Below are 103,200 nucleotides of genomic sequence, written 5' to 3'. Positions count from 1 at the left end.
GGTGCTGGTTCCTCACCTTCAATACGGGGAAGGGTTGAGCTCCCCCAACCCTGCTTCCCTCCCTTCTCATCGCTGAGGTCATGGGGACACAAGGGTCCTTGTCCAGGACCTCGCATCCCCTGGGTCCTAAGGGAGAGGTGGGGCATGTTGATGCCCTTGGGGCGGTAAGGGTGCTTCTTGGGATTTTAAACATCAGTGAGGGGCGTCCACCACTTGTGCCAGGTGATGAGGGAAGCCCAGAAGGCTTCCCTGTCCTTTGAGATATAGACTGTCAAGGGTCATGCACGTCTAAGGGATTCTCCAGCTGTCAGAAGCTCCAAGAGGGCAGAGGCCACATTGTCAATGACTGTCTATAAGGAAACCAGTAGTGCATCTGCTTGAGACCACAGTACAGCCACATGGCCACATCTTCCAGGCCTTGAGGGGGTCCACACGGGCTGAAAGTTTCCCCTGGTCTAGCCTCGGACCCAACAGCTGGGCTAACTCAAGCCCCTCTTCCCAGTGCTGTCCCAGGTCCCCTACCCCCAGGGCATTCTTGGTCCTCACTCCTGGGCTGTCTTGGGACCTCTTTACGCTGATGTGGGTTAGTGCTGACACCTCCTTGCTCTGGGCCCGATAGAATTGGGTCCAGAAGGAGAAGGGGGGCCGTCTTTGGCGATCTCCCTCCATCCAGGGTGCCTACCACGTGCACTCAGGAGCAGTTAGGTACCTCTCCACACCCCGGTCCCGCCCCACTTCACATTCCAGCCTCTTTCTGCAAAGCCCCCAGCTGCCACCTACACCCACTTCCTGCCAGGTGGGCAGCATGCAGAGATTGGGTTCCTCCACTGCCCTCTCATTAGCCTCTAATCCTGCCTGTTTCTCACCAGTCACCTTTCTCGCCCTAATCCCTCTAACGTGAGGGGCCCCAGTTACCTCTGGGGACATCAGAGGCTGGGCAGGGAGGGCCAGGAAGAGGAGTTGGGGTCCTCCCAGGAGTTCTGAGCCTTCAGAGATACGCCTAAGTGCTTCTCCTGACCCAGACCACAAATAGACACAGAGCACATACTGTGTGTCCACAGCATCATTATCGTTATCATTATTATCATCATCATCATCAATAGTGCTACCTAATGGCACTTTTACTTATTTATTTATTTATTTATTTTTGGCTGCATTGGGTCTTCATTGCTGCACAGGGACTTTCTCTAGTTGTGGTGAGCAGGGGCTACTCTTTGTTGCGGTGCGCGGGCTTCTCATTGCAATGGCTTCTCTTGTGGAGCACAGGCTCTAGGCACGCAGGCTTCAGTAGTTGTGGTGCGTGGGCTTCAGTAGTTGTGGCTCACCGGCTCTAGAGCATAGGCTCAGTAGTTGTAGTGCACGGGCTTAGCTGCTCCGCGGCATGTGGGATCTTCCCGGACCAGGGCTCGAACCTGTGTCCCCTGAATTGGCAGGTGAATTCTTAACCACTGCGCCACCAGGGAAGCCCCATAGAGGAACTTTATGCGGTGATGGAAATGTTCTGTATCTGGGCTGTGTCCTATTGGACATCACTGGTAGCCAGTTGTCACATGTGAAATGTGGTTAGTGAGACTGAGGAATTCAAGTTTTAAATAAATTAAATTTTGATTAATTTTATTTTATAATAGATTGCCCCGTGTGGCTTGTGGCTACCGTATTAGCACAGATCTACTGCATTTATTGAAGGCTTATTACATGCCAGGCCCCACTCTAAGTGCATCACCTTGTGGGACTTCCCTGGTGGTTCAATGCTTAAGACTCCCCACTCCCAATGCAGGTGGCACGGGTTCGATCCCTGGTTGGGGAACTAAGATCCTGCATGCCACACAGCATAGTCAAAAAAAAACAGAAAAGAAAACAATGGGATTTCCCTGGGGGTCCAGTGGTTAAGACTCTGTACTTCCACTGCAGGGGATGCAGGTTCAATCCCTAGTTGGGGAACTAAGATCCCACATGCCTCACGGTGAGGCCAAAAAAAACCCAAAAAAGCATCACCTCATTTAAACCTCAGAGCCCCCCTGGGATTAGCTACCATTTTTAAGCCCATTTTACAGACAAGCAAACTGAGGTAGAGAGAAGTTAAGTATCTTATCCAGAGCTAAGCCCATGCAATTAACCACTCTGCTGTCACACTGGAGGTCATCACACAGTCTCAGCTCTGGGGGCTTCCATCTTAATCAGGGAGAGGACCCAGGCACAGAAGTCACCCCAATGGGATGTAGGTGGCATTGAGCCACACCTTGAAGAAAGGGAGGATGTCGATTAGTGGAGATTGGGGTAGAGGAAAAGGCATCCCAAGTGGAGAGGACGGCATGGGCCAAGGTGTGGAGGTGCGCAAGTGAAAAGCACACGGAGGGCAGAGCTGAGGATGTTACAGTAAACAAGATGGATTGGGTCCCTGCCTGCACGGAACTCACAGTCTCCCATTTGTTGAGCATTTCCTCTGTGCTGAGAACATTACATTGTTATCAAACCATTTGGAAACAGGTAGGGGTATCTCCATTTTTACAGTGCCTAGAAGACAGTAAGTGCTCGATAAAAGGTCTAAGATCATCATCTTGTGTTAGGAAGCCTGGATCCACCCACCTCAGGCTGCAGGGTATTTTGAGGCCAGGAGAATTCATTTCTCTCCCTTGAAACAAAGGCCTCGGCAGAGGAGAACCACCCCCACCCCCACCCACCGTTTTCATCTTCTCCAAGTCCTAGTTTGTCAGGCTCTCAGGGGACCATGGCTACAACCAGGACACCAGCAAACAACTGCAGGGGGATAGACGGGGCCACCAAGTCCACACCCAGGAACCCCTCCTTTCCGGGGGTTGGTTACTAGGAAATGTGAAATGCTGTCCTACCAGAACCAGCTGGGTGAGAACAGAGGGGGCCCTGGGGGTGAGGGAGCCTCACCATGGGGCAAACGTGGCTGGGACGAGGCAAGTGGGAGTGGGGTTCAGGGCACAGTGAGATGAGGTGGGGTGGCCGAGAGGAGAGGGGAATTGCGGGGGTGGGAGGCGGGGAGGGGTGCCTTGCTGGAGCCCCAGTGGTGATCTCAGCAGCGCCCTGGGACGGTCTGCCTTCCCTCTTTTACCCTTGAGCAGTTTCATCTCCTTTTTTAATTAAAATATGGTATAATTCACATACCGTAAGTTCACCATTCTTAAAGTGTACAATTCAGTGATTTTTAGTATATTTACAAAGTTGTGCAACCAACTCCACTGCTTAATTGCAGGACATTTTCATTACCCCCGAAAACCGCTGTACCCTTTAGCAGTCATTCCTCATTTCCTGCACCCCTGCTCTTGCCTCTGGCAACTACTAAGCTATTTTCCAACTCTATAGATTTTCCTATTCTGGATATTTCATAGAAAGCGAATCATACGGTATGTGATCTTTTGTGACTGACTTCTTTAACTTAGCATAATGTATACAAGGTTCATCCATGTTGTAGCAGGTACCAGTATGTCATTCCTTTTTATGGCTGAATAATACTCTTTTGCATAAATATACCACATTTTGTTTACCCATTCATCAGTTGATGGACATTTGGGTTATTTCCACTTTTTTGGCTATTATGAATAATGCTGCTATGAAAAGTTTTTGTACAAGTTTTTGTAAAAACATGTTTTCACTTCTCTTGGGTGTATCTTTAGGAGTGGAATTACTGGCTCATATAGTAATTCTATGTTCAACCTTTTGAGAAACTGGCAAACTGTTTTCCAAAGTGGCTGCATCATTTTATATACTCCCTAACAATGTGTGAGGGCTCCTTTTCTGTTTTCTTATTTTGCTATTATAGCCATCCTAGTGGGTGTCACGTGGTATCTCATTGTGGTTTTGAATTGCATTTCTCTAATGACTAAAGCTCTTGAGCATCTCTTCATGAGCTTATTGGCCATCTGTATATCTTCTGGGAGAAACATCTATTCAAAATTTTAAAATGTGTTTACCTAATTTTAAATTGGGTTGTCTTTTTATTGTTGACCTGTAAGAATTCTCTATATATTCTGGATTTTAATCCCTTATCAGATATATAATTTGAAAATGTCTTCTTCCATTCTGTGGGTTGTCTTTTCACTTTTTTCAGTGTCCTGTGATACACAAAAGCTCTACGTTTTGATGAAGGCTGACTTATCTACTTTTTCTTTTATTGCTTACGCTTTTGGTGTCATATCTAAGAAAGCATTGCCAAATCCAAGGTCATGTAGATTTGAAACCTCACACCTGGTCTCAGATTGGCCGAAACAGCACAACTCAGATCAGATTGGGACTTGAACTCAATCACACCTCAAATGGTATTCAAACCCAGCTAAAACTCAGATTGGGACTTGAACCCATGGGCTGGGACTCAAACCCACTTGTCTTTTAACTGAAATCGCACGCCTGGTCTTAGGACTTAATGAAGCTCAGATTCTCTTTGCCTCGGCGCAGAAGGAATTCAGTGAGAGGCAAAGCAATAGGTAAGAAGTAGGTTCATTGAGAGAGACACATGGAGAAAAAGGAACCCTCTTGCACTGTTGGTAGGAATGTAAATTGATACAGCCACTATGGAGAACAGTATGGAGGTTCCTTAAAAAACTAAAAATAGAATTACCATATGACCCAGCAATCCCACTACTGGGCATATACCCGGAGAAAACCGTAATTCAAAAAGAGACACACAGGGACTTCCCTGGTGGCACAGTGGTTAAGAATCTGCCTGCCAATGCAAGGCACACGGGTTCGAGCCCTGGTCCGGGAATATCCCACATGCCTTGGAGCAACTAAGCCCGTGCGCCACAATTACTGAGCCTGCGCTCTAGAGCCTGTGAGCCACAACTACTGAGCCCGTGTGCCACAACTACTGAAGCCCATGAGCCTAGAGCCCGTGCTCTGCAACAAGAGAAGCCACTGCAATGAGAAGCCTGCGCATCACAACGAAGAGTAACCCCCGCTTGCCGCAACTAGAGAAAGCCCGCGTGCAGCAACGAAGACCCAACGCAGCCAAAATTAATTAATTAATTAATTAATTAATTAGGAAAAAAAGAGACACACTCCACACAGAGTGTGGACCATCTCAGAAGGTGAGCGGCCCTGGGAGATACACATTCCAAAGACAGAAAGGATTGAAAGTGGCCCCGAAATATGCAGTGGTTAGTTTTTATGGCCTGGGAAATTTCATAGGCTAATGAGTGGGAGGATTATTCCAATGATTTTGGAGAAGGGGTGGAGATTTCCAGGAATTGGGCCACCATCCACTTTTTGGCCTTGGAACTGTCATGGCACCTGTGAGCATGTTGTTTAGCATATGCTAATGTATTACAATGAACACATAATGAGGCTCAAGGTCAACTGGAAGTCGAATCTTCTGCCATCTTGGGCCTAGTCGGTTCTAACCAGTTTATGTCGTATCCACAATGGCTAAGTCATTCTTTTAAATGTTGTGCCCTGCTCCCTTCCTTCCTGTTTCAGATTTACCTCCATGTTTTCTTTTTAGAGTTTTACGTTTTAGCTCCTACATTTAGGTCTTTGGTTTTTTTAACTTTTTTTTTAATTGTGGTAAAATATTCCTAACATAAAATTTGACATTTTTAAAAGTACAGTTCAGGGCTTCCCTGGTGGTGCAGTGGTTGAGAATCTGCCTGCCAATGCAGGGGACACGGGTTCGAGCCCTGGTCCGGGAAGATCCCACATGCCGCGGAGCAACTAGGCCCGTGAGCCACAACTACTGAGCCTGCGCGTCTGGAGCCTGTGCTCCGCAACAAGAGAGGCAGCGATAGTGAGAGGCCCGCGCACCGCGATGAAGAGTGGCGCCCACTTGCCGCAACTAGAGCAAGCCCTGGCACAGAAACGAAGACCCAACACAGCCAAAAGTAAATTAAAAAAAAAAAAAAAAAAGTACAGTTCAGTGCCATTAAGTAGATTCACATTGTTGTGCAACCGTCTCCAGACTTTTCATCTTGCCAAACGGAAACTCTGTACCCGTTAAACAGTAACTTCCCATTTCTCCCTCCCCCCAAGCCCCTGGTGTCACCGGCAAAGCCCATGAACAATTCTCGGGAAATAAAAATAGAATCTGGGTAATAAAATAAAGTCTAACCTTTTTTCCTCTTTTCCTCTGTGCTTAGTCTAGTTTCACTCGCTCACAGGGGGCCACCTGCAGAGGCCGTGCACCCGGCACTTCAGCCCAGAGTTCCTGGTGCAAAATGGCTGCACGGACACCTCAGCTCGGTGGGCCACGTGCAGAAGTGCTGCACGCAACACTCAATTCAAGATGGCGGCAGGGGGCTGTGTGCAGAGATGCTACACCCAGCACGGCTATCTGGAGCCGTGAGCAACACGCCTGCGCCAGAACCGTGAAAACCCCGCCCCCTTCCCACTGACGAGAGCCCTATAAAGCAGCCCCGCTGAGGGCCTATTGGGGAGGGCCTAATGGAGAGTACTCTAGAGGAAGCTTGCACCTCTCCGTTCTTTGATCAAAGAATGAAGCTTTCCTTTGCTGCTGAACCAAACTCGGTCTCAATCTTTTGGCTCAAATGACACCAGGTAGAGGGACCCCTGTTGGGGCCCGACTAGAAAGGGCCAGTAACACTGGCAAGCGCCATCCTACTTTCTGTCTCTATGAATTTGACTACTCTAGGTACTTCTTGTAAGTACAATCATGCAACATTTGTCCATTTGCATGTGGCTTATTTTGATTAGTTTAAAGTCATGCAGGTTCATTCATGCTGTAGCACATGTCAGAATTTCCTTCCTTTTTAAGGCTAAATAATATTCCATTGTATGAATAGCCCACATTTTGTTTATCTATTCTTTTTTTTTTTTTTTTGCCTCGTCATGTGACATGTGAGATCCTAGTTCCCCGACCAGGGATCGAACCCATGCCCCCTGCCTTGGGAGCATGGAGTCTTAACCACTGGACCACCAGGGAAGTCCGTATCCATTCATTTGTTAATGGATACTTCGGTTGTTTCCATCTTTTAACTATTATGAATAAAACTGTTATGAACATTGGTATACAAATATTGTTCAAGTCCCTGCTTTCAGTTCTTTTGGGTATATACCCAAAAGTAGAATTTCTGGATCATAAGGTAATTCTATGTTCAATTGTTTTGTGGAACTATCATATTGTTTTACATAGTGGATGCACAATTTTACATTCCCAGTAGCCATGCACAAGGGTTCCAGTTTCTTCACGTCCTCACCAATACTTACTATTTTCTGTTGTTTGATAATAGCCATCCTCAGGGGTGTGAGGTGGTGTCTCATTGTGGGTTTGATTTGATTTCCCTAACAACTAGTAATGTTCAGCATCTTTTCATGTGCTGTTGCCCATTTGTATATCTTCTTTGGAGAAACGTCTATTTAAGTCCTTTACCCATTTTTATTGTTTTTTGGTTTTTTTTTAAATTTATTTTTGGCTGCATTGGGTCTTCATTGCTGCCCGTGGGCTTTCTCTAGTTGCGGTGAGCGGGGGCTGCTCTTCCTTGCGGTGCACGGGCTTCTCACTGCGGTGGCTTCTCTTGTTGCAGAGCACAGGCTCTAGGCACACGGGCTTCAGTAGTTGTGGCGTGGGCTCTAAGAGTGCAGGCTCAGTAGTTGTGGCGCACGGGCTTAGTTGCTCTGCAGCATGTGGGATCTTCCCGGACCAGGGCTTGAACCCATGTCCCCTGCATTGGCAGGTGGATTCTTAACCACTGCGCCACCAGGGAAGCCCTTTTTTTTTTTGGCCACACAGTGCAGCACACAGGATCTCAGTTCCCCGACCAGGGATGGAACCTGTGCCCCCTGCAGTGGAAACGTGGAGTCTTAACCACTGGACTGCCAGGGAAGTCCCCTTTACTCATTTTTAAATGAGTTTTTGTTGCTGTTGTTGTTGTTATTATTGACTTGTAGGAGTCCTTTATATATTCTGGATTTTAATCTCATCAGATATATGATTTACAAATATTTTCTCTCATTTTGTGGGTTGCCTTTTCACTCTGTTGATAGGTCCTTTAAATCACAAAAGTTTTAAATTTTGATGAAGTCCAATTCATCTATTGTTTCTTTTGTTATTGTTTCTTGTGTTTGGTGTCATTTTCAAGAAATCATTGCCAAATCCATTGTTATGAAGCTTTCCCCTTATGTTTTCTGCCAAGATGCCCCTGTTGCTTACCATAGGAATGGATTGCTATGGTGATAAGAGCATGGGGGAGGATTATTAAGGAGGCTGCAAAGTGGAGAAGCTTATACACTGTCCAGGGCTGGAGCTAGCACACCCCTTCTCACAATACCACGGTGTACCCTAAGGGCATGGAGTGTTCCAAGTTCTTCATGTCAAACTGGTCTCTGATTTCATTGTCATTCTTGGGCAACGTGGAGTGCCCAAGACTACTGTGCGGGAGGCTGAGTCTGGGGGTGACTGCAAACAAACTGCCAAGCAGCTGTAATTCCTCTCCCAACATTGAGAAAATAATTCTCAAATAGTTAAAAAATGTATGGTGCTGAAACACCGGCTTGGGTAGCTGGGTTTGAATCTTGGCTTCCCCTCAAATGTGCTATGTGAGCTTGAGTCTCAGATTTCTCATCTGTAAATTGGGGCTAATAACATTCCCTTCTTATAAGGTTACTGGAATGGTTAGAAAAGGCCAATAAGGTACATCACCCACCACCTGGCACATGGTAAGCAATCAGTAGTGTTGGCTTTTACGGTTATTATTGGGCTGCTCACCCAGCCTGCCTTCAACTCCAGGACAAGGGCACGGCTAGGCGAGCCCATCCTTTCTGGTTCCTTGTCTGTTCTGTGGCTGCCCCACCCAACCCTCTCCTTGGGTCTCTCCAGAGTGCTGAGTCACGCTGCCAGCCTCTGCCCTGTGGCTGTGCTTCTGGTATGACCCAGAAGGTGGACGGGTGAGGGGGACTCAGGGCTCTGGAGCCAGACATCCTGAATTCCAATCCCGGCACCACCACTGAGCAAATGACTGTGTCTCTGAGCCATACTTCCCTTACTTTCCAGGGATGACTATATTTATTTCTCAAAGCTGACACAAGATTAAACAAGACAGTGTAGATGGGGCAGCAGGCCGACACAGGCGCTCAGTAAATGATATCACATTTTTGCAAGGCTTTATTGAGTGTCTGGGGAGCGCAGTCTGGCCTGGTGGGCAGGGGTGAATAGGAGTCAGACACGAGGCAGATGATGACTCCTCTGCATGATGTGCACTGGTCCAGCTGCTCCGAGAGTGCAGAGAAGGCACCTGAATTCTGCTGGGGGCTGGGTGGGGAAGGAGCCTAGGGAAGGCCTCCCAGAAGAGGACTCCAGGAACCTTGAGGGGGCACAGAGCAAGATTGGGGAGGGAGTCCAGGCTGAGGATACAGCATGAGCAAAGGCAGGGAGGCAGGAAGGAGCTTGATGAACTGGTGAGTTCGGGTTGTTGGGTGGACAGGGGTTAAGGTGTATCGTGGTCAGGTCCCAGAGGGCCTTGTCAGCCACCACTGACAATGGTCCCTCTCAGGGGAAAATGGGGAGACAGTGAAGGGCTTATGCAGGGAAGGATGTGATCAGATTTTCATTTCAGAAAGATTTTTCTGGCTGCTCTGTGGAGTTTGGATGGAAGGGGGTAACAATGGGCATAGGGAAACTCATGGGCTCCTTTCTAATAATCCAAGCAAAAGATGACAGAGGCCCCAACTAGGGCAGTGGCTGTGGGGAGGACGAAGTCCAGAAGTATTTAGAAAGCAAGCCAGCAAGCGGCAGAGCCAGGATCTGAACCCCGGTCGGACCACCTCTTTCTGCTACTCCAGACGGCCCCACTCAGCCTGGGCCCGGTGAGCTTGGCTTCTTGGGTCTCCACCCGCGCTGCATTCATGAGCAGAATGCTGAGGGGCCGTGTTCCTGCTTTCTCGGGGACAGAGGCACTGCTGGCCCAACACCGCCCTCTGATGGCTGAAGGTGAGGTCACCATGGTCACCTGATTGCCCTGCAACCCAGGCCCGTTGCAGCCGTCTCCTCTCTGAAGTCTCCAGTCAAGCTCCCGTGCTGTCTGCACAGATGGACTTGGGTTCACATCTTACCTCCTCCTCTTTATGTTGTGTGACCTGACAAGTCACTTCCTGCCCTGATCCTCACTCTCCTCTTCTGTAAACTGGGGATGATGCTTCAGCTCAGGCCTGGTGCACAGTAGGTGTGGAGTGGAATTGGTCCCTTCACGTCCTACTGAGAGGCACAAATGTCCAAGCAGCTTTGTCCAGACTCTGGGCCGCTAACCCCCACCCCAGGAACCCAGCTCCTTGCTCTGTCCCACTGTGTGCCCTGTGCCCCAGGCTGGCCTTCCCTGGCGGGGGCCCACCTGCCCACATTGACCCTCTCCTCCCGCAAGAGGCAGGGTAGGGGCATTGCTGGGAGCTCACCCGGGTTTACCTGGCTCCACCTCTGCCATTGCACACGGAGTCTTTGGCAAAGGCTCTCCCCCTCGGTGAGCCTTGGTTACTGGACCTGTAAAATGGGGCTATAATTCCCATCTCCTTCAGGGTTGCATGTAAAGGGGCTGTGCAAACTGTAGAATGCTGTGCCATGGAACTCTGGTGAAGCCGTGACTGTCCCACAGTGGTGTCCCCTCTAACCTGGACTCTTGGAAGGTGAGCTGGACTGGGGTGAAAAGTTGGGGGGCAGGAGAGCCTTTCCGACTGCATTGAAAAAACCCCTATAGGTCCCTCACCTGCATCCCCCCCCCTCCCACCACCAGAAGATTGTGGGGCTTTCCAGCCAGAAGATGTGCTGGGACCAGGAGGCCCCACCTCCATTCCTCTGGACAGGTGAGGCCTGGGTATTTCCAACCACCTCATTCTGAGTAAGAGTTTTGATCTGTGGTCTCCTGCCAAGATTCTGCCATTCTTTCCTGACAAACAACATGGCTGTTTTGTAACCTGCCTTATAAAATGGTTTTATTAATAATTATCAAATGTGTACACACAGTAGTTCACAAAGAAATCGTAAACATCAGAGAGCGTCGCCCAAGAGCCCTTCTGGCACCCCTCCAGCCTCAAATACCCCACAGCCACCCTCACCCCATTCCTCAGTCTGGAAGGCTCGTCCGCACCTGGTCACCCTCCCACATCTCTCAGTTCTCCCTTCAAGGGTCCCTTCCTTGGGCAAAGTACATCTGATTCCCCATCAGGCTTCTTTGCTGGGAGCTCCCCTAGAATTTGGCTCCTGCCCCTCCAAGCACACGTGGTGACGACACGCCCACTTGATAATCATTGGAGTCACTTCTGCCTCCCTCAATATAGGCGAGCTTCCTATTAGCAGAGTCGGGTCAGCCCAGTCTCCCCGAGGTCCCCAGGGCCTGCAGTACCTGGTGCTGGGCAGACACTCAATAACCGTTGATGAATGAATGGATGAACAAAGAAACAAGCTTCGGTTAAACAGCTCCTTTCTGGCTACTTCCTTTTTTTTTAATTTATTATTTTTTAAATTAAAAAAATTCTTTTTTGGCCTTGCCACGCAGCATGCGGGGTCATGTAGGATCATAGTTCCCTGACCAGGGATCGAACCCAGGCCCTTGGCAGTGAGAGCATGGTGTCCTAACCACTGGACCGCCAGCCTGGGAATGGGGGAACAAAAACCTGGAAGAGTCATCTCCTCAGGATTCCCAAAGTGGGGTGGTCCACACATGTGGACAGGCTGGGAGCCCTGATGCTGAGCCCACGGCTGTTTTCCAGTTGTCTCTTACTTAGCCTGTTGAGTGCAGTGAGGGGGCTTCCCAGGAGCTGAGTCCACGGCTGTGAACCCTGCTCTCCACCATGTGTCTCTGCCCTTGTATCCACACCTGGGGGCCACTCATAAGATCCAACACCTGAAACCAATGTCCCTGGTGCCTGTGGGATCTAGGAGCTAGCACAGACTCCCACACCCTCCCTGAGATCTGGAAATAGGAGCAAACAGAGAGGCCAGACTGGTAAGAGATGTCAGATCATTTCTCCGCCATGAGGAGGAAAATGACTCCAGTGAACCCAATAGATCTTACAGACGCCGGCCTGGAGGCAGGTGAGGCTCCCACCCTCGGGCACCAGGTGGGTGTTGTGGCGCTGGCTGGGCAGAACCTCCATCATCTCCCCGGCCCGCTACCGCTCCCCCGTCTTGGTCTTCAGGAAAACCCCGAAGCCAATGTCCGCCTCGTCCGATGAGAACTGCCACCTGCAGGGGACAGGGCCCCACTGACAACCACCTGCCTGGGCTCTGGGCCCCTCCCAACCATGCCCAGGTGTGGAGTGGCCGCCATCCCTACCTAAGCACAGAGCCCGGGAACAGGATCTCGTTCTCCACCTGCAGGGAGGAGCCTCGGCCCACGGTCACCTGGTGCTCGTACTGCACCCTCACCTGGTTGCGCAGGTAGTAGCTCCTGGGCACCTTGCCCCCGTAGTTGATCTGTGGCGAGGGTGGGTGAGTGGGCACTAGACCATGGCCGTCTCCCCTCCCTCCCCATCCTCTGGGCACCTGCACCTTGGTCAGGCACTTGGGGTTGCCATCGGGGTCAGCCATGATCCCCCCAGACTCCACAGGCAGCTGGTCAGGGCTGATGAACTTGGGCAGCTCTTGCTTCCAGTTGTCTGTGGGGGCAAAAGTGGGGTTCCATGTGGGATCAGGGAGGCTCAACTGAGGACAGTTGGGCCAAGCCCAGGGCTGTCCTGTGCCATATGGCTCCCTCCCCCTATTTCCCACATCCTCCTGGTGCCCCTGGGGACGGACCCCTCCTGGCCCCTCTGCCCTCTGGCAGGTGGACACATTGGCCTCAACAGTTGATGCCATAACGGAGTGGGTCCTCCAGAGCAGTGGGTCTGGAGGAGTGGGTCCCTGAGCCTGGTGCCCTCGGATGCAGGAGCTGTCAGGTCTGCAGAGGGGCAGCCCCCAGCTCAGGCTCGGGCTGCAGAGGAGGCCAGAGCTGCTCACTCACCTCCAGGAATCACCACCTTCCTGCGCATCTCCTCAGTTATGTACGGCTTGATCAGGTTGAAGGCCACTGGGAACAGCTTGGAAGCCGAGAAAGGCACTGTTTCAGGGTCTCCTGGGGTCTCAGTTCCCTGCCTTGTTGCCTCCACATCCCCTGCCCCCCACTCATGCATATCCCGGGCTGGTTCACTCACCTCTCACAACAATTATATTTTTCAAAATCTCAGGGTAATTTGCCTCAAGTGCTGTGAGAAACTGTGAGGCCAAACTCAGGTCAGTGCACAAGCTACAGGTGCCTAAATGCTGCCCCCTTAAGGCCCCCAAGGCCCCCCAGACACCCAGAACCCACCCAGACAAGAGAAGCCGCTGCTTTCCAGTTTGTTGGGTCCCAGTCACAGACCCTCCTGAAGCCACTAGTGCAAATTCTTGACAGATTTCAAGGGGATGACCCCACCTACTGCAGAGTAAGAAAATCCCCCTCAGGACTCTGGAAGGTTCCCCTCCATGTGGTTTAGACAATAGTTCAGCTTCAGAAACAAAACACTTTTAGCGTAAGAAAGATTCAAAGTTGCAAGACATGCCTTTTTTTTCTTAATTGGGATAGAATTTACACACCATAAATTTTGCCCTTTCAAAGTGTACGATTCAGTAGTCTTCCGTCTATTCACAGAGTGATGCAGCCGTCACTGCTGTCTAGTTTCAGAATGTTCTCACCACCCCAAAAGGAAGCCCATACCCGTTAGCAGTCACCACCCCCACCACTTCCCTCTCCCTGCAGCCCTGGGTAACCCCCAGTCTGCTTTCTGTCTCTATGGATTTACCTATTCTGGATATTTCATATCAATGGAATCACACTATATGTGGCCTTTTGTGTCTGGCTTCCTCAATTTAGTATGTTTTGATGATTGTTAAAATTTTTTAAAGTTTAGGTTCTCTGCTATCCTGGGTTGAGCAGAAAGAAAAGAAAAGGCAGGCTGGCTGCCCCGGGAGCCCAGGTCTTGTCAGGGCCTCCCTTCCCTCCTTAGGGCTCTCAGAGCACACTTGCTTCCAGCCGCCTCCCAGAGGAAGCAGCAAATAGGATGGGGGGAGGGGCTCAAGCCAAGGGCAGGGGGTGGGGCCGGTAGGGAGGAGCGGGGAGGGAGTATGAGAGGGAAGGGGATCCACAGGGACCCTGGCAGGCCTGGGGACCATGTCCAGCAGGTCACCTGTTGTTGTGACCTGCTGGACATGAAATGGTGACATTGGGGTGATGAGTATGACTTAGCACAGCCCCAAGAGATTGTGGGTTTGAAAATATCCCTGCAAACAGCAAGTAAGGAGCTGCAAACCTGTGGGCAGAGCGAGGACCCCCCCATACACACTCCACATCAGCAAGCGAGGGGCAGAGGCCCAGGAGGGTGGAGACCCTGCCCCCCTTGGTGGGGTTCCCTCACCTCCTGGGCAAACTCCACTCCTGGCTTCCACAGATGCCTCTGGCTCAGCCCCTCGAAATCAAAAACAGCTATGATTTTCTCCACTTTCTTCCCCAGGTGCAAGGGAATGATGGGAAGTGAGACCCCCATGAGGGTCAGTGGACCCCACACCCCACCAGAGGTGGGGCCGGGCCTGAGCCCAGGGCACTGGCCTGGCTTATCCCGGCTCCGCCTGGCGTGGAGGTTTCATGCCAAGAAGCCAGGTACAGGGGGATGGGGCCATCCCAAGGGGCACCCTTCCCACATCTGTCCATGGGGAGGCAGGTCGCCATGCCTCAGTTTCCTCCTCTGTCCAGTGGGGCTGAAATACCTGTCTTCCTCCATCAAATGAGGCCACAGAGGGCAGCGTGGCCTGGTGGGTGGAGCTGGGCTTTGGGGGCAGTGAGTCCCAGCGTGGACCACTTAGCGGGTTACTGGCCTCTGAACCCTGTGTACGCTCAGAGGTGCTGGGAGGAGCCGAGGAGACCAGGGAGGTGGGTTCTGGGTGCCCAGTGCCAGGGGCTGCCTTGGAGGGTGCCAGGCTGCGGCTGCCTGGGGGGCTGGGAGGGCCCCGTGGGACCCTTACCTCCTGGCTCTGCTGCTCACACTCCTGCAGGAGCAGCTCACAGCTCTGGAACTCGGCCCTGAGCAGCTCTTGTCTGGAGACGGAGAGGAGGAGGCCCCTGAGGTCCAGGCCTCTGATGATGTGGTACCACACGGGGCTGCCCTCGCTGTCGTGGCCGCAGATGCCGTTGGCGTTGTACAGCCTGACAACCTGTATGCACGAGAGAGAGGGCTGGGGAGGGGGTGTGGGTTTGAGGGAGACCTGGGTTCCGAGGCGGCTGGGGGCGCCGGGGGTCTCACCTCTGGGGGCTGCCACGCAAGGATGTTGTGCAGATCCTGTTGCTTCCTGAAGTTCACATGCTACAGAGACATGGGAGGAGCCGAAGACCCCTCCTGAGCCAAAAGCCTCTGCAGGGACCCAGGGACACTAGGCCAGGCCCCTCTGCCTGCAACCACTGAGGGCCTGCCAGGACATCTGGGGCTCCACGGGCACAGAACTGGGGATGTGGACAGGAGGGGAATGGAGGAGACGTGGGTCTGACATGGATGAGGAGGGAAAAATCTCAGAAAGGAACAGGTGAGGCCTACAGGTGCAGCTGCTTCTCCCTGCATCCTTCCACCTGCTTACCACCCTCCATTCCCCACATGGTCTCCCAGGGAGTTCTGGGAGTCAGACTTCACCCCCCAGCTTCCAGTCCTCCTTAGTCAAAAACCTAGACTCCTACGGTGGCCTGCAGTCCCCCCCCCGCCCCCACCATGGGCCTGCGCCACCCACGCAGCCGCATCTCTCCCCTTTCTCTCTACAACACAACCTCCTGTGCTCCTGGATTACTCCAGCTTGCCCACACCTCGGGGCCTTTGCACGGCTGTGCCCTCAGCCTCCGATCGTCACCTGCCTGCCTCCTTTCGGGCACTCATGCCACAGCCAAAATGTCGCCCTTCAGCAAGGAAGGCCTCCCTGACCTCCCTCACTTCCTTCCATCCCACTGTCTTTGTTACACTTTCCACTCTCAGGAATCGTCTTGTCTACTTATTTATCTGGTTTCTCTTCTCTCTCTTTCTACCACTGCACTCTCCCCAGTGCCAGCACCGGCTAGACTCACCTTTGGGGCTCAATAAACAGTCATTGAATGAAAGAAAGAAAGAAAAAGAAAGGAAGGAAGGAAGGAAGAGAGGGAGAGAGGGAGGGAGCGAGGAAGGAGGGAAGACAGGAAGAAAGGAAGATCTCAGAAGACTTGGGGTAGGAAACAGGGCCGGCCGGGGTGGTGTTGCCCTCACCTTCCACAGCATGTCATCGGATTTCTCCAGGTCAAAGCTCCGAGCTGCAACAAGGGGACAGACTATTGTTGTAGAATCCTCGGGGCCTGTTCCAGGTGTCTGAAGAAAGAGGCCCCACTCCACCCTCCCACCCGGCTTTGCCTCCTCTTGCTCAGAGTGTCCCTTTCCTGACATGGGGAACCACAGTGTGGCAGGGTAAGAGCTGAGGTACCCAGAGCCCCAGGAAGACTTGGGTACAGGCCCCCTGAGTCCCTGGGCTGATGGCAGTGGGTGTGCCCCTGGGCAGGCCTTGGTGATGGTGGTAAGCGGAGAGAGAAGCCACCACCCAGGAGGAAGATAGGAAGAGAAAGTGTCCAGAGAAACAGCACATCGAGTCCCTGTCACGCCCAAGGCCACTGCCAAGGCCTTGGGGACCCAGCTGTGCCCGGGGCCCTTTTCCTAATGCTCCAAAAAAGTTGTTAAGAGATCAGACCCTGGGACTTCCCTGGTGGCGCAGTCGTTAAGAATCCACCTGCCAATGCAGGGGAGACAGGTTCGAGCCCTGGTCCGGGAAGATCCCACATGCCGCAGAGCAACTAAGCCCGTGTGCCACAACTACTGAGCCTGTGCTCTAGAGCCCGCGAGCCACAACTATTGAGTCCGCATGCTACAACTACTGAAGCCCGCGCGCCTAGAGCCCGTGCTCCACAATAAGAGAAACCACCACAATGAGAAGCCCGTGCACCACAACAAAGAGTAGCCCCCGCTAGCCGCAACTAGAGAAAGCCCGCGCGCAGCAACGAAGACCCAACACAGCCAAAAATAAATAAATAAATAAATTTATTAAAAAAAAAAAAATAAAGACAGTGCAAAAAAATCTCAGCGATCATTTTTATATTGATTACATGTTGCAGTGATACCAATTTGGCTCTGTCAGGTTAAATAAAATATATTATTGGGAATTCCCTGGTGGTCCATTGGTTGGTACTCGGCGCTTTCACTGCTGTGGCCAGGATTCAATCCCTGGTTGGGGAACTAAGATCCCGCAAGCCGTGCTGCATGGCCAAAAAATAAATAAATAAAATATATTATCAAAATTGATTTTACTTGTTTCTTTTCCCTGTTCTCATGTGGCTACTAGAAAATTTGAAATGACATATGTGGCTTGCATTTGTGGTTTGTGTTATGTTTCTATTGGACAGCGCCAGTGTGGAGTCTGGCCACCAAGACCCTCAGAGTTGAGAAGAGACCCGGGAGTGCAGAGCTCAGAGGGACCTCAGGGGCCTTGGGGGCTACCTCTCCTGGGGCAGAAGGAGAAATTGAGGCCGGTGTAGGGCTCTCTCCCCCACCTCACCTGGGCTAGCGTCCTCTCCTGCGATGGGCTCAGCTCACCCTCTTGCCCGCTCATTCCCCCTACAGTGGTGGGTATGGGGTCCAGCTGGCTGGTCCCGAGTGCAGGCCCCACTCTGTGGCTCCCTGCAGAACACCTGTCTTCTGCCCAGCTGGCAGCCCCGCCCATGCCTACCCCTGCCCAGAAGCCCCACCTCTTCCTGCCAGGCTTCTTGTCCCTACATGGCAGGGTCCATTCCTTGCTGGGTGCCTAAGGCACCAAACCTTGACCTGACTGGCCCAGATTCAAATCCTCATGCGTGAAACTAGGACAGCAATGCTTGCCCCACAGCATGTTGAAAGTGACACCGCCTGTTGTCACGCACACAAGGGGCTGCTCTCTACCCTGCCTCTCAGTCCCCACCCTCTACGCCTGCAGTCCCATCAGACGCTTCCTTGAGCCAGGAAGGCCACCACTCACACCCAACAGAGGTCTGAAACCACTGTCATTGTGCCCCGACATGTCCCAGGCTCCAATTACCACCCCGCGTGTTGGGAGCAACTGCCTATGATTCATCACAGCCTTTAGGGCATGTGGCATCGGGGGTGAGGAGAGACTTCCCAGACCCAGACCCAGCAGGTGGATGTGCAACCCTGAGCTGGGCCACACCTGGCCTTCAGGTGAGGGGTGACAGGAGACTCCTGGCTACAGTCAGCTCCGCCACCCCTGGACAAGCAGAAAGCCAGAGCCCAAGACGAGAATACGTGGGATCATGCTGCATGAACGGGACCTGCACACAATAGGTACTTGTCTGGGATAAGCACTCCAGTGCAAGGAGCTTATTCCGGAGGTGATCCGGGGAAACACAAATAGGAGAGTGAGGAAGTGAGATAGAGGTGGGGAGGTGGCTGTACAGGGAAGTAATCAAGAAAATAAGGACAAGTCGATCCCAATGGGGATAATGGGAGACAGTGTGGAACGCTCACCTCAGAGTCCCGCCCAGGGTCTGAGGGTCTTTAGACACCTTTGCTTGAGGGCTGCTCCAGGGACTGACAATCCTGCTGGCACCTGTGGCCCTGGAGGCTGGAGAAAGGCCTCGGGGGGTGGTGAGGTTGAGGGGATAAGGGCAGGGGACACAGGCAGGGCACCAGCAGCTTCAGCTCTAATCTGGGACCATGTGTTGGGCTTTGTGCCTGCTTCTCGGCCAAAGGCATCCCTGCTCTGCGAACCCCTTACTGTTCCTCCTGGAGCCTGGAAGACGGAAGTGGAGTGCCCGAGCCATGCAGCAGTTGGGTGACAATCAGGACTGTCTGAACTTGGAGGTTACTCAGGACTCTGTCTCTCACATGCCGGCACCAAGCAGAGCACACACCTGGGGCGCCTCGCTGAGCCCGAGATGCTCCCTCCTTGGCCTTGCACGGGGGTAACTGGAGTGGATCTGCCTCTCCTGTAGGGCGAGGTCTCCCTAGAACCCCACAGACCCATAGGCTAGAGCTTTAGCCACAAGGGGCAAGTGTGGGCCACCCTCCCCTGCTCCTTCCTTGGCCCAGGCCCCCATCCCTCTCCCTGGTTCCCCACCCCAGCACCTCTGAAGCCCACCTTTGAGTAGTCCTGTGCCTCCTCCAAAGCCTCCCTTGGCTCCTTGTCACTCTCAGGAGAAACTGCAAACTCCTTAGCCTAGAGCGCAAGAAGATCGTTTGCTGTCCGTGCTGAGCGGATTTCTCCTGCTCTCCTCCTTATTCCAGCCCCCTTGCCTCTCCACTATTACCTGTCCAGCTTTTTCTTATGCTGTTCCCTCTCCCTGGAATGCCCTTCCTTGCAACACCCTGCATCCAATCCCTGCCTCTCTCAAGGCCTATAATCAAAGCCCTCCTCTTCTGCAAGGTCTTTTCTAATTGGTTCTACTTGCTGGGAAGTGAGTCCCAGTCCAGTGAGTGCTGCGGGCACGGGGCCTGCACACAGTAGGCACTTGTCTGAGAAAAGCACTCCCACTGTGGCACGCTGTACACAGTAGGTACTCAATAAGAGTTTGCCAAAGATGTGATGGCAAGGGAAGCTGGGAGCGGCCACCTCTCCTTTTTCAGTTCTTATATGGCTCTCTGTGCTCGCAGGTGCCCAGGGCCACCCACTCTCCAGACTCCCTGCCTCTACCTGCCCCTGTCAAAACTTACCTGACCTGTGTCCCGCCCCAGTGTCATGTGAGCTTTCAGCTAATGAACTCATTCCAGCACTTGTGTGCCTTGGCTAATCTATTATCTTTCCCAGGGACATAGGCCCCAGTCAGTAAGGACAAGTATGAAGAAGGCCCTCAAGGGCAAAATAGCTCCCTTTCTCCCCTCTGCCCTATTTTCACTCTCTCTTTTTTACCTGTTCCCTCCCTCCCTCCTTTCTTCTTTTTTTTTTTTTTTTTTTAAATTTTATAGCTACTTTATTTATTTATTTATTATTTATTTTTGGCTGTGTTGGGTCTTCGGTTCGTGCGAGGGCTTTCTCTAGTTGCGGCAAGCGGGGGCCACTCTTCATCGCGGTGCGCGGGCCTCTCACTATCGCGGCCCCTCCCGTTGCAGGGCACAGGCTCCAGAAGCGCAGGCTCAGTAGTTGTGGCTCACGGGCCCAGCTGCTCCGTGGCATGTGGGATCTTCCCAGACCAGGGCTCGAACCCGTGTCCCCTGCATTAGCAGGCAGATTCTCAACCACTGCGCCACCAGGGAAGCCCCCTCCTTTCTTCTTTTCTCTCTTCTTTCCTTCTTTTCTTTCTCCCTATTTCCTTTTTTTCTGTCCTCTTTTTTTTTGGCCACACCATGTGGCATGCGGGATCTTAGTTCCCCAACCGGGAATAAGACCAGAGACCCCTGCAGTGGAAGCACAGAGTCCTAATCACCAGACAACCAGAGAATTCCCTTTCCTCTGTCTTTCAACATTTATTAAGAACTGACTGTGTGCCAGGCACTGGTCTGGGCACTGGAGGCCTATTGTTTCCATAAGACCCGGGCCGCATCCTGGAGGGCCTCGCAGACAAGCAAATCCACAGCTCTGGCCCTGGGCGAGCAGAGCTGAGATGGGGAGCCTGGTGGCCCTAAGCTAGCTTGGGGGCTGGGCTGTCAGGGAAGGGCACCCAGAGGAAGAGGCAGAGCTTGCTTTGAAAACACATAGCAGTATTAGGCCTCCAAAAGTAAGGGGGCCTTATCGTAGAGGGAACAGCATGTGCGAAGCCCCAGAGGCATGCAGCTGCCTGGCTTCTCCCCAATGGAAAGGAGGATAGTGGAGGGCTTGGAGCAGAGGACAGCCTCTGGCTACAGGTGGAGGGTGGCTCCTAGGGGAGAGCCTGGGGGAGGGAGGAAAAGAGGGGTTCAGGTGAGGGGGAGATGCCTCACCCAGGAGAGTGTGTTAGTGTCCTGGGGCTGCTGTAACAAAGTACCACAAACTGGGTGGCTTAAAACAACAGGAGTTTATTCTTTCACAGATCTGGAGGCTAGAAGTCTGAAATCAAGGTGTCGACAGTGCCACGTTCCCTCAAACTCTGGATAGACTCCTTCATTGCCTCTTAGCTTCCGGAGGTGGCCGTCACCCTTGGCGTTCCTTGGCTTGTTGCTATGTCATGCCAACCTCTGCCTGTCTTCACATGGTGTTGTCCCTGTGTGTCTGTGTCTTCACATGGCATTTCCATGTCTTATCAGGACACCAGCCATATTGGATTAGGGCCCACTCCAATGACCTTGTCTTCACTTGATTATATGTACAAAGACCCTATATCCAGATAATGTCAGTCATAGGGAACTGAGGGTTAGGACTTCAATGTATCTTTTTAGGGGATACAGTTCAACCCATAACGGAGAGGAACATGTGGTTTCACTGCATTTTTCCCAGGGGGCAGCCTTGATCCCTGCCCTGGCTCTCACGTGTCCGGTCTACAGATGCCTGGTCACCATGGGTGCCCCCAGCTCCCACTGGCCAGGAAGGTCAGAACTAGGCAAGACCGAACTTGGTACCATGGCGCCCTCTGCTGCTCAGGTATAACAAGAGCAGTCTGGTTCCTGAAGGCTACCCCTGAAGAGCCCCTTGGAGACCTCATACTTTTTCAGCCATGGGACAGCCCTCAGTCCTGAGGCTGAGGCAGCCAACTGGAATGGCACTGAAGGTCTGGAGGCCGCAAGCACCAGCCTCGGCATCTGACTGACCTAGGTTTGCATCCTGCCTCTATGGCTGCTGGCTGGGTGACCCTGGGCTGGTTGCTCTGCCTCTCTGTGTTTCAGTCACCTCCTCGGGGGAGCAAAGGGAATTGTGCATGTTCCCACATGGCACAGGGCTGTTGCTCAGTACCTGGCAACTACTCATTATCAAAGTATTAATTACGTTAATAAAGGAGTTAATAACTATAATGCTTTTAAAACAAACCAGGCAGATAGTAAATGCTAATGAAGTAATTTATGTTCTTAGCATCTACTAACTGCCAGATTTGTTCTCCTTGGACCTCAAAAGGACCTAAAAGGGCCAGTACTAATGATAATAAATAATGTAATCATATATAATATTATTATGGGCATTTCTAGGCCCTTAGGGGTCCAAGGAAATAGAATTATGGGGTTCCACAAACCCAGGAAGTTATCATGTTGCACTAAGTCATGTCTCTCTTTGATTAATAAAAGGAGGGAGAATTCTCTAATAAATGTGGGGTCAGTTACATCTTTTCCTGCAAATAGTCTTAGCTATTGTCAGTTTTATTTATTTATTTTTGCTTATTTTTCTCCCTATGAACTAAATAAAGACTCCAAGGTTGTGCTAATTTCTTGCCACAAGGAATATTATGAGGGTGTAGGCAGTGGTCCCAGGGGGTTGCTGGGGTCAACAACCCCATACTGACCAACCATCTTGGTTGCCCAGGACTGAGGCACTTCCTTCAATGTGGGAACTTTCAGTGCTAAAACCGGCACAGGTCTAGAAAAGTGAAACAGTTGGTCACCCTAACTCCTTCCTACCCTCCTTGGACCAGAAGCTCACTCCCAGGAGGAAGATTGACTCAAGCCCAGGGAGGTTGAGTGATCTGGCTGACTGATCTGGCTTTGAATTCTGACCCTGGCCCTAATTAGCTGTGTGACCTTGGGTAGGTCACTTAACCTCTCTGAGCTTTGATCTATAAAGCTAGGATGTTGTAGGTATTTGGATAAGATATGTAAGCACTTGGCTTGGAACCTGGCACAAACAGGTCTCCAGTAAAGAATCTCCTGGCTGTGGTTTCTGCCTTTCATATCTGGCTGCTGGCTGCTGGTTAGAGACCTGAGGAAGGGCCTCTGTCCCCCGGGGAGGCTGAGGGAAGCAGATGGTTAGAGCTGACACATTCCTGCCGTGGTTGATCATACCCGACATGCCTTGGTTGCTCTCTGGACATGAGCTCCAGGAGGGTCTAAGCCAACTTGCTGACTGCTGTCTGCTCAGGGCCAGCTCAAGGCTGGGGTGCACTATAGACATCTAATGAATATAAAATGTTTTTTGGATTAATTAAACTGAACTCCAGGGTGGAAGGGGAAAACCCAGGACTTAGGTAGGGTTAGAGCGCAAGCAGATGGTGAGGCAGCCTGGAGTGGTCAGTGGGGGAAAGGGGGCAGGCAGGGATGGGGTGAACAGACATTGGCTATGGAAAGGTTTGGGGTCCCAGGGAGATGGCTTAGTACTGGGTCTGATACATCTTGCAACGTGACCTCAAGCATTTCCCTCTTGCTCTCAGAATGTTAATTCCCACATGGGTAATATGGGATGGTAATTGTGCCTACCTCAAAGGATTATCGTGAGGATTAATGAGATTGCACGAGGAACCGTTAGCCTGGGCCCTGGGCCTGCTGTTCATGGCTCCACCAAGTTCTCCCCACCTCCCTGTCACACACACACACACACACACACACACACATACACACACACACAGTCTTCCAGGTCTTGGTAGCTCATGGGACCCCTTCAACCACACAGGGCTTCAGCATGTGACACATACACACCAAACCCTGCCATACCACTGGGCTCTGCCCCACAGACACACTCAGGTGCCCACCATGCTCCCTTGGGGTCCCCCAATCCCCACCAGTCACCCCACACACACCAGGGCCCCGCCAGTCAGCACCACTGAGGCTGATTAACAAAAACACATCAAATTCTTTTACTTCTGAAGTCTCCCCTTTAAGGGGAGCCAGAAAATAGAACATTCTTTTTTGGAGGGAAGGGGATTTAATTTAAAAAACCAAAAACCCAAAACCAAAAAACTATAATTAGTCAAATACTGATCTCAGGCCCTGTGTGCGGTGGGCCCAGTCCTTGACTGGTTGCACCCCTGCAGCAGCCCCGCCTCACCCCAGGGGCTGGGGTGGCACCAGGAGGGCCATGGGGGGAGGCCAGCGGGCCCCTGCCCAGCCCTCCTCCACAGGCGGGCGTCACCACTGCAGGAAGTCCCGGATGAGCTTCCAGAGCTTGGTGACCCACAGGTTGACGCCCAGGTCCATCAGGTACTGGATCTCGGGCGTGAGCATGCGCCGGCAGAGCTGCGCGTGCCGCCGCCCAATGCTCTTCTTGAGGTTATAGCCCAGGATGGATTTGGTGCCCAGCGGCTGCCAGGGCTGCATGGCCGAGTCCTGGATGGCGGTGGCGTCCACCGCGTGGCCGCCGTCGATGCAGATGCGGCGCATGCGCTCGTTGGCGCGCCGCAGGGCGGCCACCTCGCGGGCCATGCGCTCGCGCCCAAAGGCCTCCACCTTGCGCCAGAAGCTGGCGTTGAAATGGCGGTAGAGGCGGGCGTCCAGCACGTTCCAGGCCGTGGCGCGCCGGTACAGCTCGCCGGAGAGGCGCGGCACTGCCGAGGCGCGGCGGGCATTGAGCTTGAAGTAGAGCACGTCCTCCAGCTCCCAGCACAGCAGGTCCTTGAGCAGCACCAGCGACTCGTCGAAATACTCCTGCAGGAGCACGAGGTGGAAGCGGCGCTCCACCTCCAGGATGTGCTCCTGCACCTGCGGGCTGCGGGGGTCCAGGTCGCTGTCGTAGCCCAGGTCGAAGAAGAGCAGGTTGCGGAGGTAGTGGGCATTGTAGCCGTGGGGGTCGTAGTAGCGGTCTGGGTCCTGCAGGAACTCGGCCAGCTTGTCGCGGCCCGAGAGTTTCCACGTGAAGGGCACCACGGAGCCGAAGTAGTGGAAGGAGGACTCGAAGAGGCGGGCGGGGTCGCGGAGCACAGTGATGAAGGTGGCGTTGGGCGGCACCAGGCCCCGGACCTCGTCGTAGTGGAAGCGCATGTGGTTGCAGATGATGTTGAAGCAGGCCCCGGGCCGGTAGTCCTGCACCAGGCTGCGTGCGAAAAAGGCCGGGTAGTCGAAGTCGTTGCGGCCGTTGGGGAAGGCGAACTTGAGCCCGTGCTTCTGGCCGAAGCGGAACAGGATGTTGAGCAGCGTGCTGCTGGCTGTCTTGTGCGTCTTCATGAACACGATGTCGCGCCTCGGCTGGCAGCCTCCTGCCGAGCCGTTGGCCGGGGTCGGTGCCTCTGGCTCACTCAGGGCCGGGGAGCAGGGTGCTGCGCCCTCGGGGGTCCTGCCGGGGATGGAGTGGTGGCAGAGCCTCAGGACTTAGCACCCCGGGCCCCGCTACCCCAGGTCTAGAGAGCGGGCTGCTGGGGGTGGGGTGTGTGGCAGGGGAGCCCAGGGACCCAGATGGGCCTGCGTTCAGGCTGCAAGGCCTGGGTCAGTTGTTTGGCTTCTCTGGCCTTTCTTTCCTCATCTGTGAAATGGGGACAATAAGCCTGTTCGTGGTGTTGCTGTGAGGACAATAACACGTCTCATTCATGGCCACCGTGAAGTACATTTATCATGAATTAGCATTAGGTAGGACCACGTGAAACTTTGCAGGCCGAAATGGTCAGTTATTAGCAGTTTCCTCTAGTTCAACTTAATACCTCCAATTAAGGGCACAGGCTGTGCTGCAGCCTGGGCAGAACAGCCCCGTGGGGAGGTGGGGTGGACTCATGGTTAGGAGCCAGGCTTGGAGGCAGACAGACCCCAGTTTGAATCCAGGCCTGTGCCAGCTGTGTGCTCTTGGACAGGTCCTCCCCACCTCCTGGCCCCATTGGAGCCCACCGTGCAGATGGTGTTATTTGATTCTTATGCTCCATGTCAGGCTCTGTTACTATACCCACTTCACAGATGAGGACACTGAGGCCTAGGGTTCCACAGGGTGTCCTGCTCTCAGTGGGATTTCTGCCCGGCACAGCATGATGCAGGGCACAGTGTGGCCACCCAGGAGGTAACCGTGATCACGGGGGCAGGAGCCAACCCTCCCCCACCCCCAGCCCTCGGCTGCCCAGCAGGGCCACTCACGTGGAGGCCAGGCCAGTGTGCAGCGGGGGGACAGCATAGGAGTACAGCAGTAGCAGGAAGCTGGTGAAGAGTGCTCCCAGCACCAGCCCCTTGGCCATGGACTCCCAGCGCTTCTTCTGCGGCAGCGGCATCTCAGACACCTGTGGGGAGTACAGAGCAGGGAAAGCGTTAGGGGGCTGGCCCCAGGGAGCCCCCACCACCATCTCAGGCCTGGCTGGCTTGAGAGGCAGTCTTCAACATTGGGACCTGCCTTTGCCAGCTCTGTGGCCCCCCAGCAGGTCCAGACAGGGACAGAGAGACACTGGGCTGCAGATGGACCCGCTGGGCAAAGCCAATGCAAAGAGAGGCTAGGGAGTGTGGCAGGGAGAAGGTTCTGCTGCCTGGTTCGGTTTTAACTTTTAAGCTGAGTGCTGCGTACGTGGGTGTTCATTAGTTTATTTTTTACACCTTTTGGGGCTTCATAATGAAATCATGTCCTAGGTAAAAAGGAAAAGAAGACCCTTTCCCAGTGCTCTGTCCCCCCAGGCCTGGGGCCAGGTTTGTCTACAGGGAGGGGCCTGGGCCTGAATCCCTCACCTTTCAGAAGGCCCAGCCAGCCCACCTGTCTCCCGTGCCACCCTTCCCAGCTGCCCAGTGAGGGGCCAAGGCTCCTCATCTCTCCTTACTGGCCCCCGTGCCCATGGAGTCTGTAGGGGAGCCAGATGGAGAAACTGAGGCTCAGAGCGAGGAAGGAGAGGGCTCAGATCACACAGCCGGCCCGGCCTCTGCCCACACGCCATTTTTCTCCAACTGCCGGCAGGCAGGATTAACCGGATAAGTGTGAATTTCAGATAAACAACAAATAGGGACTTCCCTGGTGGCGCAGTGGTTAAGAATCCGCCTGCCAATGCAGGGGACACGGGTTCAAGCTCTGGTCCGGGAAGATCCCACATGCCGCGGAGCAACTAAGCCCGTGTTCCACAACTACTGAGCCTGCGCTCTAGAGCCCATGTGCCACAACTACTGAAGCCCGCGTGCCTGGAGCCCATGCTCCGCAACAAAAGAAGCCACCGCAATGAGAAGCCTGCGCACCGCAATGAAGAGTAGCCCCTGCTCATGCAACTAGAGAAAGCCTGCGTGCAGCAACAAAGACCCAACGCAGACAAAGATAAATAAATAAATAAAATTTAAAATAAAACCCACAACAAATAAAACTGTTTTTAGTATACATGTGTCCCAAATATTGCCAGGGATATAGTTATACTAAAGATTATTCAATATGTCTCTGAATATCAAACTTAACTAGGTGTCCTGGTTTTTTTGTTTGTTTTCAGTTTGGGGGGTAGTAGGTTTTAGGTCTAACTGTGGCGACCCTGTCGGCAGGGGGCTGAGGCCTGAGCTGTAATGGGGGCAGTTCAGGCTAAGCCATGGGGGGTCCAGGAGAGAGCTGGGACTTGGGGGCCTTCCCACTGCCCCTTAGCTGCAAAGCCAAGGTCCAAAACTTTCCACTGCTGCTGTGGTGCATGCTACGCTAGGCCCTGGGCCCCAGAGGCCAAGAGAGATCACGCGTGCTGCCCCGTGATCACACGCATGGCACGTCACCACTGACCCTGCGGCCAGAGGTCAGCCAGTCAGCCTGGAGGAGGACCCCATGTAATTCCCCCTGGAAAAGTGACCGGAGGCACGCACAAACCTTTCCCAGAGAATGGGTACTCCAGGTCTGCCTGACCAGTCCCTGAGTTTTCCGCTTCTCATCTACAAAGTTGTCCTCACAGGAAAGGACATGAAGAAGAAATTTGCAGAGGAAGGAACTATATAAGAGGGAATTTGGCTTCCCTGGTGACAATGACATATCTCTGTTCACTCTTAGGTGGGCAAGGTGGACAGGGTCAAGGGTGGACGAGAGTGTGAGAGCGTTTCCGGTACGCCTATCAAAGGAGGAAGGTACAAGCTCTTCCAATTCCAACTATTCTGCAAAAACACTTGGGCAAAGTCACCCATGCAAGGGTGTTCATGGCGGTTTGGTCAGAAAAAAGTTAGAAATAACCTCAGTGTCCATCAGCAGGGCACCTGTTCCACAAACCAAGGCCCCTTCCTAGATGGAGGCATCTGTACCTGCTGAACAAAAAAAAAAAAGGAAAAGAAAAAGAAGCAAGGTGGAGCTGAGTGGACTGGCTCGAAAACACACCATGATCTACTAATGTGGAAAAAGAAAGTTCTGGAACACTATGCCCCCAAATCCATATAGGCAATAGGTAAATATACATAGGCCCAGAAAGAAACCACTGGAGGGGCATATTCTAAGTTTTAACAGTGGTATTCTCTGCGTAGCTGGGGGAGGGGTATAAAAGGTAATCGCTTTCTATATTATGCATTTCTGTAAGGGTTGCATTTTTTTTAAGGAGCACGTATTACTTTTAATCAGAAAAAGGCAATAACATGTATTTACTATATTTAAATAATAGATAAAGCTTGCGAGGTTGGGAAAGTCAGCTAGCGAAGGTCTGGTCACGAAGAAGCCTCAGGAGAGGGGAGGGGCCAACCTGGAAGCCCCGGGCCTGTGTTTCAATCACAGGAACCCCTTGGAGCCTCCGTTTCTCATCTGTTAAGTGGGGAAGCTGGTAGTGCTGGCTTTTCCTGAGATGGGGCTGGCAAAACGACTAGCGCATAGTTATCGCTCAAAGAGCGTGGGGACCTGCTCCGGGTTCCTGTCTTTGTCGCCCTCAGGGTGGGCTCCCCCTGAACAAGGAGTGGCTGCCCCCCACCCCGACCAAGCACAAACCTGCCCCCTGCCTCAAGTGACCCCACCAGCCTCCTGTTCCTCAGGGGTCCCAGCAAATATCAGGACAGAGCCCTGGGCCAGGCCAGAGCCTCAGATGTGAGCCCCAACCCTGAGTGGGGCCCTGGGCCTTGGTTTCTCTGACTTTAAAACGGAGAGGGGTTCGGATTGCTGCCCTCTAAAAAACCCCGGGGCCCACTCCTGCCCCAGGAGCCCCACTCACCACGGCACTTTCCAGAACTCTGGGAGGCGGCTGGCAAGGCTCTGTGTGCAGGTCAGGCAGCAGGGGGCAGACCAGCCTCCCAGGACCACCAATCAGGCTCTGCCTGGCCCCGCCCAGGACCGCCCCCTTGACCCCCATCACTGCTTCCCTCATTCGTTTGTTCATTCCCCCACTTTGGCTTCCTCAAAACCAGCCGGGCCCTGCCCTGCTAGGTGCCGGGCCCTGGGCCCTTTCCACCCTCTGGTTTCACTTTTGAGCCCTGTTACGAGCCAGGCCCTGGGATGGGGTCTCCTCAGAGCATCTCACTGACTCCACCCAGCTATCCTGGGAGGCAGACCCCACTGTCACACCCATTTTGCAAATGGAGAAACCGAGGCTCTGGGAGGTGACGTGACTTGCCCAGGGTCGCAAGGCAGCGGGCAGGCCTGGGATTCGAGTTCAGGTCTGTTGGCCTGCAATGTGCATCTTCCCGTTTGTCCATGGCGGCCTCTGCCTGGCATGTCCCAGGCCCAGCCCAAGCCCGTGGGAAGGAGGGTGTGCACAGCTGGATGTTCCATCACAGAAGGCTGAGGCTTGCAGGCAGCTGACGGTCCCAGGTCTAAGTCCATGGGGTACCAAGGACAATCTCAGCCTGGCCCGAGCCTCACGGCCTGTAGCCTGGAAGACAGTGCAGCAGGGAGGCTGAGGCTCAGAAACGGCAGAGCCACCATCAAGGTCACACAGTGCAGCAGTAGCAAAGACAGGGCCAGAACCTGAGTCTCCTTCCTCGGCTATGGTGGTGACAGTCTCCGGCACTCAGGGCAGACCATACCCCCTCCCTAGCCCACCCTATCTAATCCTCTCCTTCTGGGTTACCCTAGCCACATCACCCTCCATCTGTGCCAATGGCTGGCCCCAGGCCAGGCCCAGCAATCCTCCTGTTTGGCTGGACCAGCACACTCCAGGGAACAAAGGAGAAACAGGACTCATCCCCCACAGCATGCACACGGGGAAACCGAGCCCGGGATGGTGAACCTTCTGGCCTAGAGCATCACCACCAGGCAGGTCTCAGTCCCAGTCCTGCTCCCCCCAGGGGCCCGTGCGCGGGGCAGAGGAAGACACACTCACCCCCGGCCGTGTCTGGATGCCCCTTTCCTCTCCCTGACTGAGCCACATCTGACTCCCAGACTGCCTCTGCGGTCACTGGGAAACAGGAACGCTCCAGTGACACCCAGGAGTGTGCTGGCTGGCTCCCTCATGCTCTAGTGGGTGTGAATATTCATGAGTTCCCTCCCCGGGGAGAGCAGGTGGCATGTCCCTGTACCCTGCAGGTGCTGCCCTGGCCCTCTGCCCCCGGGTGGTCCCCAACCCTCTCTGGACCTCAGCAGCCAGGCAGCTCCTTCATCCAAGGGCTCAGCAAGGTCCCTGGCGTCCTTGGGCCAAGGACAAGCAGCCGCAGAGCCCTGCAGAGAGCCTGGGACTGGCTTGAAGGCCACGGGAGGGACAGGGAGGCAGGTGAGTTTGGGGAAGCTAACTTCTCCTCCAATCACATCTCATTTAAGTCTCACAGCTACCCTATGAGTCAAGTACCACTGTTAGCCACTCCCCAGGTAAAGATACCAAGGCTCAGAGAGGTGAACTCACCTGTCCAAGGTCACACAGTTAGCAAAGAGCAGACAGAACCAGAGTCAAAACAGGGACTTAACAAACTCTAGGGCTTAAAGATGCCAAGACACAACCTGAGACCAAGGTTTGTCTAAAATCTGTGAGAGCCCAGAGAGCAAGCAACTCAACCTGGAAGGCCCCCTGGAGGAAGAGTACCTGACCAGGGCTGGGAGGATAAGTCTGATGAGATTCCACCTCTCTGACCTCCAAATCCTTCATCAAAGAAGTACAGTACGGAATCCTGCCTGTCCTGCCTCCACCCTGTGTGAGGGATGGTGGCACAGGACACCCTGGACCAGCCTTGAGGGATTTGGGCCGATCGGAGATGCTGATCCTTCCCAAGGTCTCCGTAGGAAGAAGCAGGTCTGGGGGCCAGAGGCCCTCGGGCTCAGCCCAGGCACTGGAATCTCTCACATCCTGTTCTTAGCTGGGTTCAGGTCTGTTCTCGCTCAGCCTTGCCCATGGACAGAGGGTGCCCAGAAAAGCCCCCCGCATCCTTCCGTCAGCAATGATGCCCAGAGCCCCCAGCATGGCCCATGTGTGGGGCTCTAGGGACCCAGGTATCACCATCAGTTATTAATAATCACTACTGTGACGGTCATTTATCCCACATCGAGCACTTTCATAGGACGAGCAGCTGCCAGTCCCTCCCAAGGAGCAGCAGGCGTCTGACAGTGTGCTCTGAATGCTCCTTCCCCCAAAGCCCCACCCCGCCGGGGAGCAGCCCGGCAAGCACCCACGAAACAGGGGAGGCCTAGAGTCCTGATCTCCCTGAGCGCTGAACCAGGTCCAGGGCACGGGATAGAGATGTTTTATCTTTTCTGGGCTGAGCTAGCTTGAAGACGGATGCATGGGAGAAAGTTGGGGCAGAGCTGGCATCAAATAGCAGACATGCTGGTTTATGAGCGTGGACCCTGGACCACAGTCCAGTCCTGTGCTCAGGGCTTCCCATGCATCATGCACCCTCATAATCTTTGCAGGGAGTCCTTTAGATCCCCCACTTTATTGTAGATGAGGAAGCTGAGGCACAAGGAGGGGAAGTGACAAGCCCAATGTCACACAGGGGTAAGAACCTCGTCCATGTAGGAGTGGAGTGAAAGCTTTTGAGCAAGAGGTGAGATCGTGGGAGGAGTGGGAAGCTAGTAAAGAAGAGCCACGTAAATATTTTATTGACACACATATATATCTGTAACAGTAATATATAGTTTTGAAAAAATTAAACATTGAAAGTTTCATATTTCTAAATATTGTTTTTGTCATAGTGGATCAAGGCCAGCAATAAGGAAGAATCTGTTTGTTGCTTCTGCTCTTAATATTTCTATTTGGAATTTGATCACTTCCTTTTCTCTTTGATAACAACCCTACTCTAGTAGCCAATGTATACATTGCATTGTATACATTTTATTCAATTAATTTGATTCAACTGATTTTCATACAGTTCTTTATTAGCTGGCCTTTGGGGTTAGACTTCCACAAGCACTAATGGTACAAAAACTTCATTTTAGAATGGCAAATGATCATCTAATAAGAGTTTTGCTAGGAAAATTATTTGAGGAATGCTAGAAGATGCCTAAGGAACATTCTGATCCAGTGACGCTCAAAGTAAGAAGCGGAATATAAGATAAACTGGCAAAGATAGAGGGAAATTTCAGTGTAGCATAACATAGGCTTTTACTTTTTTATTATATATTCATTTACCTCCAGAAAAACGAAGATGAAATTCTAAAGATGCAAATGCATACTAATGCTCTAATGCTATTGTCAACAGCAATTAATTTTGTATGCAATTTTTGTTCCAGAAATTTACATTTCCTCTCCCATAAAATTAGTCTAGAGGCTGGACAAGTTACTAGTAACTAGTTTTTCAATTATGATAAGTGACCCATAGCCTAAAACTGGCTATAATACACACATAACACTCTGAACAGCTTCCTATACACAACCAGTTGTAAGGCTTTGTACAGATATGCCTAACCATCTTACAGACATTCAGTTTTAAAATGTAAATGGTACAGGATATTGATAAACCAGTTAGTGCTGATGCAGAGCAAATTCCTCTTTTATCTCAATTACAACATGATAATAGTTCAAGATAGTTTAAATCTGAGACAAGGGCAACTCAGTAAAACAACAGCATCTTGACACGGTAAAGAGGAAAATGTGACTCAATTACTGTTTTAAAAAATATCTCAAGAACTTTGGCTCTTTTCATTGCTTTTATCAAAAGCTATGATATAAAACACTACTCTGATTTTTTACATATTTAGTAAGCAGTTTGGGGAAGTATGAAGAAAACGCCTCAATAAAAGCATTTTCTAAAGTAAGAAGTGTTTGGGATTAGAAGATGCAAACTATTATATACAGAATGGATAAACAACAAGGTCCTACTGTATAGCACAGGGAACTATATTCAATATCCTGTAATAAACCATAATGGAAAAAGAATATGAAAGGAATATATATATTATATACATATATATGTATAACTGAATCACTTTGCTGTACACCAGAAACTCACACGACATTGTAAATCAACTATACTTCAATAAAATAAGTTTAAAAAAAGAAAAGAAGAGCCACATGAAGCCAAGCTTTCCAGAGTGGGAGCGTTGATTGCAGAGCCTGCACCTCCAGCCCTGCCAGAGGGGTCTCTTCCCCCAGTGTCAGTGACGTCGGCTCCGGCTGGTTCTGCCCCCACCGGAAAAAAATTGTTGTAATTATAAAAGCAGCACATGCTCAATGAAAAAAAGTTCAGACAATTACAGAAAAATATAAAGAGGACAGTGAAAAGAGCTCCATCCCCAGAGGGCAGCACCCTTAAAGCTTCGGCACAAGCCTCCTCACATTTTTTCTGTCTATCCATAGAGGCAATAGGAGGGGTCTCTGTTGGGGAGCACATTTTGTTTTTTTCACATATCAATAGACTGTGGACATCATTTTGTGATCACAATGAGTTTTAAATTGATCTGTTCTGCGGGTATTTACTGAGCACCTGCACTGTGCCCAGCACTGGGGTGCAAGATGCCCGGTGCACGGAGCTCGGGCTCTCAGTGCTGGACGTGAGAGAGGAGCAAGCTGACAGCTGCAGATGCTGTGACAGAGGACACACTGGCAGGGCTTCCTGGAGCACGGAGAAAACACCTGATCCAGCCTGGAGGCGGGAGGAGCGTGGCCAGGGAGACTTGCTGGGGTAGGGGGCCCCAGCGGCAGAAGCTACAGTGTGTTTTCCAATTTCCAAAGGCAGTTAGTTCCCTTTCTCCCTGGGTACATGGCTAAACTACATTTCCCATTCTCCCTTGCAGTTCAGTGTCCTCATGTGGCTGAATTCTGGCCAGTGGAATATGAGCAGAATGAGAGCTGATGAGGTTAAGTGGTCAGATCTTCTCTGCGGTCTCCTTCCCCACTTGCTGGATGAATGCGTGGGGTCTCTAAGGATCTGGAGGTGGGCGGGGCCATGAGATGGGAGGAACCTGGGTCTCTGCATCCCTGCTCACCAAACACCTGATTGGATTCAGGAAAATGACAACTAAACTGCCATTGTGTTAAGCCTTTTAAAACTTGGGGCTTATCTGTTACAACAGCTAGCATTAACTAACGCACCTGTTACCCTAGAATAAGCAGGCAAAGAGAAAAGCATGTGCAAAGGCCCAGGGCAATTGAAAAACTAACAAATATTCAACCTGGCTGGGAGTGTCCAGTACGTGTGCGTGTCAGAGGTTGGGTGGGCAAAGGAGATTAGCAGTACAGCCAGAAAGGGGGCAGGGGCAGGCAGGACATTCAGGGCCTCAGGAAACATGCTAAGGAATCTGGCTTGGATCCTGTCAGCAGTGGGGAGCCCTGGGAGGGTCTTCAGAAGTAGAGTGAGTAGATGGGCTTCCCATCAGGCTGCCGGATAGAGAATGAACTGTAGGGGTGGGAAGGAGCGGGAGAAGCAGGCACACCTAGATGGTGGCTGTTACAGCTGTCCAGGTGTGAAGGGACCTGGACCAAGGAGAAGTCCGGGAACGGACGGGAACCATCTGTAGGTCATGGCATGGACAGCATTTGGTGGGTGACAGGGTGTGGAGAAGGGGAGGAAAGAATCCCTGCTGGGGTGACTGGCTGGCTGGGAGTGGAGCTAGTTCCTGAGTTAGGGGAGGCTTTGAGAGGGGCAAGTTTAGTATTGGGGTTAGAGGGACAGCATCGGTTTCAGTTTAGGACACATTGAATCTGGGGGATGTGTGGGATGCCCGTAGAATGTGCAAAGAGCAGGAGGAGCCCCTGCTTAGAGCACAAGAGATCTCGGGGGAGAGAGGTTGGGGGCCATGGGCACAGAGGTGGGAATTGAGGCCAGAGGAGGAGACGGAGTCACCAAGGAAAGGGTGAGGAAGGAGAAGACCCCTGCACTTACGGGAACAGGGAGGGAAAGAGCCCCCCAAGGAGATAAAGGGCCTCCAAAGACATCGGCTGCAGAACATTCTGTGGAACCACTGCTCCCGTGAACCATTCCCTGACTGATGGGCATCCATGCTGTCTGTTCAGTGCGCACACATAGGAACAGGGCTCTGGCAGAGAAGGTGGTGGAGTGAGGGTGTCCTAGGGCTGTTTCCTGTGGCTGGAAGGGAATCTTACAGGGACAATGGAGGAGACTTTAAGAATAGAGCAGAAAGACTCTCCCTACAGTGCTTAGAAAGCATATTTGACAGCAACTGCTATAGCTCTAAAAGTGCCCGTCCTCAGACCCAGCACTTCTACCTGTGGGAATTTGTTCAAAGAAGAAAATCTAACAAGAGAGCTGAGACGGAGCACAGAGATGTTCACTGTAGTATTATTTAGCGAAGGGGAAAAATAGAAACAACCTAAGTGTCCAACAAGAGGGGATGGTTAAAAATATGTGACATTCATCCAAATGGTCTAATATGTCCTCATTAAAATGATGCCCATAATATATAATGAAGTAAAAAAACACATATATATGCACATATGTGTACACACATACACACACATAAATATATACTTACACACATATAATTTTGTTTTACAAAGAGTCTGTATTACTTTGGAAAAAATTAAAATTAAAAATAGCAACATTTCTATTTTGAAAAATTGCAGTCTGGCTGGAGGAGGAGGGAACCGTGGCTAGTCTGAACCATGCCCCACCTTGTTGTGTGACCACGGCGGGCATGCTGCCGTCTCTGAACCTCAGTGTCCTAAAATGGGGAAGAGTCAGCAAGGGTCTGGGACAAAGAAGAAGCTGGAAAGTGTGAGCTGCACAGTTGAAGGTGCAGATGGAGAGGTTGGCCCTCCATCCAGGAGTGCTGGGGGACTGACTTGCAAGAATCTGGAAGCTTCCTCCCTCTGAGACCCTCTGGAGGGGGTGCCGGAGTAGAGATGGGTAGGATCTCCCGAGGGGCACTTGTCAAGGAGCCCTGACATCTTGCTCCTACTGCCCCCTTGGCTGGGGGAATGGCTGCAGCTGGGTACCGGGCCTGGCAGCTGATTAAGAAAATTTTTTGATTTTGCGGGGTCAATCACCCATTTCCACGGTTCCAAATGGCAACCACACAGACATGCTTAGTGTCACCTGCTAGCTCATGTGACGGCGGGGAGACCGAGGCTCAGAACTACGAGCAAGCCCACAGGTCTTGCCTCGCTGCTTTGTCCAGGCAAAATCACCACCCCTCCTGATGGCAGATTTGAGTCGCCCCAAAGTAGCTCTAACTGAAGAGTGGCAAAACACACGTTAAGCAAGTAGTCAGTCCCTTCTTTATTAGCTTCAAAATCACCGAGAACCCCTCAGGTGAGTATGTGAGAGTTGGTAGTATCATTCTCCATAACTTCTAGCATGACTGAAATGTTTTTTAAAGGGATGTTATGCACTTGTTTGCATAAAAATATGTAAAATATAAAGGTTTTTAAAAAGGTGCTGAGCACTTGCTATGCACAATGCCCTGGATCTGCCCGCCCACCTCGCTAATCCTGGAGAGGTTTGCCTATAAATCCCAGCTCCCCAGCTGGGCGACCTTGGGCAGGTGACCTCCCCTCTCTGAGCCTTGGTTTCCTAACAAATGGGGATACTTCAACCTTCTCATGGGTTTGCTGTGAGGATCAAACGGGATGAGGCATAAGGAGCCCTTTGCACACATCTCGGGTTATTATCATGACCCTTCTAGATCCACCTGGCAGGAGAGGCAGGACCCGCCAGTACCATCTCCTGGAGGGCCACCCTCCCCATCCAAGCACCCATACTTCCCATGCTCCAGACCCAAGGTCCCTGACTCCCAGATTTCACATCTGAGAAAATCAAGGCACAGAGAGGGAAGGACTTGCCTAGGGTCCCATGGCAAGTCTGGGCACCACAGGGATCAGATCTGGGGGTGCCCAAGCCACACCCCATCTCTGCCCTGGGGCTGGCAGGTAGGAAAGCATGTTTCCTCTGGAACCCCACTTCCTCTGAACCATCACTCCTCACCTGGCTGTTCCCTGACCCCAGCCCGCTGACCCCCATGGGCGCTCTGCTCCATCCTGCCCTCCCTGTCTGGAGTAAGACAGGGCTCCTAAACAGGGATGGTCCATATTCCTTGCTCAGTCTGAGGGAAGCAAGAAGCCCTTCACAAGCCTGTTGCCATGCCTGGAATTCCAACATCTGTGTATCGTTCTCCCAGGTTAATCATTGCCTCTTTCACCAGGGTGACACAATTAGTCCCTTAAAGCCTAGAGGGAAGGACACACTCCTCCCTTGCTGGACTGGACCCATGCCCTCAAATATCAGACCCATGCGCATCAGACAAGGGGATGCACAGGAGCAGGCGTGCTTCTTTGTCCACAGGGATTCCTTCAGGCAGGGCTCTGCCCAAGTGAGAAGCAGGGAGGAAGCAGTCCGAGGTGGCAGCTGGGAACAGGGCTCCGTTGTCTCTGCTCCCAGGGTAGCAGCCTGCCCACCCCCCGAGTGTCAGGCAGAGCTGGGAGCTAGGGAGGCAAGGGGGGAGGGGTCCTGAGCTGGGGGCTGGGGGCAGCCATGGAAGATCTAAGAGGCTAGGACCCCAGAAGGGCAAACAGATCTTGAGCAAGGCTGGGCCCTGAAATGGGGACTCGGGCAAGTTACTGAATTTGGAGTCAGTTTAGCCACATTTGAACTATGTGACCTTGGGCAAGTCACCGAATCCCCCTGAACCTCAGTTTCCCCCCTTGGATAATAGGGTTAGTAACAATGCCTCCTCTGAGGGGCAAGGGACAATGCAGCAGCATATGGGCTGCTCCAGCTCAGGCCTGCCCATGGCCTTACCCTCTCTGGGCCTTAGATCACCCTCTTTGTAAAGGCAGAGGTTGGATTCTCCCAACTGCACTGTCCTCCTGAGGATTTCCATGGCACCTGTCACCGGGGCAACCCAGGTGATCAGGTGTCAGGCCTGCCGCCCTCTCTCCCTCCCTCCCACTGGTGTGGGTTACTGCAGCCAGATGTGTGCCCATCACCTCTCCTGCTCTAGGCAGGTGGGAGGGGGTCCCCGCTGGGAAGGAACCACAGCCTTGCTCTGTAATGTTACTAAAGCACCTTGGCTTGGCACCAACGGGCACAGGCCAAGCTGGACCCCCTTTCTGAGCACTGGTCCAGGGAACAAGGGAACTGTTGGGTTACCTACGGGGCCATTCCTGGATACCAGAGTTCATCCCACTCCCACAAGCCTTTCCTTGGTGGCCTTGCACCCTAAGTGGTAGAGGACAGGGCCTTCCCCAGGCAGAGGGGATCCATCTTTTACCCTGATGCCCAGCCCCTTCTCTGACGGCCCCTCTTCTGGGGAGGGCTGGTGGGAAGAGGGAAGATCCCCGCCCCTCCTCCCCCAGGGCTCTGGCACCATGTCCAAGATTAATGATTAATGAACTCCCAGTTCCAGCCCAGCTTCAGCCCCACCCGCCCCAAGTCCAGGGACTGGGTAAACCCTGGAAATGGGACCCTGGGGAAGAAACCAAGGCCCGGGCGAGCACCAACCTGCGCCCCCGCCCCCCAACCCCAGGCCCCAGCCTTCCCACCCTCTGTCAGCCAGGACAGGTGCGTGGACCCTGAAGCGGTAGTGCAGCACTCCCTCACCACTCAGGTCTAGAGTCTGGCGCGCGCAGCCCCAGTTCCGGGCGTGGGCAGCGCGGGCCTGGACCCCAGGGGGTAGACTGAGGCAGGGCGCAATCTGGTGATGGGTGCTGGGCCCCCAGGACGTACCTTGTCCCCGTCCTTCTCGGCCTTGGCGTGCAGGCTCGGCCCCGGGCCGCGCCGCCCGGGCGCTTACTAAGGCGGCGGGGCGTACCCGCCGGGTCCCCCAGCTCGGCCGGGCCTGGACCATGCTCCCGCCCCCGCCGCCGCCGCACCCTCTCCGGCCAGGTGCTGCCGCCAGCCTGGCCCGGCCCCCAACCCGCCCCCCCCTCCGGCGCCGCGGCCAATGGGCGCCCCGGGCCGGGGCCCCCTCCCCTCCCCTCCGCGCCCGCCCGGGTCGCACAGAAGCCGCATTCAGCGCGTCGGGGCGCAACATCGCGCCCCCGCCGCTGGCCCAACAAGGCGCGTTTGTCTCGGATGTGCCAACGGGGCCATTGTCCTGCCGCCGGACCCTGAGGCTCGGCCGAGCTCCCAGCTCTGTAGAGGATTCGAGGGTGCCTGGGAAACGGGGTGGCGTGGTGATGGTGAGGGCAGCCCAGCTCTGGGAAAAAGGAGGAGGCTACACTAGCTGCTTAACTTTATTCAGTGGAAGATATGGCCTCTGGCTCTAGAGTCAGTGCAAACTGGGGACACATTTTTGGCATCTGAAATGTGGATGAGAGGATTAGGGGCGGTCATACCACTGGGAGGTCTCAGCTGACGCCCCCCTCTCCAAGGTGCCCATCACTGAGGACAGTGCCATCAGGATGCAGGTGCCGCATTCAGGATCTGACTCTTTCCAGTCCCAGGCTTCCCTCCTTCACCCCAGAGGAGCAGGCCCAAGGATGGGGATTAGTGCCTGCCTGGAGTTGAGAATGCTCAGCTCCAGCTGTGGGCAGTGCAAAACCAGCTGGCCACCCAGTGGGGCATAAGCCACGTCAGAGCCCCACTGCCCCCGCCATTACTGGGCGACTCCGGAATGGGGAAAATTCCACATCAGCATGACTGCCAGGGATTTTTCCGTATCTTTTTTTTTTCCTATTTATTTATTTTTGGCTGTGTTGGGTTTTCATTGCTGCGCGCAGCCTTCCTCTAGTTGCGGTGAGCAGGGGCTACTCTTCATTGCAGTGGGCGGACTTCTCATTGCGGTGGCTTCTAACGGAGCACAGGCTCTAGGCACGCGGGCTCCAGTAGTTGTGGCATGAGGGCTCAGTAGTTGTGGCTCGTGGGCTCTAGAGCGCAGGCTCAGTAGTTGTGGTACACAGGCTCAGTTGCTCCGCAGCATGTGGGATCTTCCTGGACCAGGGCTTGAACCCGTGTGCCCTTGCAATGGCAGGCAGATCCTTAACCACTGCGCCACCAGGGAAGTCCAGGATTTTTCCATAACTGATGGGCCCGCTCTCCGGCCTTGCCCTGGCACCCCTGCCATGGCCCTGGGATGTACATGCACCCAGGCAGGACCAAGTTATCCCCTAGGGCTGCAGACTTTGGCTCCAGAGGCCCTGACCCTGTCCCTGACTCTAGAAGACCATCCCCCACACACACCATGAAGAATGTCAGAGTGGAACATAATCTCTCTCTGACACCCACAGCACACCCATGGCGAGGCCCAGTGAGACAGGAGCCCTAGGTTCTCCACTCCCTCAGCCAGAGAGCCTGCCCAAGCTCTTGCCTTCCTCCTGCACAGGCTGGGTCTGAAGACACTGCCCAAAAGACTTCTATAGAGCCTGGGCACTTCTACAGAGTGAGAGGCAGAGGGCCAAGGCCCTCAAGTGCCTAGATTTGGCGAAGGAGGAGCCCAGTTCCAAACCCATACTTCCCCATCCTGGGCCCTGCTCCTGAGAACACTCGGCCCACAGGAGCACCCTGGCGGTGGGGGGGGGGGGGGCATTCAGAATCTCCCTGCCTGACCTGGGAGGGGTTGAGTGGCCCTGGCTCTGCCATGAGGCACCGGCAGTCCAGGCAAGGGCATGTCCCCTTGGGCTACTGCAAGGGCCCTGCCAGGGTCAAGTGGGAAGCTATAAGGATGGCCCAGCCAGGGTTACAAGTCAGGCTGCTGGCAAAGCCACACTGGGGGTCCTTGGCAGCTCTGCCCATAAGCCCACAAGGTAAAGCTAGGTACCCTCAACTCAGGCCCCATAGATCCTTCAGACACTGGCTTTTACCTCCCGGGCTGACTCCAGCAGGAAGTGATGACAATCACGGTTGGTGTTTGCTGAGTACTTTACCTACCAGACACCTGACACTAGTGACTCTCTAAAACATTATCACTGAACCCTTCACACATGCCTGGGAGGAAGGCTCCAGAATTTCTACACTTAGCTTACACGTGAGGAAGCAGGATCACAGAGGAAAAGTCTCTGGGCTGGAATGTGCGCCTACCTTCTGGCACCCTTGGACCCCAGGGGATCCATGGGCAGCCAGAAAGCTCCGAGCAGTGACCGGCTCCTCTCAGTGAACACTGAGGGCTGGCCAACCTGGAGCACTAGGTGGCCCTTCTCCAAGCCCAGGAAGGCTCATGAACACAGAATTCAACTGGCTGCAGAACTCCAGCCATTTAATAACAAATGCTTCCCCACCCTACCCCCCACCAGAGCACTGGGAAAATCGTGGGTCCAACGGTACGTGTGGGGGAGGGGACACAGAAAGCCAGGGCAAATGGGAGCAGTCAGTGAGGGGCTGGTCGGGTCCCGCCCCGTGTCGCTTGACCCCTGGGAGCACTGTGTCAGGCCAGGCACAGAGGCCTCTCCTCTGCCCAGGCACCAGCAGGGAGCTCCGTCCGAGCGAGGCTGGGGCTGTCCATGGGCCCAGCCAGAGATCGTGAGAGGAGGCCAGGGCCAGCAGAGGAAGGAGAAGGATGAAAACAGAAAAGACGCTGGTCTGTCACCAAGCCCAGGCCCTCTGGGTCCCTGTGCCAAGTCCAGCCTCTGGGAGCTGGCCTCACCCATGGCGAGGCTGCCGCCACTCACTCCGGCCTTGCCTTCTTGGCCTTCTTCTCAGACCTTGCAGCCTCATCGTGGGCTTTCCGCTTCTCCAACAGTTTGTTGGCCTGTGAGGAGGAAGGGGAGGATTACGCTGTGATGGGGGGAGGAGGACGGGGAAGGGAACTCCCCCTTCTGCCACTCAAGGCCACCCCTTAAAAGCAGAGCTTCCAGGAAAGCTAATAGGCAAATTACCAAGGGGAAAAAGCAAACCCCTCTGAAGAGCCTCAGGTGAGGAACCATGCCTTCACCCCTGCCTTCATGACTCTGTGAAGTTATGGGCCCACAGCAAGTCAGGAGGACTGCAGGCTCCCAGAGCTGGAGGCAACTGCCCCACTGACCCCCTTCACCTGGGAAAGCTGGGGGCCATTCAAACCTTCACCAGGAGCTGCTAGGGTGGGGTCAACCTGGAACAGTCCTTCCCCGGGGCCACGTGGCATGATCTATTCCAAAACAGGTGGCCTTTCAACCTGGCAATTACACTCCTAAGAATTTACCCTGCAGAGACACTTGGAGGTAGGAAGAGAGGTGCTCAAGACTGTTCTCTGAGAACAACTATAAAAGGGAGACGGCCTAATCCTGTCAGCAGGGAACAGGCCATGCACTGTACGACGCCATGGACAGTTCATGCTATGGTTAAATAACAAATACACCGCAGAACCACCTACAGGCAAACCTCGGAGATATTGTGGGTTGGATTCCACCCACCACCCCAATAAAGCGAATACTGCTATAAAGGGAGTCACGTGAATTTTTTGGTTTCCCAGGGCATATAAATGTTCTGTTTTTGCTATGCTGTTGTCTGTTAAGTGGCAATAGCATTATGTCTAAAAACACCGTGCAGATACGTTAATAAAAAATACGTTATTGCTAAAAAAAACTAACCATCGTCTGAGCCTTCAGTGAATTATAGTCTTTTTGCGACAGTAACATCAAAGAACATTGATCACAAATCACCATAACAAATATAATAATAATGAAAAAGTCCGAAATATTGTAAGAATTACCGTCACTGGTGACACAGAGACATGAAATGAGCAAATATTGGAAAAATGGTGCTAAACAGACTTGCTCGACATAGAGTCGCCACAAACCTTCCATCTGTAACAAACTCGTTATCTGTGAAGTGCAATAAAGCGAAGTGCCATAAAACAAGCTCTGCCTGTATGTGTAGCACGATGCCCCCCCAATAACATCTGTGTTATTACATGCACAAAAGAAACCTGGGGGGTTATTACTACAGATCACCCCAAGGGCAAGACTGTGAGCCACTTTTGCGTCCATTACAGAGTTCTGGTGTGCACAGAACTCTTAAAAAATTTTTTTTCTTTTATATTGAGCATACGTGGCTCTGTGAATGAGAGGAAACAAAACAGAAGCTAAACCAAAACCTCCCACAGTCCCTCCAGCTTCACGCACTTCTGTGAAGTGCAGGCCCCGAGTCTGCTGCAGCAGCTCTGGCCCCCAACCCCAGCAGACTCAGAAACCACCTGGTGCAGGAAGGAGACTGACACCAAGATGCCCAGGGCAGGCAGACGACGTCAGAAAAACGCTAGAAGAGGGCCCAGAGACTGCCCGGGAGAGCCAGCTGGCCTCGAAGCTCAGCTGTGCGGCCCCATCTGGAGCCTCAGGCGGCGGGGAGACTCACCTCGCGGATTTTGCGCCTCTTGCCAAACATGATCTTGTTGTAAAGGTACTTCTCCCGCTTCTTCATCATCATGATGGCCAGGCGCTTGGCCTCACTCTCCTCCTCCTGGGCCAGCCGCTGCTTATCCTCCAGCTTCACTGTGCCCGCCATCACCCTGGGCTTCTGGGGACACAGGGGAGACACTTGTGGATGCAGGTTGACCCCCACCCTCCACCCCCAGCCCCCTGGCTCCCACCCTTCTGGCACCAAGGTGGCCAGCGGGGCTGCTTCCCAGGCCAAGAACCCAATCAACTCCCCGGTACCTTCCGCTCCATCTTCGGCTCCTCCGGGGCCGTCAGTCTGGCCTCTTCCTCCCTTTCCGAACCAGCCTCCTTGTCTTCTTCCTCCTCCTCTTCTTTTCCTCCCTCTTCATCACCATCACCTTCATCATCTTCCTCCTCATCCTCCTCTTCAGATTCATTCAAATTTCCTACAAACAGCCAAGGATTCCGAACACTCGGGAGCCTGCTCTTCCCCTTGCGGCGTTGAGAACTGGCGCCAGGCACCACCCTCTTTGGCACAGACGTTCCAAAGGCAGAGCAGGGCCATCCCGACCACAGGCCCTCTGGCGCCTCCTCCACAGGCCCAGCTGCCTTCAGAGCAAACTCCAGGCCCCCAATCCCTCAGCTCTGCTGCCTCCCGCGGAACTTCCAGGCCATTCTGCTCAGTCACTCTAGACATCAAGTAACACTGGATTATAAGACACAAACGTTTCCTCCTCCTAAGCCACATTACTCCAACGAGAGTTTAAAGGGCTTTGTACCCCTGCTGCCCTGTTCTCTGGAGCTTGCCACCTTTGTAGCCAAGAAGGGAAACAGCCAGGTGAAGCCCCCGGAGCCGAGGCCAGCCTGGAGGAGCCTGCCCACCCCACCCTGCCCAGCTTCCTTTCACTCACCTGGGTGCTCCCCCCGCTGCAGGGCCAGCAACTTCAGCTTCTCAGGGGGCATGTAATCGCCCTCCTTCTCTGACACGAAGGGCGAGAGGTGTGGAGGCAGCTGCACCCCGGGGAAATAGTCTGCCACAGGAAGGAGGAGCCGGGCGTTCACGGAGTCAAACACCCACTGGGGCTGCACATAGTACCTGCGCAGGGCGAGGGCAGAGACAGTCGTGGGGCCACCCGAGACCCCACTGCATCTGCAGGGGCCTGGAGACAGACCTCCGCCCCCAGAAACCCAAACAGGCAGAGGAAGACGAGGGCCTTGGGGGCCTACCTGCCGATGACGGGGGTCTGTTGCCCAGGCCGGTCGACAATCTGGTGGGTGATGCCAGAGTCTGTGACGTCGTATGTGGCCCCAATGCACAGAGATTTGTCCCAGGACACGTTCCCCCCAAAACTCCTACAGGCACAGGGGGAGCCCATGAGGGTACTGAGGCATGAGGTGCCCACCCTGGGACCCGCTGGCCCACAAGCTCACCCTCCTAGGACACACCTGTCCCCTCCCCACCCCAGGAACCCCCCCTCCAATTGGCTGACGCCTCCAGTGCTGGCCCAGTGGAGACCTTCTGCCCTAAGCTGGTGAGGAAGTGATGCCAGCTGCCCTCTAATGGGTGCTTTCCATGTGCCTGGGGTGTGCTGAGTTTTCCACACCCATTTTGTTGAATCCTCACAACAGCCCTAAGCAGCGGATACTGACGCCAGCCCATTGTTACCGATGGGCGTCCAGGGCTGCGCTGTCCAGGGCAGGACCCAGCCCAGTACGGCACAGCCAGTGCTGTCAGGCTCCCCACCTGATGACAAAGGCCAGGGCCTCCCGGGGCACCTCACGGTTCAGGAAGAACTTCAGGCCCTCGAAGAGCTTCTTGTGCTTTTCCTGCGCCTCCAGCTCCTTCCTGCAGTCCTCCTGCACCACCATCTCCTACCGAGAAAAGGGGATGCTCACACTATCAGGCCTGCCTGCACCCCACTGGAGGCAGAGGCTGGAGACGAGCCCCTCCCCAGCTTCCTTCTAAACCCCTCAGTCCGCCCACCTCCCCCACCCCCGCTTCCAGAGGGCAGCGCAGTCCTCACCCCGTCAGCAGGAAACTCATCCACCTCGGCTTCCTCCTCCTCCGCAGGCACCACCACACGGGCCAGACTGGCACTGAGAGAGGCCAGTTTCTGTGGGAAAGAAGCAGGGTTTCAGGGATGCTGCTTGCGGGTGGGGAGGGGTAGGGCTGGCAGTTCTCGGCTGGCTATCAGTGGGTGTGGGTTCTGAGGGCAAGCCCTGAGACCACCTATCTAGCCATGACCGCCTCCACCCCCGGGCCAGGAACCACCCTTCTGGGGGATGCAGGGCCAATGCTGGAAGCCTCTCTCACCTCCATAGAGCTCTCGGAGTCCAAAGCGTAGGTGTCCTCGCTGGCCTTCGCTTCTGCATGGGCCTGACCCTCGAGCTGAGAGGCAAGGGGAAGGTCAGAGGAAGAGGATGCCCCTACCCCCACCTCCACGTGGGGAGAGAGGCCGTGGCCTCTGCCCGGTGAGGAGAAGGCGCTGCGCTGGGCCGGGGCCTACCTTCGGAGGGTAGTGCAGGTTAAGCGACTGGTAGAGGCGGAAGTTGACGAACCCCAGCAGGGTGGTGTAGAACTCGGTGAAGGTGGCCATGACCCTGTAGTCCACGTCTGTTGGGTGCTGGGTACACAGGAGACGCATCAGCAGTGTCAGTGCAAAGATGGCACTGACAACCCATGCGGGGTGGGGGCTCCGGATGCCCAAGGACCGGGAGCTCCCCCAGGGTGGCCCCGCTTTCAGAGCTCTGCCCCAGGAGAAGAGGCCGTGTGGCGTGGTCCCACCCAGGAGCATCCTGGGCACCAGTGAGGCTCTGGAACAAGGGTCCTAAGGATTGTCCTGGAGGCCAGTGCCAGATCCCCGTGCCATAAAGGGGATGCTAGGAGTGAGAAAAGGGAAGCCTTTGTCACGAGGTTCCCAGGACAGGCTGGTGTTCCCGCTCCCTGCCCCAGCTCTCCCCCTCACCCTGCAAGGCAGACTTCTGTTCTTGCAGAAGCCGCTCACGCCTGCTCCATTAGCCAACCAGTAACTTCCATTTACCGTCTTTTCTGGGGCCAGCCCATGAGCACCTGGGGGCCTGGCTGGGAAAGGTGGCCCTGGATCAGCCCATCTGCCTGGGTGGGGTAGTGGGCGGGCAGCACTCAGCGCCTACGAGCCCTGGCAGGAGCCTTCTGACAGATACTCAGAATTCAGCAACCCTGCCTTGGGCCCGAGCCGGAGACAAAGGCACAACCCGAGGACCCAGGACAGGCTGGGCAGCTGCCTGGCTCAGCCCCAGGGAGCGCCTGAGAAATGCTGCCCGCTTAGGGCAAAAACACAGAGCAAGCGGGGGACACGGGAGGGCTCGTCTTAAACCTTGAGGAGTTGATAAAACAAAACAGGGCAAGGATCTGAGACCCAAACCAAAGTGCCTCGACCCTTGAGCAGCACTGCCTGGCACACCAGAGAGGCCAGGCCAGCCTGGCCGACTTCTGAGACCTGGACGGGGGGGGGGTACGCCAAGCGATGATGAAATCAGTAATGATCACAGCATCCCTTCTGTGCCTGTGCGCCTGTGACGCTGAGCTGTTTCTACATCCTGCCAACTGGCAGTGACTGGGCTGTGGGGGTACAGGGGCCAAGAGGTGCCCCACCTGTCCCCCACTGATACCTCAGTCCTTCCATGAGCATCCACCAGGGCCTTCGACGGGCCTGGGAGCACGTGAGCAGTGACTGCCCCACAGCACAGCAGCCCCCTGGGCCCCGCTACCTGCCTGGGTCCTGCTGCCAGGAGCCCAGCACTGGCTGCACAGGGGCCCCAACTATGACCCAGGACTGGTCCCCCATCCTCTTGCTGAGAGGAAGCAGCGGCAGTGAGCTGGCCAGAGAGGAAGGAGGAAGGGGCAGCCCGTGCCCATCCCCGTTCCTCCAGGGCCAGCTGTGTGGAGGCCGGCCTCCACAGGGCCCTATTCACCACTGGCAGGACAGACAAAGACCAGTCTGAGCAGTGCGGGGGTGGGACATCAGAGAGAAGGAAGGAGAGGGAGGGGCAGAGAGGAAGGAGGGAAGGCAGGGCAGAGAAGGCAGGAAGGACAGAGGAGAGGAGGGACAGAGAGGGGAAGAAGGAAGAGCACAAACTTGCACACACGCCTGCCCCCAGGGAGTGGGCACAGGGACTGCTGAGGGCCGAGCGCCTCTCACCCACAAAGACCACAGGCTGCCACCAATTGTCACTGCTGCTCTGCGCTCAGTGGGGGTTCCGGCCTGTGGCCTCCAGCCCAAAGTAATCAGCAGCGGCCTAGGGGACCCAGACCACCAGCTCATGCTGGAGCACCCGCTGCCCGGCCAGCAAACCTGCCATCCAGCTGGGTCTCCACTGAAGGCACCAGTTCTCACTCAAGGCACAAGCAGGAAGCAAGGCCAAATGCAGGCCCACAGCAGGATAAGTCAGGCACCAAGCCTGAGACCCTGTGGGAGACTAGAGGCTAACAACCCTCATACGGAGGCCAAACCAAGATTTCTCTCGACGGATCCTGCCAAAAACTCCCTCCGTCTTAAAAAGAAAGATGAGTAAGAAATAGTGCCACTAATAAGTAGTGCTCCTCTTGTGCTCATCCTCCCCAGTCTCACCCAGTCCCCAGCTCTTGGGGGGGGGGGGGACAGGAGTGGGGGTGGCAGAGCGGGGTGAGGACCCAGCAGGTTGGAGGGCAGGGCCGTGTATGCAGGCAGTGCTCGGCCCCGGTGGCCGCTCACTGTTCGTTCTGCAACCCCCGAGGGCCAAGCACCAGGCACTTTTAAAGCTTTTTTCCCTCAAATCCTCACGACAAGGCTTAGAAGGTGGAAGCACGTTATTAACTGGGCACAGAGAGGTAAGGGCACATGTCCAAGGACAACCAGCTAGCAGGTACTGGAGTCAGGCTAGCTCAGGCTCTTGTTACAATGCTGTACCACACCTCCGCACCGCCCCGGCCGGCACTCAGGAACCCAGCTGGTTCTGCAGGACAGGAAGAGCCCCCCTTCACCTACACCATTATCTCTGTCTAGGAAGCAGAGAGGGAGCAACGGTCCCTGCACAACCCTTCCCTGTGGGCACACTCACGTCGTGGGAGAAGGTGTAGGGCGTGATCCACACGATGGGCTGGCCCAGCACCTCGGCCTGGTAGTAAATGCCTTTGATGGACAGGAAGACCTGCGGTGGAGGGGGGACAGCGTGGTAAGGACACGGGGGGGGGGCGGGGGGCAGGGCCCCACTGGGTGGCCCCGGGCTCACCTTGCGCAGGGCACGGGCGGCGATGACGTAGTGCATGAACTCCACGGCCAGCCGGTGGCACAGCTGGATGGTGTGCACGTGGCACTTGCCGGTCCGTGGGAAGGTGGAGAAGAGGAAGCACATGGAGAGGGCGTCGTCCAGGTCCCGCAGGGCATCTATGAATGTGGGGTACCTGCGTGGCCAGGAGGGCGGCGCTCACAGGGTCGTTCAGCCTGGGCTCTGAGGGGCCCCCGATCTCGTTGCCCCACCCCAGGCCCTGAACACGCCATCTCCTAAACAGGGAGCTGGGCAACGCCCTGGGGCCTGGCAGTGCCAACCTCCCCACAGCCTCAGGAAGAACCACGGAACCAGGATGTGCCCACTTGGCTCTGAGGGTCAGAGAAATCTGAGTCAGGAGGGGCCAGCCAGGTCTTCAGACACAGAGCAAAACAGAAGAAAGGTCCACAGGGACCTCTCAGAACAGGAGAGGCACTTGGTTTCCTGGTTCAGAGGCCAGAGCCTCAATCAGCCCCCTCTTGTGCCTCGAAGTTTCCTCGCTCTGCACCTCACAGACAAACCCAACAACCTGGGCCCTTCCTAGAAACAGCACCGGCTATTCTTTCTTAAGCAAGGGCTGAGGAGAAGGGGGTGACACAGAATGGGAATGCCACCATACTGCCACCTAGTGTGCACATGAATCCAGACACTTGCTTTTTTCTTATGCTTTTTTTTTTTTCATTTGTTCCACAGAACAGCTGTGTCACACTCGTCATCTCTCTGTTACAGGAGGACCTGCTCGGAGCAGGAGCAGTTCGCGGACTGCCCAGCTCGTGGCTGTAGGGCTGGGGTGAGAACACCTGCCGTCGAGCTCCCAGGCCAAGGCTGTTGCCCTGCTAGCCCATGGCTGGCCCGACTCAACGAAGCCAAGTCCATCCAGCCTGGAGCTAAGTGTTCCCAGGGCCAACAGCCACCAAGAGAAGGCAGACATTCAGTTAGCCCAGAGTTTCTGCACCTTACCACCACTGACACTGTGGGCCAGGTTGTCCCGTGTTGTGGGGGCTGTCCTGTGCACTACAGGGTGTTGAGCAGCATCCCTGGCCTCTACTAATTAAATACTAGTAGACCCCCTGCCATCCAAGTCAGGAGAAGCAGAAGTGTCTCCAGACATTGCCAAGTGTCCCCACTGATTTAGTCAACGAATGACGGGGACTGCTGAGAAGGATGGGCAAGAAACAGTTGAGATCAGAGGTGTCCAGCCACATTTTCCAGGACTGACCATGCACCCCACGCATATCCCCAGGACTCCGGCTCTCTCTCACCACAGGGCCTTTGCACTTGCTGTTTGCTCTGCGTGAACCATGCCTCCCCTGGCTGGCTCAAATGTCTCCCCCCAGAGACCTCCTTTGACAAGCCTGTAACTAACATACGTCCTCCAGCTCCCTTCCTGGAGAGCATCCCTCGTGGCACTCGTGTGGACTTGCAACCATTAGAACAACTTGCCAGTTTGTTTTCTGGTCTGCTTCCTCCAACAGGACGCCAGCTCTGTGAGCAGGGTCTCGGCCCCGTTCCCCACTGTACCCCCAGCACCAGGTCAGAGCCCCCGGCTCACCGCTCCTTGACGATGTGGTCGAGCTTGTAGTTGGGCTTGTTGTCCTTCAGCCGCTCCACCGTGTTCCACTCACTCTTCCCATAGGCTTTCCGCAGCTTCCGGACGAACACCTGGGAGAGAGGAGGAGACTGCTGATGTGGGGCCAACGGCTCCCGGACACCCCTTCCGTGGAGGAGGGATGCTCGGGGCAGGAGGGCTCTCCGACCACGGCTGTCTGCCGGCATGATGTGCCCCCTCAGCCCGGGGTTTGCACAACAGCCACCTCCACGGAGCAGCGAACCTGACCCAGGCTGACGACAGAGCCACCCCACTGCATCCCGCTGACAGATGAACAGGGATAAGCATTCAGACGGGCTGACTCCACATGTTTACGTGAAAGTATAACGTTTTCAGCCCTATTTTCCAACTGAGAAGTGAGACAGACCAGGGCCAGGAGGCTGGGCCAGAAACACCAGTCCGCATGTGCGTGAAACAAGTCTCGGGCCCACGTGTGGGGCTGGGCCACACGAGAAAACGCAGTTGAGGCCAACAGTGGCCCCAGAAAGTCCTCTAAACTGACCAACTGCCTCCCCGGAGCACTTCTTCAGAGGCTCAGAGGCCACCTCCGCTGAGACTGTGAACAGCAGCTCTGAGACAGCCAGTCCCACAAGGGGCCCAGTTCCAATGCAATGAGCTGGGGTGCCTGGAAAACCCAGCAGCAGGACAGGTCCAGCCACCCACCTCGGCCGGCTGTGGCGAGAGGGCTGCCAGCAGCTGTATCCCACAGCCTGGCCCTGCTGCTTGGCAAAGGCTACAGTAGCAGCAGTCTACTTTCAATTATTTGCATTTGGTATAATTAGGTTTCTACTTTCCCTGTGGTATTTTAGCATTTAATCATTGCTATTTGAGGAATGAAAAGCTTGGTCTCCTGGGAACAATTCCAGAAAGAACCTGAATAGGAGTGGTTTATTTGGGCAGAAAACACACCAGAGAGCCCCTGAAAGACCACAATCTTTGCCTCAGAGGCAACACATTTACTCTTTTCCAAAAGAACCAGGGGAAAAGTATGACAGGTAACGCTTAATCATTGGCCAGGTTCTACGTAAATGATTTCCACACTTAAGATCTCAGTCAATCCCCCCGACACACTTTTGAGGTAGAATTACCTCACCCTATGTACAGGCTTGCTCAGAGAGATCAAACAATTTACCCAAGGTCAGTGTTAGTGGGTCTGCATAGAGCTGGGAAGGGCCCCATCCAGACCCTAGAGCCCAGGCCTCACCTTGTACTCCCGGAACTTGTTGACAATGGGTTCATGGAGGAGGAATCTGATGTCTTTGATAAGGTAAAAGGTTCGGGCTGCCGTGGAGCCCTTGTTGACCTTCTTCTTGTGTTTGGGTTCATGGGGATAAATGCCCTTCAGGATGCACAGCCGCCTGGAAGACAAAGGCCACTCCTTCTATCAGCAAACGTGCTGAGAGCACTGGGCACGCTGGGCCTGGAAAACTGCAGTGAACAGAGAACACAGGAGCCCTGCCCTTTGGAAAACTCACATCCTAGTGCAGGAGTCTGACAGTGACAAGTTCCCAACAAACACAGTGCAGACAGTCCCAAGCACCAGAAAGGGAACAATCAGGATACTGACAGGGGCCAACTGGCAGGTACCTCTTTTAGCAAGGAGTCAGGAAAGGCCTTGCTGACAAATCAACATTTCAGCCACATAGAGGTATACCTCATTTTATTGAATTTCACTTTATTGCACTTTGCAGGTAATTGCATTTTCTTTTTTTTTTTTTTAAACAAATTGAAGGTTTGTGCAACCCTGCATTGAGCAAGTCTATCGGTGCCATTTTTCCAACATTTGCTCACTTTCATGTCTCTGTGTCACATTTTTGGAATGCTCACAATATTTCAAACTATTTCATCATTATTATGTTTGTTATAGCGATCTGTGATCAGTGATCTTTGATGTTGCTATTGTAATCATTTTGGGGGCCCCACAAATAGCACCCATACAAGATGGTGAACTTAATCAATAAATGTTGTGTGTGTTCTGACTGCTCCACCTGACCTGCCATTCCCCAGTCTCTCTCCCTCTACTTGGGCCTCTCTTCTCCCTGGGACACAATATTGATATGAGGTCAACAAATAACCCTACAGTGGCCTCTAAGTGTTCAAGTGAAAGGAAGAGTCCCACGTCTCTCACTTTAAATCAAAAGCTAGAAATGATTAAGCTTAGTGAGGAAGGCATGGTGAAAGCCAAGACAGGTCAAAAGCTAGGCTTCTTACACCACAGCCAGCCAAGTTGTGAATGCAAAGGAAAAGCCCTTGAAGGAAATTAAAAGAGCTACTCCCGTGAACACATAAACGATAAGAAAGCAAAACAGCCTTATTGCTGATATAAAGTTTTAGTGGTCTGGACAGAAGATCAAACCAGCCACAACATTCCCTTAAGCCAAAGCCTAATCCGGAGCAAGACTCTAACTCTCTTCAATTCTATGAAGGCTGACAGAAGTAAGGAAGCTGCAGGATAAAGTCTGAAGCTAGCAGAGGATGGTTCATGAGCTTTAAGGAAAGAAGCCGTCTCCAGGACATAAAAGTACAAGGTGAGGCAGCAAGTGCTGATGTAGAAGCTGCAGCAAGTTATCCAGAAGATCTAGCTAAGATAATTAACTAAACAACAGATTTTCAATGTTGATGAAACAGCCTTATATTGGAAGAAGATGCCTTCTAGGACTTTCATAGCTAGAGAGAAGTCAATGCCTGGCTTCGAAATTTCAAAGGACATGCTGACTCTCTTGTTATGGGATAACACAGCTGACTTTAAGGTGAAGCCAATGCTCATTCACCATTCTGAAAATCCTGGGGCCCTTAAGAATTATGCTAAAATCTACTCTGCCTGTGCTCTATAAATGGAACAACAAAGCCTGGATAACAGCACATCTGTTTACAAAAAACAACGTCAGGGGCTTCCCTGGTGGCGCAGTGGTTAAGAATCCACCTGCCAATGCAGGGGACACAGGTTCGAGCCCTGGTCCAGGAAGATCCCACATGCCGTGGAGCAACTAAGCCCGTGCGCCACAACTACTGAGCCTGCTCTACAGCCTGCGAGCCACAACTACTGAAGCCCGCGCACCTAGAGTCCGTGCTCCGCAACAAGAGAAGCCACCGCAATGAGACGCCCACACACTGCAATAAAGAGTAGCCCCTGCTCGCCGCAACTAGAGAAAGCATGAGCAGCAACGAAGACCCAAAGCAGCCAAAAATAAATAATAAATTAACAAAACAAAACAAAGAACATGGTCAATGACTATTTTAAGCCCACCCTTGAGACCTACTGCTCAGAAAAAAGTTTTTTGTTTTTCCAAAATATTACTGCTCATTGACAATGCATCTGGTCACCCAAGAGCTCTGATGGAGATGTACAAAGAGCTTAATGTTGTGTTCATGCCTGCTAACAAAACATCCATTACGCAGCCAACGGATCAAGGACTAATTCTGACTTTCAGGTCTTATTAATTAAGAAATACATTTCATAAGGCTATAGCCACCACAGACAGTGATTCCTCTGATGGATCTGGGCAAAGTAAATTGAAAACCTTCTGGAAACGATTTACCCTTCGAGATGCTGTTAAGAATTTTCGTGATTCAGAAAAGATAAAAATATCAACATTAACAGGAGTTTGGAAGAAGTTGCTTCCAACCCTCATGGATGACTTTGAGGAGTTCAAGACTTCAGTGGAGGAAGTAACTGCAGATGTGGTGGAAACAGCAAGAGAACTAGAATTAGAAGTGGACCCTGAAGGTGTGACTGGATTGCTGCCATCTCATGATAAAACTTTAACAGATGAGGAGTGCTTCTTATAAATGAGTGAAGACAGTGGTTTCTTGAGATGGAATCTACCGTGGAAATTGCTGAAATGACAACAAAGAATTTAGAATATTACGTAAATTTAGTTGATAAAACAGCAGTAGGGTCTGACAGGATCGACTCCAATTCTGACAGAAGTTCTACTGTGGGTAAAACGCTGTCAAACAGCACTGTGTGCTACAGAGAAATGGTTCATGAAAGGAAGAGTCAATCGACGTGGCAAACCTCACTGCTGTCTTATTTTAAGAAACTGTCACAGCCACCCCAGCCTTCATCAACCACCTCCTTGATCAGTCAGCAGCCGTCAACATCGAGGCAAGACCCTCCACCAGCAAAAAGATTACGACTCACTGAATGCTCAGATGATGATTAGCATTTTTTAGCAATAAAGTATTTTAAATTAATGCATGTTCATTTCTTTTAGACATAAAACTTCTGCACGCTTAATAGACTACAGTATAGTGTAAATGTAACTTTTATATGCACTGGGAAACTGCTCCATTGTGATATTCACTTTATTGCAATGGTGTGAAACCAAATCCACAATATCTCCAAGGTCTACCTATAAAGGGCAGAGGAAAGAGAATCTTAAGGACAGAGGCTGCAAGAGTGGGAAGTGCTGGGTGCGTTTGGAAGATGAAAAGTGAGCCAGGCAGCAGGACGCAGGCTGTGGAAGAGTCTGGACTGGACTCTCCAAGGAGCTGAGAACCACAAGCTGCAGGATCAGGGGTCACTACTGCCTGAAGGGAGAGGATGGGTGACAAAGACCCAGATAAGAGAGCAGCAGTGCATTGAACCAGTGGGCCCATTTTGATGACTCAGGGTGGCACGACCCAGTTCTCCAGCTTCCCCATGGACCACACCTGGCAAAGCACAGCTCACTAAAGCAAAGCCAGGCAAGAAAGAGAAGGAATATCAGAATCCCAGACAGAGTTTGCAGCAGTGCAGTTAAGAGAGGGATGTGGCTGAGTTTTCACTGGCCAGGCACCCGAAGTCCCCCTTTCCTCTCCAACCTCACCTGAAGTCGGCCAGGCTCAGCTGCAGCTTCTTCCGGGCTTTGTTTCGGGTGATGTAGTTGGTAGCAGAGCCTCGTTCATACTTGGGGAGGATAAAATCAATTCTCTATTAGCAATGATTACAATGACAGAGATCAACCTCTGGACATTGCTCATGCAAGAGGCGACTATTACTCTGGATAAATGGCCAAGACGCTGTGGGGAGGGAGCGCTCCTGCACTGTCCCTGCAGTTGTCAGCACAGAGGAGGACACATACATGTGCACAATGCAGGACCATGAGGTTGCTGTGGATCAGGTGCTATGCCAAGCACTTAGTAGTGGCTGTAAGTACTGACCATTATGATTTGCACACATTATTCATTTAATCCCCACAACACTGTGAGGTGGCTGCCATTAAAATTCTCATTTCACAAGGGAGGAAAACAGGCTCAGTAAAATAACCTGCCCAGGTCACATATCTTTTTAAGAGCTGGGGCTGGATTCAGACCTAGGTCCAAGTCCAGAACCTGAGTGCCTCATCCACTAAGCCAGTGTTCTCAACTTCTTTTTCATTATAACCACCCCTCCACCACCAGAGGCCTTTTTAGACCTTTTCTCCTCTTTAATCACCCTCTCTCACAGCCCCATAAAATGTTAATACCACAGATATACTGTAGATGTTTCTGTAATGTGGTCCTTCTGAGGGCTACACATCATTGTAATATCTAAGATGTCCCCCAACCAATTTCTGTTCCCTTCGGGATGACACCATCCAGTTGAAAATGCACGCTCTAAGCCACACAGCCTCTCTCCTTCCTCATTCATTCAACAGACAATAACAAGACCTCTACTATGTTCCAAGTGTTTAGCTAGATGCTAGGAGGGTAATAAAGACAAAAGGCCTGGTCTCTACCTGCCCCCAAAGAGCATGTTGTGTTGTGCAACCATCTGGACATCTGTGGTGCTAAGACGCTGCCTCACACTCACAGCTCTGTATCCCTGATAGAGCAGCAGTGCACTGCACCAGCTCCCTGCAATGCTAACCAAGCACGTCCTTCCCAGACGAGGTCTTCCTCTGGATTAAGACAGCATAGGCCTCGATGGCCAGGTCCAGCTCTAAAGGGACAAACCTGTAGCCTCCTGAGGGGTATGTTTATGAATAATCCCACAGTCACGAAACATGCCCTTCATTCATTCTTCCCTTTAGACATTTATTAATTGTCTACTGGGGATCAGGCCCATGCCAAGTTCTGGGGATACAAAGATGACTTTCAGACTGTCTTAGGGAAGTTGCCTTCATTAAAATTGTTTTCTATTGCCCTACACTGTCACCATTCTTATTTTTTCAAACATTAAGGGGATAATTAAAGTCAACTGGGGTGACTTTACTCCCTGGGTGTATGGGGGTGGATCCAGCATTTTGGGCTGTTAGATGCTACTGGCACCTAGCGGGTAAGAGGCCAGGAATGCTGCTAAACATCCTACAACACACAGGACAACCCTCCCCACAACAGTTATCTGGCTCAAAATGTCAAAACGGTTGTGAAACCCTGCTTTAAAAACTGTCATGATTTGTTGGGACTTCCCTGGTGGTCCCTCCAGTGGTTAGGACTCCGAGCTTCCATTGCAGGGGGCCCGGGTTCCATCCCGCAAGCCGCTGGGCGCAGCCAAAACAAAACAAACGAACAACAACGACAAAAACTGTCATGATTTGTTTACATATCTGCACCTGTGTCTCAAAGTCAGGTTTTCAATGTTATATCTTTGTAATTCCAATCACTAGCACTTAGCTCAACAGCGTGCTGGATTAAAAACAGATTGGCAGCAGAAACTTTCCAGCTGATGGAAACAATCTAGGCAACTACATCTTCCTCATCCTCATCCCCATCCCCTCTCTAATCTCTTCATGCCATCAAGGTGATTCTCCACGCAGCAACAAGAACAACTCCTTGAAAAACGGGTATTACTCCCCCTTTAGTTGATTCTTACTGCTTTTTGAATAAAACCCAGTCTCCTCACTGTGCCTGACAGGTCTTGCATGACCTGGTCCCTGTCCAATCCCAACTTCACCAGATGCCACTCTCCTCTTGGTTTACTATACCCCAGCCAAGCTGATATCCTTTAATTCCTTGCACACAGCAAGCCTTTTCCACCCGAAAGCCTTGGCACTTAGTTTCCGCTGCCAGACTTGTTTGTGATCGTTTTATTTGGTTATTTACTTTACTGTCCAACTTCCCCACTAGAAAGTGAGCTCCACGAATGCAGGGACCACAACTGGTTGTTTATGTCTCCATTCCCAATGTCCAGGACAAAGTCTGATTCAGCAGAAAAGGGAATCACAAGTTTTAGAGATGATGAGCTCGAAATAATGGTGAGCTCTACGTAATGTTCATCACTTTCAGTAAAGCTATCCTCCGGCTCGGCCTGTTTTGGGGTGCAGCTTTGCTTGGTAACCTCAACGCTCTTTCACAGCTCTACTCCAGGGTTCTTTCCCCTATTTTACAGAACAAGTACTGCTGTCCTCGCCCATCCTCGAACCCCTTCTGCCTGCTGTCTCCTGTCGCGTTGATCCCAGCCGGTTCTGCACCCATGAGGATTCAAGGCCGGGGAAAGGCGCAGTCCCCGGGCTCCATCGCTCCCGTCTCCTACCTCCTGGGGCACCCCCGTCCCCCCTGCCCCGGCCCCGCCCCGGCCTATCGCCCATCACCTTCTTCTTCTCCAGGCCTCCCATGGCTCCACGCAGAAGGATGTACAAGCACCGTGCGAACACCACCACTTCCTCCCGCACGTGCCCTGCCTAGGGCCCCGAGGCCCCCACGCCGCCGGCCTGCGCGGTCTGTCCAAGGAGGTGCCTGAGCGAGTCTACTGAAAGATGCAATTTTTCTCCTAGAGATTAAAACTAAATCCTCTGAAAAAAATCTCTAAGACAGCTCTTTCGGGCTCTTTCTCATCGGTGAGCCTGTTACAGACATTTTTAATGTTTAAGCAAGGGCGTATATTCAGGCATTTCTATAATCATCCTGATGACGAGCGCTTGACGTTATGAGCCCCGTTGCATGTTGGGATGGAACGGGGCGGAAGGCTTAGAGGAGGCGCAGCGCCTTCTGGGATGCAGAGGGGAGCCGCACTCCGAGGTGTGGGAGCACGAGTTGCGTTGTCATGGTAACGGTAACGGTTGCTGGGCGTCGTCGGAACTTGTCTCCCTTGTCTGAGAGGCCGCCTTGGCGGTAAGTGAAGCTGGACTCGCTTCGCCGTTGGCCATTGGCTTTTACTTTTGTCCGTTCGCTGTTACCGGGATAAACAGAACAAAAGCAGACTTTTTTCTTCACAGAGGTGGAGAGACTCGAGAGGCCACTTAGATTTTATGAGCCTTAGCGGAGGGTTGAAAAATGACGAAAGACCAAGCAGCATTACAGAACTCGTGGTATATTTAAAATGCACATTTAACACGTTTGAGCTTTTAATATGTATACACAAATTTCGTAGTGTGTTCCTCAAAGAATAATTACAAGATTTATACAAATATTCACACCAAGTGGTGTGGTCTGGGAAGACGGTAAAATTTGTAAAATTTGATGTTTTCTTCTTTCAGGCCTCTAAACTCCATTTGGAGATTGCCTCAAATTTTTATTTATTTATTTATTATTTAATTTATTTTTGACTGCTGCGGCACATGGGATCTTCACTGAGGCATGGGGGATCTTTCGTTGTAGCTCACAGGCTCCCCATCGTGGTGCGTGGGCTTCTCTCTAGTTCCGGCATGAGGGTTTTTCTCTCTCTAGTTGTGGCGCTCTGGTTCCAGAGCGTGTAGGCTCTGTAGTTTGTGGTACATGGGCTCTAGTTGAGGCGCGAGAGCTCCGTAGTTGTGGCGCACCGGCTTAGTTGCCCCCAGCATGTGGGATCTTAATTCTCTGACCAGGGATCGAACCTGTATCCCCTGCATTGTAAGGTGGACTTTTTACCACTGGACCACCAGGGAAGTCCCAATATTGCCTCAAAATTTTAAATTTGAGGCCCTGTGAATGTGACCTGACCCAAGGTTGTGGTCATAGAACTCGCCCTTTAAAGGTAAATACAGACATTAAGCACTGGCTAGTGCTTGTTTTGAACAATGTGCATTTTATTATGTACTTTCAATTAAAGCTAAAATAAAATAAAAACCTAGTGATTCTACAAACAGCGAAAAATGAAATGAAATGAAAACCGGGTAGGGGAAGGTGAGCTGGCAAAACTTTGAACGAACTTGCCAGAGAGGTGTGAGGAAAACCAGGGTCATGTGGTGCTCACAGCAGAAGACCAAGGAGTGTTCCAGAAAGGGGGCAGTAGAGAAGGAAGGATGGCAAAGATTGGTGCCACCATGAAAGTTATAAAAGGTGCAGAGGTGGTGGTCTCTATCACATCTCTGTTTAATTCATCAGTCTGGTGCCTGCAGAAACTGGATTGATTCTGGAGAATGACTATAGATTACTGTGCACTCATCCAAGTAATAGCCCTGATCACAATTCATGTGCTTGAAATTGTTTCATTGCTAGAGCAGATTATAAGGCTTGAGATTTGTGGTTTGCTGCCATTGATTTAGCAAGTTCATTCTTTTACATTCCACTTAGAAAAGAGGATCAGGACTTTCCTGGCAGTCAAGTGGTTAAGACTCCACGCTTCCAATGCAGGGGGCGCAGGTTCGATCCCTGGTCTGGTAACTAAGATCCCACATGCTGCGTGGTGCGGCCAAAAAACATAGAGGATCAGAAATACTTCTCATTCTCATGGAACTGACAGTAATATTCATTTAGTTTTACGTTGGGGCTATGTTAACTCTCCTGCCCTCTGTCATAATACTAGTCTGAAGAGATCTGGATCATTGGAACAGCCCACAGATGTGACACTGATCTGTTACATTGATATTATGCTGATCAGACAGGACATGGAGAGGGCTCTGAAGCAGGTCCTGGCTGCAGAGCAAACCGTGCCCCACTTGGACCATCGGATCCAGCAGACCCTATGGTGTTGGTGGAGTCAGCGGAGGGAAAGATGCAGTATAGAGCTTATGGCAAGCCCCAGTGGGAGAATCACAATGCAGAACTCTGGAATTCTTGGGCAAGGTCATGCCACCTACTGCAGAGAAGTATACACCATTGAAGAAATACCTGCTGGCTTGTTACTGAGCCCCGGTAGAAAACAGCTGGCCATTGGTCATCAAGTGACCAAGTTCAGAACTGCCAAATATGAGTTGGGTTATTTTGGACCCAGTGAGGAATAAAAGTAAATGGGCCCAGCAGAGGTCATTGTAAATATAATCAAGCCCTCCTGGGACCAGATGGCACAAGTAAGCTGCCTGAGCAAGTAGCCTAGGCCTCCTGTTGCACACTACAGTTGCTCCAAAATCCCTTCCCTGTTTGCACCTAAGCCTGTATGGAGGTCCCACATGACTAGCCGAAAGCGAGGAGGAAAAGACTCAAGCTTGGTTTATGGACAGGTTGACTCAGTGCACAGGTGCAAAGCAAAAATAGACCACAGCTACATAGCAGCCACTTTCAGGGTTGGTCTTGAAAGACAGTGGAGATGGAAAATCTTTCCAATGGGTGGAGCTGCAAGCAGTCATCCGCTTTTTATGGAAGGAGAAGTGGCCCAAGTTGAAAATACAGATAGGTTCCTGAGCAGTGGTCAGTGGTCTGGCTGTCTGGAAGGGGTTCTGGAAGGGGATCTGGAAGGAAAAGGACTAGAATGTAGAGATAAGGAGGTCTGAGGTAGAGGCATATGGCTGGATGAGAGAAATAGAGAAAACACTGAGCCCCCAATATGCCACTATTCCTTGAGGAGACCAACTGGCCATTTGATAATTCAGCTACAGTGGGCCTTTCTGTCCTGGAAATGTCACCAGTTTGTCCTCAGAGAGAGATACCTAACCTAGGCAAGGGTCTGCCTTGTCTGCCTGCAGAGTCTCAGCCAGAGCCACTATTCAGCAGCCTATGGAATGCCTGATCTACAAGCATGGAATCCCACGTATCATAGCCTTCAACCAGGGACCCGTTTTACATGCAGGGAGGTGTAGGAGTAGGCCCATGGCCTTGGGATCCCATGGATATACCACCTACTGCACCATCCAGAGACATCCAGCATCACAGAATGCTGGAACAGCCTTCTACAAGCATAGCTGAGGTACCAGCTTGAAGGAAATACTCTGTGATAAGCCAACCCACTTACTCCCAATGACTCACTGGGAGAATATTGTGCTTCCCATTCCTGTAACTCTGAGCTCTGCAATGTTGGAGACCCTGGTCCTCAAAGAGGACATGCTTTTCCCAGGGGACGCAGAAAGGGTTCCATTGAATTATAAGTTATGGCTACCACATGGGTACTTTGACCTTCTTGTGCACAGAGACCAGCAGGTTTGAAGAAGAGTCACTGTACTGCCAGGGGTAATTGACCTTGAGCAGCTGGAAGAGGTCACACTGCTCTACACAATGGGGATGGGACAACACGTGCAGAACCCAGGTGAGCTGCTTGGGAGCCTCCTGGTACTCCATTGCCCACTGCAACTGAGAATGGACACATGAATTACCCCTGGCACGAAAAGAGTTAACATACCAAGGGTTCACGACCCTCAGCAATAAGGTTTGGGTTATGCTATCACCAGGACCTGCTGAGGTAAGAGCTGAGACTCAGGTGAGTTTAAGATGGATGGTGGAAGAAGATGAATACCAACTGCAGCCCTGAGCCACTGATCAACCAAAGCAATGGAGGTTGTAGTTTATTCCAGTAGCATCCCTTTTCTTAGGTTCCACTCAGGAAGAGAGGCCCATGGAACTATCCCTGAACCTGTGTGGAGAAGTAAATGTATGTGGTGCAAGGAGTGGACTGTAGTGGCTTCAAAACATGCCTCTCAGGTCTCCTACTGTGGGGAGCACAATTGCCCGATCGCCCCAGCTGTGCTCTGAAATCCATCGAGTGCTAGTGCGAAGGCTGTGCTTCCCATGGGCTCCCAGCCAATGACTGAGCACAGCAAGGATACTGAGGGAGGCCTGGTCCTTGGAGTCACAGGACTCCTCTGCTGGGTGACTGTTTTGTGTCAGTCTCAGCCTATCATCGATAGTGATGCTATCAGCTAGGAGTGCCTGGGGGGCCTGTACTACCAGTGGGAGCTCCCCCCACCCCAGACGTTTCCCCGACTGGAGCCAGTGTCGTGGATGGACCAGTCCTTGTGGTTCTCACTGTGATTGCAAGATACACCTCAGCAACAACCATTAGGGAACTTTGGGGGGAAAAAAAAGGTTTATTACTCACAAGTCCTGGAGGGTACCTGGCACGTCTGGGGCCACACAGCAAGGTCACAGGAAGAGAGAGAGAGAGCATGCACCTGGGGTTTTGCCTTTATTGGGGTTGAGGATGAGGTGCCTAGGGTTTCACAGGTTCACTCTTTATTGGCAAATTTAAAACAGAAGAGCCAGAATTAGGACACGGGAAGGGAAAAGTGGGTTCACTCAAGCAGTCAGTTATATAGTTATATATAGTTATATAGGTTACCCAGGACTTTCTAAAAGGGGAATTTTGGGGAATTCCCTGGGGGTCTAGCAGTTAGGACTCTGCACTTTCACTGCCGAAGAGGCAGGTTCAATCCCTGGTCAGGGAACTAAGATCTCACAAGCTGCTGGGCTAAAAGAAAAAAGGGGGGGAGGGACTTCATGGGTGGGGGCAGCCTGTCTCCTTATCTATTTGTTTAGCTAGTAACTGTGTCCCGCAAAATGTTTGAGGTGCATGTCTTTGAAATGAATGCCTCAGCAATCGAAAGCTTAATGTCAGGCACTTACAATTAAAAAAAAAAAAAGCTTACTGTCAGGCACTTACACAACAGTAACTTTTTTTTTTTTTTAATTTATTTTTATTTTTGGCTGCATTGGGTCTTTGTTGCTGCGCTCAGGCTTTTCTCTAGTTGCGGTGAGCGGGGGCTACTCTTTGTTGCGGTGCTCAGGCTTCTCATTGGGTGACTTCTCTTGTTGCAGAGCACGGGCTCTAGGCATACGGGCTTCAGTAGTTGTGGCACGTGGGCTCGGTAGTTGTGGCTCGCAGGCTGTAGAGCGCAGGCTCAGTAGTTGTGGCGCATGGGCTTAGTTGCTCCGTGGCATGTGGGATCTTCCCAGACCAGGGCTCAAACACGTGTCCCCTGCATTGGCTGGCGGATTCTTAACCACTGCACCACCAGGGAAGCCCCACTACAGTAACTTTGATCCCAGGGCTTGCCGTAGGCCTTGCTGAAAGTTTCTTAAATCTCTACAGCATTAATTATTAGAGAAATGCAAATCAAAACTACAATGAGGGGACTTCCCTGGTGGCGCAGTGGTTAAGAATCCGCCTGCCAATGCAGGGGACATGGGTTCGAGCCCTGGTCCCGGAAGATCCCACATGCGGCTGAGCGACTAGGCCTGTGCGCCACAACTGCTGAGCCTGCGCTCTGGAGCCTGCGAGCCACAACTAATGAGCCCACGTGCCACAACTGCTGAGGCCCGTGCGCCTAGAGCCCGTGCTCTGCAACAAGTGAAACCACTGCAACGAGAAGCCCGCACACCACAACAAAGAGTAGCCCCCGCTCGCCACAACTGGAGAAAGCCCATGCACAGCAACAAAGACCCAACGCAGCCAAAAATAAATAAATAAATAATAAAATAAATAAATAAAAAAACTACAATGAGGTATCACCTTACACTGATCAGAATGGCCATTATCAAAAAATCTAGAAACATAACTAATAAGAACCTGCTATATAAAAAATAAAATTCAAAAATTCAGAAACAAAAATATCTAGAAACAATAAATGCCAGAAAGGGTGTGGTGAAAAGGGAACCCTCCTGCACTGTTGGTGGGAATGTAAATTGATACAGCCACTGTGGAGAACAGTATGGAGTTTCCTTAAAAAACTAAAAATAGAACTACCATATGACCCAGCAATCCCACTACTGGGCATATACCCAGAGAAAACCATAATTCAAAAAGACACATGCACCCCAATGTTCATTGCAGCACTATTTACAATAGCCAGGACATGGAAGCAACCTAAATGCCCATTGACTGACGAATGGATAAAGAAGATGTGGTACATATATACAATGAAATATTACTCAGCCATAAGAAGGAACGAAATTGGGTCATTTGTAGAGATGTGGATGGATCTAGAGACTGTCATACAGTGAAGTAAGTCAGAAAGAGAAAAACAAATATCGTATATTAACGCATATATGTGGAACCTAGAAAAATGGTACAGATGAACTGGTTTGCAGGGCAGAAATAGAGACACAGATGTCGAGAACAAACGTATGGACACCAAGGGGGGAAGTGGCAGGGGTGGTGGTGGTGGTGTGATGAATTGGGAGATTGACATATATACACTAATATGTATAAAATAGATAATAAGAACCTGCTGTATAAAAAATAAATTAAATTCAAAAATTCAAAAAAACAAAAACAAAAAGACATGTACCACAATGTTCATTGCAGCACTATTTACAATAACCAGGACATGGAACCAACCTAAATGTCCATCAACAGATGAATGGACAAAGAAGATGTGGCACATATATACAGTGGAATATTACTCACCATAAAAAGAAACGAAATTGAGTTATTTGTAGTGAGGTGGATGAACCTAGAGTCTGTCATACAGAGTGAAGTAAGTCAGAAAGAGAAAAACAAACACCATATGCTAACACATATATATGGAATCTAAAAAAAAAAAAAAAAAAAAAGGTACTGATGAACCTAGTTGCAGAGCAGGAATAAAGAGGTAGACATAGAGAATGGACTTGAGGACATGAGGTGGGAGGGCGAAGCTGGGGCGAAGTGAGAGTAGGATTGACATATATACACTACCGAATGTAAAATAGTTAGCTAGTGGGAAGCAGCAGCATAGCACAGGGAGATCGGCTTGGTGCTTTGCGATGACCTAGAGAGGTGGGATAGGGAGGGTGTGAGGGAGGCTCAAGAGGGAGGGGATGTGGGGATATATATATGCATATGGCTGATTCACTTTGTTGTACAACAGTAACTAACACAGTATTGTGAAGCAATTATACTCCAGTAAAGATCTATTAAAAAAAAATATCTCTACAGCAGTCTCAGACCTCCCTTACCTATTTCCTTCCTTCCCTCTCTCCTTCACAGGGGTCAGACCTGCACCATAGTCTAACAGGTCTGCTGGCTTCCTCTGGTTCCCTTTCCCTTTACACTCACAGAATTTTCCCCAATCAATCCTATGCACATCTAATACCATCTTGGCATCTGCTCTTGGAGGACCAGGACTAACAAACTAACACAACCAGTCATAGATTTATAGCTTGATTTTTCACAAACCAAATACACCAATATAAGCAGCACCCAGCTCAGGAAACAGAACATGACCAGCACCCAGGAGCCTTCCCTGCAGTGCTCCCTTCCAGTTCCTATCCCTCAAAGAGAATCACTAATCAAATTCCCACAGCATACCTTAGTTTTGCCTATTTTTCAACTCTATCTGAACAAAAAAATGTCACCTGCTGTATCAGTAAAAAAAAAAAGGATGTTCCTGCCATCAGGCCATCAGCCACTGCAGCAGCCTCACTGGGCATCCTTGCTGCCAAGTCCAAGCTCATACTGCTCACTGCACGACAGGCCAATAAATTGAGAGATGAGTTGTTGGGGCAAGGAATAGCGACTTTATTCAGAAAGCCAGCAGACCGAGAAAATGGTGGACTCCTGTCCCAAAGAACCATCTTGCCTGAGTTAGAATTCAGGCTTCTTTTATACTAAAAGGGGAGGGAGTAAAGTCAAACATTTCCTGGTTCCCGTCAGCCTCAGGAGGGGATGTGTTAGTTTCCTCCTTCCTGTAGTCATTCACAGGTGGGCCTGGTCAGGATGTGAGCTAAACAAAGGGATTTTAGCTTAGTGCTCATAACCTGGGAGGCAGGGGTTCCAGAGGTGGGCCATTATAATTCAAGCTTATAGGCAACATCCCTTTAGTGATTAACTTGTAATAGAATTCCCTATTACACACTGAGGGGATTCAGAATGGAGAAAAACAGGATACTGGCCCTAGATAGCTAAGGTGCATATCAAAGGAATGATTTCAATGAGCCCAGACTCTTGCATCTTCCCATACATAGAAAAGCACTAAATTCATTAACTTGAGATGTCTGTTTTCTCTTTAATTAACAGTAATCTTTTGATGTTCCAACTACCTGGGCTTTTTGTTGTTTTTCGTTTGTTTGTTGTTTCTTTGTGTGTTTTTTGTTTGTTTATTTTTTTGCAAAAACTCCTCTATGTATCCTGGCTCCTCCCTTACCTCTTCAGAACAGTCCCTTAGAGTTATCTGAGAGGCTGTCTCCTGGGCTTAAGTCCTCAGAAAGTCTGCTAAATAAAACATAATTCTAAACTATTTTTTTAATACTTATTTATTTATTTTATTTATTTTGGCTGTGCCGGGTCTTAGTTGTGGCACGCGGGATCTTCAGTGCGGCATGTGGGATCTTTAGTTGCAGCATGCGTGCGGGATCCAGTTCCCCGACCAGGGGTCGAACCTGGGCCCCCTGCATTGAGAGTGCAGAGTCTTACCCACTGGACCACCAGGGAAGTCCCAATTCTAAACTTTTAGGTTGTGCATTTTTTTCAGTCGACAATTATATCAATTGAATCTCATAGTATGGTTTGTCAAGAACTGTGAAGGGTCTGAGATGTTACTCCACTCACACAGATACGTAACTTTTATATGTGAATACTGCAGAAACATGAGGCTTCTGGGTCAGGGAACAGAGCTCTATCTTGATACTCACAACCAGATTAACAGCCAGGGTAACATTGCAGCATCCTTCCCCACACCTAGACCCACAGGCAGTGCAATGAGAGCTGATGGAAACTTTGTATATGAGTGCCAAGTTACACCCCGTAAATGAAGGATAGAGAACAACAGATTTTCTAATTTCTACCTGCAGGAGAAAAGCAGCTGCCTCTCCTCTGCTTCTTGGAGATTGAATGAAAAGTATCTTAGATACTCACCCTAACCCATTCAAATGTAAATGAATTGCTTCAAGAACTGGATAAGCCCCAGTGTCTGGCTTCTGTGACCTAGAGGTGTTTGGATGTGTGGACTTCATCCCTTTTGACAGGGAGATAGCTCTCTAGTCTTCCTGGTACCTTTGGGAGCTTAACTCTGGGCCTAGTCTGGGCTGTAACCATTTGACTCTCTCAGGGAGATAAGTTCTATTATCGTTTTGTTTCTGTCTCTCCCCCGCCCCCCTGCCCCCGGCCACAGCATGCCGGATTGAACCCGAGCTTCTGCAGTGCAAGAGTGGAGTCTTAACCACTGGACCACCAGGGAAGTCCCTATTATCCTTTTGGATAAGACCAGTTAACTACACAAATGGCTACAGATTAAAGTCTTATGGTATGTGGAAAGCAAAATGCTTTTAGGGGAAGTTAAAGCAAGCATTTACTCTTTATATTGTATACATTTCCACATCTCAGGAGGCTAGGGCTTTTTACAGGAGGACTGAGACATCCATGGAGATTTTAGTTCCCTACATGCTGTGTTTTCTTTTTTGTCTGGCTTCTTTCAATCAACATTATGTTTGTGAAATTCATCCTTCTTGTTGTGTGAATGTTCACTCATGCTAATTGCCATATAGAATATACCATACTTTATCCATTCTATTCTTGGTGGAGATTAGGTAGTGTAAAAATTCAACCAAATGTGGAGATAGGGAACAGTCCACAAGACTACTCCCACTCTGACACCAGTTGCAAGTGCACGGGTCCCTGAGATGATCCTCAGTTTTGATAATTCACTAGACGGACCTTCGAAACTCAATGAAAGCTGTTATACCACAGTTAACAGTTTATTACAGGGAAAGATACAGATTAAAATCAGCCAAGGGAAGAGACACTTGGGACAGGGTTTAGGAAAGTACCAAACTTGGAGTTTAGTCATCCGTCCCCTAGAGACTCAGGGCAGTGTTACTTTCCTGGCATCAATGCATGACACTATGCATGGAGTATTGCCAACCAGGGAAGCTCACCAAAGCCTTGGTGTCCAGAGTCTTTACTGGGCTCCATCACTCACGCAGGGTTGACTACCCATGTGGCTGATAACAATTTCCAGCCCTCTGGAGGTCCAAGCTGGTGTCACATGAACCAAAGTGCCCCACCCTAAAAAACCGTTATCTGTCTGGCTCAAGGCCCCCAGTCAAACAAGGACACTCCTATCAGGCATGACATTCCAAGGGCTTAGAGATTACCTCCCAGAAGCTGAGGGCAAAGGCCAGTCCTCCATTTCTCCTTGCGGTTTTATCACAATTCACCTTTTATTTTGTAGCTATATTATTAGGTTTAGAATGGTTTAAAAAAATCTTAGTGAATTGAGTCTTTTATCAATATGTGGTAACCCTCTGTTCTGGTCATTGTTGTTGTGTAACAAATTATCTCAAAATTTAGTGATTTAAAACAAGAATCATTTTGTTATCTCATGGTTTCTGTGGGTTAAAAATTCGGCATGGGGGAATTCCCTGGCAGTCCAATGGTTAGGACTCTGTGCTTCCTCTGCAGGGGGCACAGGTTCAATCCCTGGTCAGGGAACTAAGATCCCTGTGTGGCACGGCCATAAAAAAATAAATAAATAGAAATTGGGGATGGGGTCAGTTGACTGTTTCTGTCTATAAGTCTTATGCAGTTGAAATCACGAAAGCTGGAATAGTCTGAGGGCTGGAGAAGCTGGGGGCTGGCTGGACATGCTTCTGTCTCTTCAGGTAATCGAAGGGCTTCTTCAGGTAATCATGTGGATTACTTTCCTGGGCCAATTTAGGCTTCCACCCAGGATAGCAGCCTCAGGGCGGTTGGACTGCTTACACAACAGCTCTCAAGTGTTGCCACGAGCAAGGTGGCAGTGCATTTTCTTTTCTGACTTGAAGTCATATATTATCACTTCTCCTACATTCTGCAACTTACAAGCAAGTCACAAATCTGCCCAGATTCAAAGGGAGGGGACTTAAGACTTTGTGGATGAATGACAAAATTATAGAAGACCACAGTGGGACAGGGGGTATTGTTGCAGCCATCTTTGCAAAATACAATCTGATATATGCTCTTTGTCTCTATTAATGCTTTTTGCCTAAGACTATTTGATCTGATAATAATATAGCTAAGCCAACTTTATTTTGGTTGGTATTTTTCTGGTATATCTTTTTCTAACCTTTCACTTTTAATCTTTTTGCATTTTTATGTTATAGGAATTTCTCTTGAAAACAGAATATAGCTGGGTATTTTAAAAACCAACCTGATAGTCTTCACCCTTGAACTGGATAGTTTAATCCATTTACATGGATTGTGATGGCTGATATATTTGGGTTTCTGTCTTCTGTCTTATTTTTGTTCTACCTATTCACTTCTTCTGGGTTTCTTTTTTCTCCCCCTCCTTTTTGTTTTCTTTTAAATTCTCCCCACAATAATTCTGTTTGCCCTTCTACTAGTTTACATACTCTGTTTCTGTTCTTTAAATGATTATCCAAAATTTTTAACTTACACATTTGACTTAGCAGATCCTAAAGTTAATCATTATCTTTGTCTTCTTCAGAAATTTTAATAAAAGGATCTTAGTAGACTTTAACTCCAATCTGAACCCTCTAGACTTACATACAATTGTTGAACTTTACCTTAATTTTAAACCCTGTATGTTACACATTATTGGTATTGGTTTATGTACTCAATATTTGTTTACATTTATCTGCAGCCTTGACATTTTCTTTGCTCCCATTCTTACATCTTAGACTTTCCTTCTGGAATCATCTTTTTTTCTCTTCTGGAAGTATGTTAGTCAGGTTCTAGTGCAAGTAAACTCTCAGTTTTTGGGTGTCTTAAAATGTCTTTATTTTACTCTTATTTTTGTTTTTGAGTGATAGTTTCACTGAGTATAGAATTCAAGTGACTAGTACAGTCTCTCAACACAATGAAGATATCATTCTAGTCTGATCTGACTTTCATTGTTATTATTGAGAAGATATCCGTCAGTAGAATTATCATCTCTCTGTAGATAATGTGTCATTTTCTGTCTTTCTATCCAGCTTGAGATTCACTGGGATCCCTCATTCCGAGGATTGATATCTTTCCTCGATTCTGGAAAATCCTCAACCATTATATTTTCAAATATTGCTTCTTCTTTCTCACCATTTTTTTTCCTCCTGTAGTTTCCATTAGACTTATGTTGGACCATCTTACTCTGTCTTCCATGCCTCTTAACAGCTCACATTTTTTTGAAATCACATTTTTATTGATTTAACTTGCAAAAAAGAAGCATGAACTTAGTATGTATTGGCTGATTGAGACAAAATTGAAGTCAATCAACTATGATATTTGATAACCTATCAAAAAGATGATACTAAGATTTTAATTTCTACTAAGAACAATTAAAATCAAGATGTGAGTCTTTGAGCAACTGGTTAAAAAGTAGCATCACTTTTAACCTAGTCTCCCAAAAGAACCCCCATTCTCCATAAGTTGCTTAAAATCAGTAGACCCGCCAGAACATAGGATTATTTATTTAAGGACACCAGCAAAATACCTTCAAATTCCACAGAAATGATGAGGTGATCATTTTAAGGACTCCTCCTTTTTTTTTAAAAAAAGTAGACTTTATTTTGGGGACTTCCCTGGTGGTCCAGTGGTTAAGAATCCGCCTTCCAATGCAGGGGACGTGGCTTCGATCCCTGGTCGGGGAACTAAGATCCCACATGCCACGGGGCAACTAAGCCCACGTGCCACAATTACTGAGCCCACGTGCCACAACTAGAGAGAAGCCTATGAGCCGCAACTAAGACCCAATGCAGCCAAATAAATAAATAAATAGATAGATAGATAGATAGATAGATAGATTTTATTTTTAATTTTTTTCCCCCCACGCCACACAGCATGCGGGATCTTAGTTCCCTGACAAGGAATCGAACCTACACCCCCTGCATTGGGAGCGTGGAGTCTTAACCACTGAACTGCCAGGAAAGTCGCCAGGACTTTATTTTTTAGAACAGCTTTAGCTTTACATAAAAATTGAGTAGATGGTGCAGAGAATTCCCATATATCCCACAGTCAGTTTCTCTTATTATTAACATCTAACATTAGTATGGTACATTTGTTACAATTAATGAACCAATATTGATACTTTATTATTAATATACATTATTCAGATTTCCTTAGTTTTAAACCTAATATCTTTTTTTTTTTTTTTCTGTTCCAGGACACCACGTTACATTTGTCATGTCTCCTTAGGCTCCTCTTGGCTGTGACAGTTTCTCAGACCTTCCTTATTTGTGATGACCTTGACAGTTTTGAGGAGTCCTGGTCAGGTATTTCGCAGGATGTTTGGAATTTGTTTTTTTACTCATGGTTAAACTGGGGGTTGGAGGGACTTCCCTGGCAGTCCAGTGGGTAAGACTCCACGCTCCCAATACAGGGGGCCCAGGTTGGGTCCCTTGTTGGAGAACTAGATCCCACATGCATGCTGCAACTAAGACCCAGCATAGCCAAAATAAATAAATAAAATAAATAATAAATAAATTTTTTAAAAACTGTGGGTTGGAGGAAGAAGACCACAGAGGGGAAGTGCCATTTTCATCACATCCTATCAAGGTTGTATGCTGTCAACATGATTTGTCATTGTTCACCTTGGCTTTGGTCATTTGGTTGACGAATTGCTTGTTGGGCTTCTCGATTGTAAAGATGCTCTTCCTCCCACCCACTTTCCGTACTGTATGTTTTGGAAGGAAGTCACTCTGCACAGCCCACGCTTAGGGAGTGGGGAGTTATGCTCCCCCTCCTTGAAGGCAGAGTATCTACATACATTATTGGGAATTTTTCTGCATGAGAGATTTGTCTCTTATCCATTTGTCTTAGTCTGTCTGGGCTACTATAACAAAATACCATAGACTTGCTATAACAAAATACCATACCATAAGTAGCTTGCAAACAACAGAAATTTGTTTCTCACAATTCTGGAGGCTGGAAAGTCCACGACCAAGGTGCCAACAGATTGGGTGTCTGGTGAGGGATTGCTTTCTGGTTCATAGACAACCAACTTTTCACTGTGTCTTCACATGGCTGAAGGAGTGAGGGCTCTCTCCGGGGTCTCTCTTTTTTTAAAAAATTTTATTCAAATATGGTTGTTTTACAATGTGTTAGTTTCAGGTGTATTATAAAGTGATTCAGTTATTTTATTTATATAGATATATTTATATATATATATTCTTTTTTTAGCATTCTCTTCCATTATAGGTTATTACAAGATATTAAGTATAGTTCCCTGTGCTATACAGTAGGTCCTTGTTAGTTATCTACCGGGGTATGTTTTATAAGGAGTCTAATCCCATGCATGATGGCTCCTAATTACCTCCCAAAGACCCCACCTCCAGAAAACATGGCATTGGGGATTAGGTTTCAACACATGAATTTGGGGGGACACAAACATTCAGTGTATATCAGTGTTTATTTATTTGTTGAATCATTTATTTATATCAGTATGTAAGCATGGATATTTATTTTTTACTTTGGGTTATAGTCTAATATCACTTTTGTTGCTCAAATTATTCCAGCTTTGGCCACTAGGGGCCCCCCTTCAGTTTGCTCCTGTATCCCTTTGGCATACTCCATCAGTGTGGGTGCACATGTGCATGTGTGTGTACTTCCTTACCTTCTGGCCCTATAAGATGCTCCAGGCTCATCTTGCATATTTCTTGTCCCAGTCCTAGTATCAGTCATATTAGGGGAACGTGGTTCCTTTTATTGGAGAATGGTTATTATAAATCAAAATCTGGGCACTGGGTAATCTTATTGCTACTGTGCTGTCTTTGCTTCTAGACCCTCTCAGCTGACAGCAAAAAATATGTTTGTGTATACTGTTCTGTTGTGTACACACATACCTATAACTATTTCTGGATGTAACCATCTTTGTCTGTATTAAGCTAAACATGAATTCATACCGATGTCTCCACCACTACCGTCGCCACACAGATCATTCTAGCCTCCTCCCCTTGCTTGTCTGTAAACCCCGACTCCAACAGTGAGAAACCTGCCTTCTGTAACCTGCCATCCATTTGCTTAATTGTTCAATTCCAGTATGCATGTCTGCTAGCATCAGAATTATTAACTCTCACCCTCATGATATAGTGCTTATGTGCAGATCTTTTTGCCTTTATTCTACAGACCCCACTCATCATCAGAGTTTCTTAGGTCAGCACCCTTTCCCCCACTCTTTTTTTTTTTTTAAATAAATTTATTTATTTATTTATTTGTTTTTGGCTGTGTTGGGTCTTCTTTGCTGTGTGCGGGCTTTTCTCTAGTTGCGGCGAGCGGGGGCTACTCTGTTGCGGTGTGCGGGCTTCTCATTGCGGTGGCTTCTCTTGTTGCAGAGCACGGGCTCTAGGCGCGCGGCCTTCAGTAGTTGTGGCTCGTGGACTCTAGAGCACAGGCTCAGTAGCTGTGGCACACGGGCTTATTTGCTCCACGGCATGTGGGATCTTCCCGGACCAGGGCTCGAACCCGTGTCCCCTGCATTGGCAGGCGGATTCTTAACCACTGTGCCACCGGGGAAGTCCTCCCCCACTCTTTTGGTGAGGTTGCTTCATACATTTGTAATACAATTAGATTGTTTGTCGCATTCTGCATTCTATCCTGGGATCCCCTCGTCTCCTGAATAATTTTTTTTTTAATTTGCATGCATTAGGTTCACTCTATTTGCTGTAAAGTTCTATAGGTTTTGACAGATATGTAGCATTATATATCCACCATTATACTCATACAGTTTTGCCATGCTTGCTTCACCTATTCAACCCTCCCTTCCCCTACTCTTTCCCCCCAGCCTCTGGCAACTACTGATCTTCTTACTATTACTATAGTTTTGCCTTTTCCACAATGCTGTGTAGTAGGAATAATTGGAGACCTTTCAGTCTTGCCCCTTTCTTCCCTTGGCAATATGAATGTAAGTTTCACCCTTGTCTTTTTGTGGCTTAATAGCTCATTTCTTTTACTTTTTAATTTTTTTTGGCTGTGCCACTCAGCATGTGGGATCTTAGTTCCCTGACCAGGGGTCAAACCTGCGCGTCCCCTGCATTGGAAGTGTGGAGTCTTAACCACTGGACAGCCAGGGAAGTCCAACAGCTCATTTCTTTTAATTGCTATTTTCAGTCATATAATATTTCATAGTATATATGTGCCAGAATGTGTTTATCCATTCACCTATGGAAAGACACCTTGGTTGCTTCCATTTTTTGGCAATTATGGATAAAGTTGTTATAAACTCTCACATGCAGATTTTTGTGTGGACATAAGTATTCATATCTGTTGGGTAAACAGCTAGGAGCACGATTGTGGAATCTGATAGTGAAACTATGTTTTGCTTTGTAAGCAACTGCCAACTGTCTTCCAAAGTGGCTGTACCATGTTGCATTCCCACCAGCAGTGAGTGACAGTTCCTGTTGCTCCGCATCCTCGCCAACATTTGGTGATGTCAGTGTTTTGGATTTGAGCTATTCTAATAGGTATATAGTGGTATCATTGTTGTTTTAATTTGCAATTACCTGGTGACATATGAAATGGAGCATCTTTTCATATGCTTATTTGCCATCTATATATCATCTCTGGTGAGATGTCTGTTCAGGTCTTTGGTCTATTTTTAAATTGGGTTGTTTGTTTTCTTATTGTTAAGTTTTAAGGGTTCTTTGGATAACCATCTTTTATCAGATATATCATTTGCAAATATTTTCTCCCACACTGTGGCTTGTCTTCTCATTCTCTTGACAGTGTCCTTAGCAGAGCAGAAGTGTTCTGTTTTTTTTTAATGAAGTCCAGCTTAGCAATCATTTCTTTTATAGACCATGCCTTTGATGTTATATCTTAAAAGTCATCACCTCTTCCAGAAGTTTTTTTAGTTTTGTCTCTTACATTTAGGTCCACTTTGAATTAGTTTTTTGTGAAAGGTAAAAGGTATATGCCTAGGATTAATTCTTTTTTTTTGATATATCCGATTGCTCCAGCACCTTTTGTTGAAATTACTGTCCTTTCTCTATTGTCAGTTGCCTTTGCTCCTTTGTCAAAATACCGGTTGACTATTTTTGCGGTAGTCTGTATCTGGGCTCTCTATTCTGTTCTGTTGGTCAGTCTGTTGATTCTTTGACCAATAGTACACCATCTTGATTACTGCAGCTTTATTGTAAATCTGGAAATCAGGTAGTGTCAGTCCTCCAACTTTGTTCTTCTTCAGTGTTTTGTTGGTTATTCTGTTTTTTTTTTTTGCCTTTCCACATGACCTTTAGGATCAATTTGTCAATATACACAAAATACCTTACTCGGATTTTGATTGGAATTATTCAAAACTATAGATCATGTTGGGAAGAATTGACATTTAATAAAATTGAGTCTTCCAATCCATGAACACAGAATGCCTCTCCATTTATTTAGAACTTCTTTGATTTCTTTTTTTTTTTTAATTTTTTTTCCAGGGTTCTTCTTTTTTTTTTATTATTAAAGGATAGTTGATTTACAATGTTGTGTTAGTTTCAGGTATACAGCACAGTGATTCAGTTCTATATATATATATATATATATATATATATATATATATATATATATATATAAAACTGAATATATATATACGCACACACATATATATATGTGTGTGTGTGTGTGTATATATATATATATATATTCTTTTTCAAACTCTTTTCCCTTATAGGTTATTACAAAGTATTGAGTATAGTTCCCTGTGCTATACAGTAGTTTCTTGTTGGTTATCTATTTTATATATAATAGTGTGTATCTGTTAATCCCATACTCTTGATTTATCCCTCCCCTTCCTTTGGGATTCTTTGAGGCATAGGTTTGAAGTACATTCTGAAAGAGATATCATTTTTTTCTGCCATGTACCAGGCTGGTTTTTAAAATATTATTTATAATAATAATAATAAAAAATCACTTTTAGTCTTCATTATTATTGAAGGTCTTAACAGTGGGAATGGAAGCGCTCCCAGAAAGGCAGGAGCAACAACAGAGGAAGGTCCCTTGGCCACTGCCTGCTGTGACCTCAGTCAATTGTCCCCTCTGAGCCTCAGTTTCTTCATTAACAAACTGGAGGATAATGGAGCAGTTCTGAGGGCTAATTGAAAAAAATGTATGTCCATTGGCACACAGTGGCCACTCAGTTTTTATATCTTGAGTCAGAATCTGTTTCATGAACACAGATTGCGGGCCAGTTTCTTGACCTACTTGAATCTTCATAAAAACTCTCCCATGTGTGGGTATTGTTATGACCCCTTTAGAGATTAAAAAAAGGAGGCTGAGAAATTAACATGCCCAAGTCCACACAGAAGTAAAGGGCATATTTTGCATCTGAGCTCAGTTGGTCAGATGCCAAGTGTCCTTCTAGCTCAGCTATTGCTGGCCGCACCGTGCAGCATACGGAATCTTAGTTCCCGCGACCGGGAATCGAACCCTTGCCTCCTGCAGTGGAAGCATGGAGTCCTAACCACTGGACCGCCAGGGAAGTCCCTAGCTCTGCCATTTCTGATCACAAGGACCTGGAGGCATTGCCTCTTCCACTGTTTCCCTGCCGATCCTCTTTCCTCGGCTACCTCCAGCCTTTACACATTCTGTTCCCTCTGCCTGGAACACTCTCCTTTGCTGGAGAAGTGGCCAAAGGAAAGGAAGATGAGCCCTATATTAACTTTGAAACTGGACCCAGACCTCTGCAAGAGTCGCCTGTAAATTCAGAACAGTTCCAAGGATCTGTCTGAGCAGCTCTCCTGGGACCTGCAAGTAGGAATCCAGTGTGTCCCTTCCTGAGGTCCTGTCAAGACCACTAGTCTTTGAGGAGGGAGGGGGAATGCAGGGGAAAGAGGGGAAGGCTGTTGACAGGATTACTCCAATCCTGCCACAGCATCATTTGATGTTTCCCAGCCTTGTGTTGGGGAGAAAGAATTTTCCTCTACCCTTCAAAGGTTCTTTTGGCTGGTCTGATGATCAAATTGACATGAGACAGAGTAGCAGGGGAAAATCAAATTTAATTTTGTCAGTACGAGAACCACACATACATGAGAGGTTAAAGTTAGAAGGGTAAAATGAGGTATTTATGCTATACTGAGCTAAGGAATGGGATAGGGACCTGGGGCTTCAACAGGAAGGAGGGCAATTCACAGGAACAAGACGCAAAAGAGCAGACATTTGGTAATTAGATGTTTGCCCTGCCATACAGATGGGTCACTCAGATAAGATTCATCTCTGGTAATAATTCTCATTTAGGGAGAGACTTCCAATTTAAATTCTTCCAGGTAGTTAAGGGAGGGACAGATGTTTCTCTTGAGCCCACAGGGTCTTGATTTCCTTTAGCTCAAAAGAATCCATATGCCATGGCGTGTCTGGGGGAGGCTGGAGCTGAACCTCTTCAGTTGCATGGCTTAAGATGGTCCAACAGTCTTGTGTTACATGCAAGGCTCTTTTCTCTTACTTAGCTGGAATCCAGATCCTTAGAATTTGGAAACTTGCTAAGTGGACACTGACTGTTCCCTGTAACAATCTTTCCTGGATTTTGACAGATAGTTATTGATAAGAGCTGAAAGTGTATGAGCTCGAACCACACACTAGGCACCGTGCTAAGCATTTTATAAGCATTCTCATTTGATCCTCATGAGAAACCTATGAGCACGGTGCCACACGCCCATTTTACAAGAAACAGGCTTAGAAAGGGTGTCTCTTGCCAAAGGTCACAGAGGCAAGACTAGAGTCCAGGTCTGTGGGATGACCCCTTTTTTGGTGTTGCTGTTGAGATTTAATAATTTTTTTTTTTGCCTTATCAAGGACATTTTTTTTTTTTTTAAGGATCACAAATCCTGCTTTCTTTTTTTTTTTTAATTAATTAATTTATTTATTTATTTTTGGCTGTGTTGGGTCTTCGTTTCTGTGCGAGGACTTTCTCTAGTTGCGGCAAGCGGGGGCCACTCTTCATCGCGGTGCACGGGCCTCTCACTATCGTGGCCTCTCTTGTTGCGGAGCACAGGCTCCAGACGCGCAGGCTCAGTAGTTGTGGCTCACGGGCCTAGTTGCTCCGCAGCATGTGGGATCTTCCCAGACCAGGGCTCGAACCCGTGTCCCCTGCATTAGCAGGCAGATTCTCAACCACTGTGCCACCTGGGAAGCCCAAGGACATTCTTAAGTGAAACCAGCTTTTCCCCACCCCGGAGTGCACGGGGGTAAAGAATACAGTGACTACTAGTACAGTTTGGTGTCACTGCCTTGATTCCTGCTAAGGCACTAGCAGTTTTAGATGCCACTGCTTTACACCATTGCCACAGACCGGCTGCAGAAAGCTAGAAGTTCCTGGCGGTAAGGGGTAAGGAACTGAAAAGCACCAGTATGGGATCAGAAGGGCCAAGACAACTGATGGTTGCAAGGCAAGTTTATTCAAAGAGCATGAATGTATATATAGGTTTAGTACGGAACGAATATCAGACAATAAATCAGTAAACCTTGTATTTCCACATAATTCTATCGCCACTATCTATGCGCCACTATGCGTCAGCATGCCTTATGGGCCATTCTTTGGAGATACAGACTTCCCCCTCAGGGCAGCACGTCCTTCTTCTGGGGAACAACCAGGGGCTCTTAGATCCAGAGCAGGCACCTGGAACGAAACTGGCCGCAAGCCATTTTCCTTTTTTACGCTCAATACCGCAGCGTCAGGAGTGCATACCAAGAAAGAGACAAGCAGTTCTCCGGAAAGCAGAAAGCTGAATAAGCTTACAGCTTGGGGGCCACCACATTTCCCCCCTTTGTATTATTTTTTAAAGCTTGATAATGTAGTTTTAAGCCATGAACATCCTGACGCAAGACAGCGAGGCGCCCCATTACAAATCTGACAACACAAGGTAATAAACCGATCACCAATAAAAGTAGTACACCAATTGATATCAGGCCCGAGACCCCTCCATGAATCCATTGTATCGGATTTAGCCATTGTAGTTGATCTAATAATCCTTGAATCAAATTCTGGGGTCCATCTTCGTCCAGGTGGGCCTCTTGAATAGCTTGTATTTCGGCATTTAACTTTTGAATATCAAGGCTAATGTGTCCATCAGTCCATACACTTAATATATGCATTTTAACTTTTTCCCAATCCCATTGTGAATCATTATATAAATGTTGAGTTACACAAATCCAGGTATATTTGGCATGATAAATCAAACGCATTTTTAATTTTAAAGCCATAACTTGATCCCCTATTCCTATTAGAACATTTTTTAATTCACCTACTTCCGTTTTTAGTTGGATATCAATATGACTTTGTAGGGCTAATGCTACACTAGTATTTTTAGATAACTGATTAACATAATGAGCCTGGTGAATAGTTTGTGAAAGAGCAATCCCAGCAGTGGCCGCAGTTAACTTAGCAGTTAAAGCTGCTAAGGCTAGGATTGCACATATTAGAACACCAATAAATCTCTTTGGTCGTTTTAATGCTTTAGTCAATTCCAGCCAGGCTTGCATGCCAGTGTTATGATACCATGGTTCAGACAAATTAACAGGTAACATTATATAAGAAGGTTGCTTCATAATCATAACAGATGCAGATCCTTTAACGGGCAAAACACAACTACTAAAGATACAATTAACACAAGTAATATTATAACCTATAGGATTCATAGTGTTTTCTACAATTAAATCTCCAATCAATAAAGCATAAGGAGGAGCGACGCAAGTAATCACCGGTCTATAAGAAAAGCATAAGGCAAGTTTCCAGAATTCCCATTGCTTGTAAAAAACAAGGCTGTTATTATTAACGGGGACAGAAGAAACTAGTATGGTGCCATTATCATAATCTAAAGTACACCAGACAGAGGCTTTAGTCCATGTATCATTACAAACAGGAAAATCAGACTGCGGGAATTCAGAAGCCATAAAAGCAGGAAATTGTAGTCCTGTGACAGTCTTTACGACCGTAATTTGATGTCCAGCTAATAACGTCCCTTGATTACCCATGGTAGTTTCAATACACAAATAATGTCCAGTATCTTTAATCCTCAAACGATATATGCATAGAGAATGATCCAACGAAGTATTAGAAGCAAGCTTAGTTACTCTAGCATTCGTGTGAATGGGAGCGTCATCCTTATACCAAAATACAAAGGTGGATAAATCTCCTCGTCTAGAAACAGTCTATTTGCAAGGAAGACATATTAGATCCCACAGCTTTATAATTTTTACGTAAATGAGTAAAAAATTGAGAATTTACAGTGGTTTGGTAAGAAATAGCTTGTTCTAAAGCAACAGCCTTAACACAACCCGAATTGGTACTCATAGGACTTAAACAAACAGGGGGAGTATTAAACCAATTAGAGTAATTAACAGAAGTATTAGTAATAGGCAAATTTCCTAGCACTCTTCCAAAAGTAGAATCATTATAGAAAATTGGAAGGTCAGCTTCAGACCATGTAACAGGTTGTAATAAAGGAGGATCGGGTACATAAGCCCAATAAGATTTAGCCTCTATAGGTGGGGCTGCCAATACAGCTATCATGGCTAAAAAAAAAGTAAGAGGAGAGTGAGGATGAGCACTCTCCTCCATAATCCTACGTGCTTGAAATACTAAACATTGCAATATTGCAATTGATACCAAGTAATTTGATTTCGATCTCCCCTCGCCTCCCTGACAAGTTGTCTCCTACTCCGTCGCCGCATTCTTCTCGTCCGCCGGGGGAACCGGTTGGGGTGTGCTGTGGTCGATTGCGAGAGACTCAGGCGACGCATTCTTCGAGTCAGGGTGTTTATTGGTGATGGCATGATAATGTCGAACCAAGCGCTCCGGGAGCCACCGAGGAGAGTCTGCCTCCCTAGGGAAAACACAAACATGGCCTCGGCCCCATACTAAAACAGAGTCTGGTCCATGCCAAAGGTTAGTCATGGGATCTTTCCATTTAACAAGCGCTTTTTCAGGAGGGGTTCCAGAAAGACCTGTAAACAATCGTTCATAAGGCGTGTGACTAAATGCATCTAAAGTTAAAAAATTTAAAATAAATAAAGCATGATTAAGCATAATCTGAGGAGATCTATCATATTCCCCCTTTTTTATTTTTTGTAATGTAATTTTTAATTGTTGGTTGGCACGTTCTACAATACCTTGACCCTGAGGATTGTAGGGAATGCCTGTTTTATGTGAAATATGGAAAGTTGCACAAAAATTGGCAAAAGCTTTACTCGTATATCCTGGAGCATTATCTGTTTTTAAAGCTTTAGGAATTCCCATAGATGCAAAACAATGAAATAAATGAGCAATTACATATTTAGTAGATTCCCCAGCCAAAGGCGTAGCACATATAAAATTAGAGTAAGTATCAACAGTTACATGAACAAATTGTAATTTACCAAAAGAGGGAATATGAGTAACATCCATTTGCCAAAGATGATGAGGGAGTAAACCCCAAGGATTGACTCCAAATTGTGGAACAGGAAGGTGGGGTAAACATTTAGAGCAGGACTTAACAATGTATCGGGCTGTTTCTCTAGAAATAGAGAATTATTTTTGAAGCATAGCAGCAGATTGATGATGTAAATTATGTGATTGTGTAGCAAGATCCTGAGGTTGAGATAAACTTAAGGCTATAATCTTTGTATTTTTGTCAGCCAATTGATTTCCCAAAGACAATGGGCCAGGGAGACCTGAATGGGCTCGAATATGTAATATGGCTACAGGAAAGTCATGCTGACGAATAATCTTTTGTAGTTGAAAGAAAGTCTGAAACAATTGAGAATCAACAGTATTGCCAATTATAGCGGTTTCTATGTTATGCAAAATAGTAACCAAATAATGGCTATCCGTATAGAGATTAAAAGAACAATGTGAAAAGGTTTGAAAAGCCAAGGAAATCGCATGTAATTCAACTCGTTGGGCAGAGGTATGATCTGTTTGTTCTTTATGAAGTAAGTCATCAGAAATAACCACAGCGATGCCATTGGCAGAACAATCAGTAAAAACATTTGGGGCACTGAGAATAGGAGTTGAACAGATAGTTTTAGGAAACATAAATAGATGTTGAGTAGCAAAATGAAGGAGCTTATTAGAAGGATAATGATTATCAATAATTCCTGAATATCCAGCAAAAGCAAGAGCCCCAAAATCAGAGACAAATAATAGCCAAGAATATTGATAAGTAGTATAAGGTATAATAATAGAATTTGGTTCATATCCTACCAACTGAATATCTCTTCTACGACCCAATTGAACAAGGGTTGCTATTAACTCATAATAAGGTGTAATGACTTTATTAGGCGTATTTTTCATATGAATCCATTCAAGAATTCCTGTTTCTTGCCATAATAAGGCGGTAGGGGTATGTGACGTAGCACAGATTATTAATAGTATAGGTAAAGAAGGCTCAATTCTAGTTAGCTGAGCAGATTGTATTGCTTTGTTTACAAGCTTGAGTGCTTGTTGAGCTTCAGAAGTTAAAATACGAGGGGAAGAAGGATCAGGACTTCCCTTTAGGATATTAAAAAGAGGCTGTAACTGACCCGTAGTTAATTTTAAAGAAGGTCGCAGCCAATTAATATCTCCTAATAACTTTTGAAAATCATTTAAAGTTTTAAGAACGTCAGTCCGTATCTCTATCTTCTGAGGTGTAATATTATAATTTGTGGTATACTTACCAAGATATGAGAAAGGTGGGTTCATCTGTACTTTGTCAGCAGCAATGACTAGTCCTGATCGTGACAAATGACTTTGAAGGGAATTATAAGCCTTAAGTAAAATATGTTTATCAGAATAAGCAAGTAATAAGTCATCCATATAATGAATAAAATATATCTGAGGGAACTGTTTACGAACAGGGGCAATAACTTGAGCTACAAACTGTTGACATAAAGTAGGACTATTAGCCATACCCTGAGGCAGCATTTTCCATTGATAACGTTGCATAGGTTCTATAAAATTTAAAGAGGGTAAGCTAAAAGCAAATCGCAACTTATCAGCCAGAAATAGAGGAATAGTAAAAAAGCAATCCTTAAGATCAATAATAATAATCATATAATTTTTAGGTATGGCTGCAGGAGAAGGCAAACCTGGTTGCAGAGCTCCCATAATTACCATAGTTTGATTAACAGCACGTAAATCTTGCAATAAACGATATTTTCCCGATTTTTTCTTTATAACAAATATAGGAGTATTCCAAGGGCTATTAGACTTTTCTAGTCTGCCCAAAGCAAGCTGTGCATTAATTATATTATGGGCCACCATTAATTTCTCCTTAGAAAGGGGCCATTGGTCCACCCAGACAGGATTATCAGAAATCCAAGTTATAGGGTCAGCATGTGGTGGAGGAGAATCCAAGGCCCCTAGAAAAAACCCAAGCCTGTTTTATCCCGTTTATTATCAATCTGTAAGGGTAATTTATTTCCCTGTTGATTTTTTCCCAAACCATTCCTAGGATCATACCCTTGATTTAACAACATATTAGTTACAGTAGGGTTGGGACTAAGCAATAGGATTCCCATTTGTTGTAATATATCTCTTCCCCAAAGGTTAACTGGCAATCCGGGCAATACGTAGGGTTTGAATATTCCTTGATTACCTTCAGCATCCTGCCAATGTAGGTATTGCGAACTTTGTTGTGGAGAATTAGATTGGCCAATACCTTGCAACTGTGTAATGGTTTGGTGCACGGGCCAATTTTTTGGCCAATGTATAAACGAAATAACAGAAACATCAGCACCAGTATCTAATAACCCAGAAAAAGGCCTTCCATTTATTTTTAATACCAATTGTGGTCTTTCCCTACCAATTTGTTGAATCCAATAAACTGCATCAGAGGAACCGAAAGCCCCAGTTCCTCTTTTGTTATGTTGTAAAATTTTTCCTTCTGGTATGTATGGAATTAATAGAAGCTGAGCTATTCGCATACCAGGCGTGATAAGAAAAGATCCTTTTGATGTTTGAACCATAACCTTTAATTCCCCTTCATAATCAGCATCAATCACCCCAGGAATAATAGTTAAACCTTTCATAGGCATACTACTTCTTCCAAGGATTATACCAACTGTTCCCTGGGGTAAAGGCCCAAAATTTCCCGTAGGAAGGGCTTGGGGTCCCATATCCGAGGTTAATAAGAATTGGGTGGAGGCACAGAGGTCCAGTCCTGCACTATTTGGCGTGGCCCTTTGAAGGGAGGAGATTCCATTCCCTGAGGAACAAAGGTCTGAGCTGGAGGCGGTGGAGCAGGTTGTGGGGGGATTATTGACATTGCTCCAATTGTTTGATGGGGCCAGAGCAGGCCCCTCCGGAAGTTTCCCGACAAGGGAGTTCCATCTTTATGAGTCACTGATCGACATTCTTTAGCCCAATGCCATCCTCTTTGGCATCGGGGACAAATTGTGGGAGGAGGAGATTTACCTTGAGGCACAGAATTTACAATAGGCATATTAGGAGTATCAACAGTACAATTTTTTGCAAAATGACCTGGCTTCCCACATTTAAAACAGTTTTTACTTTTAGCATTTGGCCCAAATCCTGCCTTAGTTAGGGCTGCAGCTATAGCTGCTCCCTGTAAGTAAGATGATCCAATATCAGAACAAACTCGAATATAATCCTCTAACTTTCCTTTCTTTTTCCATGGACTTATAGCTGCCTGACAAATATTATTAGCATTTTCGAAAGCCAATTGTTTGACGATAATTACTCCAGAAGGACCATCAGAAATAATTCTATTAACAGCCTGTAATAATCTGTCCACAAAATCAGCATAAGGTTCATCTGCCCCTTGCCTTATTTTAGCAAGGTCTTCAGTCCTAGTGGAGGCAGGTAAATGTTTCCATGCATGTAGAGCTATATGATTGATCTGAGCATAAGCCACAAAAGGGAAAGCTAATTGATCCTGTAATAACTGATGTTGTCCTTCCCCAATCAACATCTCATAATTTACTAGCACATTATGTGCAGTATTTCTTTCAGCTTGTTCAGCAGCCTTTTCATAATATTCTGATTTCCAAAGTAAATAGTTGTCATCAGTGAGACAAGCACGAGCAATAGATTTCCAGTCTGCTGGAGGCAATGCTTCTGTTGCAATAGTATCCAACATAGTAATAGTGAAAGGGACTATAGGCCCATATTGTGCACAGGCTGCTTTTAAATCTTTCAAAACCTTAAAGGAGAGAGGCTGATATTCCCGATTATTTTGTTGTGGATTTTGAGGATTGGGTCGTTCCACCACCGGACAGCAGAATAAAGGATCCTCCCCTCTATTAAGAGCTCCCCGTACTGCTTGTTGTAAAGGACTAAGCTTAGGAGGGATAGGGACAGAGACATGTAATTGCTGTAACCGTGGAAGAATATTTTCATCAGGATATTTTTCAGCCTCATATTTGGCTTCTTCATCCGCTAGATCAAAAGAAAAGTCATCATCATCAAGTGAATTAACACTCTTTATCCTCGGTGGCAATGGAGGAGCAGTAGCTACTGCAGCAATATGTTCTACAGATTTAGCTGTTAATTTTGGAACTGAATCATAAATTGGATTAAAACAATCTCTTATTAAATTCCACAAGCTGAAAATGGAAACTGAAACAGAAGATGGTCCATGTGCTTCATGATATTTAGATAACTCATCTCCTACACGAGTCCAAATTGCTAAGTCCACTGATCCTCCTTCAGGGAACCAAGGACAAGCATCATATACTAATTGCAAAAATTCCAGAAGTTGTGAGGTAGTTACCTTAATTCCACGGGCTTTTAACATTGAAAGCAAAACCTGAGCAAATAAATCACGCTCCTTAGAGCCCTTTTGTCCTATATTATTTTACTTCTGACTCTTTCTCGAGTTACCGTCTTAAAAACGAAATTATTGGGGCTGCCCTGGTGGCGCAGTGGTTGAGAATCTGCCTGCTAATGCAGGGGACACAGGTTCGGGCCCTGGTCTGGGAAGATCCCACGTGCCGCGGAGCAACTGGGCCCGTGAGCCACAACTGCTGAGCCTGCGCGTCTGGAGCCTGTGCTCCGCAACGGGAGAGGCCACGGTGGTGAGAGGCCCGCACACGGCGATGAAGAGAGGCCCCCGCTTGCCGCAACTGGGGAAAGCCCTCGCACAGAAACGAAGACCCAACACGGCCAAAAATAAATAAATTCATTAATTAAAAAAAAAAAAAAAACGAAATTATTTCTTGTGGCCACACTATCTCACTCGAGAGTTCTACTTACCTGAAATCTTCCGAAATGCCTCACGCACTCAGGTCCCTGTTCGGGTGCCACTTGCCGCAGACCGGCTGCAGAAAGCTAGAAGTTCCTGGCGGTGAGGGGTAAGGAACTGAAAAGCACCAGTATGGGATCAGAAGGGCCAAGACAACTGATGGTTGCAAGGCAAGTTTATTCAAAGAGCATGAATGTATATATAGGTTTAGTACGGAACGAATATCAGACAATAAATCAGTAAACCTTGTATTTCCACATAATTCTATCGCCACTATCTATGCGCCACTATCTATGCGTCAGCATGCCTTATGGGCCATTCTTTGGAGATACAGACTTCCCCCTCAGGGCAGCACGTCCTTCTTCTGGGGAACAACCAGGGGCTCTTAGATCCAGAGCAGGCACCTGGAACGAAACTGGCCGCAAGCCATTTTCCTTTTTTACGCTCAATACCGCAGCGTCAGGAGTGCATACTGAGAAAGAGACAAGCAGTTCTCCGGAAAGCAGAAAGCTGAATAAGCTTACAGCTTGGGGGCCACCACACACCATGAGTGCAAATACCCAAAAAGCGAACAAGGCAGATAATGTCTTAGTATTTTCTAAAGTAATTTTGAACTCACAGACCCCCTAAAAGGGTCTTGGAGGCCTCCAGGGATCCACAGACCACACTTTGAGAACAATCCTCTGGGTTATGGGACTATCAGGGATTTTCTGGTTTTTCTTTCCCTCTTCTTCCTCTACCTCCTTCTTCTCCCTTAACACGTTTTCTAATTTTTCATGCAATCCACATGTCTTACTTATATAATTTTTAAAATTTAAGATTAATCATGAACATCTTTCTACGTTAGATGGGCTCTAAGATTTTAATATATTTACATTTTTAATTAAGAAAATAAAAAAAGAAAATGGATATTCCATATGTAACGATACAGCCATGTATTTATTATATTCATTCTTCTCATGCCACCTTCACACATACAATTTTTTTTCACTTCACCTTTCTTTTTTTTTTTTTTAAATTGAAGTATGGTTGACGTACAATGTTATATAAGTTTCAGGTGTACAACATAGGGGTTCAAAATTTTTCAAGGTTATACTCCATTTATAGTTCTTATAAAATATTGGCTATATTCCCCGTGTTGTACCATATATCCTTGTTCATGCATAAAATTTAATTTTTTTCCTATTGGATTCTTTCTTAGGCTGTATCCTAGTCCAGTCATCCTGAGACCACCAAGAACAAATCTTTAGTCTGACAGTCAGCTCAGTTGATCCACTGCAATGAGGGGGAGGAACTGAGGGGGTCTGACTACACAGAGGGCAAGGCGATTACAGGATTTGGGTGAAGAATGGGGTTAGGTTAGGTGAAATGTAAACCAAGCAGTGCTTTTTTTTTTTTTTTGGCCATGCTACGTAGCATGTGGGATCTTAGTTCCCTGACCAGGGATCGAACCTGTGCCCCCTGCAGTGGAAATGTGGAGTCTTAACCACTGGACTGCCAGGGAAGTCCCAACCAAGCAGTATTTTGATAGGCTCAACACAGCACAGGGCTGCGTGAGAAGTGTCAGCTTCAGGTTTGGACAGCAAAGTATCCTGTGTAAGTGGAAACTACAAAGTTGAGACAGGCGTGGAATGTTGAGTCCAGGAATTCCATACTGGGGCAACTTCTCTGTGTCAAAGTGACTTGGCGCCTCCGGGGTTGTTTCTTTCTTACTAACATAATTTCAGACAGCAAATTCCTGATAGTTTGTGATTGTAGGGGAAAAAAAGAAATCCCGGTAAAAAAGTACAAGTAATAGTCACTCACACAGCATGGTTATCGGGACACTTTACAGTTGTAACGTGACCTTGGGAGAAATAATGTTCCCTGTTTACATTGCAGCTGGCTTTGTCCATGCCTGTCTGGACAGGCAAACTTTTACCTGCTCATTCCAAGCTAATAGACCCCCAAACAGAAGTTCTGAACCAAATAATTTAGTCGTTTTTCTTTTTCACTTCCCCTGACCGCATTACCTAAAACAGTCCAGTTCCACCCCCAATCAGTCACTCTGTTTCTAATAGCTATGGAAATGCACCTCGTCCCCACTGGTCACTGCGGTACCTTCGAGTCCTCAGGGATCAGAGGTGACTCTCCCAAGGAAGCTGCTTCTCACCAGAGGCTGCTGTCCTGGAGGTGGCAGGAAACAGAATCATTGCCACCCGCCACAGGCAGAGGGTTGGGGAGCGGGGCAGTCCCATCTCAAACCAAGGCAGCTCCATTGCACACAAATTTCCAAGGCCCCCGTGGAAGTCTGAACCCAAGAATCTGCAGAAGATGGGCCTCTAGCTGGCATCCCTCCTTCCCTGGAACTTCACCTTGATGGGCCATGCCCAGCCTCCTTGCACTAGAATATCTAATTTTATATTTATAAGGTACTTCCGTAAACAGATGCACGTCTCTGTATTTACTTATGTCTGTATTTATTGGCTTGTGATAAGTCAGGCACAAAACCAGATTATCTTGAAAGAATGAACCGTGGCAATTTGCCATAAAATGATTGCAATAAACATTTTATTTAGAAGTGATTAGAGATGTTTTAAGGTCATAACATCTTCACAAGTTGAGCTGGAAGGGAGCTTAATTAGAATGATCTTCTCCAACCCTTTCAGCTCACACAGGAGAAACTCTTTCAAACTCAGAGAAGTTAAGTCACCTGGCCAAGGTAACACAGCACCTCCAGAGCTAACTCTTGGACATAGATTCTCCTGTGGGGCTAGGCAGGTGGGGAATCCTTTGTTCTCTCTCTTCCTTGAAGAGATTTTTTTTTAGGTTACTTTCCTAGTACTGACAAGTGGCCCTGCTAACCGTGGCTTTGTGTCTCAGATGATTAAGTCTTGTTCGTTAAATGGATTTGTTTTGTCTCCAGGAGGCTCCCAGCTTTCTGGTTGGCTGAAAAAACTGGCCTGTCTGGTCCGGTTCAGCTGCACTCCACACCCCCCCACCCCCACCCCACCGCCGCGCACGGGCCGGCAGAGAACAGCTGACTCCAGCCGCTGCTCATGTGACCATCGCAGCTCCCAGTCCCAGGCCAGGGTGGACACTTTCAGGGGCTCCTTCTGGGAGGGGTACCAGGTAGGCACCCCAGCCCTGCCCGTCCACCGCTGGAACAGCCAAGGGGATACAGGACAGGAGTGGTCGGACAGACTTGGGCAGATCAGAAGTCAGACCCCCTGCGCTGGTCCAGGGCTCTTCGGGCAGCGGGGACAGAATGTGGTTGGCCTCGCAATGTCGCACACCACCCCTGCTTGCCCTCCCCCTCCCCCTGTCCCCGACCTCCAGGAAGGCCTGCTCTGCCCTGCCCTTCCTTCCTTTGTTCTTTGGCCTTCCTTTCCCCTCAGCTACAGACCTTTCCCCCTTTCTCTCTGCTGACTTAGCAGCGTGCTGCCGGGCGTGGAAGGATTAATCAGTGACAGGAAGCTGCCTCTTTCGGAGCAGTGACTGCTGTGGTCAGGAGAGCCTCCGCCAGGCCAGCCCTAGGAATCTGTCCTGCTCCCTGCCTGCTGCTTACCCCTGCTCCTGCCATGGGGTGCCTTGGGGCCCTCCTCTTCCTGCTTGGGGGCCTGGGAGCTCTTGCCCAGATCTGCGGTGAGTACCTGGATCTACTCCGTGCCTCTTGCCTGCTGGGTCCTTAGGAGAGAGGACCATCTTGTCCAAGCCCCTCATTATATAGCTGGAGAAACAGGCTCAGATGTGTGTGTGTGGCGGGAATGACTTAGCTGCCCCTCTGGGCTCCCACAGCAGTTTGGAGTTAGCTGGACCTCAGCGTTGTAGCACATTGTATTGAGATGAATTGTATGTCTGACTCGCCGCCAGACAAGATCACTTCCATCAATTCAGTCATTTGTTCATTTATTCATTCAATACACATTGATTGAACCTTCTCTGTGCCAGGCACCATGTTAGGCTTTGGGGAAAGAACAAAGAGCAAGACAGGTCCCCCCCCCTCCCTCCTAGAGCTTCCCTTCTAGTGAAGGGGATGGCAGTCAAGAGACAAGTCAGTGCTGTGTCGGGGGCTGTGATGAGTGCCAAAGGAAGCCCAAGGCCTGGAGGGGGTGGGGAATGCCAATTCAGGGAGAAGGGGTGGGAAGGATTTCCAAGGACCAGGGGGTGATGCAGGAACTGAGACCCGAAAGAGGAAAAGGAGCTGGCAAGGAAAGGAGTGAGGGGCGGGCACCCCGGCAGAGGGAAAGCGAGCGTGTGGAGACCCTGGCGGGTCAGGGTGGTGGCAAGGCATTTGCTTTACATTCCATACAGGGGCCTGCCTGCTCTGGTGTCCCCGGAGTATCTCGGGAACTCTTGGGACCTGTCTGGGAGTTGGAGCGCACAAGCTCAGGGCTGCTCGTGCCCCGGAGCCCCATGGGAAGCAGAGGCAGGAAGGGAAGGTGGGCCGCCCGCCTCTCTTCATTCCTCCTCGTCCTCTGCCCACAGCGTTTCACTCTGCCTACACCAGCAGGGTCTCCTGTGACCCTTGGAGAAACCGAGAGGCAGGTTCAGTCGTGTGCAGGTGACACATGAAGCAGTCAAGGGTTGAAGGAGCCAGGTGACCTGCCCAAGGCGCCCCAGCTTTCCAGGGCTTTGCTGGACTCCGTTCTCAGAACTCCAGGTCACGGTCTTCCCTGGGCACCAGGAGCCTCCTGCCCGGCTTGTTCCACAAGTGCCACCAGACCCCTCAGCCCTTGGCTCTTGGTTCCTGTCCAGGCAGTCCCCAGGGGAGACCCGGCACCCTCAGTGGGTGTGAAGCTTTCAGCAGTTGGTCCATAGGCTTGACCCTGGACTGGGTTCGGGGGTGCAGCCCACTGCTGCTGGGCCATTTAGTCACCCCCAGTCTCATTCACTCATTGTAAAATGGGCTAAGAATGCTCCCCTGCCTTCCTCCTTGGTGTGATGCAAGGATCCCACCACCTGCTTTACCAGGTTCAAGCCCTGTGTGGCTGTGAAACTGACACAGATCTGCACTAGTGCCCATGCAGGGTGGGCTCCCGTCCTTCCCCTTGTCAAAGCCAGTCCTCAGCTGGCGGAGCTGGGCGGCCCTGTGAGCTGGAGGCCCTGAGGGGAGGGAGCTCGCCCAGGCTCACTTTTATTACCCTGGGTGAATCTTAGCGGCTCCTTCCTGCTAAGGAGGCTGAACTGTGTTTACCCACCTCTCTTTACAGCACCAGCTCCTCTTCCTATCACGCTAATCCCAGAGCTGACTCACTCGCTGGAGGTCAGAGCCCAGGGTGGGGGCAGGGCTCCCTCTCCAGTTTGAAGAAAAGGGAGAGGAAAAGAGAACTGTGGAGGGAGAGATAAGGAGAGAGAAAGGCTGAGAGATGGAGAGAATGAAATAGATCCAGAGAGAGAGAGAGAGGGAAATTCCTACAGAAATGGGGGCAGACACACAGAAAAGCACCGAGAAAGAGAAAGGAAAAGAGAAACAGCCCCCTCCCCAGTTCCTTTGCTCCGTCCCCTGGGAGGGGCGGCCTGCCCAGCAGCTGGAGCCCCACAGCAACTGGGAGGCATTAAATGGGGAAAAGTCTAAAGTGGCTCCAAGGCCACCTACTCGCTTAGGTTCCCTCCCTGAGGGAGGAAAGTGCCAGTCAGCTGGAGCTGGGAAACACCCCTAAGGCTTCTGCTTCCCTCGTGGGTAAATCCCGAAGCACACAGATAAATGGTCGCAAAGGATGATGGCTTTCTAACAATTCACCTCACAATCTCAGGTCCTTTTCACCTAAACTGAGGGGGCAGGAACAGTGTTATTCTGAGATCTGCCCAGAGGAAGTTCACCAGGCAGCCCCAGTTAGCCAGTGGGCAGGCTGCAGTGTTTTTGTTTTTGTTTTTTTTTAAATTGGAATATAGTTGATTTACAATGTTGTGTTAGTTTCAGGTATACAGCAAAGTGAATCAGTTATACATATATATCCACTTTTTTTGAAGATTCTTTCCCCATATAGGTCATTACAGAGTATTGAGTAGAGTTCCCTGTGCTATACAATAGGTCCTTATTACTTATCTATTCTAGATACAGTAGTGTGTATATGTCAATCCCAGTCTCCTCTAATTTATCCGCCCCCCTTCACCCCTGGTAACCATAGGTTTGTTTTCTACATCTGTGACTCTATTTCTGTTTTAAAACTGGGTATGTAACTTGTTCCCAGTGTGGGTTGAAGTTTTTGTAAATGGGTGGAACACGCCCACAACTTTGGACTTCTGTTTCCTCTTTTGTGCAATGCAATGATGACAGTACCTACGTCACAGGGCTGGCCTGAGGACCGAGGGAGGTGGGGCGCAGTGCCTGGGGCACCCCACGCCGCTCGGCATCCAGTCTCTCTGTCACTCCTGATGGGCAGAGTGGCTGCCTGGCACCCGCGTCCTCTGCCCTGGGCCCACCACCTCTCCCTGGCCCACTCCGGCCGCTCTTTCAGGATACCGGCTTTTCCCCTGTTACCGCTGCCTCTCGTTACAGTCGGACTCCCGCATACGAGTAGGGTGTGTGTCAGGTGACAGTAAGGTGGGGATGTTTATTCCCTGGAGAAGACCCTGGTAAGGTGTCGCTGGTGTCCTGGCCCTGCGACCTCACTTGGCCTGTTCTCTTTCCTAAGAAATAACAGAGGTGGACAGCACGCTGGTGGAGAGGCTGGGCCAGCGCCTCTTGCCCTGGATGGACCGGCTCTCCCCGGAGCAGCTGAACCCCAGTATCTACGTGGGCCTGCGCCTCTCCAGCCTGCAGGCTGGGGCCAAGGAGGCCCACTACCTGCACAGCCTCAAGCTCAGCTACCAGCAGAGCCTCCTGAGGTCTGGCCACGCTCTCTCTCCTCTTTTCCCCATGGCGTGCTCCACATCCTAAGAGACATGAGATCTGCGTTCCGGTTTGGGCCTATCACTGCTTTGTTGGGAGACCTTAGGGCAAGTTTCATCTCCTCTGGGCCTTTCTCCATCTGTGGAATGGGGTTGGTCTGACTAGATTGGAGATGCCAATCCGGGGCCCTTGGGCGGCTACTGTACCCTCCGGTACCTGAGGCAGACATTACTAATCCATGGCTGCACTCTTTCATACTGAGCCCAGCAGCAGTATCGGACTATCCGTGCTCACTTTCCAGGGGGCATTAAGAGGAAGGCTGTTCTGAGGTCCAGCACTGGAGTCTGAATGAGAGGTGAAGGGTCAGGACCACCATGGAGCATCTCCTGCTTGGACTCCCTCTTGAGAAGTGGATGCAGGGCAGGGAGAGGAAAGAAAGGGGAGAGTGTATGGGTGAAGTGTGACCAAAATGGTGGGGCAAACAGGTCATTTGGATGCAAGAGCCCTCAGAGTTTGTCCTTGAGTTTAATTTCTCATCTTTATGAAATAAGCGTGACATACACAACTTACATAACTGACTACATCTGCTTTTGGCAGGTCTTGGAAACGTTCCAACTGCTAGGATTTTTTTTCCGCTTCATAGTGGTGGTGGTGGGGCACCCCAAGCCAGGCTTACCAGGGTGGCACTTTCTTACTGAAGTGTTGTTAACTGGCGTTGTCCTATGTCTGCCTCCAGCAATGACAACAGTGACTCCGAGGCCAAGCCCTCCATGGGCCAGCTGGCCCTCTACCTGCTTGCTCTCCGGGCCAACTGCGAGTTTGTCGGAGGCCGCAAGGGGGGCAGGCTGGTCTCACAGCTGAAGCGGTTCCTGGAGGACGAGAAGGGGGCCATTGGTGAGGAGGCGAGGTCTGCTGGGGCGGGGGAGGGCACATCAGACAACATTGTCTGGTGAAACGTCTACATCAGAACTTTGAGTTTTCTCCCCAGGCCTCTTTCCTGCCCTCCATTCTGCCTGTCTCCATATCCGCTAGAGGCTTGGGCCTGCCCCGGTAGCCATTCTTGATCAAGCCTTTCCTGCATCCCACATACACTCTGTTGACAAGCCCTGCTGCTCACCCACCAAGACTGGCCTGATTACCCACCTCTGGGACAGCTGCACACACTGTGCAGTACTAAGGAGTACTACTCACTCCTTACCTCTCTCTGCTAACTTTCCTGCCTCCTACCTCAATCTGGCACACACAGAGTGAGTCTTTAAATATAAATCTGATCTTGTTAGTGCTGCTTAAATCCTCCAGCAGCTGCTCCCTGCTGTGTTCACAGCCCTCAGGCCCAGCCTGTCTGCCCTTTTCTCCTCTCCAGGCCCTGCCCACCCACCCTCTGGCTCACCCACTCACCTGCCCCTCCATGGGCTCCGGCCACCCTGGCCTTCTCTCAGCTCACAAACCAGCGTCTTGACATATGTTCCCTCTATCTGGAAGGTTTCCTTCCCCTTCTAGCTCACTCCTACTCCACCTTTACCTCTCCCCCGCCCTTTCTCCCCAGCATCCCTGCCTCAGAGAATCCTTCCCCGACTCCCCGGCTACTCAAAGACCTCTGTTATTTGGCCACATGGACCTCGGTCCACAGTTCAGTTATAATCACAGTCTCGTGAGCGTGGGTTGTGTTATTTCCGGAGGGCCTGGCTGCACTGTGCCTGGCCTGTCATCACTGTTCATACCTCCAAGCACAGCGCCTGACACTTAGTGGGGTTTCAGCAAGTATGAGTCAAGGGAATGAAGGAAAGAAGGATCCCACGACCCAAAGGAGGGTGTCGGGAAGTGCAGGCAATGGGTCCAGTGCTGGCGGTGCTGGTTGCTGGGAGGGGGCAGAGAAGTCACCCCTCAAGCCCAGCATGACAGCCCCACCCTGTGGTTTTCTCCCTCCCAGGGCATAATCACCAGGGCCACCCTCACACCAGCTACTACCAGTACGGCCTGGGCATCCTGGCCCTGTGTGTCCACCAGAAGCGGGTCCACGACAGCGTGGTGGGCAAGCTCCTGTATGCTGTGGAATACGAACAGCATCTCCAGCAGGACCACTTCCCTGTGGGTGAGTGGGCCAGACCCTGAAGGCCAGGCTGGCACTCCTCCAGCCCCCTGCCCCAAATGAAGGCCTCCACCCCTAGTCCCATGCTCACCTTTCCTTGGGACCCCTCCTATCGAGTCCACTAGGAGCACAATGGTGAGGGTTCGTTGTGGTGCAGGGGCTGTGAGCCAGCGCTGGGGCTGGACTGGCTTCCTGACCCCATCCTCCATCGCATACTTACTGTAGGTCACCCTGGACAGATCAGCTGGCCTTTCTGGCTCAGCTTCTCTGGTAAAATAACCCCCCAGCAGCATCTCAATAAAAGATGCCTTATATGTAAAGGGCATAGCATGGTACCCAGCATGGAGAAAGTTCTGGATACACAGCTATGATGTTCTCATCAAATGAGCTGAGAGGCCTGAGGCCTGGATTCTGGATCTGCTTCCTCACTGTGTGACCTTGGGTTTCCAGTGCCCTTTCCTGTCATCATGATTGCAAGGTCTCTTCTAGGCCTGGCTGTGTTCTGTGAGTGTGTGTGCTTCACATAGGGCGGGATAGGATGGAGTAGGTTGGAGTTGGGGAGGGTAGGTACCCAGAGAGAAGAAGGCAGCAGGGCCCCTGCCAGCAGAGAGCTTGTTCTGCCTCAGAGGCTTATAGAAAACCCACCGTGGACACATTAAATCATCCCGGGGTGGGGAGCTTAAAACCCCCCAGGGCCCAAGCAGCTCCCTGGACCTAATAAACCAGACCACCTGCGGGTGGACCCAGGCACCTGCTCCTTTAAAAGTCTCCTGGTGAGGAATTCCCTGGCGGTCCAGTGGTTGGGACTCCGCGCTTTCACTGCCGAGGGCCCAGGTTCGAGCCCTGGTTGGAGAACTAAGATCCCACAAGCTGTGCAGCACGGCCAGAAAAAAAAGAAAAAAAAAAAAAGAAAAATCAAACAAACTCCCCTGGTGATTCTAAAGTGCAGGCAGGTTTGGGAACAAGTGTGTAGGCTAAAGTCCTCTTGGCCCTCCCTCCTCCAGTCTCTCTCCCCAACCTCTAACCCCCAGGCAGCAGACAGGGATACGGTGACCACCCATCCCAGTTTGCCATCCTGGAAACTGGGCAGACTGGGCTGTTGGTCCCCCTAGCTGGTGGAAACTTTCTGAAATGCTGCTCTGACCATATTGTCCCCCTACCTCCAGCCCTCCCGTGGCTGCCCGTTGCCCCAAGGTCCTGCCCGGGCTGACCCCACTTGGCTCTGTCCCTTGCAGACACACTGGCCATGGCGGGCTTGGCCTTCTCCTGTCTGGAGCTATCCAACCTCAACCCCAATCAGAGAAACCGGATCACTGTGGCTCTCGGGAGAGTGCAAGAGAAGATCCTGAAGGCCCAGACCCCAGAGGGCCACTTTGGGAATGTCTACAGCACCCCTCTGGCACTGCAGGTGGGAAGGAGACTCTGGGCTGGGCTCCACCCTGGTGGCTGGTGGGAGGTGGACCGGTGGGGTGCTGGAAGACCTGGCCCCTCCCCGCTGGCTGACCCGCCTCCTCTTCCCCATTCCGTCACCAGTTGCTGATGGCCTCCCTTAGACCCACGGTGGAGCTGGGCACAGCATGCCTCAAGGCCAAGGCTGCTCTGTTGGCCAGCCTACAGCACAAGGCCTTCCAGAACCCTCTCATGATTTCTCAGCTGCTGCCCATCCTGAACCAGAAGAGCTATGTGGACCTCATCTCCCCAGACTGTCAGGCACCAAGAGGTAGCCAGGCCTTTCATAGAAGCCCTGCTCTTTTCAATCTGCAATGAGGTCTGCCTGTCCCAGGAAGGGAACTTGCTCCATCTTGATTTGCTGAGTCAACAGGGGTTTGCAGGTGTGCGTGGGACACACGGGCAGCTAAGATGCAGTCACAGATGCTAGAAGCTCACAGCGTGGGGAGGGAGATATCAAATGGTGAGCTCTGGGCGGGCCGTGAATCTCCAGCCCCTTGTGTGATACCCAGTACAGAAGTGTTCGAATGAATGAATGGGGAGAGACACATTTTGGTTAGCTCTGATACATCATAATGAGTCCCAGTTAGCTGCTTGAATCAGGGCTTCATCTGGGGGAAGGACTGGGGTGGGTGGGTGAGATTTGCCAGTGGAGAAGAGGGGAGGAAAGGCAGAGCAGGGAGGGGGCAGCAAGGGCAAAGGCTCAGAGGTATACAAGACTGGAGTTGGGGGGAAGGGTCTCACTAAAGAGTGGGGTCTGAGAGAATGAGCTGGAGTGGCAGGCAGGAGGGTGAAAAGGAGGGGAGGCCCTCAGAGGTAACATGTATGTTCTAGAAAGAACCCTGGGTGGGGGGTGCTTGTGGCAGAGAGGTGGGAGGGGGATACTGGAGGCAGAAAAACCAGTGAGGGGCCTGACCTTGGGTGGCGAGGGTGGTGGGAGCTGAGGGACAGGGGAGGCTGGAAAGGCAGCCAGGTGGTGGTGGTGTTGACCGGGATGGGACCGAGGGGAAGGAGGAGGTCTCGATGGGCCACAGTGTCTTCCAGGGAAGAAAGGAGGACTAAGGCCTGGCCCCCTGCCCTCAGACCAGCTGCCCCTTCCCCTCTCCCTGGCACAGTCCTGTTGGAACCAGCTACGGAGACCCCTTCACAGACCCAAGTCCCAGAGCTCATCCACGTCACGCTGAAGGTCTCCAGCATCTTTCCTTCGTACAGACACTCCGTCTCTGTCCCTGTCGGCTCCTCTTTGGAAGATGTCCTGAAGAAGGCCCAGGAGCACAGCAGGTTCAGGTGAGACTGCCCCCCCATCTCCCAGCCCTCACCCGACTTGACCCCACATCCCCAAAACGGGACATGAATGGGGCAAGGGATGGAGAGAGGGTTCCCTTGGGAGAGGCCCCGGCTCTCTTCCACCTTCTCCGCCCCCGACTCACCCATGCTGTGGCGGAAACAGGCATCATGATTAGGAGAGCAGGCTCCCGAGGCAGACCCTCCACATCTGGAATCCCAGCTCTGCCGCTCTCCAGCTAGGGACCAGCCAGTTATTTTCCTGCAGCTCATGAGGATGACAGTTGTGCTCCCCCCATCCACCAGAGCCCATGCAGGAGTCCAGGAATTAATGCACAGAGAGGGCATGGTACATGCTTTTTGTGTGCAGGGTCCTGCACTTAGAAGTGCTCGATACATGTTAGCTTTCAGAAGAATAAGAATTTTTATTATCAAACAATCTTGGTCTAATCCCTGTGATGATTTAATTACCTGGGCAAGCCCTCTGCAGAATGTGGAGGTGGGACAACAGCCTTAAACTTGCTTCTCACCCTGAGATTTGACAGATCTGAGGACAAGCATTTCCAGAGCATTGCTCTGTGCCAGCTGTGTCTGTGCCTAAATAAGATGGGAGGGATCACCACTGGTGATCTGGCCCGGAGAATGAGTACCTTCCACCAGACCCCACTAGACCCCAGACTTCTCTTCTAGAAAAATGTGCCTCCGTTTGAGAGGGTCCCAATTTCTGTCCCCAACTGGAGCTCCCAAAGGACAGCATCCTGCTGCCAGGGAGGACCCACAGCTGGCACCTTGGGGTCATCTGGGGCAGGGAATTTCAGGCCAGAGATATGCAAAAACCCCTATAAAGGATGAAAATTCCCCCAGACCCCAGGTTAAGTTATTTCTGTAATAATATGACTTATATGTGTACTAATGTTTACTATTTAAAGTCCTTTCTCTTTTTGGCTCTTAGGTGGCTATAAATCCTAAACAGCTTTGCAAATTAAATACAAAGAAAACTGTGAAACCAATAACATTCAAATAGGGACTGTCTGCTGAGGAGCAGGTGTACACACCAGTGCCAGTGAGCCCGACGTGCTCAGCACTTTCTCGGGTTTGAGCTGCCGTCAGGCGGAGTTTGCACAGGCAGCTGCAGCTTGTAGACTCTTCCCTGGCCCCGAACACGCCACTTATTACCAAGCCGACCTCAGTCCTCTGGGGGCCACACACCCTGGGCACCCTTGGGAGGCCTTAGTCCGGCAGGCCCTGGGATTACCTAGAACCTGCTGGTATTCGTGTTTGGATATTGTCATCAAAATGGAAAAAAAATTGAACTTAACATTTTTATTCAGAACTCCAGGACCTCTGAGAAAACGTCAGGGATACCAATCTGAGAAATGATTCTCTTGGTGGTGGAGGGGGTGTCTGAGACGGGTTCAGGGGCTAGAAGGGAGGCATATTTGAGGCACGTGAGTGCACAGCAGAGAAAGCTGGATCCTAGAAGGAGAGAGAGGAAAAGAGACAGAGACAGAGAGAAAGAGACAGAAAGAGGAGAGAGAGAAACGGAGAGAGGCCGGTACAGAGCGGTTCTCCGGGCAGCCATGTGGCCCCGCACTTAAGGGAGGACTGGGGACGGGCTGCTCCCTAAAACCTTCCCTTTGACCAGGTCACCCTGAGGGTATTTCTGTTTCTTAAAACTATGAAAACTCTCCCTCTCTAAGAACAACACCATTGATAAGGAGACAGGAAGGACAGGGCCACAGTGTTTTAAGAGGATCCCTTTGGGGACTTCCCTGGCGGTACAGTGGTTCAGACTCCAGGCTTCCACTGCAGGGGGCGCGGGTTCGATCCCTGGTCCGGGAACTAGGATCCGGGATCCCTTTGTGTTTGTGGCAGTGGCGTCAGGGAGGGGTGGCATGAAGAAGGAGTCTCTTGGTTGCAAAAGCCAGGAATCTAATCCAAGCCTCTCTGGTAGTGGGGAGCGTGGGGTGTGTACGGTCGGAGAGAAGACTGAGCAACCCAGCCACAAGGATGGGGGTGCCCCTGAGCCACAGAAACTTCTGGAACCAGAGACCCAGAGCCACCACTGGGCGTCTCTGCCTCTGTCTTGCCTGTTCCTGCTTCTTTCTCACGCTGGCCTCACTGTCTCTCGTGGGCCGTTGTCAGCTTCTGATTCCCACCCCCTGCAATGTCAGCCCCCAGAGGGGATGCAGTCCCCCGAGTGGGCGGTGTCCGTGGGGCTGGAGAGGAGGCGTGGAGGAGAGACCCACGGTGAGGTGGCCCAGGAAGGGTTTGGCTAGCGCTGCCCTGGGAGCGAGGGCAGGGCTTTCCTTGTGGGGGTGGTTCTACTTCTGCCCTTGGGTCGAGGGGAGCAAAGTCACCTTTTCTCCCTCTTTGCCTGTCCCTTTGGTAGGTATGGAACACAGGCCTCCTTGTCAGGCCCCTACCTGACCTCCGTGATGGGGAAGAAAGCTGGGGAACGTGAGTTCTGGCAACTCCTCCGAGCCCCCGACACCCCGCTGCTGCAAGGTGAGTCTGGTGGCCAGCCCCCTCCGGACGTGTCCCCCAGCCCAGCCCTGTCCCAGCACTGAGGCTTTGTCGACTCACGCCAGCTTTCCCCTGGACCTTCCTGGGCCTCAGCCTCAGATAACCACTGATGCTCAAGTTTGCATATAATATATTTAACTGTATTCTGAAGAATTTTTATGTACGTTATTGTGGCAACTCTAGGAAAGCAGATAGGCAAAAAAGAAGAAAATTAAAATTGCCCGTAATCTGCTACCCAGAAATAACTTCTTTTAACTTTTGGTGTATTTTCTTCCAGATAATTTTTTAAATATGTATGTTTGTTTTTTCATAGAAATGAAGCCATACTCTATAGCAGTGCTCTCCGATAGAAATAAAATGTGAGCCACATGTGTAATTCTAAGTTCTGCAGTTGGTGAAACTAATATTAATAATATATCTTATTTAGTCCAATACATCCAAAATATCATTCCAAGATGTAATCAATGCAAAATTATTAATGACATATTTTGCATGCCTGTTTTTTGTACTTTTCAAATGCTCAGTAGCCACATGTGGCTAATGGCTGGCATATCGAATGGCACAGCTCTATATACTGTTTTGCAATTTATTTTTTTCAGCCTTAACATATTGTAGCCATCTTTCTATGTTGGTATATGTGGATCTTCCCCTTTCTTTGTAATAGCCACATAGGATATCTCATCCAGCAGGGTGCTTTGGGCTGCAAGTAACAGAAATGTAATATAAACTAGCTTCCACGACATCCATTGGCTCATCCATTGGCTCATGTGACCAGATTCCAGTGGGAGCAAGGATTTCAGCCTCAGCCCCACCTCCCTGTGACTCTCCTCCTCTCTTTGCTGGCTGCCTACCTCCAGAGAGGCTACTCTGTGTCTTCCTGGGGCTGCTCCCTTTTATGACTTGGGAAACTTGCCTCTGAATCCCCCAGCAAATGTCTCCTGGCATCCTGAAGGCGGACTTGGGACACAGGCGTGTTCCTTGACCCATCCCTGTTGCTAGGAGATGGCCCAGCTTCTGTGCCCATCATTGGCTAGAGAGAAGGGACCATGGCAAGACTGGCTTAGGCCAATTAGGGCCCAGCCCTGGCGTGGAGTGGGATGGGTGGACCACAGCTTATCAACTCCTGCTGGACCTTTAGGGTGTCTCCAGTTTTAACTCTTATGCCCCAAGCTGTCATAAGCATCCCTGAGCATCAGCCCAGTCACCAGACAGACTCTTAAGGGTCATCTGTCCCCGCTCCTGCTACCTGGAACTTCTAGTGGGCATTTGCCATGGGCCAGGCATTGGGCCAAGTGCTTTACAGAAGGTGGGACTTGCTGAGGGAGCCCAGTAAAAAGCATTCTCTTTTCCTGCCTGGCTTCTGGACAAATTGAGAAATAAAACCAAGAGGTGACAGATGGAGAGACCAGATCTGGCCTCTATTACTGATGAAGGCTGGACAGAGGAGGTAGCCGACGGGGAGAGCCCAATGGACTCGGCCATGAGGCAGACGTGGGTGGTTGTGTCCTCTACCTACCCCCCTCGACTCCCACTCCAGCAGGAAGCCCACTCCCATGGGGAAAAAGGAGGGCCCGGTTGTTGATATCACTATTATCCTCATTTTAGAAATGGGAACACCAGCACTCAGAGAGATTAAATAACCTGCCCAGAGTCACACCCCTAGTGAGTGCAGAGCTGGGGCTTGACCGAGGTGTCGTGCTGGAGCCTGGATTGTCCCTAGTGAGCAAAGGCTGACTTCGCTCATGGTCCCCAGACCACACCGAGCAGGTCCCTCTTCCTGAAGGCCCTTTGGGGGACTATGAAGACAGTGACCCTGCTGGTCAGGTGTTGTCAGGGTCTCTGGTTCCTTTGGCCCCATGTTGGTTATCCGGCGTGCTGTCCCATACCCTCCCACACCCTCTGGGGGTCCTCCACTGCAAAATGAGCCTGTGGGTCTCAGCGACCCTGAGGTCACAACTGAGTTCAGAGTCTCCAGACTGGCTCTGGACAGGCCCCCAGTCTCCCACCACCAAGCCCTGAGGCCATCTTACAGACCATGGCCTCAGGGCAGGGGTCCAGAAGGTGAGGTTGGTGGGGGGAACACTCCGCCCTGTTAACTCCCATCCCACAATATTTCTGCAGGTATTGCTGACTACAGACCCAGGGATGGAGAAGCCATCGAGCTGAGGCTGGTTGGCTGGTAGACCCCAGGCTCACCACCCCAGCTGCCTCCCACACTTCCTGGGCTTCTGCACTCCCTTCAGACATCCCTGTAACAGGCACACGCCTGACCCTGCTGCCTCCTCTTGTGCACTTGTCCCCGGATCGCCACAGCCACCACCCCTGCGGGGGTCCTAAACCACCGCCCACCCTGGAGCAGGGAGCCCAGCACCTTCCCCGGCAGGTCTGTCTGCCCAGGTCTGGCCCCACCTGGCCCCGCAGGTGTCCCGTGAAGGCCACTCATAGGCTGGAGAGTGTGAGCATCTCAGACTCCTTGGCACGAGGAGGCCACCGGCCACTGGCGTTGTGAGTACTGCTTGCTCTGGGATGGGGGTCCCGCAAGGAGAGCTCTGTGGCCCTGGCCCTAGCTTTCCACTCTTCACTCCATCGGGGCTGCTGCCCCAGAGCCGACTGCAGCATAGCAGCTGGCGAGGGCTCTGCAGGGCTGCTGTCAGCCCACCTCCAAAATGATTAAAGAATTGACTTGGCACATGCCCCAGGGTCCTGATGCCTCATGCTTGGAGCCAGTGCGGGGGCTGGGAGCAGAGAAGGGGGAGAGAGGCCCGTGGGGAGCAGAGGAGAGGGGTGAGCATTCTCCTGGGTACGGGTGGGGGGTGCACAGGAACGGTGCTGGCGGTGGTGATGCTGATTACTGTTTAGGGAGCGTGTACTTGCTGGACGCTCTCTTGCACAACTCTGAGGTTGTCGATGTTTCTATTTTCCT

The 103,200-nt window shown here is 50.1% G+C and overlaps 4 protein-coding genes and 1 non-coding gene across 12 annotated transcripts; 1 reads left to right on the top strand and 4 right to left on the bottom strand.

Moving 5' to 3' along the window:
* Window positions 1–11,838: 11,838 nt before the first annotated feature.
* LOC132348080 (putative SEC14-like protein 6) lies at window positions 11,839–17,764 on the bottom strand. The gene is given in 11 exon segments (XM_059895237.1): window positions 11,839–11,876; window positions 11,979–12,148; window positions 12,240–12,379; window positions 12,455–12,561; window positions 12,906–13,001; window positions 13,096–13,156; window positions 14,335–14,430; window positions 14,939–15,127; window positions 15,217–15,276; window positions 16,195–16,238; window positions 17,470–17,764. Coding segments are annotated over 11 exon segments (1,224 nt in total). The 5' UTR covers window positions 17,693–17,764.
* Window positions 17,765–23,621: 5,857 nt separating this feature from the next.
* GAL3ST1 (galactose-3-O-sulfotransferase 1) lies at window positions 23,622–38,808 on the bottom strand. 3 transcript variants are annotated; one of them, XM_059894865.1, is made up of 3 exons: window positions 38,659–38,808; window positions 25,843–25,982; window positions 23,622–25,060 (listed from the first exon to the last, which is right to left on the bottom strand). In XM_059894865.1, the coding sequence occupies exons 2-3, from the start codon at window positions 25,971–25,973 to the stop codon at window positions 23,920–23,922; spliced, it is 1,272 nt and encodes a 423-aa protein (XP_059750848.1). In that variant the 5' UTR covers window positions 25,974–25,982; window positions 38,659–38,808; the 3' UTR covers window positions 23,622–23,919. The 3 variants fall into 3 exon arrangements, with proteins under 3 accessions (XP_059750848.1, XP_059750847.1, XP_059750846.1); XM_059894864.1 differs by lacking the exon at window positions 38,659–38,808 and adding an exon at window positions 29,931–29,996; XM_059894863.1 differs by lacking the exon at window positions 38,659–38,808 and adding an exon at window positions 28,824–28,935.
* A 2,290-nt stretch (window positions 38,809–41,098) lies between these two features.
* On the bottom strand, window positions 41,099–57,712 carry PES1 (pescadillo ribosomal biogenesis factor 1). 2 transcript variants are annotated; one of them, XM_059894596.1, is made up of 15 exons: window positions 57,612–57,712; window positions 54,927–55,006; window positions 51,320–51,473; window positions 50,059–50,168; window positions 48,471–48,642; window positions 48,300–48,389; window positions 45,728–45,844; window positions 45,535–45,609; window positions 45,245–45,334; window positions 44,965–45,092; window positions 44,448–44,573; window positions 44,132–44,316; window positions 43,500–43,666; window positions 43,198–43,359; window positions 41,099–41,617 (listed from the first exon to the last, which is right to left on the bottom strand). In XM_059894596.1, the coding sequence occupies exons 1-15, from the start codon at window positions 57,633–57,635 to the stop codon at window positions 41,534–41,536; spliced, it is 1,764 nt and encodes a 587-aa protein (XP_059750579.1). In that variant the 5' UTR covers window positions 57,636–57,712; the 3' UTR covers window positions 41,099–41,533. The 2 variants fall into 2 exon arrangements, with proteins under 2 accessions (XP_059750579.1, XP_059750580.1); XM_059894597.1 differs by having other exon boundaries at window positions 43,198–43,356.
* Window positions 57,713–58,016: 304 nt separating this feature from the next.
* TCN2 (transcobalamin 2) lies at window positions 58,017–102,970 on the top strand. Of its 5 annotated transcripts, none has more exons than XM_059895156.1 (10): window positions 67,290–67,307; window positions 71,142–71,250; window positions 92,733–92,925; window positions 93,666–93,823; window positions 94,860–95,021; window positions 96,254–96,426; window positions 96,552–96,738; window positions 97,583–97,754; window positions 100,144–100,259; window positions 102,399–102,970. In XM_059895156.1, the coding sequence occupies exons 1-10, from the start codon at window positions 67,305–67,307 to the stop codon at window positions 102,458–102,460; spliced, it is 1,335 nt and encodes a 444-aa protein (XP_059751139.1). In that variant the 5' UTR covers window positions 67,290–67,304; the 3' UTR covers window positions 102,461–102,970. The 5 variants fall into 5 exon arrangements, with proteins under 5 accessions (XP_059751143.1, XP_059751139.1, XP_059751140.1 ...); XM_059895157.1 differs by lacking the exons at window positions 67,290–67,307; window positions 71,142–71,250 and adding exons at window positions 89,123–89,226; window positions 89,529–89,739; XM_059895158.1 differs by lacking the exons at window positions 67,290–67,307; window positions 71,142–71,250 and adding exons at window positions 89,128–89,226; window positions 89,532–89,739.
* Window positions 66,424–66,496, bottom strand: TRNAE-CUC (transfer RNA glutamic acid (anticodon CUC)). The gene has a single exon. It is a non-coding gene; the product is annotated as a tRNA-Glu (tRNA).
* Window positions 102,971–103,200: the final 230 nt, after the last annotated feature.

Source organism: Balaenoptera ricei, chromosome 14 (assembly GCF_028023285.1).
Source record: "Balaenoptera ricei isolate mBalRic1 chromosome 14, mBalRic1.hap2, whole genome shotgun sequence".
In the NCBI taxonomy this organism is placed as follows: Eukaryota; Metazoa; Chordata; class Mammalia; order Artiodactyla; family Balaenopteridae; genus Balaenoptera; species Balaenoptera ricei.
This window is presented reverse-complemented; position numbering and strand designations above follow the sequence as displayed.

Excerpts from the sequence above, each read along its gene's own strand:
- GAL3ST1 (XM_059894864.1), bottom strand. The coding sequence starts at position 29,978 with ATGTGGCTCAGTCAGGGAGAGGAAAGGGGCATCCAGACACGGCCGGGG. Across the intron at positions 25,983-29,930 it reads GCATCCAGACACGGCCGGGG|GTGTCTGAGATGCCGCTGCC; the intron begins GTGAGTGTGTCT and ends TACTCCCCACAG. Across the intron at positions 25,061-25,842 it reads CACACTGGCCTGGCCTCCAC|GACCCCCGAGGGCGCAGCAC; the intron begins GTGAGTGGCCCT and ends CATCCCCGGCAG.
- TCN2 (XM_059895156.1), top strand. Across the intron at positions 92,926-93,665 it reads TACCAGCAGAGCCTCCTGAG|CAATGACAACAGTGACTCCG; the intron begins GTCTGGCCACGC and ends GTCTGCCTCCAG. Across the intron at positions 97,755-100,143 it reads CAGGAGCACAGCAGGTTCAG|GTATGGAACACAGGCCTCCT; the intron begins GTGAGACTGCCC and ends TCCCTTTGGTAG.
- PES1 (XM_059894596.1), bottom strand. The coding sequence starts at position 57,635 with ATGGGAGGCCTGGAGAAGAAGAAG. Across the intron at positions 45,845-48,299 it reads CCTACACCTTCTCCCACGAC|CACCCAACAGACGTGGACTA; the intron begins GTGAGTGTGCCC and ends CTGTGTACCCAG. Across the intron at positions 44,574-44,964 it reads GCCCTGGCCTTTGTCATCAG|GAGTTTTGGGGGGAACGTGT; the intron begins GTGGGGAGCCTG and ends CTGTGCCTGTAG.